Source organism: Triturus cristatus, chromosome 5_1 (genome assembly GCF_964204655.1).
Source record: "Triturus cristatus chromosome 5_1, aTriCri1.1, whole genome shotgun sequence".
NCBI lineage: Eukaryota > Metazoa > Chordata > Amphibia > Caudata > Salamandridae > Triturus > Triturus cristatus.
In genome coordinates, this window is record NC_140587.1 from 48,177,009 (window position 1) to 48,321,187 (window position 144,179).

The 144,179-nt window shown below is 46.3% G+C and overlaps 1 protein-coding gene across 2 annotated transcripts; it reads left to right on the forward strand.

Moving 5' to 3' along the window:
* Positions 1–4,438: 4,438 nt before the first annotated feature.
* LOC146830133 (embryonic protein UVS.2-like) lies at positions 4,439–85,946 on the forward strand. Of its 2 annotated transcripts, XM_085604015.1 has the most exons (13): positions 4,439–4,588; positions 15,800–15,824; positions 16,549–16,614; positions 20,845–20,985; positions 21,088–21,205; positions 34,300–34,475; positions 42,597–42,678; positions 45,831–45,958; positions 58,836–58,951; positions 60,413–60,638; positions 61,451–61,569; positions 80,524–80,746; positions 85,591–85,946. In XM_085604015.1, exons 1-13 carry the CDS (start codon positions 4,520–4,522, stop codon positions 85,599–85,601), a joined length of 1,500 nt encoding a protein of 499 aa, XP_085460141.1. In that variant the 5' UTR covers positions 4,439–4,519; the 3' UTR covers positions 85,602–85,946. The 2 variants fall into 2 exon arrangements, with proteins under 2 accessions (XP_085460141.1, XP_085460143.1); XM_085604017.1 differs by lacking the exons at positions 4,439–4,588; positions 15,800–15,824; positions 16,549–16,614 and adding an exon at positions 16,815–16,842.
* The last annotated feature ends 58,233 nt before the right edge of the window (positions 85,947–144,179 follow it).

Below are 144,179 nucleotides of genomic sequence, written 5' to 3' on the forward strand. Positions count from 1 at the left end.
ACAAAGACAGAGTTTATTAACCCTTAAGGGTGGTCCTACAACCTACACAACACTCTTCAGTATTGCATAGAGTAGCACAAAGAACTTGCGTACACGGTCCCCTTTTATACACAACAGAGGGGCTCATAAGTGGGTGGATACAACATGAGGCAAGGAGTATTACCTTTTATGGACATTTTCGATACAGAATCAATATGTGGGCGGAGTTAACACACTCCTTAAGCCCGCGAAAACATGGTCAAGCAAGGACTACCTGATAACAGATGTGGTCAAGTCTGGGCATGCGCCAGACGGACAAAGGAGCTATTTATAGACTGTTACTAGGCAGATTACAAGAACAACTAGCGAAAAGGTAGGACTCTTCTTGTGCTGAGCACGTGGAGACACGACAATACAAAATGGAGTCCGGACATTAGTCAACATAAGACAAGAAACATGTTTTAACTAGAGAGAATTCATGTCTTTAGTGAATGCTTAATCATATCGCTGTTTTAGTTTTCAACACATGCACTATGACAGAAAACAGAAGACATCATACACTATATGTGAAAACAAGCACCCCATGCACTACAAAAGAAAACACAAGACATTATACACTATGGAATAAAACAAAGCACAGCATACACTACGGAATAAAACAGAAGGCTCCATACAATATGGGAGAAAACAAAGGACACCATAAACTGCGAAAGAAAACAGAAGACATTATACACTATGGAATAAAACAAAGCACACAATGCACTGTGAAAGAAAACAGAAGACATCACACACTATGGGAGAAAACAAAGCACACCATACACTACAAAAGGAAACAGAAGACATCTATAGGAGAAAACAAAGCACACTGAGCACTAGGAAAGAAAACAGAAGACATCATACACTAGGGTAGAAAACAGAACACACCATGCACTATGAAATAAAACAGAAGACATTATACACTATGGAATAAAACAGAACACACCATGCACTATGAAAGAAATCAGAAGACATCATACGCTTTGGGAGAAAACAAAGCTCAGCATGCACTACGAAATAAAACAGAAGACATCATACACTATGGCAGAAAACAAAGCACACTATGCACTATGAAAGAGAACAGAAGACATCATACGCTTTGGGAGAAAACATAGCACACCATGCAATAGGAAAGAAAATAGAAAACATCCTACACTTTGGGAGAAAACAAGAACAGCATGCCCTGTGAAATAAAACAGAAGATATCATACAATATGGGAGAAAATAAAGAACAGCATACACTACAAGAAAACCAAAGACATCATATACTATGGGAGAAAACAAAGCACACTGTGCACTACGAAAGAAAACAGAAGACATCATACACTAGGGGAGAAAACAAAACACACCATGCACTAAGAAAGAAAACAGGAGACATCCTTCACCAGGGGAGAAAACAAAACACACTATGCACTATGAAAGAAAACAGAAGACATCATACACTATGGGTGAAAACAAAGCACACCATACACTGTGAAAGAAAACAAAGGACATCATACACTATGGGAGAAAACAAAGAACAGCATGGACTATGAAAGAAAACAGAAGACACCATTCACCAGGGGAGAAAACAAAGAACAGCATGGACTAGGAAAGAAAACAGAAGACATCATACAATATGGGAGAAAACAAAGAACAGCATGGACTATGAAAGAAAACAAAATACATTATACACCAAGAAAATAACTAGGCCTGGGCAAAATTTTAATTACACCGGAGTAATTTCAGTAATTAACCATTACTCTTGTCATGTGAAATTACTGAATTTATGCGATTACTCCAGCTTGAGTAATAAGAGTAATTTGGGGCAAATCCTACCGCAGGAGCACAGGAAGAACAAACTAATGGCCTAATTTAGGGGGAATTGGTGTTGGGCAGCGCCGTGAGCCTTCTTGCTGCGCTGCCCTACCCTAATGTGAAAGGGCAGGAATGCACCGTATTCATGAAATACTGTGCATTCCTGTGCTTTACCCAGTGCTGGTGCAAACTTTGCTGTGTAGCGCCAACGCAGGCACCATTGCACCATGCTGCAAGCATTGTTCTGTCATCTTCCTGCAGAAACACAGTCCTGAGAGGCATTTTCCTCTTTCCTTGTGTGCTGCAGAAGGCAGAACACAAGGAAAAGGGAAACACGAGGAGAGAAATAATATTTCTTCTCACTACACCTGCTCTGGGAGGCGTAAGGTTTTAACCCTGCCCCAGGTTTACGCGATCAAGTAAATCTGGGGCAGCGTCAAAGCCCACGGGTGTTGCATGGGAAAACCCACTGCAACGCCCATGGAATGCCTCCCTGGCGCAAAGTAAGTCAACGCAGCGACTTGTGTTGCTTTGTCTTACACCATATCTAAGAGGCCATGCGAAGCCCTCAAAGTGGCTTTGCGTTGCCTCATAGATACGATTGAGAGGTTTGCGCCGCTGGATCGTCAGAAAAAGTGATGTTCCGGCAGCTCCAGCGTCTCATAAATACGCCCTTCAGAGAGCACGCCGCTGCGGTTACAGCTGTTCCTGTCCAGTAGCACTTAGTGCTATGTGCACAAAGTGCATCCTCAGGCCCATTTTGGACACAAAGCTGCATTTTGTACTAAGAAAATAGCGCTACATGCTGGATTGCGCTTGTCATGTCCTTACGCATAATTACGAGTCATTTCGCAGTATTTACGAGTAATTAGGCTGGAGAGAATTACACCCACCTCTAAAAAAGAAGGACACCATGCTCTATAAAGGAAAACAAATGATTTGAGGTTAAAAGTCGGAGCTTATTGGTGAAAAGCTGGCAGGCAGTGGGCGGGCTCTCATACACTGTGGCTGAATGTCTCAATCATGGAGATGTTGAGCTCAGATTGATGTATGTAATTCAGGAAGGGGCACCATTTCCCGTCATGAGGGCGTAAAGTGGAATGTCCCTGGTGCCATCCTTACACCCTTCCTTCCATCATTTTTCTCTTTTACCCTTCATTCCACCCGCCCACGGCCTTGCACCTTTTTGAAATGCAAGTACCCTTCCACCATGCTTTTCCTCAACCCCACCCTTCCTTTCGCCCAGCCTCCACCACGCTTTTCATCCGCGCATGCTTTCGTCCTCCAATCCTGTCTTTCATTCTTCCACCCTTCCTTTCATCCTCCCACCTTCCTTTCATCCACCACCATCCCTTTCATTCTTCCACCCTTCCTTTCATCCGCCCACCCTTCCTTTCATCCTCCCACCTTCCTTTCATCCACCACCATACCTTTCATTCTTCCACCCTTCCTTTCATCCGCCCACCCTTCCTTTCATCCTCCCACCCTTCCTTTCATCCTCCCAGCATGCCTTTCATTCTTCCTTCCTTCCTTTCATCCTCCCACCCTTCCTTTCATCCTCCCACCATGCCTTTCATTCTTCCACCCTTCCTTTCATCCGCCCACCATGCCTTTCATTCTTCCACCCTTCCTTTCATCCACCACCATCCCTTTCATTCTTCCTTCCTTCCTTTCATCCTCCCACCATGCCTTTCATCCACCACCATCCCTTTCATTCTTCCTTCCTTCCTTTCATCCTCCCACCCTTCCTTTCATCCTCCCACCATGCCTTTCATTCTTCCACCCTTCCTTTCATACTCCCACCCTTGCTTCCATCCGCCCACCATACCTTTCATAGTCCCACTAGTCCCACTTCCTATTCTGCCTTTCATCCTACCCCTCTGCCTTTCGTTCTTGTACTCATCATTTAATCCTTTCATCCTTCCACCCTTCCTTTCATCTTCCCACTTTTCCTTTCTTCCTACTACTCTGCCTTTCATTCTGCTCCTTTGCCTTTCATCCTACTCCTCTGCCTTTCGTTCTTATACTCATCCTTTCATCCTCCCACTCTTCCTTTCATCCTCCCACTCTGCCTTCATCCTCCCACTCTTCCTTTCTTCCTACTACTCAGCCTTTCATCCTACTCCTCTGCCTTTCGTCATTACACTCTTCCTTTCAACCTCTCGCCCTGCCTTCCATCAACAGCTGTTTAACTCTGATCCACCTACAAAGCTAACTAACTTTGCTTGAAAAATTAAATCTGCTCTCCAGACCCAAGCCCAGCTCATCAGATGCACTTTTTGTGTCTCTTGATCTTCTCCAATCCGGGTCATTCGGTGCCTCGAGGACTTTTGTTGTTGTTTGAGGAGCCAAACCCTGGAGGTGCGCCTGTGTCCAATCACAAATTCACCCTCTACAGAAAGAATACAGACAACACGAATATATCACGGTGCAGGGTCTCTCACAAATGTAATTTTCCACACTTGAAAGCTGCTTATAATTATCTTGGTTGTGGCACCTCAGATGCGACCCCAAGGCATCCTCCTCAGGACAGACACACCTTGTGACCTGTGCAGAAAGAGACGTCATCCTTGGGGCTGTAGGCTGACTGGAGGATGCTCGACCTCTTCTGGGTATATAAAGGACTGTGTCTTGGGTCAACAAAGCATCCCTCTGAAGGAAGAAACATTGTCCGGTGGTGACCCGAGCACTGCTCCAGAACCAGAGAATGGACACCCGAGCATGGACCCTTGTGGCAGTGTGCCTGATGAGCACATGCTGGAGCTTACCTGTACAGGTGAGACCCCCTTTAACAATGGAATATAGTGCTGAGTGCAGACACAGGTGAGAGCTGCAGTAACAGTGTTATATGTGAGTATGGTTGACTGTCAGGTGTGCATCACTGTAAGTACACCTATGCAGGTGAGAGTTGAATTAATATTGGTATATATGGTATATGGTACTGTGCAGAATCTCAGGTGTGCTTCACTGTAAATACACCAGTGCAGGTGAGAGCCGGACTAACAGTGTTATATATGGATCTTTGTAGGTGTAGACTGTCAGGTGTGCATCACTGTAAGTGATCACTGTAATTACACCTGTGCAGGTGAGAGCTGAACTAACAGTGTTATAAATGGTTCTGTGTAGGCATAGACTGTCAGGTGTGCATCACTGTAAGTACACCTGTGAAGGTGAGAGCCTTACTAAAGGTGTTATCTATGGTTCTGTGTAGGCGTAGACTGTCAGGTGTACATCACTGTAAGTACACCTGTGCAGGTAAGAGCCTTGCTAAAGGTGTTATCTATGATTTTGTGTAGGTGTGGACTGTCAGGTGTGCATCACTGTAAGTACACCTGTGCAGGTGAGAGCCTTACTAAAGGTGTTATCTATGGTTCTGTGTAGGCATAGACTTTCAGGAGCGCATCACTGTAATTACACCTGTACAGGTGAGAGCCGGACTAACAATAGCATATATGGTTCTATGCAGACACTCAGGTGTGCATCACTGTAAGTACACCTGTGCAGGTGAGAGCCTTATTAAAGGTGTTATCTATGGTTCCGTGTAGGCATAGACGGTAAGGTGTGCATCACTGTAAGTACACCTGTGCAGGTGAGAGCCTTACTAAAGGTGTTATATATGGTTCTCTGTAGGCGTGGACTGTCAGGTGTGCATCCCTGTATGTACACCTGTGCAGGTGAGAGCCTTACTAAAGGTGTTCTCTATGGTTCTCTGTAGGCGTGTACTGTCAGGTGTGCATCACTGTTAGTACACCTCTGCAGGTGAGAGCCTTACTAAAGGTGTTATCTATGGTTCACTGTAAGCTTGGACTGTCAGGTGTGCATCACTGTAAGTACACCTGTGCAGGTGAGAGCCTTACTAAAGGTGTTATCTATGGTTCTGTGTAGGCTTGGACTGTCAGGTGTGCATCACTGTAAGTACACCTGTACAGGTGAGAGCCTTAATAAAGGTGTTATCTAGGGTTCTGTGTAGGCATGGACTCTCAGGTGTGCATCACTGTAAGTACACCTGTGCAGGTGAGAGCCTTACTAAAAGGGTTATCTATGGTTCTGTGTAGGCGTTGAATGTCAGGTGTGCATCACTGTAAGTACGCCTGTGCAGGTGAGAGCCTTTCTACAGGTGTTATCTATGGTTCTGTGTAGGCGTAGACTGTCAGGTGTGCATCACTGTAAATACACCTGTGCAGGAGAGAGCTGAACTAACAGTGTTATATATGGTTCTGTGTAGTCGTAGACTCTCAGGTGTGCATCACTGTAAGTACACCTGTGCAGGTGAGAGCTGAACTAACAGTGTTATATATGATTCTGTGTAGGCGTGGACTGTCAGGTGTGCATCACTGTAAGTAAAACTGTGCAGGTGAGAGCTGAACTAACAGTGCTATCTATGGTTCCGTGCAGGTGCAGACTCTCAAGTGTGCATCACTGTTAGTACACCTGTGCAGGTGAGAGCCTTGCTAAAGGTGTTATCTATGGTTTTGTGTAGGTGTGGACTGTCAGGTGTGCCTCACTGTAAATACACCTGTGCAGGTGAGAGCCGAACTAACAGTGTTATATATGGTTCTGTGTAGGCATAGACTCTCAGGTGTGCATCACTGTAAGTACACCTGTGTAGATGAAAGCCGAATTAACAGTGTAATATATAGTTCTGTGCAGGCTCTCAGGTGTGCTGCACTGTAAGTACACCTCTGCAGGTGAGATCCGATCTATCAGTGTAATATATGGTTCTGTGCAGGCTCTCAGGTGTGCTTCACTGTAAGTACACCTGTGCAGGTGAGAGCCTTACTAAAGGTGTTATCTATGGTTCTGTGCAGGTGCAGAATCTCAGGTGTGCATCACTGTAAGTACACCTGTGCAGGTGAGAGCTGAACTAACAGTGTTATATATGGTGCTGTGTAGGCATAGACTGTCAGGTGTTCATCACTGTAAGTACACCTGTGCAGGTGAGAGCTGAACTAACAGTGTTATATATGGTCCTCTGTAGGAGCAGACTCTCAGGTGAGCATCACTGTAAGTACACCTATGCAAGTGAGAGCCGAACTAACAGTGTTATATATGGTTCTGTGAAGGCTCTCGGGTGTACTTCACTGTGAGTACACCTGTGCAGGTGAGAGCCGAACTAACAATGTTATATATGGGTCTGTGCAGGCTCTCAGGTGTGCTTCACTGTAAGTACATCTGTGCAGGGGAGAGCTGAACTAACAGTGTTATATATGGTTCTTTGTAGGTGCAGAATCTCAGGTGTGCATCACTGTAAGTACACCTGTGCAGGTGAGAGCTGAACTAACAGTGTTATATATGGTTCTGTGTAGGTGCAGAATCTCAGGTGTGCATCACTGTAAGTACACCTCTGCAGGTGAGAGCTGAACTAACAGTGTTATCTACGGTTCTGTGCAGGTGCAGACTCTCAAGTGTGCATCACTGTAAGTACACCTGTGCAAGTGAGAGCTGAACTAACAGTGTTATATGTGGTTCTGTGCAGGTGCACGCTCTCAGGTGTCTATCACTGTAATTTCACCTGTGCAGGTGAGAGCTGCAGTAATAGTATTATATGGACCTATGTGCACATAAAGCCTCTCAGATGTACCGCACCTGACTGTGAGGGAACCTGCAGACCGAAGAAACGCAGTAACCATAATGCATAGGTCTGCAGTGCACCTGTACAGCAGAGTATATGAGTGACAGTATTACACAGCCCCATGTACATGTAATGCCTCTCAGGTGTGCTTCACAGAGAGCGCACCTGTGCAGGAGAGTGTATCAGTGACAGTAGTACACAGCGCTGTGAACATGTAATGCCTCTGCAGTGTGCTTCACAGAGCGCACCGTGCAGGAGAGTGTATCAGTGACAGTATTACACAGCCCTGTGAACATGTAGTGCCTCTGTAGTGTGCTTCACAGAGCGTTCCTGTGCAGGAGAGTGTATCAGTGACAGTATTACACAGCCCTGTGTGCATGTAATGCCTCTCAGGTGTGCTTCACAGAGCGCACCTGTGCAGGAGAGTGTATCAGTGACAGTATTACATAGCACAGTGTACATGTAAGGCCTCTCAGGTGTGCTTCACAGAAAGTGCACCTGTACAGCACAGTACATAAGTGACAGTATTACATAGCACAGTGTACATATAAGGCCTCTCAGGTGTGCTTCACATAGCGCGCAACTGTATTGTAGACTATATCAGTAACAGTATTACACAGCCCTGAGTACATGTAATGACTCTCAAGTGTGTTTCATAGAGAGCGCACCTGTACTGCAGAGTATCTCAGTAACAGTATTACACAGCCCTGAGTACATGTAATGACTCTCAGGTATGTTTCATAGAGAGCGTACCTGAAATGGAGAGTGTATCAGAGACAGTATTACACAGCCCTGTGTACATGTGACGCCTCTCATGTGTGCTTCACAGAGAGCGCACCTGTTGAAAAGGAGAGTGTATCAGTGACGGTATCACATAGCCCTGAGTACATATAATGACTCATGTATGTTTCGTAGCGTGCCCTCTTGAGCAGGGAAGTATGTCAGTGACAGTATCACATAGCCCTGAGTAATGACTCTCAGGTATGTTTTATAGAGAGCGCACCTGTACAGGTGAGTACATCAGTGACAATATTACACAGCCCTGTGTACATGTAAGGCCCCTCAGATGTGTTTCATAGGGTGCCCTCTTGAGCAGGGAAGTATGTCAGTGACAGTATCACATAGCCCTGAGTACATGTAATGACTCTCAGGTATGTTTTATAGAGAGCGCACCTGTACAGGTGAGTACATCAGTGACAATATTACACAGCCCTGTGTACATGTAAGGCCCCTCAGATGTGTTTCATAGGGTGCCCTCTTGAGCAGGGGAGTATGTCAGTGACAGTATCACATAGCCCTGAGTACATGTAATGACTCTCAGGTGTGTTTCATAGAGAGCGCACCTGAACAGGAGAGTGTATCAGAGACAGTATTACACAGCCCTGTATACATGTGACGCCTCTCACGTGTGCTTCACAAAGAATGCACCTGTTACGGAAAGTGTATCAGTGACAGTATCACATAGCCCTGAGTACATGTAATGACTCATGTATGTTTCATAGCGTGCACTCTTGAGTAGGGGAGTATGTCAGTGACAGTATCACATAGCCCTGAGTACATGTAATGACTCATGTATGTTTCATAGCGTGCACTCTTGAGTAGGGGAGTATGTCAGTGACAGTATCACACTGCCCTGAGTACATGTCATGACTCTCAGGAGTGTTTTATAGAGAGCGCACCTGTACAGGTGGGTATATCAGTGACAGTATTACATAGACCTGTGCACATGTAACGCCTCTCAGGTGTGCTTCACAGAGAGCACACCTGCGCAGGAGAGTATATGAGTGACAGTATTACATAGCCCTGTGCGCATGTAACGCCTCTCAGGTGTGCTTCACAGAGATCACACCTGTGCTGGGGAGTATATGAGTGACAGCATTACACAGCCCTCTGTACATGTAACTCCTCTGCGGTGTGCTTAACAGAGCGCACCTGTGCAGGAGAGTGTATCACTGACAGTATCGCATAGCCCTGAGTACATGTAATGACTCTCAGGTGTGCATCACACAGCGCACCTGTGCAGGAGAGTGTGTCAGTGACAGTACTACCTAGCCCTGGGTACATGTAATGACTCTCAGGTGTGTTTCATAGAGAGCGCACCTGTACAGGTGAGTATATCAGTGACAGTATTACACAGCCCTGTGAACATGTATGGCCTCTCAGGTGTGTGTCATAGAGTGCCCTCTTGAGCAGGGGAGTATGTCAGTGACAGTATCACATAGCCCTGAGTACATGTCATGACTCTCAGGTGTGTTTCATAGAGAGCGCACCTGTACTGCAGAGTATCTCAGTGACAGTATTACAAACGCCTGAGTACATGTAATGACTTTCAGGTGTGTGTCATAGAGAGTGCACCTGAACAGGAGAGTGTATCAGAGACAGTATTACACAGCCCTGTGTATATGTAAGGCCTCTCAGGTGTGTGTCATAGTGCGCCCTCTTGAGCAGGGGAGTATGTCAGTGACAGTATCACATAGCCTTGAGTACATGTCATGACTCTCAGGTGTGCTTCAGAGAGAGCGCACCTGTACAGGTGAGTATTTCAGTGACAGTATCACACTGCCCTGAGTACATGTAATGACTCTCAGGTGTGCTTCAGAGAGAGCGCACCTGTACTGCAGAGTATCTCAGTGACAGTATTACACAGCCCCGAGTACATGTAATGACTCTCAGGTATATTTCATAGAGAGTGCACCTGAACACGAGAGTGTATCAGTGACAGTATTACACAGCCCTGTGTACATGTGACGCCTCTCAGGTGTGCTTCACAGACAGCGCACCTGTGCAGGAGAGTGTGTGAGTGACAGTATCACACAGCCCTGAGTACATGTAATGACTCTCAGGTATGTTTCATAGAGAGCGCACCTATACAGGTGAGTATATCAGTGACAGTATCACACTGCCCAGTGTACATGTAAGGCCTCTCAGGTGTGCTTCATAGAGAGCACACTTGAGCAGGGAAGTATGTCAGTGACAGTTTTACATATATGAGGTCTTCACATCTCCTGCTCCAGTGGAGACGACATGGCGGCCGCAGCTCCTGGCACAGCTGAAGGAGCTTCCTGTAAACTCACCGCTGGGGTGACAGGTCATCGCCACCGACGTTTAAAGGTACAGTTTGTACAGCACTTTGAGGCCATGAGACAGGCACTGCAATGTCAGCGGTGTAGCAAGAGTGTCATAGGCCCTAATACAAGCCAGAACAAGCATTTGCAATGCAATAGGTCTCGCATTTACGCGAGTTTGAGCTATTGGCATTGTAAATAACAATGCCTTTTATTTATGTTTTAAAAACAGAAACAAAAATAAAAGGCATTGTCATTTACAATGTCAATAGCTCAAACTCACGTAAATGCGAGACCTATTGCATTGCAAATGCTTGTTTTAGTTAGGGGTTAGGGTGTTAGGCCTAAGGGCAATGGGGGGTTCGGGGTAGTTATAGGGACAGCGTGGGGTGTGAGGGGGTTGGGTAGTGTATTTAAAGGAGCAGAGTTTTAGGCCTCAGGGCAGGGGAATGGGTAGTTGAGGTTGTTTTTAGGGCTTAGGGGCTAGCGGAGTCGTTTTAGGGCTTAGGGGTGGGCGGGGTAGTTTTTAGGGCTATGGGAGGTCGGCATAGGTTTTTAAATTAGGGGTTAAGGTTTTAGGCCTGAGGGCAGTGGAAGGGGTTGGTGTAGTTTTAGGGACAGCGCGGTGAGTAGGAGGGGATCGGAGGAAGGTTTTGGGCCTCAGGACAGGGGGGCAGGTAGGGAGTTTGTAGGGCGGGGGAGGGGTTCAGAGAAGTGGCGACTTTAGCCACACATACCCCTTTACCATTCATGGCTTTACCATGAAATTGTGTGATAAAGGCATGCATGGTAAAGGAATGTGTCTTTAGGACGCATTTGGGGTTCGAGCTGCGTTGTAGAGGCACATGTGATTAAGCCATGCGTGCCTCTATCATACAATCTCTGCAGCACACATAGCAAGAGGAATACATCTCTCCCAATGGTTTTTGTGCAGGAAGGTGCCCCTCCCTGCACAAAAACAATCCTGCCTGCAATGGAGGCACCCTGGTGCAAGGGTGCTTAGGTTGGAACTAGGCAACAAATTAATCAGCGCAGGGGTAAAGAACAGGAATGCACCTTGTTTCATAAATACGGTGCATTCCACCCGTTTCACATTGGCGTAGGACAGCGCAGCAAGAAAACTTGATGTGCTGCCCTACGCCAATTCCTCGTAAATGAGGCCCATTGTTCGGGGGGGGCGGGGGGGAAATAAACACAAGCATTGAAAATGCAATAGGTCTCGCCTTCGTTTATGTTAAAGCAAGTGTAGAGAGTGGTAGTGAGAGAGGTGGAGAGGTAGAGAGTAGTAGTATAGAGTGAGTATTTGAGAGTGAGTAGTAGAGATTGAGTATTAGAGTAGCAGAAAGTGAGTATTAGAGTAATAGAGAGTGGATAGTAGAAATTGAATTGCAGAGAGTATTAGAGAGTTAGTAGAGAGTAGGAGAGAGTGAGTAATAGAGAGTGAGTAGTACAGTGGATAGCATAGAGTAATAGTGATTGAGTAGTAGAAAGTGAGTAGTAGTTAGTAGTAGAGTGAGTAGTAGAGAATGAGTAGTAGAAAGTAGAGAGTGAGTAGTAGAGAGTGAGTAGATAGCAGTAGAGGGTGGTTGAGAGTGATTAGAGAGTAGTAGAGAAGTAGAGTGAGTAGTAGAGAGTAGTATAGAGTGAGTATTAGAGAGTGATTAGTAGTGATTGAGTAGTAGAGAGTAGTAGAGTGAGTTGCATAGAATGAGTAGTATAGATGAGTAAAGAGTGAGTAGAGGGTAGAGAGTAGTTGAGGTGAGTAGTAGAGGTGAGTAGTAGAGAGTCTGTAGTAGAGTGAGTAGTAGAGTAAAGAGTAGAGAATAGAGAGTAGAGAATAGAGAGTAGTAGAGAGTGAGTAGTAGAGAGTGAGTAGTAGAGAGTGAGTAGTAGAGAGTGACTAGTAGGGAGTAAAGAGTGAGTAGTATAGAGTATTAGAGAGTGAGTAGTAGAGAATGAGTTTTAGAGTAGTGTGTGTAGTAGAGAGTAGTAGAGAGCGAGTAGTATTGAATGAGTAGCAATTAATAACAGCAAGCTGCGTACTGAAAGCGGCATTTTAATATAAGAACAGCGTAGTGACACCTTCAAAGCTTCCGTTGCTCTAACTGCAAGCTGCGTACTGAAAGCGGCATTTTAATATAATAACAGCGTAGTGACACCTTCAAAGCTTCCGTTGCTCTAACTGCAAGCTGCGTACTGAAAGCGGCAATTTAATATAAGAACAGCGTAGTGACACCTTCAAAGCTTCCGTTGCAAGCATTACCTTTAGCTGCGCACTGAAAGCGGTATTATAATAAGAAGGAACGGCAATTAATAAAAGCTCAAACACTCATCTGGATCCCTTAAGCAAGACGTGGTGCCACTGCACCTGCTGTACGTGTGACTGCACTTTGGTACGGCTGACTTTAGAGCAGTCTGTGGCCGCTGTGCTGCTGCTAGGCCATCGCTCAAGCAAGACGCGGTGACACTGCACCTGCTGCACGTCTGACTGCACTTTGGTACGGCTGACTTTAGAGCAGTCTGTGGCCGCTGTGCTGCTGCTAGGCCATCGCTCAAGCAAGACGCGGTGACACTGCACCTGCTGCACGTCTGACTGCACTTTGGTACGGCTGACTTTAGAGCAGTCTGTGGCCGCTGTGCTGCTGCTAGGCCATCGCTCAAGCAAGACGCGGTGCCACTGCACCTGCTGCACATCTGACTGCACTCTGATAGGGCTGAAAGCGGATTGTAAAATAAGAAGGAACGGCAATTAATAACGGCAAGCTGCGTACTGAAAGCGGCATTTTTAAATAAGAAAGAGTTTTAAAGGAAGAAGGAACGGCAATTAACAGCAAGCTGCGTACTGAAAGCGGCATTTTAATATAAGAACAGCGTAGTGACACCTTCAAAGTTTCCGTTGCCAAAACAGCAAGCTGCGCACTGAAAGCTGCATTTTAATAGAAGAACAGCGTAGTGACACCTTCAAAGCTTCCGTTGCAAGCATTACCTTTAGCTGCGCACTGAAAGCGGTATTATAATAAGAAGGAACGGCAATTAATAAAAGCTCAAACACTCATCTGGATCCCTTAAGCAAGACGTGGTGCCACTGCACCTGCTGTACGTGTGACTGCACTTTGGTACGGCTGACTTTAGAGCAGTCTGTGGCCGCTGTGCTGCTGCTAGGCCATCGCTCAAGCAAGACGCGGTGACACTGCACCTGCTGCACGTCTGACTGCACTTTGGTACGGCTGACTTTAGAGCAGTCTGTGGCCGCTGTGCTGCTGCTAGGCCATCGCTCAAGCAAGACTCGGTGTCACTGCACCTGCTGCACATCTGACTGCACTCTGATAGGGCTGAAAGCGGATTGTAAAATAAGAAGGAACGGCAATTAATAACGGCAAGCTGCGTACTGAAAGCGGCATTTTTAAATAAGAAAGAATTTTAAAGGAAGAAGGAACGGCAATTAACAGCAAGCTGCGTACTGAAAGCGGCATTTTAATATAAGAACAGCGTAGTGACACCTTCAAAGCTTCCGTTGCAAGCATTACCTTTAGCTGCGCACTGAAAGCGGTATTATAATAAGAAGGAACGGCAATTAATAAAAGCTCAAACACTCATCAGGGCAGTGCGTGGAACTGTAAATCCCAAGACAGATTTTGCACCAGGGTTGTGCCAGAAAAGTGACTTAACCCTGACGCAAAATCTGGGCCTCAGCCCTCAACTTATACATTTAGTTTTAATTAAACTCTTCCATAAAGAAAGTGTCAACAAGAAGGAAACTGACAGTAAACCTGCTCTGGTTAATTGGTTGCAAAGACTGTGTTTTAAAATATCTTATGGATTTAATGCACCTGCTGCAGGGATATGTGCGTTCCCAGTGAATCTGAGTGAATAATAATTGTGAGATAACTCTGGAGGTTAATGCACTTGCTGGAAAGATGTGTGTTTTGTTTAGCCTCAGTTTTGACTCAAAGTAGCATCGAGGGTTAGTGCAAAGCACATCATATAACATCAAATGACATAGCACCGTGAGCTATGGGAGAGAATATGTGACTTCTACACCTTGTAATGCCCCACTGTTTTATGTAACACACTCTGTACAATGATTTACAAATGCAGATGATTTATTGTATATGTAATATTTACCTGTGATGAAAAGCGCTCCGACACGCTGCAGTGGGATAAGTAGCACTATACAAGGAAAAATAGTGGCACTTAAATCATATCACCGCCTCCTCAGGGGTAGTAAGCGCTATATACATGCTATTTATTTTGTGTAAATACTGGGAAAGACCAACACATCTGACATTGTGACAGCGCGCGCATATCTCGAAACCCGAGCCTGTTTGCATCAGGTGTGAGTCTCCTGACTGCTCCCAGCCAGGAGACTCGAACAAAGGGAGGCCTGATGTCCCCTCAAATTCCTGTGTTATGGCCCAGCAGGAGTCAGACATGAGAAGGCCCCGTCCCTGCCTGCACGTTGTTGCGGATCGAAAGCAGACAACAACGTGCGGTGCAGGCCTGGCTGAATGTGTCCTGGGGGCATATGTATCAAATGATTTTTTAATCGCAAACGCTACGATTCGCAAAATACCAGCGTTTGCGATTAAAAAATCAGTAATCGGGATGTATGAGCCAAATCCCATCGCTAAATTAAGGAATTGCTAATTTAGCGATTTCTTAATTTTGCGTAAGAAATCTTGCTTGCTAAAATCCTGTGGGTATGGAATTAGCACGCACGTTTGGGTGCAAAGAAGAGTTTGCACCCAAATCAGGATTAGTGCGGCCATTAGATGGTCCTACTTGAGATAGCACAAGGACAGCTCCATAGACACTTCTGTTACATTGAACGAGCTCCTGTACATACTCGAACTCATCTGTGCTGCTGAAGGCCATTTGTTCTTGTGACACTTTTTACCGAAACGTTCCTTCAGTAGTGAAGTCAGCATCCAGATAGGTACATGAACCACTGACTTCACACTTGACATCTGTGCAACCCTGAGTGCTTGACACAAGGGGCCAACCCATGCCAGGAGCCTCAGTGTTCACCACCATATGGGCTCTTCAGTATCGACCCGCAGCCATATTGACAGCAAGATGTCAGCTGCACAGTATGCACAAGGACAGTCAACGAGGAGGCAGCGGAACAGGAGATCCCTGCTCCCCAATATCCTCTTACCTTGAGGATATGTGCAAGGCGATGTCCTGCAGCCCATACCCATGCAGCTCGAGGTCTGTCGTTTCCATATCTTGACATACAACCCAAAGAACATCTTACGTCATCTTTTTACACACGGCTTCAGGGTTCCCTAACGTTCAAAAGTTCTCAACTTACATTGACTGATTGAAATGTAATTTTTCTCTTTTGCAGATTTTCTATGAACTGGAGAAAAATCGTAAGTACATTTTTAGTCGGGATATCTTTGCACTTGAGCATAGCTCCTGTACCTAACGAGGCGCTGTACTCTGGGCGCGGGTGGTGGCTGCATCGAGTGCTATCTACTTAATCCCTTTAAATCAGATTGCGTGTTTAAAAAGGGATAGAGAGGAAGATGTGCGGCCCCGAATGAGGGGCGTCGAGTGCGGGTGCGCCTTGTGCATGATTATAATGCTGCTTTGAGTCACGAGGTATGGGGGTGAAAGGAGGAGCATTCACACCACTGACTGTACAGGCAAAATGAAGTGACCAAGACCGGGAATTGAGAATGGCAAAAACGTCCACAGAGAAGCAAACCCCTAAGCACCATATTGGCCAGTTGAAAGAAATGGAGCGCTTTATTGATCGACTCGCTCCATTGTGTATTTGGAACCGGTATTTGGGAAAGGATTTAGAATGTCACGCATTTTAAGAGCATCTGACCCATAACAAGGTGGCCCTGCGCATTTTCCCAGTTTGCAGCATATTTACAAGCGCCTACATGGCTCTGCGCATTTCTCAAACCTCCATCCACACTGGGCACGAACACTTTTGCGAGTTGGCAGAAATGCACACTTTGTGCACAGACACAGATGTACATTTGGGCCCAGTGAATATTTAATCTTTTATAATTGCTTTCTAAATCTGCCTATTCCTGTGCACGCGCAGCTAATGTGATGCTGGGAATGTGCCTTCTCTTCCAGACACCCGGCACTCAGAGGAGCCCCTGATACCAGACGTCTTCGAGATCATCACCAAAGAGAACCAAGGTAAGAGACAAGCTCGGGCTTCTGGGCGCTAGACTTTATTGACAATAGCCAGATATGATGCTGAGCCCAGACGTCTACCAGATCATCACAAAAGAGAACCAGGGTAAGAGAAAACCTCATGCTTCTGGGTGCTAGACTTTATTACACGTCACCCTGAGCCCAGAGGTCTTCTATTACACGTCACCCTGAGCCCAGACGTCTTCCAGATCATCACCAAAGAGAACCAAGGTAAGAGAAAACCTCATACTTCTGGGCGCTAGACTTTATTACACATCAGCCTTAGCCCAGATGTCTTCCATATCATCACCAAAGAGAGCTAGGGTAGAGAAAACCTCATACTTCAGGGCGCTAGACTTTATTACGAGGGACCCTGAGCCCAGACGTCTTCCAGATTATCACCAAAGAAAACCAAGGTAAGAGAAAACCTTGGGCTTTTGGGCACTAGACTTTATCACACATGACACTGAGCCCAGACGTCTTCCACATCACCACCAGAGAGAACTAAGTCAAAAGAAAAGCTCGGGTTTCTGGGCGCTAGACTTTATAACATGTCACCCTGAGCCCGGATGTCTTCCAGATCATCACCAGAGAGAACCAGGGTAAGAGAAAACCTCGGGCTTCTGGGTGCTAGACTTTATTATACGATAGACAGCTGAGACCCTGAGCCCAGACGTCTTCGAGATCCTCACCAAAGTGAATCAGGGTAAGAGTAAACCTCATACTTCTGGGCACTAGACTTTATTACATGATAGTCAACTGTGACCATGAACCCAGACGTCTTCCAGGTTCATCACAAAAGAGAACCAGGGCAAGAGGAAACCTTGAGCTTTTACGTGCTAGACTTTCTTACACGTGACCCTGAGCCCAGATGTCTTCCAGATCATCACCAAAGAGAATCAGGGTAAGAGATAACATGGAGCTTCTGGGCGCTAGACGTTTTTACACGATGGTCCGCTGAGACCCTGATCCCAGGTGTCCTCGAGATCAATATTGAACCAGCATAAAAGCAAGCCTCTGCGCACTAGACTCTGTTACACCATAGTCAGCACAGCCCTAGATCACCAAATAGAACAGAACTGAAACTAAGAGATAAGTTCAGGCCTCTGGGCGCTGCACTTTGTTGCAAGATAGTCAGCTGTGAGCCTGAGCCGAGGTGTCTACAGCCAAGGTGATGCACGTGGCCCTCTCTGCAGGGTCACTCCACATGTTTGCCTTCCTCTGCCGTCCTGTTCTGAACTCATTGGCTTTTATGACTCTGCGCACTTTTTCCTGCTGACCAGTGGTAAAGTGTATCTGCTCTCTCCCTAAAACATGGTCATATTGGCCTACACCTAATTGGCACGTTTAACTTACTTGTACTGGTGCTAGGTGTACCCAGAGCATGTACAATAAACTCTACCTCTGGGCAGCCGCACTCCTTGTGGTGCCCACTAAAGTACCCTTTTAAACATGTTTCGGGCCTGCCACTGCAGCCTGTAGTGCAGATTGAAGCAGCCATCTCAATCTGTTCTCAATACATACTCATTGGCTCACATTTTACAAACATAGAATATCTGGGAACAGGTACCATCCGTTTGAAAACATGTAGAGGAGTGGAATAGCACACTTAAAAATAAATGCATTCTGGGAAATAAAGTCCTGCTGAATACAATTCAAATTCATAGCATAGAAACATCTGGAAACAACATGCAGAGATGTATCATGTCATCACCACGGAACTACTATTATTAATCAAAGCATATGACTGGCCCACAAAAGTAAATATTTTGAAGGATTGTCGGAATACAATTATATTTTTCCCCCTTTCTATCGTATATCCCTTTTTCCAAATTATACGCTGCCAATAATCTGGCCAGCCATCGATGGAATGTTGGAGCTGTCTTATCCAACCAGGCTGATGCAATACATATTCTATAAACGGACATAGCCACAAACAGAAAAAGAGATGAGGCAGATTCCTCCTCTGCCCCTCCTACTCCCAGAAGGATCCATACTGGTGTAAGGACAACATTAATTCCTAAACTTGTATCTAGAAAAGATTCAATAGCCTTAATCAAAAGATTGAGATGGGGACACACTGCAAAAATATGAACAATATCAGCCTCACTACTGTTGCATCGGGGGCAAGTAATTCCCGTCGTGCCCCCCCATTTAAGAATCCTATCGGGAGTATGGTATAATGAATAAATCGTCTTGTAATTCTGAGACTGTAGGGCTGCCGAGCAAAGTATGGTCCGCCCTAATTCAAGAGAGTCCTGGAAGCAGTCCTGATCGATCTGAAGTTTATCGCCCCATTTCTTTCCAAATTTTTCCAAATCATCACTTTTTAATAAAGACAACTCAGCATAAATTTTCTTTATGGAACAGTCTGCTCCAGACTCAATCATGTCGAAAATCCTATTTTTACTAAACCCAGCTAACCCACCCTTCTTATTCTGCAGGTAGCTCCGAACTTGTAGAAACTTAAAGAAATTATTCCTAGGAAAACCATACTTCCCTTGAAGCTCCGAGAACTCTAAGAAACCTTGATCTCCCATAAAATCCCCAAATTTACAGATCCCCCGCCGTCCCCAATCACTCATGATCCTGTCCGCAAATATCTCTACTGGAAGAGATTTATTCCCCTCTATCCTAATGTAAGCATTAAATCTACCCATCCCAAGTTTTTTACTCAATGCTGCCCAAATTTTAAATCCTGCTAATAGTGTCTTAAATTTTGTTCGTTTATAATACCCATGGTCTGTATATTTCAAAAAACAATTGCCGGCATCTTCCCCTCTAAGCAATGCATAAATATCAGTTGAGTCTGATTTAATCTGAATATCTGAATTGTCTCCTCCCATCAGCCCCCTCATATATTGTATGGCTGATGCCCAGTAATATAACTTAAAGTCCGGTACTGCCCAGCCCCCCCTATCCCTAGATAGAGATAGGAACCGTAGTGCCCTCCTGGTTTTCCCTTGTGCCCAAATAAATTTATTAATCAAGTGTTCAATTGCCAGAAACCATTTACCTTCGAATAACAGAGGAATTGTCCTAAATAAATAAAGAAATTTGGGCAGAATAAGCATTTTAATCACATTTGATCGACCCACCAAGGAAAGATGAAGATTGTGGATCCTGTCAAGATCTTTCTTACATTTTACCATTATTGGCTCAATATTTTGCTTCACGATCTTTCCTACATCTGCCGAAATGTTGATACCTAAATAGATCGCTGAATCCACTACTGTCCCATCATTACAGGTCGTCTGAATATTCTTTATTATCTGTGTCTTAGAGCTATTTAGAGCGTATCCAGAAAGGGTAGAGCCTTAGGTAAGCGTATATGGGAACCTGTGAGGAGATGGAAGGAGACTCCCTGAATATAGGGAGATTGTTTTAGGGAATGTAAATCATTGGGTCTTTGGTTCTTTTCTCTATCAATGTTCCTCCCTTGTATTGTTTAATGATATGTGCAAATTATTTTGATGTAATGTGTACGGAAAAAAAACAATAAAAATTTAAAACAAAAAAAAAAAAAAAAAGGAATACAATTATATTAGTGAAAATTAAATAATCTTTGTGTGCTACAAATTGAGTAAATTGAACCTGCTCGTTGGTCAAGTTCAATCAGTGAATATTCAAATCATTCTAAATATTGGTTAATACTTGTATGTAACAGGGATAATGACGTGTACAGGCCTAATTTAGATTTAAAGACGTAATACAAATGTGTGGAAAAAGAATTACACGATAGGGACAGGGTGAAAGGGCTGCCTCTGACAACATGTGTGACGTCACAGCTGGTGTTTGCTGAAAGAAGTCATAAAGCGCTTAGAAGGCAGCAACCCATCGCAGCTTTTAATCTGATTTTTCTGTCTTAATATTCCTGATCTTATTATGGCAAGTCAGTGAAATGCGTTAAGCGGTGCCATAAATCACTCCGGCTATAACAAGATGACAACACTATAGGAATGTAAGACACAGGAAGCCACCCCCAGTAAAGATTCACAGCTGCCATCACTCTCTGCGCATGCCTGTGTGCTGAGGCCTTTTTTCGTCCTTAGGGTAATTCGTGTTCCTAAGTAGGCGCTTAGGCCACGGTTTGGGGTTTGACCGGGAACGACACCTCCTCCTTGGCCACGAATGGTTCTTGTGTTTGTCCTTTAGGTCTAAAATCAGCTTCCTTCCCTTCCGTGTGCTCTTGCTTCAGGCACTGACTACTCCCTCTGTGTTTTACTGTTGTAGGCAGCTCACAGCTGATCCACGAGGGGGACATTGCCATCCGCCCAGGCCGCAGTGCCCTCGTATGTCCAGACAACAGCTGCTTCTGGCCGAAATCCAGTGATGGGACTGTCCCTGTGCCCTACACCCTCGATCCCACTTACAGTGAGTTCACTTTTATACCAAGGCCCAACCTTGTCTTGAACTGAAACCTTTCCAGGTTGCTTCCCCTTATGTGAGCCTCTCCTTTCCTCTGTTGTCCCTCAGGTGCTGAAGATGTGGCTACCATTACCAATGCAATGAGTGAGTTTGCAACAGTGACCTGCATCCGCTTTGTGACCCACACGGTGGAACCAAATTACCTGCAGATCCTTCCTGATAGTGGGTAAGAGCACATGACACCCTAAGGACTGACCCTACATTCAGCACCAAACCAGGTAGGGGTCCATCAGATAGACTCATTACCCCCAGACCCTGCCTGTGGATGGGTAAGAGCACATGACACCCTAAGGACTGACCCTACATTCAGCATCAAACCAGGTAGGGGTCCATCAGATAGACTCATGACCTCCAGATACTTTCTGCGGATGGGTAAGAGTACATGTCACCCTAAGGACTGACCCTACATTCAGCATCAAACCAGGTAGCGCTCCATCAGATAGACTCATGACCTCCAGATACTTTCTGCGGATGGGTAAGAGTACATGGCACCCTAAGGACTGACCCTACATTCGGCATCACATCAGATAGGGCTCCATCAGATAGACTCATGACCTCCAGATACTTTCTGCGGATGGGTAAGAGTACATGGCACCCTAAGGACTGACCCTACATTCGGCATCACATCAGATAGGGCTCCATCAGATAGACTCAGTACCTCCAGACCCTGCCTGTGGATGGGTAAGAGTACATGACACCCTAAGGACTGACCCTACATTCGGCATCACATCAGATAGGGCTCCATCAGATAGACTCAGTACCTCCAGATACTTTCTGCGGATGGGTAAGAGTACATGGCACCCTAAGGACTGACCCTACATTCAGCATCACATCAGATAGGGCTCCATCCGATAGACTCAGTACCTCCAGATACTTTCTGCGGATGGGTAAGAGTACATGGCACCCTAAGGACTGACCCTACATTCAGCATCACACCAGATAGGGATCCATGAGATAGACCCATGACCTCCAGATACTTTGTGCGGCGGGGTAAGAGTACAGGACACCCAAAGGACTGACCCTACATTCAGCATCACACCAGATCCATCCCATAGACTCATGACCTTCAGACCCTGCCGGTGGATGGGTAAGAGAACAGGACACCCTAAGGACTGACCCTACATTCAGCATCACACCAGATAGGGCTCCATCAGATAGACTCATGACCTTCAGACCCTGCATGTGGATGGGTAAGAGCACAGGACACACCAAGGACTGAACGTAGATATTTAGTTTAGAATAATATGTCTATACTCTTGATCGTTTTAGGTCAATATAAAAAACAACTTGATAACATGGTACAAAACCCTAAAAAGAACAATTACCTTACGTCGGCTGCAAGCCCTCAGTTAGTGATCATCACTGAACTGCTAACTACCACCTAGTGACCCTCTATGATTTTTGTTGCCTCAGAGAATGACCATCCATGTTCTGTGGGCTCTCACTGAGGTATCCTCAGGGGTTGTGTTCTCTACGTGTGAGGCCATTCATGGGTCCAGGACTGTCCATGATGACCCTCTTTGGATTGCGGACTAACAGTGAAAGACCCCTCATGTGTGGTGGATTTTAAATGATAGACCAATCATGGGCTGTTTGTTCTTGGTGAGAGATGGTCCTCCACGGGGTGTGAGCACTCATCAAAGGGCTGTCCGTGGTCTGTGGCGTGTTAGTGATAGATCCTCTACTGAGATATGACCCTCAAGGGCTGAAATCTATCAGTGGGAAATGCCCGTCTATTGGCAGTAGAAATTAAGTGAAAGACTTTCCATGGGCAGTAGACTCTCAGTAAAAGACTTTCCATGGGCAGTTGACTCGCAGTAAAAGGCTTTCCATGGGCAGTAGACTCTCACTGAAAGGCTTTCCATGGGCAGTGGACTCTCAGTGAAAGACTTTCCATGGGCAGTAGACTCTCAGTAAAAGGATTTCCGTGGGCAGTAGACTCTCAGTGAAAGACTTTCCATGGGCAGATGATTCTCAGTGAAAGGCTTTCCATGGGCAGGAGACTCTCAGTAAAATGCTTTCCATGGGCAGTAGACTCTCACTAAAAGGCTTTCCATGGGCAGTAGACTCTCAGTAAAAGGCTTTCCATGGGCAGTAGACTCTCGCTGAAAAGCTTTCCATGGGCAGTGGACTCTCAGTGAAAGATTTTCCATGGGCAGTGGACTCTCAGTGAAAGACTTTCCATGGGCAGTAGACTCACAGTAAAAGGCTTTCCATGGGCAGTAGACTCTCGCTGAAAAGCTTTCCATGGGCAGTGGACTCTCAGTGAAAGATTTTCCATGGGCTGTAGACTCTCAGTGAAAGACTTTCCATGGGCAGATGATTCTCAGTGAAAAGCTTTCCATGGTCAGTAGACTCTCAGTAAAATGCTTTCCATTGGCAGTAGACTCTCACTGAAAGGCTTTTCATGGGCAGTGTATTCTCAGTGAAAGGCTTTCCATGGGCAGTAGACTCTCAATGATAGACTTTCGATGGGCAGTAGACTCTCAGTAAAAGGCTTTCAATGGGCAGTAGACTCTCACTGAAAGGTTTTCTATGGGAAGTAGACTCTCAGTAAAAGGCTTTCCATGGGCAGTAGACTCTCAGTGAAAGACTTTCCATGGGCAGTAGACTCTCAGTAAAAGGCTTTCCATGAGCAGTAGACTCTCGCTGAAAAGCTTTCCATGGGCAGTGGACTCTCAGTGAAAGATTTTCCATGGGCAGTGGACTCTCAGTAAAAGACTTTCCATGGGCAGTAGACTCTCAGTAAAAGGCTTTCCATGGGCAGTTGACTCTCAGTAAAAGCCTTTCCATGGGCAGTAGACTCTCACTGAAAGGCTTTCCATGGGCAGTGGACTCTCAGTGAAAGATTTTCCATGGGCAGTGGACTCTCACTGAAAGGCTTTCCATGGGCAGTAGACTCTCAGTAAAAGGCTTTCCATGGGCAGTAGACTCTCGCTGAAAAGCTTTCCATGGGCAGTGGACTCTCAGTGAAAGATTTTCCATGGGCAGTGGACTCTCAGTGAAAGACTTTCCATGGGCAGTAGACTCTCAGTAAAAGGCTTTCCGTGGGCAGTAGACTCTCAGTGAAAGACTTTCCATGGGCAGTAGACTCTCACTAAAAGGCTTTCCATGGGCAGTAGACTCTCAGTAAAAGGCTTTCCATGGGCAGTAGACTCTCGCTGAAAAGCTTTCCATGGGCAGTGGACTCTCAGTGAAAGATTTTCCATGGGCAGTGGACTCTCAGTGAAAGACTTTCCATGGGCAGTAGACTCTCAGTAAAAGGCTTTCCGTGGGCAGTAGACTCTCAGTGAAAGACTTTCCATGGGCAGATGATTCTCAGTGAAAGGCTTTCCATTGGCAGTAGATTCTCAGTAAAATGCTTTCCATGGGCAGTAGACTCTCACTGAAAGGCTTTTCATGGGCAGTGTACTCTCAGTGAAAGGCTTTCCATGGGCAGTAGACTCTCAATGATAGACTTTCGATGGGCAGTAGACTCTCAGTAAAAGGCTTTCAATGGGCAGTAGACTCTCACTGAAAGGTTTTCTATGGGAAGTAGACTCTCAGTAAAAGGCTTTCCATGGGCAGTAGACTCTCAGTGAAAGACTTTCCATGGGCAGTAGACTCTCAGAAAAAGCCTTTCCATGGGCAATAGACTCTCGCTGAAAGGCTTTCCATGGGAAGTGGACTCTCAGTGAAAGACTTTCCATAGGCAGTGGACTGTCAGTAAAAGGCTTTCCATGGGCAGTAGATCTCAGTAAAAAGCTTTCCCTGAACAGTAGACTGTCACTGAAAGGCTTTCCATGGGCAATAGACTCTCGCTGAAAGGCTTTCCATGGGAAGTGGACTCTCAGTGAAAGACTTTCCATAGGCAGTGGACTCTCAGTGAAAGACTTTCCATGGGCAGTAGACTCTCAGTAAAAGGCTTTCCATGGGCAGTAGATCTCAGTAAAAATCTTTCCCTGAACAGTAGACTGTCACTGAAAGGCTTTCCATGGGCAGTGGACTCTCAGTGAAAGACCTGCGATGGGCAGTAGACTCTCAGTGAAATACCTTTCGATGGCAATGGACTCTCAGTGAAAGATTATCCATGGGCAATGGACTCTCAGTGATAGACTTTCCATGGGCAGGGGACTCTCAGTCAAAGGCTTTCCATGGGCAGTAGACTCTGAGTGAAAGACTTTCCATGGGCAGATGACTCTCAGTGAAAGGCGTTCCATGGGCAGTAGACTCAGAGTGAAAGACTTTCCATGGGCAGATGACTCTCAGTGAAAAGCTTTGCAAGGAATGGGCAATGGACTCTCAGTGAAAGGATTTCCATGGGCAATGGACTCTCAGTGAAAGACTTTCCACGGGCAGTAGACTCCTAGTAAAAGGCTTTCCATGGGCAGTAGACTCTCAGTGAAAGACTTTCCATGGGCAGTCAACTCTCAGTGAAAGACTTTCCATGGGCAGTAGACTCTCAGAAAAAGCCTTTCCATGGGCAATAGATTCTCGCTGAAAGGCTTTCCATGGGAAGTGGACTCTCAGTGAAAGACTTTCCATAGGCAGTGGACTCTCAATGAAAGACTTTCCATGGGCAGTAGACTCTCAGTAAAAGGCTTTCCATGGGCAGTAGATCTCAGTAAAAAGCTTTCCCTGAACAGTAGACTGTCACTGAAAGGCTTTCCATGGGCAGTGGACTCTCAGTGAAAGACCTGCGATGGGCAGTAGACTCTCAGTGAAACACCTTTCCGATGGCAATGGACTCTCAGTGAAAGATTATCCATGGGCAATGGACTCTTAGTGATAGACTTTCCATGGGCAGGGGACTCTCAGTCAAAGGCTTTCCATGGGCAGTAGACTCTGAGTGAAAGACTTTCCATGGGCAGATGATTCTCAGTGAAAGGCTTTCCATGGGCAGTAGACTCTGAGTGAAAGACTTTCCATGGGCAGATGACTCTCAGTGAAAGGCTTTCCATGGGCAGTAGACTCTGAGTGAAAGACTTTCCATGGGCAGATGACTCTCAGTGAAAAGCTTTGCATGGAATGGGCAATGGACTCTCAGTGAAAGGCTTTCCATGGGCAATGGACTCTCAGTGAAAGACTTTCCACGGGCAGTAGACTCCTAGTAAAAGGCTTTCCATGGGCAGTAGACTCTCAGTGAAAGACTTTCCATGGGCAGTCGACTCTCAGTGAAAGACTTTCCATGGGCAGTGGACTCTCAGTGAAAGACTTTCCATGGGCAGTAGAGTCTCACTGAAGGGCTTTCCATGGGCAGTAGACTCTCAGTAAAAGGTTTTCTATGGGCAGTAGACACATAATAAAAGCCACTTATTGGACCCTATTTTTTCTAACATTCAATCTCTGATTGCCTCTCAACCTATTCCCTTACCCTGGTCCGAACATTTCCTGCTAACATTCACGTGGGTTAGGCAGGAAACAAATCCGCTAGTTAAGAAAACAAATAAGCTCATCCGGACCTGGTCCAATCTACTGTGGAATGTGTGGGAGAATGAATTGGAAACCCCTAGACCCACACTTCATCAGAGTCCCACAATTGCTAATGACTCCTTTAACAGCTGGCTAGAGTCCTTGTTAGATATCATTCTCCCAAAAAAAACAGACACAGATGAAAACTGGTTCCAAGAAAAACCCTTGGTACTCTTCAGGACTCCGGAAGCTCAAACAAGAGTGTAAAGTACTCGAAAGGAAATGGAGAAAAGACTTCTCATCTATCAATAAAGTTATATACCTGGAAGCTATTAAACGCTACAAAGTAGAGATAAATCTGCGCAAAGTAATTACTATCAGGAACTCTCCGCGTGAAATTTTCTTGATTGCTAAATCACTTTTGACACCTTCTGCTCCTTCACTGGCCTTAGATAATCCTCAATCTTGGTGTAATCAGCTAGCGGAATTCTTTTCAGTAAAAATTCAAACCATCTATAAATCTTTCCCTATGGAAAGAGATATGCGGCTGGTACATCAAACCGATCCAATGCAGGAGCAAGTTTCACTGGAAGAATTTCCCCTATTGGATGAGGTCTCCTTAGCTGAAATTTTAACTCATCTTAAATCTGGCACACCCTCTGACTCAGCTCCACCCAATGTTCTTCTTAAGATTAGGAAGACCATTTCTCCAGTCTTAGTTGACCTGATTAATGCCTCCTTCCTTACAGGTATCGTACATTCCCTGTGAAAGAGGGCAATGGTCAAGGCCCTGTTGAAGAAGCCCAATCTGGATCCGGAAGACTGGGCGAATTATCGACCTTTATCCCTGCTCCCTGGCATTAGTAAAATTGCCGAGAAACATGTAAACTCTGTCCTGTCGAGCTTTTTGGAAAACAATGATCCGCTGCATTCCTCTCAAACAGGTTTCAGATCGCAGCCAGGCACTGAGACCTCCCTTCTGTCTGTTTTGGAGGAAACTAGGAAGATTCTTGACAACGGAGGCTGCGCTGTAATTATTTTATTAGATCTCAGCGCATTCTTCGATACTGTCAACCAATCGCTCTTGATCAGCAGACTTGGAGGCATTTGGGTTAGAGGTATTGCACTGAAGTGGCTGCAGTCTTTTCTGGAAGATAGAGTTTTTTCTGTCTTTGAGGAAGACTGTACCTCTGATCCGGTACCTCTTACCTGCGGAGACCCTTAGGACTCTGCATTAAGCCCCACCCTGTTCAACGTCTACCTGAGTTCACTAACTCATATTGTCTCCCCATTTGGGGTGCAGAGTGTCACCTATGCGGATGATACTCAGTTAGTCGTGTCCTTGAACAAAAATGACAACTCAGGGGGGGCTCTTACGTCCTGTCTAGAAAACGTGGCCAGCTGGATGGATGCCTCCTATTTGAATGGAGCTAAAACAGAAATTATGCTTCTTGGCAAGGCGAACCCTCTGAATATAGACTCTTGGTGGCCTATCAGCCTAGGACCCCCCCCCCACTTAGAAAAAGTCCATAAAAAGTCTAGGAGTCGTACTTTATGTTAATCTAGATTTTAAGCAACAGGCGTGGAAAGTTGCAGGCACCTGCTACGGCCTTCTGTGGATGATCAGGAAAATTCTCCCCCAGAAGACTGTTAGCACAAGCACTAATCCTGTCGAGGCTGGACTATGCGAATGCTATATATCTCGGAGCTCCGTTGTCCACCACTAAAATTCTACAGACTGTTCAAAATTGTGCAGCACGGCTTCTATTAAATGTTCTGAAACGTACCTCAGCCAAATCTGCCTTAGTCTCATTACACTACCTTCCATTCCAAGAAAGGATTCAATTTAAGACTTTGTGCATTGCACATAAATCATTGGCAGGAAAAGGATCCCGGTTGATTCAGACTATGGTTCACCCCTATCAACCCAAAAGAGTCCTAAGATCAGAGGGTAAACACCTGTTAATAGTCCCAAAAGTTAAACGTACAAGATGTGGAGGCCGTATGTTTTCATATTGTGTTGCCAAGCTGTGGAATCAGGTTCCTCTCTATATTCGCTCTCAACTTAACCACTGTCACTTTCGAAAACAGTTAAAAACCTTTCTCTTCCCCTGATATGTTCTGAATCGGATCTAGTGCCTTTTTAGCGCGGGGATGCCTTCGGGTAACCAGGCGCTCTATAAATGCTTCCTCATTCCTCATTCACTGAAAGGCTTTCCATGGGAAGTAGACTCTCAGTAAAAGGGTTTCCATGGGTAGTAGACTCTTACTGAAAGGCTTTCCATGGGCAGTAGACTCTGAGTGAAAGGGTTTCCAAGGGCAGTAGTCTCTCACTGAAAGGCTTTCCATGGGCAGTGGATTCTCAGTGAAAGATTTTCCATGGGCAGTAGACTCTCAGTAAAAGGCTTTCAATGGGCAATGAACTCTCCGTCATACACGTTCCATGGGCATGGGACTCTCACTCAAAGGCTTTCCATGGGCAGTAGACTCTGAGTGAAAGACTTTCCATGGCCAGATGATTCTCAGTGAAAGGCTTTCCATGGGCAGTAGACTCTGAGTGAAAGACTTTCCATGGGCAGATGATTCTCAATGAATGGCTTTTCATGAAATGGGCAATGGACTCTCAGTGAAAGGCTTTCCATGGGCAATGGACTCTGAGTGAAAGGCATTCCATGGACAATGGACTCTCAGTGAAAGACTTTCCAAGGGCAGATGACTCTCAGTGAAACACTTTCCATGGACAATTGACTCTCAGTGAAATGCTTTCCATGGGCAGGGCACTCTCAGTGAAACACTTTCCGTGGGCAATGGACTCTCAGTGAAAGACTATCCATGGGCAATGGACTCTTAGTGATAGACTTTCCATGGGCAGGAGACTCTCAGTCAAAGGCTTTCCATGGGCAGGAGACTCTCAGTCAAAGGCTTTCCATGGGCAGTAGACTCTGAGTGAAAGGCTTTCCATAGGCAGATGACTCTGAAAGGCTTTCCATGGGCAGTAGACACTGAGTCAAAGACTTTCCATGGGCAGATGACTCTCAGTGAAAGGCTTTCCATGGACAATGGCCTCTCCATGAAAGACTTTCAATGGGCAGGGCACTCTCAGTGACAGGCTTTCACTGTGATGTGGATTTAGTGGTGGGCATTTCATGGAGTTTCACCTCTCTGTGAGAAATAATACCAAATGTATTTTGACCTCTCAATGACAGTATATCGTAAGGATCTGTGGACTCTGTGTGATAAATCTGCAGTTCCATGTATTCCCATCTATTGTTTAGGCTCTCAATACTGTACACTACTGGACTATAAATAGCTTAGAGGGTCTGATGTCTGGATCCCGTATGTTTTGTTAATTTCCTAGAGATGTCGATGGCTCGATCCTGTGGGCTTTGTTCATTCCCTAGAGGTTCTGATGGCTGTAACCTGTATGCTTTGTTAATTCCCTAGAGGTACTTATGACTGAATCATGTATACATTGTTCAGTCCCTGGAGGTTCTGATGGCTGGATCCTCTGTGCTTTGTTAATTTCCTAGAGGTTCTTATGGCTGGATCCTGTATGCTTTGTTCATTTAGTAGAGGTTGTTATGGATGGATCCTGTGTGCTTTGTTAATTTCCTAGAGGTTCTGATGGCTGGATCCTGTATGCTTTTCCCTTTCCCTAGAGGTTCTGATGGCGGTAACCTGTATATTTTGTTCACTCACTAGAGGTTCTGATGGCTGAATCCTGTATGCTTTGTCCATTCCCTAGAGGTTATGATGGCTGCCACCTGTATGCTTTGTTCATTTCCCTAGAGGTTCTGATGGCTCTATCCTGTGTGTTTTGTTCATTATAGAGGTTTTGATGTCTGGATCCTGTGTGCTTTGTTCATTCCCTAAAGATTCTGAGGCTGAATCCTGTATGCTTTGTTCAGTCCCTAAAGGTTCTGACGTCTGGATTGTGTGTGCTTTGTTAATTTCCTAGAGGTTATGATGGCTGGATCCAGTGTGCTTTGTTCATTCCCTAGAGGTTCTGATGGCTGGATCCTGTATCCCTTGTCCGTTCCCTAGAGGTTCTGATGGCTGGATCCTGTATGTTTTGGTCATTCCCCAGAGGTTCTAATGGCTGTATCCTGTATGCTTTGTCCATTCACTAGAAGTTCTGATGGCTGGATCCTGAATGCTTTGTTCATTCCCTAGAGGTTCTGACGGCTGGATTCTGTATGCTTTGTTCAGTCCATAGATGTTCTGCATGCTGGATCCTGAATGCTTTTTTCATTCCCTAGAGGTTCTGACGGCTGGATCCTGAATGCTTTGTTCATTCCCTAGAGGTTCTGACGGCTGGATCCTGTATGCTTTGTTCATTCCATAGATGTTCTGCCTGCTGGATCCTGTATGCTTTGTACATTCCCTACTGTTGTGATGACTGGATCCTGTATGCTTTGTTCATTCCGTAGAGGTTCTGATGGCTGGATCCTCTATGCTTTGTTCTTTTACTAGGAGTTCTGATGTCTGGATCTTGTGTGCTTTGTTCATTCCCTGAGGTTCTGATGGCTGGATCCTGTATGCTTTTCTCTTTCCCTAGAGGTGCTGATGGCTGTATCCTGTATGTTTTGTTCACTCACTAGAGGTTCAGATGGCTGAATCCTGTATGCTTTGTTCATTCAATAGAGGTTCTAACGGCTGGATCCTGTATGCTTTGTCCATTCCCTAGAGGTTCTGCTGGATGGATACTGTATGCTTTGTTCATTCCCTAGAGGTTATGATGGCTGTATCCTGTATGCTTTTTTTGTTTCCCCAGAGGTTCTGATGTCTGGATCCTGTATGCTGTGTTCATTCCCTAGAGGTTCTAATGGCTGGATTATGTATGCTTTATTCATTCCCTAGAGGTTCTGATGGCTGGATCATGTATGCATTGTTCATTCCCTAGAGGTTCTGATGGCTGGATCCTGTATGCTTTGTTCATTCCATAGATGTTCTGCATGCTGGATCCTGTACGCTTTGTTCATTCCCTAGATGTTCTGATGGCTTGATCCTGTATGCATTGTTAATTCCCTAGAGGTTCTGATGGCTGGCTCCTGTATGCCTAGTTCATTCCATGGAGGTCCTGATGGCTGTATCCTGTATGCTTTGTCCATTCCCTGGAGGTTCTGATTGTGGGATCCTGTATTCTTTGTTCATTATAGAGGTTCTGATGGCTGTATCCTGTATGCATTGTCAATTCCCTAGAGGTTCTGATGGCTGGATCCTATATGCTTTGTTCATTCCCTAGAGGTTCTGATGGCTAGATACTGTGTACTTTGTTTATTTCCTAGAGGTTCCGATGGCTGTATCCTGTATGCTTTGTTCATTCCCTAGAGGTTCTGATGGCTGTATTCTGGATGCTTTGTTCATTCCCAAGAGGTTCTGATGGCTAGATGCTGTATGCTTTGTTCCTTCCCTAGAGGTTTGTGGCTGTATCCTGTATGCATTGTTAATTCCCTAGAGGTTCTGATGGCTGGATCCTGTATGCTTTGTTCATTCTTAGAAGTTCTGATGGCTGTATCCTGTATTCTTTGTTAATTCCCTACATGTTCTGATGGCTGGATCCTGTATGCTTGGTTCATTCCCTACAGGTACTGATGGCTGTATCCTTTATGCTTTGTTCCTTCCCTAGAGGTTCTGATGGCTGGATCCTGTATGCTTTGTTCATTCCCTAGAGGTTCTGATGGCTAGATACTGTATGCTTTGTTCATTCCCTAGAGGTTCTGATGACTGGATCCTGTATGCTTTGTTAATTCCCTAGAGGTTCTGATGGCTGGATCCTGTATGCTTTGTTAATTCCGTAGAGGTTCTGATGGCTGTATCCTGTACGCTTTGTTCATTCCCTAGAGGAACTGATTGCTGTATCCTGTATGCTTTGTTCATTCCCTAGATGTTATGATGGCTGGATCCTGTGTGCTTTGTTAATTCCCTAGAGGGTCTGATGGCTGGATCCTGTGTGCTTTGTTCATTCCCTAGAGGTTCTGATGGCTGGATCCTGTGTGCTTTGTTCATTCCCTAGAGGTTCTGATGGCTGTATCCTGTACGCTTTGTTCATTCCCTAGATGTTCTGATGGCTGGATCCTGTATGCTTGGTTCAGTCCCTACAGGTTCTGATGGCTGTATCCTGTATGCTTTGTTCATTCCCCAGAGGTTATGATGGCTGAATCCTGCATACTTTGTTCATTCCCTAGTGTTGTGATGGGTTCTCACCTCTAGGCTCTCCGTCCGTCTGTCTGTGTGTTCCGGTGTATTTCTGTCAGTGAATCACGTGTCCCTCAAATAGAATCAGCACCAGATGTGTTCCACTCACTGAAGCTCTAACTCTTTAGCTGAAAGAAGTCCTCCTGGACAGTTCTGAGGGTGGCCACTGATGTCTGAATGTGATACTCTGCTTACAGTTGTTTCAATAAACTGTGAAGATTTTAACAAGATTTCTGGGTCAGTCAGTGATTACTGGGCAGTGTCAGTGGTTGGTGCCTACTGTGCCCCATCTTTTACCGCTGGTTTCACTGGACCACAGGTTCCATTGCACCACAACTGAATAACTAAGTTACTCCAGTTGTACCTGTGACTGCTTAAGAGCAGCAAGGCTGAGTAGCCAAGGCTTGCTCCAAGAGGCGGTTGAGGGTTTGGACCTCACAGTACAATAAAAGTGATTGCATATGATAAATGGAAAATCCAGTAAAAAGGCTATTTTGTTAATTTTGAATTGGAATTGTATTTACAGACAGGAAAGCAAGGGTGTTGACATAGAGAGCACCTAAAACACAGAGGTTCTTAGCTGCTCATATGGCCAAAATTCAACCTCAAGGAGCACCCTAGCATGCTTCTAGAGTGTCAGTGCAGTTGGAGTCCTTGCGAAGTGTTATCCTATAGGCGATGTTATGCTGTTCTCTGCTACGGACAGGAATGGGTCTTCACGCTTTCAATATGGTGGTGTTTATAATCCTCCTGCTCAAAGGAGCAATGGTGCCAGACTAAGTGCTACAGTGCATCAGCCTGACTTTGATCTGTCTGATGTTTGACTGGCCAGGTCTCTCTATGCAATGTCCATCACAACACGAGCATTAGGGGGTCTCAGGGTCTTTTGCTGCACGAAAATGTTGGGCCTTGCAGAAAAGAGATGTACTGTATATTCTAGTCCTACCCATAGATCCATGAGGTCTAAATGCAAATATTCCAGAGGCGGAAACAAGTACACAAAAGATAAAGGCATCCTGAAGGAACTCATCATTTTAGGACACCACTCTCAAGGCATGTGCTTTTACAGGTGCGCAACTCACATGTAACATGCCACAAGCAGCCAGAACACTGACCGCATTGGAGTATGGATCCCAGTTATGGGGGACTGAGCAGAATTACCCATGGGCAGCTGGTAGATCTGTCCCCCCAGGCAGACAATTCTCACAAATTCAATTCAATTCATGACATTTATAGAGTGCACAGCTACCTCCAGGGAGGTGTCCAAGGCGCTAGCGGAAAGCTCATGAAAGTGATGGGAGAATTGTTAGATTACACAGCCATAAGAGAGGTTATCAAACAGAAAGGATTTGAGATTGAGTCTGAGGACCGATTCCGAAGGGCTACAGCGCAGACTGATGTGGAGTCCACTGGGAGAAAATATCACAGGGTAGGCCAGAAATGAATCAGGATGGTGCAGGATGACACAGCTTTCCTCTGGATGCAAGGTCTTTCATTACAACCTAGCCTGCACATTGTCTTTTCCTAGAACCCCTCTTCCCTTGCAGATAGCCACAGTCGGAGAGGAGACACCGAGGCAGATCCCTTGTATGTAGTAGGATTGTAATATTTCTTCTCTAAAGGTGCCATTGCAGTAATTTATATGTCTCCCTGGTCCATCTTCTCCCCTAGGTGCTGGTCATACATCGGGAAGACAGGCGGAGGTCAGGCGGTATCTCTCTCCGGAGGATGTATGTCTAGAGGAACCATCCAGCATGAGCTGAACCACGCCCTGGGCTTCTACCACGAGCAGAACCGCAGCGACCGCGACAACTATGTGACCATCATGACGGAGAACATCGCTCCCGGTCAGTGTCACTCTGGGGCTCTGTATACCACTGAGAGGGAAAACTGAGTACAACTCAGATTCCGGATGGGCACACCTTGGCACTGATTTAGACACCTGATTGGTTCAGCTTAGGTTTGATCACACATACCCACCCGTTCTACCAATCTGACACCTGGTTACGGTGACCAGTATTTGTTACTGTCACAGTCTGGTGTCCTTTTTGGAAACGCTACCACTGCTGAGGGCATTAACTGGAGCAATGCTTCATTTGAAACTATATATTCTTTGCCCGCATAAAGCTTGCCTGGCACAGGATAAATGGTGACCCCTGTTTAAAATGCATTTTTCTGAAATCGATAAAGAGGATCAGAGACTCCTAACAGCAGAGCCCGCTTCAGAGACACGGGGTCCAGATTTATACGGAAGTGTTCAGCCTGAGTTGCTGGGCTGCATTGTGTGAGTGAAATACTATGAAGTGGCGCTGCTGTGCTGCCTCCCAGCGTGGGTGGCAGACTTTAGGCAGGCATGAACCAACACAGAGACCCTTGCACCATAGTGCTAGAATGTTTTCATTGTCTGAAGCACAGACTTTGTGCTGAAAAGGGTCCCTTCCAGTACAAAAACTATGCTTTAAGACTTTTCCCACTTTGTACGTGTGCTGTACAATGGAGCAACATGCAAAGTGGGAAAAACAAGAAGAAATGAAAATATTTCACCCTGTTACGCTTGCCTTGAGGAGGCACAGGATTTTGGCCCAAACCTCTGTTTACAGTGTATTGTAGATATGGATTTATGTCAAAACCCATGGGTGATAGCATAGTAACACCTGTGCATCACCCATAGAACACCCCCTTGACGCAGAGAAATGCAAGGCAGTGCAAAGCATGACTTTTTGTTACTTTCAATCAATCAATCAGGGGTTTATAAAGCGCACTACTCACCCGTGAGGGTCTCAAGGCAATGGGGGGTGGGGGGAGGGAACTCAAGATCAGTTGAAGAGCCAGGTCTTGAGGTCCTTCCTGAAAGTGTGCAGGGTTGGGGAGCATCTGATGTTCACCGGGAGCTCATTCCAGGTCTTGGCTGCAATGTGGGAGAAAGCTCTCCCGCCTGTTCTGTTCTTGCGAATCTGCCAGGACGAGGTCGGCGGACCGGAGGTTTCTCTTGGGTACGTGGAAGCATTCTGGATGGTCTGTAGTCTGTGAAGGAGAGATCTGTTGATTCCAACGTATGCATGGGTGACGGTCTTTCTGCAGTCGGGGGGGATCCATTTGAAGGTCTTGCAGCGGTTGCGCAGGCAGTTGAAGCTAGTGGAAGCAACGGCGTTGACCTGGCAGTTCATGTAGAGGGAAGAGTCGAGGATGATGTTGAGGTTGCGTGTGTGGTCTGTAAGAGTGGGTGGGTTCCCGAAGGCGGAGGGCCACCAGGAGTTGTCCAAGGCGGAGTTGCAGGGTCCGAGGATGAGGACCTCGGTCTTCTCCGAGTTAAGCTTAAGGCAGCTGTCCTTCATCCAGGTTGCCACGTTCTTCATCCCTCCTGGAAGCAGAGTCTGGTGTCGTCGGGATTCTTCGTGAGTGAGTGGATGAGTTGGGTGTCGTCTGCGTAGGACACGATGCTGAGCCCATGCTGTCTGACGATGGCGGCGAGGGGGGCCATGTAGATGTTGAAGAGCGTGGGGCTGAGTGATGAGGCCTGGGGCACTCCGCAGTTGATGTCAGTGGGTTTAGAGAGGAAGGGAGGGAGTCTGATCCACTGGGTTCTGCCAGACAGAAAGGATCGGATCCAGTCAAGGGCAGCTCCCTGTATCCCAGCGTCGTGAAGTCTGGCTGCAAGGGTGCGATGAGAGATGGTGTCGAAGGCTGCAGAGAGGTCAAGAAGGATGAGGGCCACGGTGTGTCCCTGGTCGAGTAGCATGCGGATGTCATCTGTGGCAGCGAGGAGAGCGGTCTCGGTGCTGTGGTTATTGCGGAATTCGGACTGAGAGGTGTCTAGGATGGAGTTCTCTTCAATGAAGGTGGTCAGTTGAGCCTTCGGTGACTTTGGCTACAAAAGGGAGAGAGATAGGCCAGTAGTCCTCAGGTCCGTTGGGTCGGCCGTGGGAATCTTCAGGAGGAGTTTAACCTCCGCCCGCTTCCAGTCGTCTGGGAAGATGCCAGACGTGAGGGAGGCGTTGATGGTCCGTCCAAGTTCGGGTGCAATGGCGGCGGCACCCCTGTGGAATATGTGTGGTGGGCAGGGGTCCGTGGGGGCTCCTGAGTGGGTTTTATGCATGGTCGCGGTGATGTGTTCGACGGACGCGGGCTTCCAGGTCGAGATCGTTGGCTGATCGGCCGCGATGAGGGGGGGTTATGTTCCTCGTCGGTTCACTGAAATTGTCGTAGAGGTCCTTGATCTTATGGTGGAAGTATGTGCTGAGCTTGTCGCAGAGTTGCTGGGAAGGAGTGACGTCCGTGGCTTCGCTGAGTGGCTTCGCTGGGTGGCTTCGCTGGGTGGTTTCGCTGGGTGGCTTTGTGAGCTGCTGTATGACGCTGAATAGTTCCTTGGCGTTGGTCGCGTTGGACTGGATTTTGTCCTTTATGAAGGTCCGTTTGGAGTCTTTTATGTACTGGTGGTATACCTTCAGGGTGCTCCTGTGGTTGTTCCGTGCTTCCGTGGTTTTTTGGTTTCACCAGGTTTTCTCTAGGTGTCTGCACGAGCGTCTGGCTTCCTGTAATTTAGTGGTGAACCAGGCGGCCTTCAGCGGACGTTGCTTGGTGGGGTTCCGGAGGGGTGCGAGTATGTCGGCGCAGCGGGCGATCCAGCGGTGGAGTTCTGTGGCTGTGGAGTAGGTGTCAGTCATGGCGCTGGATTACAATTCAACGCAAATCGCATTTTGCATTGGATTGTAAATCTCACCTGAACACTTTGATGCGGGTTTGAATTAGAAAAGTAATATAAACCCATCACAAAGAATGCGTTGTTAATTGGGCCCAGGGCTGGTTGTGATGTACAGCGCCTTGAAACACCACTCTTCTTACTCCACTATCCCACATACAAATAATGGTTTGTCTTTCTACAGTTTTTTCATCCTCCGATTGCACGGCACCACAAAAAGCCTCCGCTGTATTCCCAAAAGTGCATGAAAAACTCCCCTCTCCCTTTCATTCGAATGACTATCTCCTTATTTTTCATAATACGCATGTCTCCTCTCTCTGAGCCCAGCCTACTTTATGTCACAGGGATGTTTGCCTTAATCTTTTTTATTGCATTACTGCTAATGTCATCATTTTCTTCCAAATTTTGAACTAGATAAACTCTTCTTTGAAAGTCATACCTGCAAACTAATAATGCCAAACCTCCTCTCTCAGGTATTAATCCCCAAAAATCATCTCCATGAACTCACATACTCGATCCACTTCCTAAATGATCACCACTAACCTCAAATCATTTTCTCTTCCTCAAAGAAACTTTAAATGCTTGGAATGGTTTTCTCGAGAGCACAAGATGTATCCCAGTAACCAACAACCACTGGATTAACCACTAAACCTTGGGTGCCTGGAGCAGCGTGCTCTCCGGCATTAAGTGCTTCAGTGCCTTGTCAAGGATAGTAAACGCTATATAAATGCAGCTACAATTCAGTGGTGCTTTTCTTTAAATAGGATTTGAATTTAGAATTTTACAACTTCTTATCACTTGCTGAAGAGATTAAGGGGGATATTCACAAGAACGTGTGATAACTACCGCAAGAGTAGCGTAACGCAACTCTCAACATTGCAGCCTATCGCGGGAAAACAACCCCAGGCCAACGGGGAATTCACAACAAGGCGGCCCCATGCGATAGTTTTCTGAAACCGCGGCCAATGCCCGCGATACAACCACCTCGACGGAGATAAAAACACAACGCCAAAAAACCTGCGATAGGCCAAAGCGCGATGAGGAAATCAGCAATAAGCAGCGCCAGGCTTGCAACACACACCTGGCAGGTGGGAAAAATCACCATAAAAGTCGAAAAACACCCAAACACAAACTGACCAACACCCAAGCACCATGGAGGCAGCTGGAGCAGGCGCAGAGGACGAGTGCAACACCACAAGCACCCCGGACAACCAGCCCGGAACCTCGGGGACAGGGAAGGGCAAGGACAAGAAGAGGAAGACGAAGTTCAGTCCGCAGGCGAACAGGATCATAGTCACGGAGGTGATGGAACACCATCAACAACTGTTCATCACCTCTAAAGTGTCATTGGGCAACAAAACTGGAATATGGCGGGACATCGTGGACAAGGTAAATGCTGTCGGAGAGCACAAGAGGACTATGGATGAGGTCAAGAGGCGATGGAATGACATCAAGAGAAAGACCAAGGAGAAACTTGCAGCCAACCAGAAGGCAGCAATGCAGACTGGAGGTGGGGGCCCAGCGCAACAGCTCGTGCTGGATGACATGGAGGAGCTGGTGTCTACAGTCATCAGTGTGGACACTGTGGCCGGAGTCGGGGGACTGGATACTGCTCAACAGGACACAACACAACCGGCCACCAGGTACGGGGGGGACGGGTGGAGATGGCCACGATGGCACACATGCACAATCAAGCAGAGCACACCCTCAATTTCTCTGGGTCATCGCCCAGATCTATAGACTGTCACAATGTACAATGCCATGCTGTCTGAATGTCAACATCTACCATGCGGCTACATACATGTGGACACATTGCAATACACCATCTCCCCTTCACATTGCAGGGCCACCGTCAACACCCCCTGCAGAGCAGTCCCAGCCACTCTTCACTCATGACGAGGAGGATAACCCCAGCATCGACGCACAAGCCCTCCCAGACATCATTGACATCATCCGCGACTCACCTCCAGGATCAGGGCTGACTAACTGCATCGAAGAGACTCCATCCACCACACAAACCACCAAGCAGGAGGCACCCACGGCCCCAGCAGTCTCCCAAGACCCCCATGAATAACACACAGCCTTCCAACGCCGTGTGCTGGAGGCCCAGAGGGAGACGGCTGAGCAAGTGCGGGTGGGGTTCGACCTCATGGCCACCAAACTGGACGCCATCCATGGGTGTCTAGGCCCGCTCCATGGTCTCCAACAAGCCCTGACTGACATCGCTGGAGTCCTGACATGGAGAGAAGAATGCCTGTCCGCTCAAAGGGGCACCAGCGATACCAGTCGTGAGCTGGCACACATGCGGAGGCTCATGGAGGACATGGTGCAGATGGAGGCGGAAAGGATGGCAGCCACTGCTGTACATCAGCAAAATGTAGCTGGGATCTACCATGCCATGTAGATCATCATCATGGCATTGCTGCCACAAGGCGTGGTGCAGATGAATGCTGCTGCCCCCACACCATCCACATCTCCGCCCCCTGGCGTGCCATTGTCTCACAGTGAGGCAGACGTATCCACTCCGGCACCTGATGTGTCAGTGGCACACAGTGCCTCAGCCGGTACTGCAACATCCACAGGTGGGGCAGAGCACACATCCGGGGACAAGGACGTGGATGGGTTTGTGATCAGGAGGCACTAGCATTCATTTACGCCACCTGGCTTGTTTTTGCTTGGTGCCGCACATGGCTTCATGACCGTCCACTGACCCCCGATACACTCCGATGCACTCACCTTGGACAGCGACATGGACTGCCATATCCTGTTTGATGACCAATGACACGGCGATCAGACTGCGGACTGTACCCTCCCTCTTCCGCAGTACTTGTCATCCCCGGATGGACTCTGGCTGGCACTCCACAGGCCCATATTGTGTAGTGTGCTCGGCATTGCCCTGTCCCGCTCCAGAACTGCACTGGATGTGCAATACATATCCAGTGTCACACTGCTGTGTCATGTCTTTCATCATTCACGTATGAATGTGTGGATGAATGTAGAGACAGTGATTTCCCTTGCGTCAATGATGCTCATCCTGTGGGATGCCAGTCAGAGGTTGCCACATTGCATATTGTGTACCGGGTCCCGTGAATACTACAACAGGGACACACGCATCAGTCACTTCCATGTCCAGACATGGACTGAACCACGCCCAGAGCCCACGAGTCATTTTTGCAAGCCCTGCGCTGGTCCAGCGTACGGCAGGCCAGACCACTCTGCTTACATTCCTAGGGGGGCCCTCATTGCTACCTGTCGCAGGCATACACACTGGTGGTGTGCAGGTCACTGGTCTAGTTGTCCGCATGTCACAGCCACTCCCTCATGACAGGTTTGTGTGCACACCACACCCATCCGGCACAGGCGTCACAGGCCATGTGACTCCGCCAACATAAGGGACCGATGATGTCACATTCCCCTCTGCCGGTGTTGACTGGATGACGGACGCTCCACAGTTCTCAATCATAAAGGCCACATGAGATGTTGCGCACAGCGTTAGTGGCACCCGAGGCCTTGCGGCCTGCATGGGCTACCACCACGTGGCGCTGACTGGCGTTACACAGGGTTATTGGCACCCGAGGCCTTGCGGCCGGCATGGGCCTACCACCACGTGGCGCTGAGTGGCGTTGCACAGGGTTAGTGGCACCCGGAGCATTGCGGCCGGCACAGGCACCCCACCACGGGACGGTGACTTTGGGTGCACTGAGTCAGTGGCACCTTAAGCTGCTTAGCAGGTGTGCAGCCTGCGATGATGCCCCGTCCTGGCGGTCCGGACAGCTTAGGTTTTTTGTGCCCTGCTGGACCTCAGTGTAGGCCAGAGCCAGCGGGCAGCGCGGGCCTATCGCCACGTGGCATCGCTTCCGGTTTCCCAGAGTTAGTGGCACCCATTGGGTTGAGCGGGTGTGCAGCCTGTGATGATGCCGGGTGCACTGGTATGTCCTTTGCCATGGAGTAATCAAGACCCAGCACCAAACATGAGACGTGGTGGCCTGTGGAGCGGGCCTGCATGGTGTTGGGGGTGCCATGTCCGTGGGCCCGGGTTTGTGGCTTGCAGCGGCACGTGGTGGGACCTCCTGTCTATGCATCGGTGGCAGCAGGTGAGCAGTGTGGCCTGGGTGCGCAGGGGCGGCACTCTATCTCTCCCTCCCCCTCTCTTCTTCTCTCTCTCCCCCTCTCTTCTTCTCTCTCTCTCTTCCTCTTCTTCTCTCTCTCGCTCTCTCCCTCTCTTCTTCCCTCTCTCCCCCTCTCCCTCTCTCAATCTCCTCCTTTCTTCCTCTCTCTCCTTCACTCTCTCGCTACCTTTGTTGTGCGCAGGACACACCTTCTCATCATGATTTTTGTCTTGCAGGCTGTGACCTATGGATTGTCCAGCGGGTAGCCGCCATGTGTCTTCATTTCATTTCAGTGTTCATGTTAATAAAGTTTCAATTGTTTCTTCGAAAGTGAATGTGTGATGCTCATTTTTGTGATGACACGTGCATGTCACCAGTTGTGTTTGTGCGACATCATGCGGATTATTTTGGACCCGTTTAGGTGTAGCTGATGTGGCATGTCTTTTGTCCGGGGAGTGCTGGGGAGGGGGGTCCTGGGGGTGGTGGCGGCAGGTGGTGTTGACCTTTTGGGCCTCCGGGCTGCATGTTCAGTTGCCCGGGTGCATCTGTTGCCCTTCCGATGTGGCTGTGGACTGTGCTCCCTTTTGTGGTGCAGGCTGTGGTCCGACTTTGTACCAGGTCAGAGCAGGTGTTATTTTCCTGCAGCTAACGCGCCTTATCTCCTGTTTTGTGTTCTTATTGCAGTTCTGTCTGGTCGTGGTGAATGTTGTGGAGTGGTGTTGTTGCAGCTTTTGGCACGGTAACGCCTACTCTGCATCTCATTAGCGATAGTTGCAAGGGGCATCGGTGGCGATGTTTTTTGCAGTTGCTATCGCTGGTAAACTGGTGATGTGGGCTGTTTGCACCGGCTTGTGAACAGGGAGGTAAATTTATCACGACTTTGGCTGCGCTAAAGTGCCGTTAAATCGGACATAGATCCTTGTGAATATCCCCCTAAGTGATTAACCTCAAATCACATGCTTTTTGATCTTGTGCCGAGGCCCAGATTTAAACCCCCTCCCCCATGTTCCAAATTCGACAGCTTAGCCATTAGACTACTTTTAACCCCTGCTATGTCACAAGGGAGCACTGCTCACTAGTCTGCTGGGACCTTCTCTTGAAATGTGCCTATCAGACTCAGGTCTCACTAACTCATCTTTCCCGTTTGTTCATCTCAACAGACAACCTCGGCAACTTTAACAAAAAGAACACCAACAACCTTGGCCTGGAATACGACTACTCTTCTGTGATGCATTATGGGATGTAAGTCTCCGATGCTCAGCTAAGAAGAGATTTTCTGTTTAAAACTCTGATGAAAGGCTTTTATATATAGGCAGTAACCAGTCGCGGCTGGCATGATTTGCGGGTGGGGGGGATGAGTAGGGGGGAAGGGTGGAGCGGCTGTTGGAGGGTTCGGTGAGGGGCATCACGTGGGTGTTCGCGCAGGGGGCAGTTAAAAAAACTTACCTTAATGGGTCCCGCGCCACCACCGCTCCTGACCAGGTTCCGCGTTCAGCATAGTAAGAGGAAGCATGCATCCTCCCTCCCCGCCCCTAAGCCAATCACGACGCTGCAATGTAATCTTATGTTACTGCGACTTATAGAGGGTTACAGCTGCCCCAGCAAAGGGATGTCCCGGCGCTAATACCAAGAAAGACTGACATAATCAGATGGAATAGACACGGACTGTGGTGCCGGGAAGAGGTGGCTCTTGATGGCCTTCCTGAATTCTAGATAGTTGCTAAGGCCACAAATATGCCCAGGAAGTGCGTTCCAGAGGATGGCCGGTCTGCTACAAAAAAGCGGCCACCAGCACGAACCCTTCGTATCCGGGGAACCACCACCAAGTGCTGATCCTGTGAGCGAAGATGTCGTGAGTGGACATATGACAAAAGGAGGTTGGCCAAAATAGAGGGAGTGGTCAGCTTCAAAGCTCTGAAGGAGATACATAAGGCTTTGAATTTAAGTTGCAGCGATGATGGTTACTTTGATTATGCTGAGATGGCTGCTGTCCTGAGGTCATGTCTAAACGTGGCGCTGGAGTACTGTTGGGATGGCTTTGATAATGTCCTCCGCCACCCCCACAATCCTCCGTCCATCAAACCCAAAATCACACCCAGTGATTCTGATCACATTTTGATGAGATCTTTTTAATTAGCACTGAGATAGCTGGAAATCGGAAGTAGAGGGTGGTTTTTATTTCACCTTTAATTGGGGAACTGCCATAGATGATGAGGGCAAGAATGTGAAGTTGAGTCATGGCTGTGTCAGTGAACATGATTGGTTAAGATGGACGCTCTGTATGTGAAGTGGGGTACGGAATGATGGCTGTGTTGGTGAATATGGGCACCACAGTGTGGAACTGCCGTAGATGATGAAGTTAGAAGGTGAAGTTGAGTCATGGCTGTGTCAGTGAACATGTTCAAACAGAGTGGAATGTCCATGGATGAGGAAGAGCAGTGCCATCATAACTGTGTTGGTGAACAAGATTTGTTAGGATTAGCACTCTGTATGTGAAGCAGGGTACAGAATGATGGCTGTGTTGGTGAACATGATTGGTTATGATCAATGCTCTCTATGTGAAGCGGGGTACGGAATTATGGCTGTGTTGGTGAACATGATTGGTTAGGATTAACGCTCTGTATATGAAGCGGGGTACAGAATGATGGCTGTGTTGGTGAACATCATTGATTAGAATCGATGCTCTGAATGTGAAGCGGGGTAAGGAATAAGGCTGTGTTGGTGAACATGATTGGTTAGGATCAATGCTCTGTATATGAAGCAGGGTACAGAATGATGGCTGTGTTGGTGAACATGATTGGTTAAGATGGACGCTCTGTATGTGAAGCGGGGTACGGAATTATGGCTGTGTTGGTGAACATGATTGGTTAAGATGGACGCTCTGTATGTGAAGCGGGGTACAGAATGATGGCTGTGTTGGTGAACATCATTGGTAAGAATCGATGCTCTGAATGTGAAGCGGGGTACGGAATAAGGCTGTGTTGGTGATCATGATTGGTTAGGATCAATGCTCTGTATATGAAGCAGGGTACAGAATGATGGCTGTGTTGGTGAACATGATTGGTTAAGATGGACGCTCTATATGTCAAGCTGGGTACAGGATGATGGCTGTGTCGGTGAACATCATTGGTTAGGATCGATGCTCTGTATGTGAAGCGGGGTACGGAATGATGGCTGGGTTGATGTACATGGGCACCACAGTGTGGAACTGCCGTAGAAGATGAAGGTAAGAAAGTGAAGTTGAGTCATGGCTGTGTCAGTGGACATGATTGGTTAGGATCGATGCTCTGTATGTGAAGCGTGGTAGGGAATGATGGCTGGGCTGGTGTTTAGTGGGCACCACAGTGTGGAAATGCTATAGATGATGAAGGTAAGAAAGTGAAGTTGAGTCATGGCTGTTTTAGTGAACATGTTCCCACAGAGTTGGATGTCCATGGATGAGGAAGAGTAGTACCATCATGGCTGTGTTGGTGAACAGCATTGGATAGGATTAACGCTCTGTATGTGAAGGGGGTACAGAATGATGGCTGTGTTGGTGAACATGATTGGTTAGGATTGACGCTCTGTAGGTGAAGCGGGGTACGGAGTGATGGCTGTGTTGGTGAGCGGCATTGGTTAGGATTAACGCTCTGTATGTGAAGCGGGGGACAGAATGATGGCTGGGTTGGTGAACATGATTGGTTAGGATCAATGCTATGTAGGTGAAGCGGGTTACGGAATTTTGGCAGTGTCGGTGAACATCATTGGTTAGGATCGATGCTCTGTATGTGAAGCAGGGTACAGAATGATGGCTGGGTTGGTGAATAAGGGCGTCACAGTGTGGAACTGCCGTAGATGATGAGGGTAAGAAAGTGAAGTTGTGTCATTACTTTGTCAGTGAACTTGTTCCCATAGAGTCGAATGTCCACATGGGAGGATGGGCAGGTGAACGTTTTCTGAACTGGTGAACAACTCGATTTAGAGTGAAAGATCCACTGTTGATGAATCGCATGAGGATGGTACCTCAGTACTAAAGCCAGCCTCTGTCACAAGAGGAAATGTCATGAGGATAGCCTAGAGACATTTTTCAAATCAGTGCTTTTTAGGATCTGAGATGCTGAGTGTGAGTGAGGGCAGTAAGGTGAGTGTGTGTTGCCTACATGGATTTGAGGCTCATGAAAAGGAGAACTGAGAAATTTTAGACTGAGCTGGGCAGGATCTGCTGGAGGCTAGTTCTAGAAAAACATTGAGATTGAGTTTAGATATTCATCGTTTTAAGCCAACACCAAATATTTGACCCTCACCTGTTCCCGCAGTGGACTCACCTGGACTTGCTGTAGGTTTCTTGGGGTGAATAATGAATTATAATGGTGCGTACACGGTGGGCTTTACCTGTGAGGTCTTTCTTTCCCCAGGTACTCTTTCACTACCACATCTGGACAGCCGACCATCGTCCCCAAGCCAAATCCTAACACACCCATCGGACAGAGAAATGGGCTTAGCAACTTGGATGTTTCCAAAATCAACACCCTGTACCAGTGTGGTAAGGAGTGTATGCCTGCAGATAGATACTGAAATGTCATAGCAGTCACAGTATCTTTTCATCGTAGGCAGTAATATTATCTTTTGTAATGATTCCAGCTCAACTTCCACCAATAGCCTCCATCATGGGACAATTGTATTTTTCTAGTTTATTTGTAGAGTGCACCTTATGAACTTAATTATTGTGTTTAGGTGCCAGTGTCCCTAACTAACTAGTATAAAATGCCATATACATGTTAGTGCTGCAAAAAGAGAACACAAGTGGAATGTTGTAAGGCTTTCCTAAATGTAAGCAGAGTATTTCTATTCTTAATATCCAGGTGCAGGCAGTACATTCAAAATCTTTGGGCCGATGAGCGAGAATCTGCAGTTTTCCTTTCCCTAAATGTTAGTTCTTCCATCACTGAGAAGAGATAAGCCACAGGACCCTGGTTACAGGAGGGACATGTCTGATGATTTTCTCTCACAAACAGGCTGATGCTGTTGCCTTGATGCACTTGAGAACAACAAATGCTTTGTTGAAGATCATGACCTTTGGATAGGGCTCTTGGATAGAGACCACTGAAGTCCAGCCTGCTGATTTGTGACGATATTGCCATAGTTTTAAAACAAATCATGGCACCACGTCTTGTACATGTTGCATCTTAGCAGTTTTATTTTTGGAAGCCAACTCAGAAAGGAATTGGCATAATCTGGGTTTGAATCAGTCAGTGAACCAGATAGGAGTTTGTGATATTTGTTTTGGATGTAGGGCAATGTCTGTTTCAGTTGTTTTATGCTGAATACATTTAAACGCACTACAGAGCTGATGTGAGCCTCAAAGTTCAACTAGGCATACCAGATGACCCTCAGCTTTTTAGCTTTCTTAGTCAAGGTGGATGGGGTCTCAAATAACTCCGGGGGCTAAGCAAGGTTATTCAGAAGTATGTGACTTGAGGCTATGCACAGCATCTCAGATTTTCTCCATTTAACTCAAGCCCACTTTTATTCATCCCCATGACCTACAGGTCCAGCACGGGCATCTGATCTGAATGTCATCAGCAAATAAGCATTATTCAGGTCTCTGGCCCTAAAGAATAGAAAATAGTACCTTGAAAAATAAGAGAGAGAGGAGGAAAGGGTGAACCCTGGGGTACTCAACATTCAACCGTCCCCTCTGAGGACTTGAAGAACTCTAGTTTGACCCTTTGTGTCTGTCGTCTTAGAAAATCATCAGAACCATTCTAGAGCTGTATCCGACACAGTAGCCATCGTTCACCACTGGCCAAGCAAATAGATCTAACAATATCAGCCAAGGTCAAGAGGTTTCACTATCATCAGCTATGGCAGGCATCTAGATCTTAGGTCTTATTGCCCTGCTGAGAACTAAAGCCTGCTACCGATAGTCTCACTTTGTTCTTCCTGCTGTTACGATGAAATTTCAGCATTTATCTCCTTATGAGATCTCAGCATTTATCCTCTGATAGGATCTCGGCACTTGTTCCCAGTGGGTTTCCAGCATTTTTTCCAAAGTGGACCACAGCATTCATAATAAGACTTAATGCCAACATGTATCTCCCGATAGGATCCCAGTGTTTGTCACCTAAGAGGATCCCAACATTTATAATTTATTGGTCTGGAATTATTGCCCACTGGAATCTCAAATTGCATTGCCTCAGTGAGTTCATGCATGTATTCCCTGAATGGATCCCAGCATGTGTCCCCTCATCGATACTATCATTTATTCTGTTATTTGATTCCAACATTTATCCCATAACTGGATCCCAGCATTTATCCCCTGACTGGATTCCCACATTTATACCCTGAATGGATCCCAGCATGTGTCCCCTCATTCGATACGAGGAATTATCCCCTGATTACATTCAAATATTTATCCCATAACTGGATTCTAGCATTAATCCCCTTATTACATTCCAGCATTTATCCCTTAATTAGATTCCAGCATTTATCCCCTTATTATAATCTGGCATTTATCCCCTGATTGTATTCCAGCATTATCCCCTGATTGGATTCCAGCATTATCCCCTGATTGGATTCCAACATTATCCCCTGATTGGATTCCAGCATTAACCCCTGATTGGATTCCAGCATTTATCCCCTGAATGGATCCCAGCATGTATCCCCTGAATGGATCCCAGCATGTATCCCCTCAATAGATTTCAGCATTTATCTCCTGACTAGATCCCAGAATGTATCCTTGGTGCGATGTCAATATTCAGTTCACGATGGTATTCCCACATTTATTCCCTTATGAGATCCCAGCATTCATCTCATGGCATAGACTTAGGGGTCCTGGATATTGCTACTAATTGGAGCCAGCCTTGATATGTAAATAGGATTCCACTATTTATGTCTGGCTGCAATGTCAGCTTTGGGTCTACTGACAGGATCCTTTCTGATCTGCTGAGAAGATAGCAGACATACTTCCTAATAGGATCCCATTATGTATGCCTTAGTTTGACTGACACACAATAGAATCCTAGCATTTATATACTCATCGCATCCTGGCTACATCCACCGATGAGACACCATCATTGACCTTTTATAGGAAGCAAGCATTCATCTACTGATTGAGTCATAGCATTCACGCCCTCGTTACAAAATCAGCATTGTTCCAGCAGCATATTTACAAGGGGATAGCGCCACCAGATCGCCACTCTTAGCGAAGTTCTTGTGGTGATAATTCCTTCTCTATGTTTACAAAGCGTTGTTAAGCCACTTTTTGTAACTTGACGCCACCTTGAAAATAAGCCCCCTTTACATGCATCATGTAGTGTGAAAGGGGCGGGCAAAGGGTATTGCTGTGGAGATTCCACCACAACACCCATTGCTTTTGATGCTGCTCCTGATTTACAAGGAGGTGTAAATCAGAGGCCGTGCCAAAACTAACGCCATGCAAGAACAAGGAGAAATGCTTTTATTTCCCCTTGTTTTCGCTTTTTTATATGTGCTGCATTCTGCAGTACACATAGAAAGAGCAAAATGCCACTAATGATTATTTATCTGCAGAAAGGGACACCTTCCTGCACATAAACAATCCTTAAACAATGTCGATTTACTACTTCTGTAACAGTAACAAATCACCATTATGGATTGTTCATGTGCAGGAAATGACACCTTCCTGCACATAAACAATCCTTAAATAATGACGATTGACTACTTCTGTAACAGTAACAAATCACCATTATGGATTGTTCATGTGCAGGAAATGACACCTTCCTGCTCATAAACAATCCTTAAATAATGACGATTTACTACTTCTATAACAGTAATCATCATCAAATCAAAATAGCTTTATTCGATTTTATATCATAAAATCATAAAAGCGCAGTATAAAAACACATTAGTCACAAATACAATTCTCCAAATTCAAATATGCTCAACACACTGATGAGACTACAGTTAATATAAAAACAGGGATGTATAATATATTCCATATATGTACACAAAAGGTTGTAGGAACACCAGGTATTCACAGTTTTTTTTTTTTTCACATGGTGTTCCGAAACCTTATAATAGTTTAAAAAAAAGAGGAGATAGCCACGATAATAAAATCATTTTCTAACATCTGAAGTCTTAGGAAGGCTATCCTGCATTGTTTTAGCTTCCAACTTCTAAGTATGGGCAATAAAAATATATTCCTTGGTACAACATAATATTTACAAAATAAAGTGCAATGCATTGTAGTCAAGGTAGAAGTGTCGTCACAGGGGCATATAGGATGGTGTTTAGACCAGTCATTAATATCAGGAAAAGTAACCATCCTAAAAAAAGACCCACTGCGAAAACGGGCCAGAAGCATGCGAGAGGAGCTGCTTTGTACCACTATTAGGTAAGGTTGTAGGCCTATACGGGTGCACATCAAATGATTAGCCATAACCGATTTCTTCTTTCTCTCCAAGAGCCAGCGTTTGTTCTCTAGATATTTCAGGCAGTGTGTCTTGAGGGATTTCCTAGGCACGGATTCCAAGCTACTAGGATTATAAAAATATTCAGGGTGGCCTATGGCCTGTGTCATGTTCTTTATATAACTAATCCACGGTAATTTTGCCACCCCGTTCAGCTTGAGGCAATCCATTATCACATCCCTATTAAAGCCCGTCTCAGCCGATACCCATATCTTATGCCATAAAAGAAGAGGGGTAATCTTTATAGTGTCGGAAATGTATGCTAGACCGAGTTCCCTATGACAAGAATAAGTGGCTGTCGAGGTAGGGACCGCCAGTAGATAACGCAGGAAAGAGTTTTCACAGCGTTGTATGTGGTCCACACTTTCAATGCCCCATATGCCTGCCCCATATGTGCCTGTTGAAATGCATTTAGATTTATAGATGACCAGCAGCTCTGGGACAGGTCTCCCGCCTAGTTTTTTTGCAAAATTACTGACAGCTCCTATAGCTCTCATCATAGCCCGCTTTCTGTTGTTCGTGGCTGCTACCCAGAGCCCCTCCTATCCACAGTTAGGCCTAGATATGAAAATGTATCTGTACTTGAAAGTTTTTTACCATCGATGAAAACATCGCATGTCTTTCTCAATTTTATCCCACAGCTCATGGTAAATGTCTTGGTGATGTTAACTTTTAGACCCCGCTTGGACATGTAAGTTACAAAATTTGAGGCCGATTTTTGCAAGCCCAGCTGTGTCCGCGACGTGATAACCGCATCATCTGCGTATAATAGGATGGGAACGGGAGTGCCCTTGATTTGGATGGTCATGCTGGAATTTGCTCAAATGCTGTCCCAGATTGTTTATATAGAGGGAGAAGAGTAGGGGGGCAAGAATGCACCCCTGTCTTACCCCTCTTTTATGGGGAACCTAGTTGAGCATTCTCCCTGATTCCCAAACCGCACCCTTGCACCTGCCCCCCTATATAGTTCCTTTATGAACGACAGCAAGGAAGTGTCCATCTCTAGATCTTTGAGAGTGTCGCACAGCATGGCATGTTTAACGCAGTCAAATGCGGAACTTAAGTCCACGAAAGTGAGAAAAAGTTTACCCTTCTTCGCTTTGATATATTTATCAATTATCAGGGACAAATTAAGTCCCTGTTCAATGGTCCCTAGACCTGGTCGAAAACCATATTGACACCTGTCTCTTGGACCCAAGTCTCCAACTTATTTAAAATGACCCTGCCTGCTATCTTCATAAAGGCATCCACTAGGGATATCGGGCGGTAGCACTTCGGCTCATTTCTGTTCCGTTTCTTAAATATGGGTATCACAATGGCATCTGCCCACGTGGGGATTAGCGCATGGCGGGTACAGCTAATTAATACATTTGTTAAAAGTGGAGCCCACAAACGTATATTAGATTTGTAGGCATCCACCGGGATGCCATACGGTCCTGGTGCTTTCCTCGAAGCGCTATCAGTTATAGCCTTAATAACTTCCTCAAGAGTAATATTGATCTTTAAAGGGAATGGCCAACGATCAGTATTTTCATCCACTCTTGGTGGGGCTGTATCTATCAAGTTATCAGCCAAGAGCTCATCCCTATAAAGTCCTGAGAAGAAATCTACCCACATATCACCACTGATGGCCATGTCTATAATGTCTGTCTCTCTGTTATTAAAGAAAGGGGCATTAACCGCTCTCCAGAAGCCAATATTATCTTTATTTGTACAGGCCTCATGTAAAGCTGCCCATGCTTCCTTTTTTAATGTTGCCCTACGCTTTTTTCGCGCCAGCTGATATAAAGATCTTGCCTGCCTTATTTCATCCCTGCACCTCGGTGTATTATGTAAGGCCTTTCTTAAATGGGTATGAGCCTTCGTACATTGTTTGTCAAACCAGCCCTGGGGAGTTTGCTGACCATGTCGTTTTTTTCTTGTTAGCAGCTTCCTGGCCTCATTTGAGATGTTGAGGAAAGCATTTTTATCCTCCCTGTCCTGTGACAGGCATGTCGCTATGTCCTCTCTGCTGTTATTAATCAGGCCTTGCAGAAATGCCCTGGGATCCAATTTTGTCCAGTTTAGCGTATATCCATTCGTACTGGAAAGATATATATCACTATTATATTGTGGGTTCCTGTCAAATTTTTTTACATGCCCATTTAGTGCAAGGTCTAGGCAAATAGGATAATGGTCACTCATGAGGAGATCAAGAGTCTTGCAGGAAAGTGCATTACGGGAGTACCTGTTGGATATTATCTCAAAATCGATAATCTAACTACATCCCCTTCCATTGTATGTTGGTTGAAACGAGGTAGGAGACAAACATAATTTGTTCGCATATCCAAGATCAAATTGGAAAGCAATATCATTCAGCAGGTCTCCCAAAGAAGTATGAGAAAAGTGTGAGGGTGTATCTTTGTTATCATTACCCAGCCCACAAATACCCTGTTCACTAAACTGGCACAACGATCAATTAAAATCACCCAGCCAAATGGTGTACATGTCTCCCTTCAAATTTTCTTCAAGGTTTTTTAGGGATGTAGCTAGGTTCGATAGGACATTCATCTGTTGCACTTTAGGAATATTATTATATAAATTTATTAAAACTACGTCCCTTTGCCCACATAACTTCAACGACAAGATCTGAAAATACACGCTAGCTTCTCTAACTTTCATATGGGAGGCGCCGACCGAGTTGGATACATAAGTACGTAATCCTCCTTTGTTGCGCCCTTGATTGCTAGTGCACGCTGGTATATTAAGAGTTTGATAACCAATAATATGCATCTCCTCTATCACCCATGTTTCCTGTAGGGAGACAATGGCATAATCATTAATATAGGTTAGCCACTGGGGATCTTTCACTTTAGATGCTAGGCCAGCGATATTCCAGGTTAGTATTTTGCAACTTTTTCCAGGTTTCTGGCTACACACTTCTCTTCCCGTTATCCTTTGGGTAGATGAAATAGTGAGGTCGATTTGGCCATTTATGCTTAGGCTTTTTGCAGGAGCTATGCCTCTGTCCTCCACATTAGTTATATTTTTATTCGGAGAATGGTCCACTATATTCATACAATTAGTTTTAGATCCCTTGTTAGATGCACGCCTCCCCCTTTTCACAGTCATGGCCATTTTCCCTTGAATCTCTTCCCTCTCTGGCATAACAAGGGGTCAATCTAGTTCTTCCATTTCTGTTAGAGGTTCGAAACGATTATAGAGTGTGATACCCGCACCTCCCAGGTGTCCCTTGTAGGGGTCCCCTTTGCGTCTTCTAGTATCGATGCCCATATCTGAGTATTTTCCAGTTAAGCTATGTTGGCCTGGGAATGGTGGGTAAAAGGCTCCCAGAGGGTACGCCTTGATTGCACTATTAGTGGAGAAGACGTTTTCTAGCCTATTTAATATTGCGTACACTAGTCTCGGGTCACTAAACGTCAAGACAACACAATCACCCTGTAGCTCTTTTCTTTCTTTGCCCACCCTCGCAACCCGTCTTACCATTTTAAAATGCTTGAATAGCACATCCGTAAGGCCAGTATGCCTTCCTAGCCAATGGAGGGATTTATTGCGGAGTTCTAGCCAAGTTTCTGGTTCCAATGACCTTAATACTGGAACGTTGGCCAGAATTACCACATACGGTGTGGCTTCGGGTGGCAATTCGAGGCGATTATGTGCTTGAGATTCCTGGGGTGGCATCGGAACCCTGTCGTTGTCCCCTAGTCTGTTTTTATATCTTTTCTCCTCTCCCTTCGAGTTAATTAATTCAGAGGATGCATTTTGGGCACCCGTGTCGACATGGTTTCCAGAAGTGAGGGAACCAGGAATACTACCCCTAGGCACTATATTAGGGTTGACCATGTTAGTCGTACTTGACAGCCCAGTTGGGGTAATATTTTCCTGGGTATCTATTAATTTCCCCTGGATATTGATAGGGTACTTGCCCATTAAAATCCCCTCCAGGTTTGCCACTCTCTCGGTTAATTTCCCCAGTGCGTTCTCTATGTACTTATGCAATTCGTCTATGCTTTTTTCTATTTTTTCTAGTGCCAAAAATTGGCTCGTTAGCTGAGCGTGCGTGGTAGGATTCCTTGAGCCTGTTATTACCAATGAGTGGTGTTTGAGATGGTGCTTTAATCTGAGGTGCCCTTTTCTTGCCTTGTGAGGTCTTTTTACACCTCCCTGCACCTTGCCCTTTTAGTTTTTGTGTGATTGTGGTCTCTGGGCTACCAGGATTTTTGCAACGTTTCAGAGGTGGTTGAATGACCTCTGCCGGCTCACTCAGGTCACTCTGAGTTGAGATATTCTGTATGGGGACGTTTTGATGGCCCAGGACAAAGTCATTTTCACATTGTACTAGGGGGTGTCAGGGTTGGTACCTCCCTCCTCCCTTACTACACCCCTCATTCCCTTAGATAATGTTTCCTCCACTGTACTAATCTGGTCCTCAATAGCCCCCATGGCCCCTGTAAGGTAAGACAATAAAGAAGTTTGGCCCACTATCTTGGCCTCGTCATTTGCAGTAGTTACTGTATGCTTCATCTTCCTTTTTGGCATACTTAAAAGTTTAACGATGGCAGAGCAGCAGTACAGATATAAAAAGTGAAACACACGATTTCAACAGGCTTACTTCTGCGAGTGAGGGTCCTAATCCATTGTCCAATTACCACATCGTCCACTTTATCACTCGTACTGAGCGGGTTAGAGAGCAGGCCCAGCCCGGCCCCTTTTGGACCCTGACGGGCACGGACGGGCCCGCCCTTGGCCCGCACGCGTCCCGCTCTGCGGGAGGAGCTCGTAGCTTTTATGGGCCTCTGTCGCCCTCCGATGGCGCCCGGTGCGAACTCTGCACACTGCCCCCTAGGAAAGATAGTCCGGTCACGAAGCCGTTCCACTCACGGCGGTGACCTCGTCGCAGGCAGTGAGGCAGTGAAGCGTAGCTGAGTGGCAGGCAAATGGTGAGTGTCTGCCGTTCCCCTCACGGCGTTTGGAAGAGAATGAGTAGCGCGTCCCACGCTGCGGGAGGCGCTCAAAGTTTTTATGGGCCTCTGTCGCCCTCCGATGGCGCCCGGTGCGAACTCCGCGCACTGCCCCCTGGGAAATATAGTCCGGTCACGAAGCCGTTCCCCTCACGGCGTTTGGAAGAGAATGAGTAGCGCGTCCCGCGCTGCGGGAGGCGCTCAAAGCTTTTATGGGCCTCTGTCGCCCTCCGATGGCGCCCGGTGCAAACTCCACGCACTGCCCCCTGGGAAAGATAGTCCGGTCACGAAGCCGTTCCCCTCACGGCGGTGACCTCGTCGCAGGCAGTGAGGCAGTGAAGTGTAGCAGAGTGGCAGGCAAAAGGTGAGTGTCTGCCGTTCCCCTCACGGTGTTTGGAAGAGAATGAGTAGCGCGTCTCGCGCTGCGGGAGGCGCTTGTAGCTTTTATGGGCCTCTGTCGCCCTCCGATGGCGCCCGGTGCGAACTCCGCGCACTGCCCCCTGGGAAAGATAGTCCGGTCACGAAGCCGTTCCCCTCACGGCGGTGACCTCGTCGCAGGCAGTGAGGCAGTGAAGTGTAGCAGAGTGGCAGGCAAAAGGTGAGTGTCTGCTGTTCCCCTCACGGCGTTTGGAAGAGAATGAGTAGCGCGTCACAGTAACAAATCACCATTATGGATTGTTCATGTGCAGGAAATGACACCTTCCTGCACATAAACAATCATTACCTGCAATGCAGGCACCCTCGCACTATGATGAAAGGGTGCCAGCGTTGGGGCTTAGTAGCTAATTTTAGTGCCACCGGTAGGGAAACACAGGGGTGCCCGTGTTGTTGTCAATTCAGCGCAATCCTGCGTTCTGGAAATGTCGAAGTGAGGCGATGCCAAATTCTGCGCTGTTCTGTGCTCCAACATTTCATTCTACATGTCCCCCCTAGTATCCACTCTCTCATGCGATCATCACATTAATCCGATGGTGGGATCCCATTCTTGGTAGGATTCCATCGTTTATCCTGTGACTGGGTCCCAGTATTCATTACCTGATGAGTTTCAAGCACAATCTACCACTTTATGGACTCATGTTCCTCTTATATTGGAGTTTCAGATGGTTTTAATGTTAGAGTCCTACTATGCCCCTGTTTGTTCCCTTTATGGAGCTTTACCTTTGGGTTCCTAGGTTTGAAAATGTCCCCGCCGTTGGATTCCATGTCTCCTTCACATTGGGAGTTTAATGGCCTTATAGCTATATGAGTAGCTCGGGAGCTACTTGTAGCTCACCAGTACCTTCAAAGTAGCTCTCTGAGGTGAAGTCAAAGCCAGTATCAATTTCAGAGAGTAGGTGCCTATTAAAGAAGGCAGCACTGATCATCTCAAGACGCTAAGAGTGACAGCCAGCCAAGCTTATCACAGTAACTCATACTAACACTCAAACACACACTGTGCCGGCTTATAGGACCTGCTACATGACAGTCTGTATCCAATCTCAATATAATTAAGCCACAAGGAGATTGACCATGTTGTAGTCCCTCCTTTATCAGTCATAACATATGTGTGAACAGTGCACCATCAAAAAAGTATGGCAGCTGTAGCCTGAGCTGTAATCAGTGCTGACCCACCAAAGTGCGGGAATGCAGGAGTCAGAGTGAAAATGTGTCAGTTAGATGCATGATCAGCTCAAGACCTGAGGAAAACACGGTATGATCCAGACAAGAGAAAATTAAGAGATTCATCAACATTTATGTGTGTGCCCATAATAAACACTATTGCTTCCTGATCTATGCCTGGTGCCAAGAACCGCCAAATATATATGCTAGCAGCCCCATCATAAGAGTGTTATATTTGGCATAATTGTGTCCATTCCTGGCATAATAGTGCCAGTGGCATAATAATGGTCATCATTGACTATTTTAGTATTTTTAGTCTAGTTGTGGTATGCTGGCAGCCATCATAGATTACTCTAAGCATGACTATGACTGGCCAATATGTACCTATTCCTGGCATATTAATGGTCATGACTCATATGTGGTCTTATCCCTGATCCTTCTGGTTTCCAGCCTTGGCACAACTGTGGCCCTAGTATAATGGGGGGCATTACTGGCATAATCCAGGCATCCATGGTGCTATGGTGAGCATCCATTATGATAAAATGGGATAACCCACAATTGTCCATGGACCTGACTAGAGTAGTTCCTCTATGAGAAAAGGTAAGGGCACTAATCTCAGTGGGATCCTAAAACGGGCTTCACGGGGATCTAAATGATCAGATCATAGTGCCCTCGTGAGGTAGAACAGATATAAAGGAGGGGAATCCAAAAGGCAAATTCAATAACCTATCAATTACACATTCTGGTATCCTTAGTAAAACTGGTCGTGGTTCATAGTGGCACCAGTTTTACAGATAGGCTTGTCCCTTATGGATTTACAAATATTCATTTCATGATTTTCTGATCATGCACAGAGAATATTCATCTGTGAAAAGGATGGCTGGGATGATATCAGGTACAGGCCCACTGGGAAGAGTGTCGACGTTTCGACCGTGGTACAATGAGGGTAATTTATATCCCCTGCAGGCGGGTCTTCCTCAGGGGCTGTATCCTGACTGTACCTCACCCTAGGTTTCCTCCCCTCCCCCAGTCCTGAGGAAGACCTGCCTGCAGAGGATATAAATTAGGCCTGTACCGGATATCATCCCAGCCTTGCCTTTTCACAGATGAATGTTCTCTGTGTGTCATCAGAAAATCATTAAATGAATATTTCTAAATCCATAAGGGACAGGCCTCTTTCTCTATTTGGAGCATTGCATATGATGATCTGTTATAAAAGTAAATAAATAATAAACAGTCACTATTGGAGCAATATTTTGTGCCTTTGTGTCTTTTGAGGATATACTTGTTTGCATTGTAAAGAAAATGGTGGTACATTAATGATACAATGCTAATTCTATATGTACCGGATGCCCTTTGACTAATGAATGTTTTTCATAACTGAATTGTAGCTTTAAAGAAGTCTAGGACCATTGTTTCCTATACCAATGGTGAGCATCCATGGCAAATGACTGTAATACCTTGGAATTCAAAGTAGTCTGTCCATAGGAGGCATTTGTACATGGGACTACATGATGATAATGACAAGCTGATGTTTTGAGACTGTGCATTTCTCAAAAACTGACAACTGATATTTTAAAGGCAGTTTTAGTTTTCGAAAATGGGATTTCTTCTGGAAAATTGAGGTTGTTTGCCCACAGTGGAAAGTAGTATTAGATAGAAAAATGTGCATTTTCAGAAACTGGTGAATGATAATTCAAGCTGAGCTGGGGAGACGTACTGCTGTGGTTATGTCCTTTGTGCCACTGGGCATGTCAAGATTTGAATGTTACTTCATAAGTCAAGGGGAGGCATTTAATATTGAAATACGTTTTCCCAGCATTTCTGCTGGTAACCGCACTTGTTATACTTGGGTGGTAACTGCTGAAAATCTTGCTTTGGGTGGTCATAGTGTAGTCACTGTTTTACAGGTATAAAATTTGCTAGTAGCTCAGGAAGACTTTCCTTGAGCAGAAGTAGCTCTCGCTACAGAAAAGGTTGGTGACCCCTGCTATAGACCATGTATGTTTCTATGACCTGAACACACAAGTCACTGCAGACCAGTAAAGGGAAAGAGGAGTGACAGAAAGATTCTGTTCTTGGTCCAAAATGTATTGCTTTTGCCGCGTTTCATTTTTATCGATGTCTCCAAAGAAATCTATCCTACCTTTACTGCCATTTTACCTGCACCAGGGCAGTTTGTGTTGAAGTTCAGTGTTCCCAGTGTAGTTTTTGGTACCTACTTATGTTCTAGATTGTGCTTCCATATCATTGCTAAGACCTGCACCAGCCACAGAGATCAATACTAGTGAACCTAACTGAGAAACTCTGAGTAGGAGCCGTTGGGGGAGGAATCTCTACCTGTCGGGGTCATTGTGCAGCTTCAAGACAGTCATATTTAAAGAATTGTTATTTTCATATTTGGTTTCAGGCGTTTGCAGCACTCTTTTATCTGGCCCGAGCGGCACCCTGACGTCTTCCAATAACCCTTCCTCGTACCCAAACAACGTCAACTGTGTCTACCTGATCCGAGTGCCTTCCGATAAGGTGAGCCTTCCCAGAGAAGCTGAGGGAGCTAGTTGGGCTTTCCTCTTCCAGAGCTGCTGAGGGGTGGGACTTAGAGGAGCGCGCGGGGTTAGGAGCTGCCTGATTGGTGGCAGCGGGAGCTGCTGGGATAGGTCACTCTGGTTAGAGTGGCCCATCACGAGGAGGCGAAGGATCTGTCCTTGGAATGATCTCTCCAATGACGTCAGCACCATAGCTGCAGAGCTTCGGAGAAGAACCAATCGTAAGGTATTATTGAAACCTACAGTAGTGCTGCCCCCGCAGAGTAGAGGGAATAAAGCTGAAAGAGTGGGTCTACAAGGGGCAAATAAGGCAGACTTTATTCAGGTTCACAGTGGGCTTCAAAGAAATGCCACGCGAAGGTAATAAACAAAGGTGAGAGGGAATGCCAGTGGAGTTCTCCAAAGAACATGGGCACACAAGGATTAACCTATTAATGAACAGTGTAGCTGGACGGAGTACCGGGGTGCACAGCGATAGGTGTTGCCCCCGAATGTACGGTACAAGAATAATGAGTTTTGAATACAGTGTTACAAATAAATCTTAGCCAAAGTATCAGTTACCAAAATATGGTCAACAGTCAATATATGTATACGTAACTATAGACTTCCAATACTTAATTCACATTTATCTTGAGAATATGTAGATGTATGACTTCAAGGAAAGGTGATGCGGAGAGTAGTACATCTTTACTTAGCTATACACACTCAGGATGTTGCGTTAGTTGATATTCTGGCTACAATGCTTTTGTGTGATATTTCTCTGGTCGATATTCTAACGTTCAACCCTTGCACAATGCATGAGTGTCTGTTCCCAGTGTGGAAATCCTTTGTGAGATTTCATCTGAGGAGCTGCAGCCTTCTCATTCCATGGTCTGCTGTTGGGCATCACTCACATTCAAAGGTAGGACACTGGTTATTGGTAATCCAGAGGCAGTGCCCTAGGGAGGTGTAAGACCTTCCTTAGGAGCCCAATGAGGAGCTATCTGTGCCATGTGCCTTGAAGCTTACACCAGCTTAGCTCTCTCGTTGCTCCTTTAACTTGACTGACAGTCCTAGCTTAGCACAGGCAACAAGAACCCCGTGTGTAACTTTTTCACAAGAGGCACCCGAGCTTCAGAACATGTTTGGCTCCAAGTAGAGGCACCATGAGAGACGACAGGAGGTGCAGGGACAACATAAGGGTGCCATGTCTCTTTGAACACACAAATGAAGTTTAGGGATGGTGGCGAAGGAGGCTGGAAACAGAACAAGTCATTGAGTTAAAGAGTTGAGGTAAAGTGATGCAGGTATAGTCTGAGAGTCAATGCAAAATCACCGACTGAGTGTAGTCTGCGGATAACTTTAAAATACTGAAAATTCAGTCCTTTTTAAACAAACAATGGATAGAAAGTTATAGACACCCTGGAGATCATATGTCTAATTTACTGCTCTTTCTTTTTAGATTCTTCTGCAGTTTGATGCCTTTGATCTCCAATCATCCTCAAACTGCGCCTCCGACTACCTCACAATTTACGATGGCAACAGTAAGGCAGCCCCAGTCTTACTCAGCAAAGCGTGTGGGACCGGACAGCTCCAGCCATTCATCTCTTCTGGAAATACGATGCTGCTGGAGTTTGTGACGGACGACTCCATCACCGCCAGTGGGTTCAAGGCCTCCTACAGCAATGGTATGGTCCTTGGTGTCAGGCCACTCTCAGACAGGGAAGGGAGGTAGCATAGGCATCCTACATCAATGGTGCAGTTCTTGAGCCAGCCCACTCACAGACAGGGGAGGAAGAAAGCTAAGGCCTTCTACAGCAGTGGGGAAGGGAGGACGCAAAGACCTCTTGTTGGGACCCGTGAGCTGTACTCCCAGGATATCTGTGAGTGTTGGCATAAGGCCCACTGCAGGAAGTGCTTGTTTCTCAGAGTCGGGAGAGGTCTCACCATGGAATACAAGATGTCATGGGCCCAGTACACTGACAAAATCCTGTTGAGTCTAGGAAAAGAAGCTGGGGATGGTACACATGGTTCAGCAGTATTTTGTTTCTGATTTCTCTGTCTGTGGAATCTTGGCCACCGATGAGCAGTGTTGGCAAAGATCACACTGTGCACAAAATATATGGGAACACATATGATAAGTGACGTGGGAGAGTACTGGCAAGCATCTCTGAAAGTGGAGGTCTTCTATTGGCAGAACCTGTCCCTTGAAATGAGCTCTATTATTTACCACCCTGACAGTAAATTTGCACTTTATGACTGGCACCCCATGCCATGTCTCCAGTTTCTTGCCAGGTGCCACTATTTTTGGGGACATGTGAGTTGAGGCACAAACAGCCTGCAGGGGGCATCAGGCAGACCCCTACTCCTGGCTCTGGTTTGGCACACAGTTGTTGAAGGGCTGAAGCTGAGATGCTGTTCTGTGTTTTGTGCATGTGGACTTTGTACACTTGTCACCAGTACGCAGAGTACTAAGAAGATTCTTTCTTCTGTTTGACAGTGAAATGTGGCGGCATATTCACCAGCTCTGATGGCACCGTCTCATCCCCCAACTTCCCCAACGCTTACAGTTCCAACATGGACTGCGGCTACTACATCATGGCTCCAGCTGGAAACAAGGTAAGTACCGGAGCTACCCAATGTCATTCTAGTACTGAGAAAAAAGAACACAAGCCTGGAATCATGTAGAACCTTCTAGAATGTGTGGCCAGAGAGGGCGGTACGACATCATGACTTTCTAGAACAGAGCATCAGAGCCATGTTTAAACAAGCATTAGTAAATGTATTAGGTTTCGCCTATGTGATTAATAATAATCTTTTTTTTGTTGTGAGCTTTAGTTTGCTGAGTAGCTGTAAAATATAAGTTACAGAAAGTCTGATAAAGGGTTATCACTTGTTTTTGTACAAAAAGCAATATATTGTGCTGTTACAAGTATTATTATAAAGTGGGGAGACTAGGTAAATGGACAAACGTAAAGAAAACATGCACCTGAAAAGTAGACTTGAAAATGCTGCAGCTATGCGGAGCATAGGTAAAGGGTGGATGAAAAAACATACAAGTAAAGCGGAAGCACTGTCTTTGGAAAACCCCAAAAACAAGATTATGAAAACTAGATAAAAAGGTGTTGTTTGGTTATTGCCCATTGGTAAGATAAAAAAATGAAAATTAACCTCAAATGTTTAGGTCTCACCTAGCGTTGCTGTGCACATGCAGAGCTCGCTCGGCGAGATTTATTGTAAATGAGGAGTTTGAGAAAAGGGCTTGAAGCCCCGCCCCTAATTTCCATTGGCTGGTGTCACCGTTTATGTTAAACGGTGGCCTACCATTGGAAATTAGGTGTGTGGGTTGCCTCACTTTCGCTTTTTGTGCCGGCCCACCCAGACTGGCTTGCCTGCTTTGCTGCTGTCGCAAAGCACTTTCTTATCTTTATGGGGCCATGTGTTTCTAGTTAGAAACACATGGCCCCATAAAACGAAGAGATCAATGCTTGTTTTTTACAGTCTAGAAGTGAACGTACTGTGTCTGCTGGTGCACGTGCTCTCAAGCCCAGCCTCTCTGCTCCTGCAATGCTGGAGCAGCGTAGGAGCTAGTTAAAGTGAGCTGTATGTAGCGCGCATCCACAGATGAAGACTTGCATTCCTCGTAGCACGTGTCCGCGCTGGGAAAAACTGTTCACGACACTTCCTAAATGTGTTTTAATGCGTTTCTATATTTTCTTTTCTTTATGCTGCTGTGGGTATGAGATATCCAGGAAGTTGTCTCTTCGTGGTTCCTAACACTAAAACGATAGCAGGGTTGCACTCAAGTGTTGCTTCCACAAAATGTACATACACTGAGGGGCTTGGCAGTCAGTGGTGCGGCTGGTGCAGTGGCACCGGGAGCCCAGGAGTGTGAAGGGCCCGGGGAAGTTAGGGGCCCACTGGCCCCAGTTTTGGGTGTCTCATCATATGTGAGCCCATTGTCGCAACCTAGGATACTGACTGTCCTACTGTGTCCACCCCGCACCCCGCCGCGAGAAGAGTTGTCAAGGAAAAGGGCCGTGCTCCACTTGTGTAAACACTTGCCTCGCAGCGCTTGCCTGAGCCGTATGACGCAAGTGAACGGGCCCTGCACACAGCGAGAGCCGAGACAGGCCGTCTAGGCCAACCGCCAGGAGTGCTTGGGATGCGATGGCACACCGGCCGCATCGCTGGGCAGCCGAGAGGGCATGCTGGTCCGGGCAGATAGATTTAGACATGTCACCTAAAAGCAGTGGTCGAAGTGGGCGGGATCGGAAGGGCACAGCGTGCCCCTACTTCTTCAATTCCAAGGATTCCGTTCCCCTACTTTTTTATTTTGAAAATGCGTCCCAGGACGCAAGAAATCACCATCGGCTTTAAATAAAGCTCGGCGTTTCCTGACGTTTGAGAACGGGCGGCAGAGAAGTAGCAGGACTCTGTCTTTTCCTTCTTGCTCAGAGAGGAAAAATACAGTGTCCACTTCTGCTATGCCGCTTCAGCTACCCCCCCCCCCAACTCTTTCATTCTTCCCTCTCTTTCTGTCTAGCAGTTCTTCTCTTACTGAAAACTGTGACTTCAGATGGGGTTCTCACTCTCTTTCCTCTCCTTTCTTTTATTTGCTCCCCTGTGAAATGGATCCAAGAATGAAAATCATTTTTGCTGGAAATGTCGTATTTTAATTCCAAAGTGCAGCATCTGGAATAAAAGGTTAAAAATATGAAAAATAACTAAATAAAGTAAGACAGAGTGGTAGCAAACTGGCCAGATTGATTTTATTCACACCCAAACACATTAGCGCCACTTTTACAGAGTTTGCCAGTGAAGCGCTATTTTTGTTTTCTTGTCTTTGTTTTCCCTGGGCTTGCAACTAGTGCACCAATCCTGGAGGTACTGCAAAGTGTGGATTGAAAAACACTATGTGTACTGCGGCTCTGCGTCCAGGGATGTGGTCTTATTACCATACTGCTAACATTTTGTAAGGATATCAGCAATGGACATTGAAATGGGTCCATTCAAGGCCCTGTAGTCATGTCCTTAACTTTTCAGGCAAAAACGCTCACTGATTTCTGAATAGTGAGTGTAAAAGCGTTAAGGTAACCATGTTGTTCCTGCTTACATTTCACATGGTTTGCTAAATTTTGCATTCCCTATGAGTGTTTGCTTTTTCCAGGATGTTGTTACTTTTTCTTTGTAGGCCGCATATTGCTCTTGTCTATTGCGTCATTTAAATTGCACCGCATCCAGGTGTTTATAGCCGGCAGCAATTGGGTTGTAGTTGAAGGCAGTGTGAGTTTTTCTCAGTGGGGCAGTATGGTGTTCAGTGGGGGAGAGGATGTGGCACTATGGCCAGAGCTGCTGAATTTGAAACTGGGGAACCAGGTTCAGCCTTAATAACCAGTCCACCAGACAACTCTCCTGAGAGAGCACAATCCCATGCTAGACCTTAGAAGGCTTCGCAAGACCTTAGAAGCGCTGGTGTCTTAGCACCAGCAGGTGGACCCTAGCGCTGGCAAGTCTGGGTTAACCTTCAAGGTTTGTCCACCACAATCCATACTGAAGTTCACCTCCAGTCTTGCGGGCAGGCCTATGAAGCAGCACAGCCAAGAACAACAGTTACTCTGTCACTGAGGTCACAGGACCCTTGAGAAGGGCCAGCTCTAGGGCAGTGTGACCGGGCGCTGACTTTGGGTGGAGGTATTATGTATGCAAGTATATTAAGGTTTTAAAATTGCTTGCTGCCTCCTTCCTGGCCTCCAGATATTTTCGGCAACAATAAAAATGTCACGATGACTCTGGTGTTTAATGTTCTTCCTAGAGAGAGATCGGAGTTTTGTCTAGTGGAAGTTTTGACTCATGGATAGGTAGCACAGAGGGTTAATGTGCCTGCTGCAAAGAACATGTACCAAGCAACTCACAAAGTGCACATAATGTAAATAGGTCAGTGGCTACTGCTTTTGTCAGAGAAATCCTTTTGTTGCTTTCAGTTTATAAGTGAAAATCCTAACATAGAACAGTGTGCTATTAACTGTCATCTAAGAGCTACATACAAACTGCAAGATATAAATTAGAGCATTGTGTTTTTTCCCACAGTTATCCTAATGTTGCAAAAAGTGTTCTTTTGGACAGAAATCAATTCTGATTATTAAAGAGAACCTCCAACCACGGTATTACGTTTTAAATTCGGAGTTTGTGTTTCTCCAGACCAATCACTATTAACCTATATGGCCTACTAGTATGGTTGTCATGTGACTCCTACACCTTGTAGTCCTTAGTCTTATGTAACATTTTCTATACAGTGATTTACACACATATTGATTGTCTCGAGAGAGTGTGGTTATGGAGACTTGAGGGGCACTGTTAAAGGGTGGTAGTGAGGGAATCCATGGCAGATGTGGTCATTGGGGGGGTAATAACAAACATTAATGCACAGGGCACCACCAGTGCTAAGGCCGGACCTGCCCTTGAGGCCAGTCTGCCTCACCCATAGGTACCTCCATTGGCCTTGTTTCAGAGGTAGTAGCTGCAACTCACCAGGGATTGGCAATGCAGAATTTGCACGCACACCAAATTAAGTTCGCAAACTTCACAGTCTGTCTGCTTCATTCACAAGCCCTTTTAACATGTACTGCTTGCTGTGGGGCCACTGGAATTAATTATGCAGCAAGCAAAGGAGGACAAAATTATGCAGCAGTGTTGACTAAATTATGCATAAAAAAAGGCTGCAGAGTAATGCAGTATATTTTCTGATATTTTATCATGTGTACACATGCTAACAGTCTCTGGAAAGATTTTGCCTTATTAGTACCAGTGTAAAATACAAATGCAACAGTGAGAAAGGTGATCAGTCAACCTTTGCAATAAGCCATGCACTCCGCAGCAAAACAACACATTTTTTATTAACTTTTGATACGTTTGAGCTATAAACAATTTATTAGCTTAAACGGTCAGATCATGCAGCAGATCTTGCATTATGAGGCAAATATGGCAGAGCCATAATGATATAGAAAACATTTGCAAACTAGGATATTTTGCCATTCTTGTTGGAACTGTTGTTGTGGAAAAAGGGAGAAGTGCTGATGACAGACTCCATGGTTCGGCGACAATGGCTTGGGCTTCCACATTTTATGGTATTTGGGACATTCTGTGATGAGAAGCATATCCCACTTTGTGAATGTGTTTTAATGTCAATAACTCATTATAACCTTAAATAATCATGTGTATCCACTGGTTGATTAAACTGGGCTGTGAAATGCCAAACAAATACTAACAAGCATTGAAAATGCAATAGGTCTTGCCTTTGTTTAAGTTAAAGCCATTTACTTTGCTAATGGTATTGTATTTTAGCTTTGCATTATTTAGTGTATGTTTGTGATATGTGCATGTATTTGCTCTCCCCTCGCCACTTTCGTCTGCCTCATGCTATTGTAATCCTCACTATACGAAATGAACACACATACTATTCTTCTATTCATTCACCTTCCCAAATCTGAAACACTGCTCTTTTCCTACTAGTGCTATGCTTTAAACTACTGCACAGCTAACAAAACAATTATTACTACAACTACAACATATCACACATATACACTAAATAATGCAAAGCTAGAATACAATACCATTAGCAAAGCAAAAGGATTTAACTTAATCAAAGGCGAGACCTATTGCTTTGCAAATGCTTGTTCTTTATAACTCGGTAAGACAGGTCTCCTATATCATTTGAATGATGTATCATTTGCATCACTAAATAGCCAAACCCATTAAGTAGTGGCGCCTTTGGAGGGGGGCCAGAAAGGGACCATGCCCCAGCTGTAAGTGCCCCCACTTTTGCCGCACTACCATAGCTGCTCAAGGTATCAGGATGCCACAGAGAAAAAACAAACAGAAACTGATCCTTGCAACACAGAATTTGTTTAGGTTACCTTTCCTTTCAAAGCAGTGTTGTTTGCTTAAAAGTTTTCCAGGTCTGCTCGCTTCACAATCACCTGGGGAAGGACCGATGTCACACAGCGGCAAGGGTGGTCACCTGGAAATCCCAGCACTGAGTATGTTTGCCGGTTGTCTTTGGAGACTGTAAGCAGCTGATATACCCATTAAGCAGTGTCAAAACACCCCTGAACATCGAAGGGTTTATCAAGAATATTTAAAAAAAACTTTCTTTTAGGTGAGGAAAGGGGGGGGGGAGAGGCTTGATGTGTGCATAAGTGCCTCTCAGGCAATACTTAGCATGAGCCCCTTCCCCCTCCAAGAACACACCCCCCACAGAGATTTTTTTATATTAAGTTGGCAGAGCTGCATTTCATGTCCAGAGGAATACTGAGAATGATCATTTTTCCATCACTGAATAGAACGGAAGTAGGTTTTCAAAATAACACATTTCAAACAAACTGGAGTGCCACCAATAAAATACATCTATATTATTTAAAATAACACCACTAGTGTTTCAGGGCGTGCAGGTCCATAAAGGAAAGTAATTTGTGTTACTGAATAAGCACTTAAATAGCTTTGCAATTGTTCCAAGACTATCTTTACACCATTGCTGTATGACGTCTCTCTCTACACTGACATAACCGCTTTACTCTCCATTAGAAAATGACACATGATATAAGGCAATGAAATATCACACACGAGCACAATGAAAACATGCAAATGTCACACATAGACTGAAAACTTGGCAACTTTGGACAGTGGGTTGGGGGGGAAGGGGGTGCCATGCAAAGGGAATACCATGTACCAGTCAGATCCTGGTTCAAGACTGACTCTTCGGCTGTGAGCCTCAGTTTGCAAGTCTCCGTCTCAATACCTCAAGGGATTGTAAATTGTTTGGACACGGAAGGTCTCATGTAAACAGAAGTCCAGGGCCCAGTTACTTAAATCCCAATCCGATGTCACTTTAACATTTTCTCACCGACTGTAGAATACTCACCTTTATGAAAACTACACACGCAACTGACAGAAGACATGAGTGACAGCACCTCTAGTGTTTTCAACTCTGAACACATATCGTAACAGATCATAGTTCTTCACTAGACTGCGTTTACATACAAACTCCGACATGTTCATGACACCATGAGCACCTCTCCGGTGCCTACCTTTAGTTACGGGCGCCATCCGGACTGTAAACTCAAAAGAAAACTCTTTCAAATATCCCATACCACAATCAATAAACAGAACGCAGGTCTGGCAAGATGGCGATCTTTAAATTTGGCGCTAAAGCAGACAAGCTAACAACAGATCAGACCGCCCCTTAAAGCAGGAAACTAGAACACTTCCTGTGAAGCCAGCTCCTGCGCTGCCATATTCGGATAACTGTCTTACAGTAGACATAAAAGAGAGACTAAATCAACAAGGTTCACAGAAGCTCTTGGGAAGGTGCATTTATTTGTATTTAGCAAGCAGGGGAATTGTTTGACTGCACGGTCCAGGGGACTTTTATAGGCTTAATACACAGGGCAGGTTAACAAGCCTGTCCCTAATGTGGTTGTCGCGCCCTGTTTATTCCAGGGTATGGATAAGTTTCCATCATAAAGAGAGTAGCACCTAAAATAAAATGTTCAAGTCATTTAGATATACAATTGTATACACATCAAACTTGTTTTTTACATTATTATAATCGCGTATTTAATATTATGCTGTCCCCCCCCCCACATGCTCACAAATCTAACCTAAAACGGAGGTAGGCATTTCGTTGTATTGAGCGGGCCGTATATGCATCATTATAGATGTTAAGGGAGTATTTAGTCTCAAAGATGGCCGTCTGCAACACCTTATGCAAGAAAGCCAGTTGTCTTCTATCGCCACAATTTCTACTGAAGTTCAACGGTCATGGCCTTCCATCCTCATCACGTGACTCATTCTGTTCGCTTGCCGACTGAATTATTACCCAGAGCATTACGATCAATGGACCACGAGTGACTTGGGTTTTGTCCTATCATGAGTAAAACAAGCCTACACGGCAGGCAGAACAAGCGCTGTGCAAAAACAAGCCCACACATCACATATTCTCCACTGTCAGCCTGCACAAAAATAAATGAGACTGCGTGTCTCAAAAAGAGAGATATGCCTATGCATCATCAGTATTTTGATACGCCAAGTAATGCCTCAAAGTCAGTAGTCTTCAAAATACTTAATGCCAAGCCGCGCTTAAGCAAAATAAATGACTGCCCCACCAGTCAGGCAATGACAGCTAATACTTTCTCACATGCTAACATTAACAAGCATTGGCTCACGGAGAAGCTCACGGAGAACATCAAAGCGGCCGCAATATTAGGTGTTTCGAGGGAAAGATAACAAAATGTAAACAGTAAAGAGTATGCAGCGTTAACCACATACACGGATGGGAATGAGTAGTTAGGCCACAGGAAATTGATAAGAAAGACACCAAAGGGAGAACATGCTACAACATATAGAAACGGAAGAAAGTAAACTGGCAAGCATATGGACAAATACAATGTGAAGGTGGGTTGTAGGCCGCTTTTAAGTTATATTAAAAACATGGCCAACAGCCCAAGATTTATTTCATTGCCCAAGACCACACTTCTAAAAACATAACGCCTTTATTTTCACGCTGAAAGGAGGAAAAACAAGGCAGTTCAGTGTATGCCACAAATATAGAATACATTGCACATATTGTTTTCTTTAAGGTGGTACCTCTACTTCCAAAGGTTCCAATGGTAGGGGCAGCCCAGAGGCGTGAACGAGAGCTTTCCAAAGCAGTAGTTTAGAGTTTGGAAATGAAGAGCAGACACCAGGCTTTGAGAAGATCTTAGGATGGTAATCAAGGCGAGGTATGCAGATTACCAGGATAAAGTAACTCTGGCACCTTGTTGTCTGGACACCATGCTTCTAGTTCTAGTCTTTTCAGCTAAAAAAAAACATTGCCATCAGGTTGGTCAGTCCACCTGGATCCATGGAAGCAAGCCATGACTCAACTCCCAGAACACATTCAGGTGTCAAATGAAAGCTCAGCCTGGAAAGACTGATTCCTTACAACAGGAAATGAGGTTGAAATATTGTCAGGGCTGATGATGGGTGCACCTGGGGCAGGAGTATGGTATTGCAAGGCCGAAGACCGTGCACCGCAACACATGCTGGGAACATGCTGCTGGAGTGGAGGGGCCTCCTGGTATCCAGAACCCACAGTTTTCCCTGGCAGACTCCTCTTAGATAAGCTGCTCTGTGGCCTCAGAGAATCTACAGACAGCGTACAGAAATCTCTTACTTGTACTGGGAAGTCACTACAAGCTGGTACCTTCTTCTCTCTACTTTGGGTAGATGGGAAGTTAAGCCGAAAGCTGGTGTTTTCTGCCCCTTATCGTCCCAATCGTAGGATTGGTATCGGTGCGCTCGTCCAATAGTGCATGATGCATTGCCAGTTTCAGTACAGGGCATAGCATGAGACACATGGCAGAAGGCAGAGGTCTGCTTTCAGATCAAGCTCGACACCACAACTTGACTGCAGTTCTCTCCTTTGGTCCCCGACACTCTAACAGTTTCTTGGGCAGTGAGTTTCTGGAAAACTGCAGGAATTTGAGGCTGGTGTGGAAACAACCACCGTTGGCCAGAATAGTGGAAATCAAGGAGAGGCGCAGTGATGGATGCAGAGGCTTTGGCAGTGGAGTGAAAGTCTGAGTGTGTCTTTCAGCAGTGGTTTTGTTGAGTCCAAGGCGGGCAGGCCCAAGACGCTGCTTACATCTAGTCCATAGCATCCTCATAGAGACCAGGATCGGGGGATGGGGTCAGCCGTCAATGTCCCAGCTGAAAAGATGATGTTTCACCAGCATGTCCTGCACACCTTCCTTCAGCTGTGGTTTCTCCTTCTCCTCTTGCTTGACGGGAAGCTCCCAGTCCTGGGATAGGCTGAAAGCAAATTTACACAGGACCCTGAGTTCGCATTTTAGCTGGACCCAGCCAGGGCTGCGCAGGAACGACCACTGTTGGTACCACTTCTCTACGGTCTGCAGGATGGAGCAGAGCACCTCCAACCACAGATGCATCACCTGTTCATTGAGCCCAAAACTGATCAGGGATCGCAGCTTGACGTCCATCTGGGCATGTTCACCGACTGGACTGCCCGATAGAGCAGTTCTTCTGGCCTCAGAACTTTTCCATCTTCATCCAAGCAGCGGGATTTGGTAATTTTGGGGCCACAAATCATTATAAAAGTTTTCTTGTAGTTTGGCTCTAGTCCCAGGTCCTTCGTAAAACAGACATAACTGGCAATTATTTTTTTTAGGCCATTCGAAGTCCTTGCTACGAGTACCGCGTTATCCACATAGAGAAGCGCTGGCACGACCTTTTTCTCCACTTGTGGGACATTAGCCCCTACTGAAACCAAGGTGTTCTCCAATTCATTAGTGTAGAGGAGAAATAGGATTGGGGCAAGGACACAACCTTGGAGCACCCCGCGCTTGATGTCAAACATCTCTGAACACTCCCTGGCAATGCCATACCTCTCTGAAGCAGAAAGATTGTGATGAAGAAGTCTCAGTAAAGAGACCAGGCCCGTGTCGACTCCCATGTTAATTAAAATGTCCCACAGCTTAGAGCGTGAGACATAGTCAAAGGCACTGGTCAGGTCCAGCCAGATGAGTGGAAGCCCCCTTTGCATATTTATATTTGGCCAAAATAAGGTGAAGATTAAGGCACTGTTCAATTGTGCCTAGGCCCTTCCTAAAGCCATACTGGCTGGAGGCCAAGATGTGGTTTGCGTTAATCCAGTCCAGTAGGCGATCTAGCACAACTCTCCCGATAATTTTGACGGAAGAATCCAAAAGGGGAAATTGGTCGATAACATTTGGGGTGGTGCACATTACCTTTTTTTAAAATAGGCACAATGACTGATGAGCGGCAAGACTTCGGCACTCCCTCATTACAAACGGAATTAAAGACTGCAGTAAGTACCGGAGTCCAGAATACTGGATCTTCCTTAAAAAGGTCCAATGGGTTTCCATCTGGTCCTGGAGCCTTCTTGCCTTTGCTACACTCAATTGCCTTTCAGACTTCCTCTTCATTAAAAACAGGGTTTTGACATGCTAGGTTTGACTGTCCTGACTCAACTGTAACAGCAGAGTCAAAGGAAAGAAGACCAGCGTAGTGCGTCACCCAAGTCTCGGGTGATATATGGAAAGTTACAGTCTCGCCTGGTAAGGTAGGAGATAAGACTGACCAAACAGCTTTTCAGAAAGCGTTGGGATCCTTGGAGTGACAAGTGCCCACTATTAATTCCCACCTCTTCTCCTTCAAAGCTGACTTTCTCTTTTTAGTGGCAAGTTTGTACAGTTTCCTAATTTCCCTAATCAAAAATCAAATCTCTGGGTTTTTGCTTCAGAGCCCTGCGTAGAATGTTATTAGCTTCTCTGCAGGCATTGTCAAACCATGGATGTGCTTGAGTGCGAGGCTGGGTGATGGGTCAAGAGAATTAAAAAAAAACTTTATATAATAAGTCCACAAAACTAGACAGGATACAGGCTGAGTCGTGTGGCATGCAATCACAACGATGCAGCAGGGTTGAACTGATGGGTATTACCTGGGAGATTATGCTGTTCATGTTTGCTGAGCGCCATGCCACCCTGCGGCCTGCGTCCTTGGTGGATAATAACTGGGTGGATGAGGGCTTGGGCCTCTGCCGCATGAGTGGGAGTGCTATCTTGACAAAGATCAGATTGTGGTCGCTATAAGACGGAATAAGGACCTCGCAGTCCTTAATAAGGGGAACCATACTCCTGGTGACTAAAATATAATCAATGATAGTTCCTGCCCCCGTCCTATAAAGGTGGGAATGTAATGATCTGTCAGTATGGGGGCCCCATTAACTATACCCCTTTCTAACAAGTAGGGAGATAGGACCCGCCCCCTAGCATCCATCACATTGAGATCCGACTCTTGGGCAATTGGCTCAAAGGTAGTTGGAGAAAAAGACGGAGGATACCCCAATTTTGCATTGAAGTCCCCCACCAACAGCAGCTTAAAGGGACAGTCCACTCGAGCTTCTCTCCCCGCAAGCATATCAATTAACACGAATAGGCCGTGGGAGTCCCCCTTGGAAGAAAAATTGTTATTGTAGAAATTTACCAAATACAGCTTATTACTATCATTCCAGGTAAGGCAAAAGGTCCGTGCTTCCCCCTGTTCCTGGGATACTTGTACGATCAGGCCAGCGATTTCCACTTTAAACCAGTCCGACAGGCCCCCTTTAGCTCTACCTGCAGTAGATGGAATAGCGGGCAGGCTAAAACAAGTAAACCCATCGAAAGTGATATCCTTGCTCTCCCAAGTTTCTTGCAAGAAGACTATTTCAGAGGTCAAGATAAAAGATCGCCAACCCTCCAATTTAATCTTTGAAGCTACTCCCGCTATATTCTAGCTTAGAATTTCCAATCCTACGTTGTCTATTATTATTTTCTATAACCACGCACACACTGGCCCCTAGACGGGAAGGGTTCGTATAGGGACCGGGGGCAGTTGATGGACAGTAGTTAACCTAGCAAGGACCTCCTCAGAGTTCTCGAGGTCCAGTACTGCATCCCGCGGATTATCTGAAGAGGAATTATTCACTTGTACAGCTGGGATAGAGTTACAAGGAAACCCAACCTTCTCCATAGGGCCAGACACCATGGGCGGATTTGATGTCGGGGGGAGGTAGGAAATAGGGTAAAAACTAAATTATCAGATAGCCTATCCACCTCCTGGAGATCAGGACACACAGTCACATCCTTGAAACGTCAGTCGATATCTACGATCGGTTTGTCAAATGGAGAGATACAGAAGGAGGGGGTCTAGGCGGCACAGAGTCAAAAAGAACAAGGCTATCCAGAGTGCGATATTGATTGGCAAGATGCTGATAAAAATAGCCAAGTGGGACTATCTTGATGGACCATTCCGTGCAAGCTTTGTTCAATATTTCCTTTACTAATGTCGGGGTACGAAAATTAATCACAGTAACATCTCCATTATTACCATGTCCTCTACCCATACCCCCAATGCCTCCCACCTTTCTAGCCATCAAAATGTCTTTTGATATGTCCCAGTTACCAGCGGCGTTATTGTTCAGCCAGTGAATGGATTTGTTCATCAGGCCTCTAGTCGTTTCCATGTTGGTTGCTGTGAGCCTGGGCACATTAGTCAATACAACGACGTACAGGGCGAATGCTGGGGGAAGATCTATTACCGGAAGGATGGCCTGGTTGGCGTGTGGCTGAACACCAGCATTGCTCTCGGTGGAAATGGTAGGAGTAAAGTCAGAGGCTAAATGCTGGGTACAAGAGGAAGCCATTAGATCCGACGATTTCACCAGGTTGGATTAAATTTTCACTAGAAGATCAAAAATGGGCGTAACTTGGAGTCCAGGAGGTCGCCAAGGCATTTTTCTGAAACCGTACCAGGTGTTCTCATTAGCCTCAACCAAGCCACCGGTTGGGACTCCATTTGGGTCCTTATTCTTCGGGTGAATTTTGATGGTTCTAGCAGAGTTTTTTGGCTTGCTGGATTTAACAAATTTTCTCCTCCGCTTGGCTCTCGGGTGGTCTCCCCTTCAGAGCCACAAAGCTGAACACCACCATCTGTGCCAATAAGACCTGACACAGGACCCCCTCCTGGTACTTACCCCGAGCAGACTAAACCCTCACCCTTGTTGTAGACTAGCGAGATAGAACAAGCCTGGCTCGTATGCGCCACAGGGGAGCATGTTGCACTGATATACTCTGGGTTGCTGGCACACTGCGTTGGCTTTGATCAATAGGTGGATAAATAGGGTCTTCAAGTGTGAGGGAGAGACGCGCTCTACCAACCAAATCTCATTTGTGATCATGTCCACAGCTCGGGTGAGATAATTGTCAATAGTTGAGCGGGTGCGGGGGGCGGGGGTATCTTACTGGAGATGCTTGGGGCAACCTTTCTCTTGCCCATTGTAAAAGTTTTATCTGGCTTGGGACGTATTCCGAAATGTCAGGAAGCCTCGTTGCAGGTCTTAGGGGGGTGGCCCAGCCCAGCTTTGTCCGGGCTTTGACGGGCGCAGACTGGCCCGCCCTTGGCCCGGGCGCATCCGCGTGCGTCTCGTGCTGCGGAACCCGTGCAGGTGCAGATTGGCGGTGGCGGCAACGACCGCGAACCGAAGGCACCTGGGGCTTGTAGGTAGTCTGACCCCTCCTCTTAGGACACAAAAACGGGCAACCGTTAATACATATTTGTCTGACTATGGCTTCCTTGGCGTTGGTGGAATGGGAAGCTTTTAAAGTGGAAGTGCATGGAGCCTTGATTGGAGCAGTGGTGGGTGCTAGGCACGAGGTCATTAGGGAACTCACAAGCTTAGAGGATGAATGTGATAACCTGTAAAGGGAGGCGATGGAGAATGATAAGGCAGCAGCTGAATTGTGTGAAGCAAGAATCACACAAGCTGAGCTGTTAGAACACGTTTGACTGATTGACCAGAGAGCCTACACTCAGAGTACACACACACAGAAGCCGACAGAGTGGCACCCTCCTGGCTCAGTTAATTAGTGTGGAACCGTCTTCTAAGCCTATATTATCGATCAACACACTCACACAGAGACCAGTGGTAAGACAACTGGGGATCAACACAGCGTTCCAAGACCATTGCACCACTTTACACTACATGACTCTGCAGCCTCCAGACCCTGTAGAACTATCAACACCAAGCAGCTCTGCCCAGGGTGCCCGCACGGGAAAGCGAAGAACTTGCTGCTTCCATCAAGGCGAATGAGATTCGTGGCACCATCAGATATGGCCCACAATAAACACACTGCTCTGATGGAATTCTGTTGCAATTCTATTCCACCTATGCTGCAAAATTGGTGCAGAAGCTGGAGAAATTATATATTAGGTCCCTAGATATAGTCACACTACCCCCCCCCCCCTACAAGGGAACCTCTCACAACATCCCTGTTAAACCCCGGTATCGTTACTGAATACAAAATATAACATTCTCAGTAAAATTCTGGCCCGCTGACTGCTCCCGTTACTCCCGCACTTGAGCCACAAGGATCAATGTGGTTTTGTACCCCAACGCATCACCTCCTTGAACATAAGGGTCCTGTTTGGAATAATGGACGTAGCCCGAGACCACCCATATGCCGACTGCCTTTCCTTAGATATCCAAAAAGATTCCGATACCCTAGACTGGGACTCCATGCTTTCTGCTTTGATTCGCTAAGGGATACCCCCTGCTTGTATCTGGTGGGTGAAACCACTATATTCATCACCTACGTCCAGAGCCAGAACTGCTCCCTGTGTCTCAGATCCCTACCAAGTGTCTAGCCGCGCTCAGCAGGGTTGCCCTGTGTCCCTTCAACGCTTCATATTCGAGGTCGAGCCAATCGCATAGCGGATCTTTCAGGTGGCGGACCACAGAAGGGTCCCTATTGATCAAGTGGTGCATTCCGTGTCTCCATATGCCGATGACATGATGGGAGGGCAAATTAGAGACAGCCCAGTTGCTGTAATTGTTTGGCCACTTGTCAGGGCCGCATATTAATGCAGATAAATCTTGGGCTTACTTCTTTACTAATACCTATACAGAGACCACATTTAGATTCGGCGACACACAACTGCAAACAGCACCAAGCACCTTTCGCTAACTTGGGATTCAGATGTACAGAGAAACACAAGGAGCTGATTCACAGAGGTTAACTGAGACAAAATACAATTAGGGCCCGATTCACAGAACTAACTTAAGACAAAATCCTAAACTTACTACCATTTTGGTATTCACAGAAGGCACTTACTCATTTTGGTATTCACAGAAGGCACTTACTCATTTCAGTATTGAGAGAAGTTAGGAGTCCTAACTTTAGGACTCCTAAATGCCTTCTGTGAATACCGAAAGCCTTAAAATTAGGATTTTTCTCAGTTTAGTAGTAGTAAAGTTAGGAGTCCTAACTTTAGGACTCCTAACTTCTGTGAATACCGAAATGAGTAAGTTCCTTCTGTGAATACCAAAATGAGTAAGTGCCTTCTGTGAATACAAAAATGGTAGTAAGTTTAGGATTTTGTCTTAAGTTAGTTCTGTGAATCGGGCCCAATGTCTTTGGTCTCAGTTAGACTTAAGACCAAAACGTAAGTTAAACTGAGACAAAAGTCTAGCTTTACTCCTCGTAAATGCCTTTGTGAATACCGAAAGTCATAAAGTCAGACTTTAGTTTACCTTTGTGGATGGGGCCCCATTATCTATTGGAGGGTAACCTCATACAGACGATTAACACGCTGCGATCTCAAGTGTCGTTTGGGTCATATTAAACCAGTTGATAGCGGGCCGTCTGTCCCTGGTGAAAATGGTGATGTTGCCACGCTTGCTGTACCACTTTGTGAATTTACCGAGGATAACACTGGCATGGGCGTTTAAACTGTTGAACACCATACTGATTGATCTCACATGGAAGAGGGGGCCCCACAGAGTCAATCTACATAAACTGCAGTTACTAACGTGTAGGGGTGGCATGGGGGCTCCAGACTTCAAAGCGTATTGTATAGCCGGACAACTATAGTGGCTATCTTGCTGGCTGATTGGGCGTAATTTGACGTGTTCGAAATAGGATACACCGCGGCCCTAGTTAGTCAGGGACGATTACATAGGCTGGTGTGTTCCGAAGCCTCAGCTCTGCACATTGGCTCACTTTTACCGTGCATAGCCCTAGCCTACTGGAGACTGGCGCTGAAATATGCCATTGCACGGGCACCTTATGCACCAAATATCCCACTCTGTGGCTTGCCCACCCCCTCAGGCATACTGACGGCACGCAGGCGGACTCCATGGAACAGGCAGATGCCAAAGAACCCATCACTTTTGAATTACTCCAAGCACTACATATTGTGGGACACGGGAGGCACTTAAAACGATGGCTCTACCGGGGACTACGGAACACCTCACGACACCACTCACTTCCCTGAAAGCTGAATGGGAGACTGACCTGACTAGGGAGCTCGCGGATAAGGAGGGGTCCTGGTTACTAGAATACCCCAAGAAAATATCACGCAACTCAAGATTCAAATGTATCCAATACTCCATATTACATAGGGCATTTTCAACCCAACACAAAATCCACAAAATGTTCCCAATGGCCCCTTGACGTGCCCACGCTGTCGCGCCCCGGAAGCTGATCTAGTACATATGCTTTGGACTTGCCCTTCCCTGATTGGTTACTGGGGTGGGTTTCAGCGGCACTAACACGCCTGACTGCCCTGCATCAGTGGAACAGGCCACAGCACTGTATATTGGGGTTATCCCCGCGGCCCAGAAACTCTAAAGTGACACAGCGCTTCGCGGGCCTCTCTCTGCTCCTGGTCAAAAGACTGCTTACGAAATGCTGAAAGTCCCCACAGGCTCCTAGGGCAGTTACCTGGCAGGAGGAAGTTTTGCAATGGGACTTGGCAGAAAGTAAGGCTCTGAGGAGGGAAGGATATAGGGGCCTACATAAAAAACCTATATCGTTGAAATGGGACACACTAATGGAAGGCTTCCAGGAGCAGACTTTAGAGCCCTGAAGAGTAGGGAGGCCTGCTGGGACTCTGGGTACCAAGCGGGGGGACTCTCTGCGTGGGCGGCACCACCCCCATTGACTTCCGGGTGGACCTCTTCCTTCCTGAACCAGAAGTCGCTAGGCAGTCCGCAGCGTAGCAGCATATATCTATTGGAATCCGCCTACTGCACACACATCTCCTCGATTATAACTCATCCATTACATGATACGTCACTGGTAACAGGGTGGGAGGCTTGGGGGGAGGTTGCGGCTTTTTATATATAGCATATTTCATGACATGTCGATTGCTTCTAATACAGACTAATTGATCCCTGTATGTATATTACCATCTACGTATGTTAATTTATTAGGTGGCTTAATGTGCTGTATTCTTACTGTATAACAAACATGTAATAAAGTTTGTGTTAAAAAAAAGATATATTAACAGCAATGGTTTTCACAGCACAGCGCAAGCGCCATGCTGGCGACACTTAAAAATTGACCATGCCGCTATTCCACTCAGATGATGGAATGCCGCTTCTGTGTGATGAAGGTGTCTAGACGCTGAACTGTGTATATAAAAGCTCAAGTGCCCCCTGCTGGCAGGACAGTGATGGTAAAAAAAAGGGCTAACTTAATATTCTTGTTCCGTATGTCACACTGCCCCCTGCTGGCAGGATAGTGATGGCAAATAAGGGCTAACGCATAATTCTCGTTCCGTATGTCACACTGCCCCCTGCTGGCAGGATAGTGATGGTGAGTAAGGGCCAGTGCACACTTCTGTTTCCGTAGGTCATACTGCACCCTGCTGGCAGGATAGTGATGGTAAATAAGGGCTAACACATAACTCTCGTTCCTTATGTCATACTGCACCCTGCTGGCAGGATAGTGATGGTAAATAAGGGCTAATTTATAATTCTCGTTTCTTAAGTCACACTGCCCCCTGCTGGCATGATAGTGATGGTGAGTAAGGGCCAGTGCACACTTCTGTTTCTGTATGTCATGCTGCGCCCTGCTCGCAGGACAGTGATGGTAAATAATGGCTAACGTATAATTCTCGTTTCTCGTCACATTGCATCCTGCAGGCAGGACAGTGATGGTAAATAAGGGCTAATGTATAATTTACGCTCCTCGTCACATTGCACCCTGCAGACAGGACAGTGATGGTAAATAAGGGCCAGTGCACACTTCTTGTTCCTTACATCACATTGTCTTGTGCTAGCAGGACAATAATAATGGTGAATAAGCGGCAGTGCATACTTCTCGTCCCTTTTGTCACATTGTCCCCTGCTGGCAGCACAGTGATGGTAAATAAGGGCTATTTATGCTTCTGCTTCCTTATGTCAGACTGTCCCCTGCTGGCAGGACAGTAATGGTAAATAAAGGCTAAAATAAACTTCTCCTTTCTTATTTCACAATCCCCCCAACTGGTAGGTTAATGGTGGTAAATAAGGGCATTTGCACTGCTGCTTCCTTATGTCACACTGCCCCCAACTGGTAGGACAGTGATGGTAAATAAGGTCCAGTGCAACGCTTCTTGTTCCTTACATCACCTTGGCTTGTGCTAGCAGGACAATACTAATGGTGAATAAGCTGCAGTGCATAATTCTCGTTCCTTTTGTCACATTGTCCCCTGCTGGCAGGACAGTAACGGTAAATAAGGGCTAACGCATAGTTTTCGTTCCTTATGTCACGCTGCCCCCTACTGTCAGGACAGTGATGGTAAATAAGGGCCAGTGCACACTGCTGCTTCCTTATGTCATACTGCCCCCTGCTATCAGGACAGTGATGGTAAATAGGTGCCAGTGCATGCTTCTCATTCCTTATGTCACACTGCCCCCTACTGGCAGGACAGGGATGGTAAATAATAGCTAGTGCACAATTCTGCTTCCTCATGTCATACTGCCTCCTGCTGGCAGGACAGTGATGGTAACTATGGGCCAATTCGTATTTCTCCGTCCTTATGTTACACTGCCCGCTGTTGGTATGTTAGCAGTGGTAGAAATGACTGTCACGTAGTTTTAATTCGTATGGCACACTGCCTCTTGCTGGCATGCCTGAGGTACTATTTAAGGACTAACACATACTTCTCATTTACACCCTGCAGGTCTCATTGACATTCATATCTATTGACCTTGAACCTAATCCTACGTGCACCGCTGACGCCTTGTCTGTTTTCGATGGTGCCAAGACCACATCCCCGCTTATTGGCAAATACTGCAGATCCAAGCCAGGTGTACCACTGACCTCCACCGGGAGCTCCCTTCTGCTCCAGTTCCACAGTGATGGCTCATTGAACATGAAGGGATTCCAGGCCACCTACACCTTCGGTAAGTATATCTGCATTAAAGGGACCTACTGGCTCTTCATCACGGAGGCTAAGCACAGCAGGGAGGCGTCTGTTCTTATCTGGGAAGAAGTGTCAGAAGACATCTGTGGCACCATGGCATGCGCTCTAGTTTAGTGTGCATGGGGTTAGCCTGTACCCCCTAGATGCTGAGTCTGCGCAGAAGAGATACCCAATGCTCTAGCAAGAATACAGTATGTACAAACAGCACAAATTGCCCTGTAGTCCATCCAATAACCACAGGGGTCATGAAGGTGCCTTTCTTGCCTTAAGGGCCAGTTGAAGATATTTATACAAATTCTACATGGAATGGATGTAGGGGTGTGACCCAAGTGTATTGGAAGGCTGAACCACTCACATGTCCACTAATACTCAAACAAAGTTTCAACACCTGGGGCCTTACTTTGTGAAAGTCCTGCCTGGGCTGTCACATGTGATGTAAACTAGTGAAAGGTTGTGCAATTTAGACCAGAGAGCAAGACTCAATGAGTAGGGGAGCGGGGCAGAGAAACGTTAATATGCAAGTATAAATTGACCTTAAATAGTCAGCATTCAAGGTCAACATGTGGAGGATTGCACAGGTCTGATCAATGAGCACCACTCGGTAAGGGATTGAGATTGGTGTGGTAGCAGCAGGAAAGGATTAACGTACATGTATTCTGTACACGTATACTATATAAAAGAGCAATCTTGAATTCCTGAGAGCTCTGAAATAGTTTTCCACTCACTCCTGAAGTCAGGGTGTGGGATTCAGATACACTTTCAGATACAGCTGTGGCCACTGTTGGACCATTTCACATCTCCCGAGGATGCCCATAACAAAAGGGCACTAGTGCCAATTAATGAATATCCTTGTCTCTCACCAAGTAGCCCTTGTAGCAGTGACATGTATCAAAGTGCCAATTAATAAATAGCCTCGTCTCCACCATCTAACTCTGGTAGTAGTGACACTTGCTGAAGGACACTAGTGCCAGTTATTAAATAGCCTTGTCTCCCACCATCTAACTCTGGTAGTAGTGACATGTGCTGAAGGACACTAGTGCCAGTTATTAAATAGCCTCGTCTCCACCATCTAACTCTAGTAGTAGTGACATGTCGAAGGGCACTAGTGCCAATTAATAAATAGCCTCGTCTCTACCATCTAACTCTGGTAGTAGTGACACGTGCCAAGGGCACTAGTGCCTGTTAATAAATAGCCTCCTCTCCCACCATCTAACTCTGGTAGTAGTGACACGTGCTGAAGGGCACTAGTGCCAGTTATTAAATAGCCTTGTCTCTACCATCTAACTCTGGTAGTGGTGACACGTGCTGAAGGACACTAGTGCCAGTTAATAAATAGCCTCGTCTCGCACCATCTAACTCTGGTAGTAGTGACACGTGCCAAGGATACTAGTGTCAATTAATAAATAGCCTTGTCTCCCACCATCTAACTCTAGTAGTAGTGACACGTGCCAAGGATACTAGTGCCAGTTAATAAATAGCCTTGTCTCCCACCATCTAACGCTGGTAGTAGTGACACGTGCTGAAGGACACTAGTGCCAGTTAATAAATAGCCTTGTCTCCCACCATCTAACTCTGGTAGTAGTGACACGTGCTGAAGGACACTAGTGCCAGTTAATAAATAGCCTTGTCTCCCACCATCTAACTCTGGTAGTAGTGACACGTGCCAAGGGCACTAGTGCCAGTTAATAAATAGCCTCACTTCCCACCATCTAACGCTGGTAGTAGTGACACGTGCTGAAGGACACTAGTGCCAGTTAATAAATAGCCTTGTCTCCCACCATCTAACTCTGGTAGTAGTGACACGTGCCAAGGGCACTAGTGCCAGTTAATAAATAGCCTCACTTCCCACCATCTAACGCTGGTAGTAGTGACACGTGCTGAAGGACACTAGTGCCAGTTAATAAATAGCCTTGTCTCCCACCATCTAACTCTGGTAGTAGTGACACGTGCCAAGGGCACTAGTGCCTGTTAATAAATAGCCTCCTCTCCCACCATCTAACTCTGGTAGTAGTGACACGTGCTGAAGGGCACTAGTGCCAGTTATTAAATAGCCTTGTCTCTACCATCTAACTCTGGTAGTGGTGACACGTGCTGAAGGACACTAGTGCCAGTTAATAAATAGCCTCGTCTCGCACCATCTAACTCTGGTAGTAGTGACACGTGCCAAGGATACTAGTGTCAATTAATAAATAGCCTTGTCTCCCACCATCTAACTCTAGTAGTAGTGACACGTGCCAAGGATACTAGTGCCAGTTAATAAATAGCCTCGTCTCGCACCATCTAACTCTGGTAGTAGTGACACGTGCCAAGGATACTAGTGCCAATTAATAAATAGCCTTGTCTCCCACCATCTAACTCTAGTAGTAGTGACACGTGCCAAGGGCACTAGTGCCAGTTAATAAATATCCTCCTCTCTAACCATCTAACTCTGGTAGTAGTGACACGTGCCAAGGGCACTAGTGCCAGTTATTAAATAGCCTCGTCTCGCACCATCTAACTCTGGTAGTAGTGACATGTCGAAGGGCACTAGTGCCAGTTAATAAATAGCCTTGTCTCTACCATCTAACTCTGGTAGTAGTGACACGTGCCAAGGGTACTAGTGCCACTTAATAAATAGCCTTGTCTCCCACCATCTAACTCTGGTAGTAGTGACACGTGCTGAAGGACACTAGTGCCAATTAATAAATAGCCTTGTCTCCCACCATCTAACTCTAGTAGTAGTGACACGTGCTGAAGGACACCAGTGCCAGTTGATAAATAGCCTCGTCTCCACCATCTAACTCTGGTTGTAGTGACATGTCGAAGGGCACTAGTGCCAATTAATAAATAGCCTTGTCTCCACCATCTAACTCTGGTAGTAGTGACACGTGCCAAGGGCACTAATGCCAGTTGATAAATAGCCTTGTCTCCCACCATCTAACTCTAGTAGTAGTGACACGTGCTGAAGGACACTAGTGCCAGTTGATAAATAGCCTCGTCTCCACCATCTAACTCTGGTAGTAGTGACATGTGTCAAGAGTTCTAGAGCCTAATAAAAAATAGCCTCGTAACTAGCAGACTGGACTACGGTAACGTCCTCTACACTGGACTCAACAAAACCCTGCAACTCAAGCTCCAAACCATCTAGAACACCGCAGCCAGACTCGTCCTCAGAACCGCACGACACAAGCACATGACCCCGCACCTATGAGACCTCCACTGGCTCCCCATCGAGAAGAGAGTAACCTTCAAGCTACTCACCCACGTCTACAAATCCCTCCACAACATCGCACCCAAATACCTCAACGAAAGAGTCTCCTTCCACATACCCACAAAGAACCTCCGCTCCGCCGACCTCACCTTGGCAGAGACCTCACGCATCTGCAGAACCAGAGCAGGCGGAAGAGCCTTCTCCTACGTTGCAGCAAAGACCTGGAACAAGCTCCCAGTCAACATCAGATGCTCCCCCACTCTGCACACCTTCAGGAAGAACCTCAAGACCTGGCTTTTCAACTGATCTGCAGCTGCACCCCCCCCCCCCTTCCCAGCACTTTGAGACCCTCACGGGTGAGTAGCGCGCTTTATAAACCCCTGATTGATTAAGCCTCCCCTCCCACCATCTAACTCTGGTAGTAGTGACACGTGCCAAGGATACTAGTGCCAATTAATAAATAGCCTCCTCTCCCACCATCTAACTCTGGTAGTAGTGACACGTGCTGAAGGACACTAGTGCCAGTTAATAAATAGCCTCACTTCCCCCATCTAACTCTGGTAGTAGTGACACTTGCTGAAGGACACTAGTGCCAATTAATAAATAGCCTCCTCTCCCACCATCTAACTTTGGTAGTAGTGACATGCGTGAAAGGGCCCTGCTGCCAACTAATCAAAAATCCTCCTCTCTAACCATCTAACTTGGTAGTAGTGACGTGTGTCATTGCCTTTTCCGTGTAAGACACAGGGGGTTATCTAGCAGTTGATGAAGTTGCAGTCCTGCTTCTAATTGGCATTTCAGAGGCTGTCACGTCTCCTGTGGATGCCCAGTACAGACGGGCACTGGTGCCAATTAATAAAAAAAACTCCTCTCCCACCATCTAACATTGTAATATGGAAGACAAAGGGGACCAGCGTTTACCGAGGGGGGTCCTGTTGTAAAGTAGTGGAGTACTGCTTGGGGAAACCCTTAGTCCCCCCTCTTATTTGGAGTTGGGCAGCTGCTGATTGACTGCTGGTGCAGCCTCCAGTGACATTAAGCCATCTGCCTCAGGTCTCTGCCTTTGATGCATCATTAAACCCACTCAATGTAGGGTGGGGTCCCAAAGAAGAGCCTCCCTGCCTGTGTCTGCCATGAGAGACAAGGCGAAACCGGGCCGGGAGAAACAACACTGGCCTTCAGGGGTTGCGGGAAACACCCTGCAAGTCAGGGACATTGGGTTTGTCTGTTTTTTGTAATAAATCCCTGCTTTGAGGGTTTGTTTGTGAGAATGAAAAATAATTCTGCTGCACAAGTTACATCTAATTAGTGTGGGTGGTCTGTCTGCCAGGGCATGGCTGGAGACAGTACCCCTGCAGCCCCAGCAGCCTCCATGCACTGACTGCTGATGTCTGAATGACCCCCAAAGTGCTGCTGACCAACTCTATCATGGGGCCGGGCTCGATTATTTTAATAAACAGTACAATCCAGACATTTTATATAATCAAAGTATATGCAAATAATAACCACAGTAAATTTGCAATACACATATTCATTGGGTATCATGAAACCGGAGTGAATTTTGCCATTCAGTCGGTGGAAGAGTCGTCTCGCACTTCAACAACTTATATGTGGTTTCCCATATTTATTTGCAGTGAGCGCCTAACCCAGGAGAAGCTGACATGCCACAGCCTTACAGAAGGTCATGACCCCGGAAGTATATCTGTTCCACGTGAAGAATGGGTGGATGGTTTAAGGGCTGCATTTGTTTCTCTCTGAGTCTCAGTTTTTGGTCGTCCTGCTTCTCTCTCTTGTTGAACATGATGCATTTGTTCCGTTGCTTGCTTGTTGTCAAAGGTAGTAAGCAGCTCATCACCAACACTGGTCGCCAATTGTGAGTCGAGTGTTTGCAACCTGCCCGTCATCTGGCTCCTAGTTTTCCAGTGGTTTATCTGATGATGAATTATACTGAGTGTGAAATGTTGGACAGATGTGAAGTGAAATAAAGGCATTAAATAAAGTGTTGACTCTTTTGCTGAGCATGTAACATAGAACCAGCTGTATATTGCAGTAGCGGCTGCTACTCGACAGGGGTGGTGAGGCGGGGAGGAAGAGTAATGTAAGTAAAATTAACTTACCTGGAATGGCCGGACGGCTGCTGCCTCTCCTCTGACCTCTTCTATCTTCCTTCTTCCTGTCTTGGCTGGCAGCAGGAAGCCAGCTGGCACACAGGCTCCCCTGAGCCAATCACAACGCTGCAATGAAGCGTGGTGATTGGTCTGAATGCCGTGGTTCGGCGCTCAGACGGGGTCAGGGAGCCTGTGCATGTTGCTTACCAGGCTGTGTAATGCTGCCTTGTGGGGAACATGCAAAGTGTGCATGACTGTTTTGGCTGGTTCAAGATGGCTTGCCAAACAGTTATGCCCACTTAGGTAGTGCACACCACTACCCCACCGATCTGGCCTGCACCGCCCCACCACTGACTGCAATAGGAAACATAAAATAATAATAACAATAGTTATTACCATTTTATTTTTCCTTTTGAGGAGGAGCCCCCACTTATATATTGGTACATTCGGCCCGCCCTTCTGATCGTCTCTTCTATTTTGGGAGAGAGAGAGAGTGTGTGTGTGTGTGTGTGTATGTGTGTTGTGGGTGTGTGTGTGGGTGTCTCTCTCTCTCTCTGTTGGAAAGTGGATTATTTGTAGTGGTAAATGTGCATCTACCACTGGCAATAAGGCCACTAACACAGTCTCGGACTCAGAATAGGACTCTAAAATTATTCTCATTCTCAACCCTTGGTAACCTGGCTGCGAGCAGGCAGGCTTAACTTCAGAGACAGGTATGTAAGGCAGTTACAAACACCAGTTCAGTAAATAATTAAGACACAACACACAATAAAATCAATACCAAGTTATAAAAATAGGAAATATTTTTATCTTTAAAATGACACAATATTGAAAAAAACATCCAATGTAGGGAACCAGAGATATGACTTTTTAAAGATTAAACACTTTCTAGTGCTTAGAAACCAATAGTGCCACTTCTGAAAACTTGGTCATCCGACCGGGACAAAGTCGAAGTTTGAGGCCGACCGGGATGGAGCCCTGGTGGGATACACTAAGCGGGAGGCCCTGATCAAGATTTTACATTCACACTTAGAAACTTTTCTGGAGGATTTCACACCAGATGTCGTGCAGCCTCCTCCAGCAGGACGGATTCGGTGAGGGTTTTCCTGTTTGCCTTTCTGTGAGGGTCCGGTCACCCTCTTGAACTTTTTCACAAAAGTTCACCAAACTTTCCAAAACTTCTGGAAATTCGTCCTGAAGTTCCTCTTGAGGGTCCAAAGTGTCCAAAACTCAAACCAAGGGTCTGGAATCTGCAAGATGGCCCTTAAAAGGTTGGGACCACAATTTTCCCAATGCACCTGGGCAAAACTCTTAAAAGCCCACTGGATACACTCCTGGCAGGGTACGCTTGGTGGAGATGATGCAGGTGAGCTCTGTTAACCTGTAGCTTGCATGGAGCCCTTTTGAAGCAAGGTACATCCAAAGGGCTGTAGTTCCAGATAATGCATCAGGCGCGGTCAGTCAGAATGCAGGGCCTGATGGTGCAAATCAAGTTTCCAGCTTGGCATGCCTTCTTAGTTTCAAGCATCAGATCTGAGAGGCTCTGCCCCTCTCAGATACTTATTCATTTTTTTTCACAAGGGGAGAGTGAGAGAAGCAGCACAGTTGCAATCTCCCAGGTACTATACTATCACTAAAGGCAACTGCTGTTTTCTGTTCTCCCCGGCGGAATATACAGATTTTCAAAACTCAGTTTTTACGGGGGGGATCCAGGCGCGTAGCTAGGGGGGGGGGGCGGTGGGGGCAGACCGCCCCAGGCGGCACTATATTTAGGGCGGCAGCGGCCTTTTAATTTATTTAGGGACACAGTGTCATTATAAAGTCCGCCGCGGCCGGGCGGCCCAGGTATAGGCTGTGCAAGCAGCGCGCACTAACCTGTAGTGCTGAGTGCGCCACCATGATGACCGTTAATCTCTCTGCCCGCGGCGCCGCCCATCCCAGCCTGCTCCAGGGCCGTCAATCTTGGAGAGCGCGCGCCAGCGCTACCAATGTCGGCCCTGGGCTACATTTTTGCCCGGCCCTCGCGATGAGAACGTAGCGGTGACACGTCACGCGCTTCGCCACTACGCACTCTCGTGAGGACCTTGTGGCCTGGGGCAGTCTGCTGAGCCTGCTGCGTGGATAATTCGTTTTAGTGCAGACTGCAGTAGTAGGTAAGAGAATGTGTTTCTTTTCTTTTTTTAAATATGCGCAGGTCCAGCAGGACACGTACTTCGTGTGCGCTTCATGTAAACAGTTTTTAGGTCTCGCGAGCCAAAGGCTCGAAGAGACATTTTATATGTGGGATTTTCAAAGTGCTACCCAGTCTTTTGGCTGGCCTAAACCTTGAGTGCACGAGATCACATGCACGTGCACAGCTGCTCCTCTGCTAATTGCATTCCCCCCTCCCTTCTCACCCAGTCCTTTGATGCTCTGCTCGATTACTTTCACTTTCGCCGCTTTGTCCCCCTCCCTTCTCTCCCCACCTCTTCGCAGAGACGGAGGAGACAGAGCCTGCTCCTCGGATTGCCCTTCCCCCTCCCTTCTCTCCCCACCTCTTTGCAGAGACGGAGGAGACAGATGTATCTCTTCCTCTCAACCCAAATCTACCTCTCTTAAACCCGCATTCTCTGCTCACAGTATACCTGTCTCTCTACCCATCGCTCTCTATACTCACACTCCATTCCTCTCTGTACCTCTAGCTCTAAACCTCTCTCTCCAGCTTTCTCTCTATCCCTCTCTTAAACCCTCTTTCTCTGCTCACAGTATACCTGTCTCTCTACCCATCGCTCTCTATACTCACACTCTATTCCTCTCTGTACCTCTAGCTCTAAACCTCTCTCTCCAGCTTTCTCTCTATCCCTCTCTTAAACCCTCTTTCTCTACACCTATTAACCCTGTCATCATGCCAGTTGCAGTTCACAGGTCTTAAAAAGAGCATTTGCATGTTAATGAGGCCTCGCTGTTGTGTCACCCCTTTTACGAGACCCTGCAGCTCCACGCTGCCTATTGCTTAACGTTTCAGCCCCCCCCCCCCAAAAAAATGTATTCTAAGCCCACCCCCCCCGAAATTTGGCTTACGTTGCGCCTCTGCAACAAGACAACAAGCTCGTAAAACAACTCTCGCGCACCTCAAGGGAGATACTACTGCCACTGTGTACCGGGTGGGCAAACGTAAAGGGGAAGTTTACAAGGCTGCACCGCCGCAGGTCTATCACTTTGCCTCGTAAAAAAAAACACGTCCAGCCGGGGAAAAGGGCTTGCGAATCAGACCCGTAGCACAGCTTTCCCAACTGCATTAGCAAGAAACACTCAAACACTGTCGCTGGTGCACCCTGGCGATGCCTGCAACAGTCTGCGCATGCTAGAGTGACTTCACACAACACCTGGAAGGGTTCGAACATCTCGTCGTTTGTTCGGGTGCGAATTGTCTCCGGAGTTACTTGGGGGCATATTTTCAAGCCAGGCTAAAAAATTATCGCCGCTTTCGCGGCCCAAAAAAGCCGCAAAAACGGCGATAAAGGGCTTAATAATACGCTCTATGGAATTCCAATTCAAGTCCATGTTATATGTCCAAAACATTTAGCATGGCCTTTAACTTAAATTACATAGAGCATATTATCACGCCCATCATCGCCGTTTTAGCGGCAGTTTTCCGAGGCTAAAGCACCGATAATTTACACGCCTGCCTTGTTAATATGCCCCATAGAGCTTTGGTCACATTATAATACCCCTGACTAGCGTGAAATGACTCGCACAAAATCTAAAGCTAAGTGTGCTTCCAGGTTTCCTTCTCTTTGCCAGGTAGCTCAGTCGCTGCATGCAGTAACAAGAAAACATTCATAGTCATGTGGCAAGGGCATTAGTACACGGTGACTACATACTGGGCGCAATCCACGACGGCCCGTACAAAGGGCAGCTTTGGGGGAGATACATTACCAAAAAAAAACACTGTGAGACTGCAGTAAGTTACACACCACATTCAATTCCACAACATGGTGCTATAAAAGGGGACAGGTGTGTACGGGCCGGGGGGCTGGAATAGGAGGCTCCTACAATCGGGCACTCTTTGCTCACCTGCAAAAAAATTTTGAAAATCAATTTTGAGGAGGGACACAGCACAAGCAGTTTCCTTTAACGAAGGGTCACAAGGACAGACCTGCAAACCCTCCCGATTTAAGCGGGAGACTGCCGATTTCAAGGCTAGTCTCCCCCCTCACGTTTCAAGCATCCACAAACAAGATTCCTCTGAGATTCAGCTGACAGGCCTTGCAATTGTGTAACGTCCGAAATCTTACAGCAAGACTCAGCGTGGAGAGGCAGGGGGCACTAGAAGGGGTGACAAACCAACAAAGCACCATTCCCAAGCAATAGGCCTTTCAAAGACCTCTGAAGTACTCGGTGGCATTGTGTGGGTGCCCGGAAAACTGTTTCAGGCCAGGCTGCCACACATGGGGGGGGAGGGGTTGCACCGCCACCTGTTAATTGGGACACCCTCTCTCTGCCTGGCAGTGCACTCCATGAAGAAACAAACGTGCATTTGGTCCGGCAGCAGCACAACTTTAATAGCCCATACATGGCAGTAAGCCGATTCAAGGCAGCATTCTACGGGGGGCAGACACACATTGAAGGGGGGATGGGATTGGCCATCCCGGTGCAAGGTTCTCCGCTCACGCACCACCCACCCCCCTCTCAGAAAAACAATAACATTTTACTCCCTCACCAGAAAAAGGTACACTTACCTTAGATTCAAATCACAACACTCGAACCTCTCCTTCGCAACTGCTCACAAACACATGCTCGCCGGGAAATACAATACTGCCTCAGCAGTCCGCGTCGTGTTTCAAACGCGAACATTTCAGGGGTGAGTACAAACCACTACTTCTAACATTAAAAAAAAAAAAAAAGGAGACAAATTCGACAGAGTCCGGTTGCGCACATCCCAAAAAAGTCCAGCTGGTGAGTTCTAGGAAACTTGGAGCCAAAACACACTGAGGGCACTGGGGACTACATTGCCACAACACAAGGGGAGGAAAAAAAAAAATACAGAGGTCACGTGTCAGCAGCACACACAAATTGATACAAGCGGGGCCTCTGGATGCAACGTAAAGCACTACCTGCCGTTAACTGAGAAAGTGCCGCTCCTCCCCAAACTCAGTCGTTTGCCGGGACAATAGCTCAAGGGGTTCAAATGCGAGGTGCACAATGCATCGCGAATAATAAATCCGCTTTCTTCGTGGGAGGCTTTAAGAAAAACACATTTGGGGACAGGCGCCTTCATTACAATATTACAGAAAGTGGGTAGGCAGTTTACAGCGTCTCCCATTAAGCCCCAAAGCTAAAGCACGCACAGGGATGTGGTCTGTCGGATTAAAATGCCAAATTTGGTGCAGGAAAACAGGGATAGAGCCTCGAGGTCGCGTCCACAGCCGGTGATTCTGTGCTAATCACTTCATCTCCCCGTGCATAAATGTGTAATGTAAATACGATGATACGTAAAGTGCACGAAAACCTTCGGGTCGAGTGCGCGCTATATAGAAAGATGCAAAATGAACCCCCCCACCCCAAAAAAAAAAAAAAACTGGCGTCACTACAGGTCGGGCAGGATGCATAATGTTTCCAGACTTAAATAGAGCTTTTGGCCCATTTAAATGCCCCGGAGTAGCGTACAATGACTAGCACTACATCTTAAGCAAAGTGTGCATCCAGCTATTCTTCTTTTTGCCAGGGTAGCTTCGTGGCTCCATGCGGTAACAAAACCAATTTAAAAGTTATGTGGCCAGGACTTTAAGTCGGATGAAACAAGCATTTGCAATGCAATAGGTCTCGCATTTGCAAAAGTTTAAGCTATTGGCATTGTTCATGACAATGCCTTTTTTAATCTATTTTATAAAACAAACACATAATGGCATTTATTTATCATTTACAAAGCCAATAGCTAGTGTTGCATTATTATTAGCAATGCCAGCTGCTCACACTTTTATAATGCGAGACCTATTGCATTGCAAATGCTTGTTATCATTATCATGGCCGATGCAGGACAACAATAAGACAATAAAAGATGCCCCAATAACGCTGGTGATTAATGATCCGCTGGAGAGCAATTATTTGTCTGTCAGTAGTTTTTAAATGCAGATGAACTGTATTTTGTGTGGAAGCTCAGTGGGTTGCTGCCTTTGCCACAGAGATCCTTGCGTTACTTGCAGTTCAGAAGGTTTCCTTAAGGATTGTGAAGGATTCCGTGTATAAAGTGAAATTGACCATAACTGAAATCTCGCTCGAGCCTACTCTTGGGTAGGATGCGTTGTTCCCTATAGTCCTTCTTTCAAGCAGTGATTACCTGGCTCAGCATGCCCTGGTATTAAAATACTTTTGTGTGTTACAGAGTAAACAAGGCAAGGGTTCAAACTTTACCATGGCAATGACGTGGTGCCTGGGTCTATGCGCTCTGAACCTCGAACCCTGTCAATGAGGTTGCAGATGTACGTCATGTCTGTATTTTTCCTGCGGGGTTCCTGCCAGTTCTAGGTTTAGTGTAAAGCTCTGTGTCCAGCCACATTACTATTTCCAGGATGCCAGTGTGCAGTGTCACAAAGACCTGCTGTCATTGACCTGGTACTGGAAAAGCGGCCGGGATGCATGATAGGCTGAAGGCCATGAGAAAAGGAGGCGTCAGGTAATTATATGCTTTTGTAGGACGACCCTGCAAACACCTGCCTCAGATGGGATGGCTGCCTCTAGGCGCTTTCAGCATCTTGATGAGCAGCTTGTGTCTCGCATCACATTTCACATGAAAGAGACAGTTGACCACTTTATCCCTATATGCCTGTTTGGCTAGGAATCTCCATTCTCTATCATGGGGGGGGGGGGGGGGGGGGGGTACTGTTTATTTTATACTCCTTGTGAACAAAGAATGGATACCATCTCATGGAGCGAAAAGAGGGGGGCAACAAGTCATATAGTTGATACTGAAGTTCCATAAAGTGGCTGATCACTAGCCCCGCCCCACCAAATTCATGCAGGGTGCAAATAATCAGAAATTTATTAAAAAAAGGCACCATGAGCACGTTACAGTTGTGTATTAAAACACTGTATACAGGAATAACGTCTGACGTAGAGGGTGCTCTGAATACGAAGGTATCATCCCTTTGGGGTTGTGTTATCTAATATTAACTCCTATTGGCCATATTTTTTGTAGCTCATATTTAAAGCGTGGTGTATGTCAGATGCTATATGTCCGATGATTTTGTAGATCATATGACGAGAGTGGTAAATGTTTGATGACATTCAGGTACCAACCAGTTAGGGGGGGGCAAGACCACAGGGGCTTCTGGTATTCCACAAAATTCAGGCTGTGCAGTATTTCTTGGATTCAGCGAATTTAGTCCCAGGTCTACCCTCAACCCCATCACAGGTGTACTTGAAGGACCGATGGAATCCGCCATGTTACAGACGACAACACAAAACATCCTTGTTACTCAGACGGCACTGGCTGGCGCGTGCCATGCTGCACTCGAATCAGCTGTTGGCCGCTTTGATTTAGAGTGAGTTCTATGCAAATCCTCCCCCAGTGGCAATGAGGACCATTTTCCCAAGAGTAAGAAGATGCAGACAGTGCAGCAGTTCACCATTATTTCTCAAAGGGCCTGGCGCTGGAGTGAGAATCAGATCAGCTGTTGGTCACTTTTATTTAGAGTAGGTTCAGTCCAAATCCTCCCGCCAGCATCAACGATGCCTATCTTTGCAAGAGTAGGAAGCTGCAGATAGTGCAGCAAGACTGCCAAGGCTGGCCGGGGGCACGTAGGGGACCCTCCAACAGGGCAGCCGCCTTAGTGCCACGGGAAGGCACAGGAGTCAGCAGACTAGGCTCACTGGCTGTGTCACTTCCGGCCGTGGGGGGGGGACAAGGGTACAAATGCCTTCCCCCACCCACTGTGCAGCGTCTCGCTGTTTCCCGCCCTACCGCTTACCCTGCGGACGGAAACTGTTTGACACTTTCATCGAATTAGGAGCATCTATATTGTATCACTTACACATCCATGTTTACATGTAACCACGGTGCTGGCTGGTAGCAAAGAGAGTAGATTCTGGCATGGAGAGAGAGTCTCTCATTCGGTTCTCACGGTTTTATGAAAGAGGTCAGGCGCGTAGCTAGGGGGGGCGGTGGGGGCAGACCGCCCCAGGCGGCACTATATTTAGGGCGGCTGCGGTGGCCTTTTAATTTATTTAGGGACACAGTGTCACTAAATAAATTATAAAGTCCGCCGCAACGGCGCGCGCGGCCGGGCGGCCCAGGTATAGTGCAAGCAGCGCGCACTAACCTGTAGTGCTGAGTGCGCCACCATGATGACCGTTAATCTCTCTGCCCGCGGCGCCGCCCATCCCAGCCTGCTCCAGGGCCGTCAATCTTGGAGAGCACGCGCCAGCGCTACCAACGACGGCTCTGGGCTACATTTTTGCCCGGCCCTCGCGATGAGAACGTAGCGGTGACGCGTCACGCGCTTCACCACTACGCACTCTCGTGAGGACCTTGTGGCCTGGGGCAGTCTGCTGAGCCTGCTGCGTGGATAATTCGTTTTAGTGCAGACTGCAGTAGTAGGTAAGAGAATGTGTTTCTTTTCTTTTTTAAAATATGCGCAGGTCCAGCAGGACACGTACTTCGTGTGCGCTTCATTTAAACAGTTTTTATCATTATCATGGCCGATGCAGGACAACAATAAGACAATAAAAGATGCCCCAATAACGCTGGTGATTAATGATTCGCTTGAGAGCAATTATTTGTCTGTTAGTAGTTTTTGAATGCAGATGAACTGTATTTTGTGTGGAAGCTCAGTGGGTTGCTGCCTTTGCCACAGAGATCCCTGTGTTACTTGCAGTTCAGAAGTTACAATCCTAACATAGGACAGTGACCAATGAACTGAGTCTGTCACCAAAGAGCTGCATACAAACGTGAATGGTATAGATTTGTTTTGTGATATAGTTAGAACTTCCTCAGTCTTTCATCATTCTAATGTTGCTAAAATGAGTATGTTTGGGCAGAGATACATTTTTATCAGTAAAGCTGACCCCCGTGGAATACTCTTTTAAATCCTAAGGTTGTGTTTCCCCAGACCAAACCCTCTCAAAATATACTGCCACCAGTATGGATGACACGGACCTACTTTGAAATACAGTGCGGCAAAGGCTACCGGTAATGCTATTTCCAGACCTGCCTCTCCACAATATTTTACGGCCCATCTTAATCTGAGCCCATGAGTGAAAGCTCCGAGATCGAATGCTATGTTAGCTTTTTCTCAACATTAAGCAGTTAAGAAACCACAAGAGTCTATCACCTTCCTCCGTCTCCAAATGGATTTGAATGAGCTTACGCTCCATTTAGAACAATATATTTCAGCAGTAACGAGGGGTGACATTCTAGACTGGCACCATGTGCATCTTTTTTAGCACTGATTATTAATTCAACCATTAAGTGGCTCAGAAAACATCCTGCAGAGTAAAGAAGTTGACTATATTTTCCATTTCCTCTTTTTTAATCCTTGACAGGCAACAAGATCAATTGCCCTAGGAGTAGTTGAGAAACATCTGTGGCCAATAAAGCGCGTTTCTTCTTCCTTTTTAAAGAATAATGACCATGTTTTGGTCAGAATAATCCTGTTACGAGTAGGCCTATGCATTACCATTTAACACCTGCTGGTCATGGCAGAAGTGTAAGTGATTAAATGAAATTTAACTAATTTCACCTCTGATGTGGCTGTGATCTTCAGCTGCTTTCATTTCCCTTTGTGTATTATAATTTTTTTTAAATTTAAAACATGTATCAAGCTGTGCACGCTGTGCAACGTTTCGACAGTACATTGTATGGCAGCTGTTTGATGCAAGTTCCTTCAGAATAAAGCAAAAATAAAAATGAATTATGCAGGGTAATGGATTCAATGAAATACGTTTGTAGCTGGTCAGGTACAGTTCACATTAAATCACACAAATTAATAATTAAATGTGGCTTCAAAAAAAATTATTGAAAAAGAAAAAAGGTATTAGGTTTTTGCAGCAAGCAGGAGTGTGTGCAGTTGAAATAGCATACACATAAAGCAACACTTGGAGTGTTTTGCTGCAAATAATCTTTTATTGGGGAGGTTTTTAGAGACATTTCATAACAAATCACACTTTTGCTTCCCTCCTCGGTATGTTTAATTCCATTTTGCTAACATTACAACAAAATCATTGTATCTGTAGCAATGAAACAAGATGAAAGAGGGTGTGGATGAATTCAAATGTGAGCGCTTTGCAGAGACAAGAAAAGACAAACAGGGGCATATTTATCAAGGTTTTGCGTCGTCGCAAGGGCACAAAACGGCGTCACAAAACCTAAATGAGATTTATCTAGTCCCGCAAGGCCACCTTGGTTTGAGGAATCTAGAGTAACACAAGGCAGCGCAATCGCTGCCTTGCGTTAATCTGCAGCAGGGAGGCATGCCTCAGGTGGAGTGTAGGTGTTCCACCACATTTAACCATGGATTCTGACACATTCCCAGATTCACCAACATTAGTAGACCTGGGAATGTATCAGAATTGTGCGCCTCCCCACCAGAGGCACAACGGGGAGAAATATCTTTATTTATGGTTGTTGTGTCCTCTTTCTAAGTATGCAGCAGATTCCTACACCTTGTAATCCTCATTGGCTTATGTGACATTCCCTGTAGACTGATTTACATACTTGTATGATTCATTGTCTCTGTATAATGTGTTCGTGGTGTAAAGTGCAGACACACTACACTGATATGAGTAGCGCTAAACAACAAATGCATATGAGAGAGGGGCTACGGAGCGATGAGGGGCACAGGTGGAGGGTGGCAGTGAGGGAATCTGAGGAGGAGGTAGTTGGAGGGGCTGTGGAGCGATGAGGGGCACTGGTGGAGGGTGACTGCAGGGCTCGAGTCGGGGTACCAGGCGGGTGGATGGCGTCCCCTCACTTATTTTCACGGGAGCTCGATTACTGGGGCCACACATTTACTCTTTGGCCTCTCTGGGGCGAGATCGGAGCTTATTTAGAACGCTGCTCACGCGCTGGCTTCTCTGATGCAATGGCATCTAAGGGGTGAGCGAGGGGAGGCAATGAGTCTGATGGTGCAAGCCACCTTTCGTGACATCACTTGCTGTTGTGACGTCAGCGTCCCTCCCACTTCTTTTTTTAGGACTTGTGCCCTGGGTGACAGTGAGGGAGTCCGAGGAAGAGGTCATGGTGTGGAGGGGGAGCTAGGGTGAGATGAGGAGCACTGGTGGAGGGTGGTAATGAGGGAGTCTGAGGAGGAGGTCATGGGGGGAGAGGCTACAGAGAGATAAGGGGCACTGGTGGATGGTGGTAGTGAGGGAGTCCAAGGAGGAGGTCATGAGGGGGAGGGGCTATGGGGAGAAGAGGGGCACTTGTGGCGTGAGGCAGTGAGGGAATCTGAGGAGGAGATCACTAGGGGGGCCATGGAGGGATGAGGGGCACTGTTGGAAGGTGGTAGTAAAGGTATTTACGGAGAAAGAGGTTATTAGTGTGCCGCCAAAAAAGACTTTCGCATCAGCGCTAAAGCCAGCCCTGTCATGGCCTTTCTGTTTTTGTTTATTTAATTAGCAGTCGGGTCATAAGGGCTACTGTGGAACATACTTTAAAGTGCATGCTAATTATATTTACTGCTATATTCAATGTTTTAAGTTTGAAGGTGATTTTACTAATGTTTTTACCGGGAAAAAGCAAAGTGGAGCCCGATGGGGCCTGATATGGGGCTGGGGGCCCAAGGTCAGCTGTGAGATAAGGTGCACTGGAGAGAGGAGTAGTGAATAATCAAGCCTGTAAGGGAGAGCGTTGCCGAGTCCGGGGTCAAGTGGAGGTAGTAATGAAGAGGGATTCTCCCTGAAGGCTTGCACAGAGGGAGCCTGTAAGGGAGAGCGTTGCCGAGTCCGGGGTCAGGTGGAGGTAGTAATGAAGAGGGATTCTCCCTGAAGGCTCGCACAGAGGGAGCCTGTAAGGGAGAGCGTTGCCGAGTCCGGGGTCAGGTGGAGGTAGTAATGAAGAGGGATTCTCCCTGAAGGCTTGCACAGAGGGAGCCTGTAAGGGAGAGCGTTGCCGAGTCCGGGGTCAAGTGGAGGTAGTAATGAAGAGGGATTCTCCCTGAAGGCTTGCACAGAGGGAGCCTGTAAGGGAGAGCGTTGCCGAGTCCGGGGTCAGGTGGAGGTAGTAATGAAGAGGGATCCTCCATGAAGGCTCGAACAGATGGAGCCTGAGTTGTATCACTTGCCTGATACTCCCACCTCAGAAACCTCCTCTTCCCATCAAAGGAACATAACATGGAAAGTGATAATATTTAGAAAGAGATTTGGAAAAGAGTGAGTTTTACTGGTCCTATTTTTCTGGTTTCTTCTGAATATTCAAGGAGTGCCGCAGCGCCGGAACAGTTTGTCCCGGGTCTTGGATAGAGTTGAGCAAGTTCCCATGGCCCCCACAACTGTGTTTAAGTATTGTGATCATAATGTGTCGCCCCTCCCTGTATTTTAGCTTTGGGCCCCCAGGCAGGCTGTGCACCATGTGTGTGCTGAGGCTGCTGTGAAGGAGAGATGCACTATTACAAGCTGGTTTTGGGTACAAAGAGCACATGGCTTTTCATTCCCAGGGAGTTGGTTGCTGCTGCTTGGAAGTAATGACAGGGAGCGACCCCCTGGTTGTTGCCTTTGGGCCACCAGAGTGGGCTTTGTATCCGGTCTGTGTTGGCAAGGTGGAGCTGACTGACCCCTTTGTGCTGCGTTTAGTTTTAAGGGCACACAGTGAGTCATTCCCTGTGAATAATTAATTTGCTGTTTTTGAAAGATAAAGAATCACAGGCTTCGACACTGTTAAGTTGGTTTTGGGTCCACAGAGCACATCACGTTTGTGCAGGTCCCCACTGCTTTAATGGGGGGGGGACCATGATGAATGGTCATTTAATGTCAGCTGTAGATGAAGATTACATGAACAGTGTCATGAATGTGCATGTTTGCATTGTGTTGAGGGGATTACCAGGTAATTGTTCATGCAGCTCTCTGATGGATGTCACATGCAGTTTTTCTGAGTTCCCAGATAGATCATGCAGTCTGTGTGTTCTCTTTTGTACTTTCAGTCACCGGTGTTTTCAACTGTGTAGCCTTGGACCGTGTCATGTATGTGCATGTAACTTGCATGATCAAGGTAACTATTAGCGGCGATACTACGTGTCTCTCGGACCTCTTTGAAGTGCATGCCCTCCCATCCCCCCCCGGGGATGGGGGGGGCGGCAATTTGAGGGATAGTTCCGGGCGCCACAAGCTCTAGCTACGCCACTGGAGGGATCCCTGAACAAATAATATGTCCTAATACATAACCACTCTGGGTGATGGAATATCCAGAGATATTGGAGAAGACGCCTCACTCACTGATAGTGACATGCTTCATCATTGGCGTCTTTCCATACCCAGGTAAGATGGTACTAACTGGGCGGACTCAATCAAAGATGTTATGGGAATATTTATATAAAGCAACGACTGGTTATGCAGGGAACCAGATGGGTGATATAATAAAAATACCTACAGGTATACCCCAACTCTATACTTTATTCCTACGGTCCCTGGGGTATAAGATAAAATCGTGAAATCAATGGGGTTCTTTTGAATTCAATTTATTCAAATATACCCTCTTTAAAATGCCATCATGTTTCGGCCCTCAATTTAAGCCCTACCGGGTCTGGGGCCTTCTTCAGGGCTAGGATGGCTACTCTTCAGTGTCCCTGCCTTATGTTTAGCAATTTATTCATGCAACAGAAGAATGAGGCCTATTGCACTCACCTATATTCCTATTTCATCCAGTAGTGTTTCAAAAAGACAAAAGAAACAAGAATATTTGGAAAGATAGATATGTATTTGGGGATCTCGTATAGGTAACTTGTACATATACTGTTCACACCGTGACTTGTTCAATGTACTTAGTCAGAGTGATTTTGGGGATCATTATCTACGGACTATCATCTCACTAGTGCTACTACCTCGAAATTTATTACCCATTTGTGCTCTCTGTAGTTATGCTAAAAAAAGTTTAAAATGACAATATAAATCATTGTACTGAGTCTATTGAACAGTTTGACCGTCAAGTCTTTATATATTGACCGTCATGTGTATTATTATTCCGGGGGACATGCTCTGTGAACACACTTGTGACCCAGGTAAAAAACATACACCAATGGTACCGGTCTGGGTATTATTCCAAGCAAAATAGTGCATATTAACATTTCCTGCTACTGAGCACCATGCGGGTCTTTTGTGTTATGGTGTCGTCTTGTAGTCACACACTATAAAAATGTGAGAGATTTAAAATGGACCCTCTAATTTGGTAAGCCTTTATAATAGTATCTTCGTGTTTAATCGTTATTGAAATAGAACTATCTAATCTATTTACCCCTTACTAAGGATCTTATGTTTATTTTGCCTGAAATTCAGATAGGACCGCATTCATCATATCTAAACACCAGGAAACATATAATACCTATAATGTTTCCTAGAAGGTATCTTTGCTGTGATTTTGTCTATGGCATTCACTTCTTTTTCTTTTTTTATACTGTAATGTACTTTTAAGGTTCAATATCTTCATCATCTTATTGCGTTTTCGTACTTTTAACAGGTTAAAGAAAACGGGTGTCCTCGTTTTGATTGTATTTACACCCCTCTGCATGTAAAGAAATTTCACTCACATACATCATCTCCCGTCATTGTGTATTTAATACAGGTGCCCCTTTGTTAATTCATTGTTGGGTATTGCTTTGCCCCTTAAGTTTCTATACAAACACAGATATTCATGTACCGAGTCAAGTCAAGAAATTTTGACTCAATTCATACTTTTTTGCCCTTCACCTTCACATCAAGCAAATGTTTTCTTCGTTGGAGGTTGGCATACCACACTCAACACTTTCATGCATACGACTTACTTCGTGAAAGATCAGACACCATTTGACTACCTATGGTTTCCATCTGCCCGCCGTCGAGTATCACAAATGGCGAAGTGGCGTCTTAAATACTTTGTTTGTCTTCCCCAAGCCCGTTAATTAGGAGGGCCGTGTACCATACGTCTCTTCATGATTGGTTTTGCGTGTATCTGCCGGCAATTTCCCTTTCCGGCGCCTGAGGGGGGCATTGACTTCTGGGAAGTGTAGTATTTCATTGTATGCAGGCATGTCGATGTTATGGACGGTGGCCAGTGAGTCGGGCGGAGCAGAGGGGTCTGTTGGGTGTATAGAATGAGAGACGTTGGTTCAGGTATGCTGGTCTGGCGTTGTAGAGGGCCTTGTATGCGTGGATGAGGAGCTTGAAGGTTATTCTTCTGTCGATTGGCAGACAGTGGAGTTCATGCAGGTGTTGTGGCTGCGACAAGGGATGTTTAAGACTAGTCAGCTGCAGCGTTTTGGATATTCTGGAGCTTCCAGAGGGGTTTCTGGTTGACACTGGCATAGAGTGCGTTGCTGTAGACATGTCTGCTGCTGATGAAGGCATGGGTGTGACCGTCCTCCTGGATTCATTGGGGGTCCATCTGAAAGTCTTTCGGAGCACGGGCATGTTGAAGCATGACAAGCAGACAGTGTTGATCTGGCTGGTCGTTGTGAGTGAAGAGTCCAGTACGATGCCGAGGTTTCATGCATGGTCCATGGGTGGGAGGGTGTATTCCAAGTACAGCAGGCCAACAGTAGTAGATCCAAGCAGAGAGGGTGGATCCCAGGATGAGGACTACTGTCTTATCTAGGTTGAGCTTCATGCAGCTGTCTCTCACCCAGGTGGCGACAGCTTTCATCCCTTTGTGGAAGTTGTTCTTGGTAATTGTATTGCAAGTTCGTTGGTGAGGGAGAGGATCGGCTGGGTATCGTCCGCGTAGGAGATGATGTTGAGTCTGTGGTTCCTGACATAGTTCCATATCTACAGTATCATTGTTTTTTAATATATTGAGTTTTACATAGCACAAACTAGACCCCAAGATATCCGGTATCAGAGCGTTTTACATGAGCACAAGTTTCGTTACGAATGGACACATAATTTTTGTTAGGCACGGGGAAATTAACTGATTTACCCAGAATCACAGGATGTTGAGCGTCGTCGCCGAGAATCAACCCAGTTCCCCCGCTTCGAGGTCGACCGCTCTAGCCGTAAGGCTACTTCCTTAACGTCCGTTGCATACAAGAATTACACCTGGCAGACATATCCCACCCTCGTCTGCGTTCTAGTTAGTTTGCAGAAATGCATACAGCAGTATACTCCAATTATGACTGTGGCATGGCCATCTTCATTTGTAAAAGCTTCCAGTTGTATACTTGAATATCCATTTGTGACGGACAGGGCAGATATTGTCATTTTGCATGTACGTTGCAGGGCCGACCCCTTACTCTGGCCTCTGTCTATGGTTTGAATGTTAACTGCCCCGTTTGTTTATGTAGGTGTGGATACTGACCAGTGGTGTGGAACCAGCGACTGATGTGTGTGATGGGGATTTTAATATTGTGCTGAATCAATTGCTCTAGCAACACGAGACGGCCGCATCCTGGGGCAGTGACTCAACTATGTCTCATCGCAGGCGCTCATTGGCTCAAAGACATATGGACACTCCAACACCCTCATGAGAGAGATGGCAGATGTGTGGGAGCTACACATAGCACTTGGTCCAGAACTGATTAATGGATAGTGGCAAGGGATGGGGTCACGTGTATACCAGGAGGAGTGAACACTTTCCAAGAACTCTGTCCAATTGCGTGCTGGTCCTGCTTGAACGTACACTCCCTAAGGTGAACAGCCATTTGCACTCTTGGGCACTCCCTGTAGGTACTCTCCAAGACCCAGTGTTCCATAATGACATTTACATTGATATCTTGGAATATTTCCCCCATAAAACCCACTCTGTAACTTCCACTTTCACTTTGTGGGAGACATTCAAAGTTGTATTCTGTGGTGCTTGTATTGCCAAGCAGGCCGGTGTTTTGAGAGCGATCGTATGCGGCTCGCTCAACTTGAATGTGAACTTTTTACCCTTGAAATAGCATATTTTGCTTCAGGGGGTGTAGGTATTCTTGCCTCAATAAGGCAGAAACTCACCAAATATGAGGAGGCCACTCAGGAGACTAACTACCTCAGCAAAGATGCCATAGCCAGGCGTTATGGTGATAGGGCAGACCAAACGTTGGCTAGACTGCTCTGTCACCCATTCGCTAGTTATTACATTACTGAACAGCTCAACGATAAGCTAATCGCGCATTCTGATCTGATGGGCCTAAAGTGCACCACAATCAACTTTTATACACATCTTTACAACTCTACGATTACCTATGATCCGGGTCTCCTGGACCAAAACTTTGACTCAATTCAATTGCTATGGCTAGAAGATGCTCAACGGCAGTATCAGGAATGTCATTACAGTTATTTTTCGTTTAGATTGTCAGATAAATGCACTTCGTGGACTGACTAAAAGATCCACAGCATCAAGTCTCACTTCTGTAGAACTTTTGTTATTTATGTATACGGCTGTCTGTCACATGGGTGCAAGTATATTGTGATATACATGATATACATGTTTGTCATGCAAGCATGATAGGTATCGAAGAGTGAGGAGATACCCGGTAAAAAATATACATGAATAATTAGCTTTCATTGGCCCAAAACGCGCAGAAGTATTGCGTGGCCCCACAATTGAAGCACATAAAATCTATGGTATAAGGCCTGCATTTTTTAATAAAAGACCATATGGAACCATGGGCAGCTACCTATTCAGTGCGACTCCTACCGCTTTTTCAGGTCACAAATGTCCCGATTTTCAGAATCATGCTGTTTGCAAGTGGACAAAAGCATTTTCCCATGTACTAAACCCTTTTTTGAGATTTGGTAACCTAATACCGAATCGCACAATGGTTTAGCGATTAAGCATTAGAAGGTAGCTATCCTAATAGCGACACACAGTGGCATGTGTGAATGTTTTGAAACTGAAATGCGAAACCCAAAACATTTGCATTTTACCACCTACTTCTAGTAGATGGTAAACCATTCACAAATGGGAAGGGGTCCGTGGGACCACTGACTACTCTTAAAAAATGAAAAAAAATCTTTTCATTTTTGTTTTTGGAATGTATCCCATATTCCTTTAAGGAAAGCAAACTGCGTTTAAATTTTGTTTTTCGTTTATTTAAAAGCAAACCAGCAGGCAACTGTCCCTATGATTATTGCGATTGCAGTGGGTCGCAAATTGCAACCTACCTCATGAACATTAATGAGGTAGATCAATTTGCGACCCATTGAGTAACGCAAACACTGTAATTCACTATGTAGTACGTAGCAATTTGCGATTTCCTAATAGCGATTCCCAAAAATTTGCTGTTAGGTAATCCCAAACTGAAATCTATGTGTATCTGGCCCTAGGTGGACTAATGCATCCACAATTCATCTTTGTTTGACCTTACACCCACATGTTTGAATCTAAATACTTAAGTTCTTATTTTTTTTTTCTAGCCACCATTTTATAAATACATCTCCATAAAAAAATGTATCTTCAAGTGCAACAAACTTCCTAAGTGGATTCTTTCGGAGTCTATTGGTTTAGTACATTGGTTTATTACATTCATGAAATAGTTTCAGGGACTGGCATATCTTTGCTATTTTTGTACCTAGAATTCGAGGATGTAAAAGGCAGCTCCTTCCACAGCTCTTCCTTCTCTCAAATATTGTATGTCCTCTTGGGGCTCTTATCTTGCTACTTAGGCGACCTTCCATAAATACCCATGCATATATACATACATAAGCCTTGTTTCACAAAGTTAACCTCTTCCATGCGTCAGACGGCCCCCGGCTGTCTGACGTCACGGTGGGCGCATGTGGAGGGCGGCTGGGTGCCGTCCGTTCCATGCACGCGTGGAATTCGCCCGCACAGCGGGGGAATTTGCGCCGCGTCGAAGCGGCTGAGGAATTTGTTGTGTTTGGGAGCACAACGTTTGTAAGTAGTACAAACAACCTGTTCTCCTGGACATGGGTATTTGTCACTTTCTCAATCTCTGCTGCTCTCCACCAAAGAGCTCAGGAAGAGCGAAGCACTTGTTAAGGGGTACGAAAAATGAAATATTTGAAAGAAATGAACACATCATACTTTGGTCCATTGGAAGAACTGTGACTTTACAAAGATGGACAACATTCACCAGAATGTAGGGCCAGTGACTCTGGTCTGTTGGTGATTGCCAGTCCTGTTGTGCGTGTGTGTTTATGTATATGTATATCACACCACAGTTCCATAAGAACAATTCGAAGCACACACAGGGTACAAAAATAAGTAATTTATTAAACATCCAGCAAACATGTTTCCGTAAAGTACCTTTTTTAGTGCTGGCTTAAACTAAGGATGTTAATTTCAAGTCATTAAATACGTCCTGATTGGCCTCCTATTGGAGAGGGATGAATGGCAACAAAAAGAGGACTGCGAAACAATCACAGTGCACTGCTTGATTTATGGCCAGCCAACTTTGCGTGTATAATCCAGCATTTGTGTACCCATTGGCAATGTCCAATACACGAGGGACTGCCACTCTGCCTGTTGCTTTGTTGTGCTGGCCTGCTGCTTGCTGCTTGCTGTTTCTGTCCTGGGAGGCAAAGTACTTGTGCGTACTTGCCTCCTGTTAAGAGGTCTCAGGGCTATCAAAGACTTCACCCACCAGTGCATGAGCTCTTCTGCTGAGAGACCTGACTTGCCAAGTGGTGCCAAATCGAGGTCCGAGGCCCTTGGAACTGGATTTGAGGAGAAACTCCACGCATTGACTCCCAGAGCCTGTTTGCTGCAACACATCGCTGATGCCTGCACCGAAGCGTGGTTCCCACTTGAAGCATTGCCGACAGCTTTTAGTGTAGGCCCCAGCTCTCCATCGCAGCGCACAAGAAAATCACTGCAACATGATTCCAGAGCACCATGTCACTGACTTCCAGGCACCCGCTCTGAGATGCAGCACCTGCTTCGCGGCTGTGAAATTGACGCAGTGCCTGCTTTACAGCTGTGAAATCTGCTTTTGCATCAAAGTAGTGCATCTGGAATTCAACACATCATCCATCGATGCCAATTCTTCATTGTCTCCGGACCACAATAAGGAACCAAGGAAGTGTGTCTGGAAACCAACGCATCACCTCCCCTGCCAGTAAGGACGCGAAGCATCACTTCCAACTCACCGATTTGCTTATCCAGCGCCTCACCTCCCCTCGCCTGGCACCATCTTCGATTTTTGACACATCTAAGGTACTTTGTGCTAAAATGAACTAAACCATTGATTTCTATGGACTAAACTTACTTAATCTTTTAAAAGTTATATCTTAGGCTCTCCTGGGCTTCTTAGAGGAAGTGCAGCTTTTTAGGGCAGTCTCTGGTTTTCACATCAACCTGGCTAAATCACAGGCATAGAGCCTTACGGTCTCTCCCGACACAAAGGAGTATATAACCTGAGCCAACTCGATCCAATAGGCCCCGGGTTTTATCACTTACTTGGGCATCCAACTAGCCCCGACAATTAATGGTGTGGTGACTCTCAATTATCGGGATCTGGTCAGGAGGGTGAGGTCCAACCCAGCATGGTGGCAACTATATTCTCTTTTGTGGATGGGCCGGATCTCGGTGCTGAAGATGACAGTCCTACCCAGGATTCTGTACATGCTTAGGCGCTACTTCTATGGCCTACGGACCCTGCAGAGCGCTTTCCATAACTTTGTGTGGGCAGGTCGGCGATCCTGGGTGAGACGCACTAGTGAAGGGTGGTCCAGGAGTCCAATGTCTCTTGTGCTACTTTCAGGCCTTGCAGCTTAGGTTCTTGGTCGAATGGCGGTGCCCTGAATCTGAAAAGTGGTGGTTGTTCATGGATAGGGCACTAGCAGGGATGGCTTTATGGAAGATTTCCTTTTTGTCCCGACCTCACCGCCCTGTAAATCTCTACCTATCTTCGATCACTGCGCCTAACCTGAGGGTCTGGGATGTCGTAGCGACTCGAGGAGGCCTCTCATCGTTTCCCTCACCGCTCACCCCGGTGGTAGAGAACTGGTATTTTAACCCAGGACTGGATAGCGCCTCGGTCGGCGCATGGCCGAAGAACAGATGAAGAGCGATCGATTATTTCTTTGATGAGAAGGGCCCTATCCTTTTGATACCCTGAGGGCAGAGTATGCAATTTCAGATGGAGAATGATTCCGCTATACTTAAATACGGCAATAGTTGATGCGGCCGTTGGTCAGGGATGCTGTGCAGCAGCACCTGACTAAATGTGAGAGTTGGCTTCTTAGTAAGGACTCTGGCAGGTGTCTTATCTCCAAGTTGAATGTGCTGTTGGGGTAGGGAGAGCCCGATTCAAGATCCCCTCCTCAACATCGATGGGAACGTGAGTTGGTGCAGCAATTGTCCCCTGAGGACTGCCGGGACATTTATTATTGGGCACGCCATACAGCCTCCAATGCTTCCAGTATTGAAACAGCAACAAATTCCACAACTTATTGGTACTTAACCCCGGTACGCCTACAACAGGGGAATCCAGAGCACAGAGATAGATGCTGGAGGCGTTGCGACTCCCCGGGGACACTGGTACACATTCTATGGGAATGCCCCAAACTAACACAGTTCTGGGGCGAGTTTGTCAGATATTGACACACATTTTAATACCAAACTTCCAAGATTTCCCTCTTATGTAGTGCTGGGCCTTCCCAACCCACTAACATACCCACTTAAATCCAAAAGGAATAGACACATAGCCTTGGCATTGGGGGCAACACATCAATCCATCTTATTAACCCAAGTCTCACCGATCACATTAGTTGTTATGCCAACAAGTTGAGGGATCAGATTCTAGTCACAAACATGGACACCGATTGGGTCGCTCCTAGTGTTCCCCCTGTTTCATTGCCCCAGTTCCAAGCAATGTAGCCGGGTTTAGCAGTAAATTGCAATTGCCCGACTGGAACAAACTAATAGAAGGCCAAGACATCTGCCTCTCCACGAAACCTGGAGTTTATTTCCTCTTTACAAGTCTGGTTATACTTGTCTTTTTTACACCAGCTGTTACCACGGGGAGAGGGCGCTCCTCCGGAGGCTTGATTATTTGGGTTAATATTGCTCGGAGTGTAGAATCACCGAACGATGCTGTGCGAGTCCAGATATATTGAGGCTCTCGATCAACGGAAATAAAGGAGCTATAACTCTTGAGCTCTTTAATGTATATGTAAGGGGGACAAGAGGGGGAGTATCTTAATCTATTGTTTCATCCTTGGAGCAAGAGCTATCTAGTTGCCCTCCAGATCAAGATGGATAAAACCGATCTGTAGACAGTTAGGTACCTCAGATCACTGTGTTGCTCTGCGGATTCTGAAATCAGATTCAAGATCTCTTTTTGTCTTTGGTGTGGCAAAGTACCTTGGCTGCCTTTGGCTTGTTAGGTCTAAATTCTTACGCAGGAAGGTATGATATTACATTGAGAGTGCATTTTTATATATTCTCAAATGTCATCAAATAGCTCAAAAAGATGTAATGTTTTTTATCTTCATTTAACTAGTTTTATTCACTAATTACATTTTACTATTTATTGAATCTACGAATGAACTTTCCATCTCGATTCAGGGATTAGCGTGTTATTGTTAATAACTGCTAACAAAATGATCATTTCCTTGTTTATTATGCCCGGATGGAATGTACATACTTAGTTTTATTAATGTTTTTATAATAACTTGTATCTTTTATCTTTGGATTGTAAGAATGATGATGCTTTTATGATACTTGTTATTGAAATAAAGCTACTTGACTGACTGACTGACAATCAAGCTTAGCCTTCTGGGGCACAGATAGGGTGCCGTCTCAACAGAATTGGCTGCGCCGAATCTGGCATTTATTGGGAATGGAGAGGCTCTCATTGACTCTTATGCACCAGGGGGACACATTCCAGGAGATCTGGCAGCCAGGCATTGCACTTCTCTCCCAGGAATTTACAGAATTGACCTGTCCTAGGTACTTAAAATTGCTACGCCCGAACAAGCCAACAGAGTAACTCCACTCTAGGGGTCACCTTCAGCAGAGTTTGCATCACGACCTATGTTAATACAACAGTTTGGCTGGGCACCAGGGAAAGGGGGGTTTACGGAAGCGGGGGTGGGGGGGCTTGGGGGCAGTTTATTCAAAAGTTGCCAAGGAGCTGGTTATGGTTGAATGTTGACACCACACCGGCAGAATGTGTAAAATTGCTTCATAAGCTTATTGTTGCAACAATAAAAACTAATTTAAACATAAAAGTGATATCTTGACTTGTGTATGTTGAATTTTTGCCGTTTTAGTCTTGTTTTATTCAGACAAATATTGGCTATTTTCGAAATTGGTGTGGACTAATTTTGTAGTGTTTGCACTTTGTTACTCTGTGTGTGTGGGTACAAATGCTTTACACATTGCCTCTGAGATAAGCCTGACTGCTCGTGCCAAACCCCTGCTCACACCACTAGAGTGGTGTGAGCAGGGGTTATCTTAGCTGTGTAACTCCCTTACTCTTACTAGAGAGGTTCCCTGCTTGGACAAGGTGCAAACCAGTGCCAACTAGAGACCCCATTTCTAACACCTAGACTATCTGCCCTATATAGCGCAATGCTTTCCGCCTTCACCCATATGAGGAAAGATTGCGTGCAGGCTACTAGGGTTGGTGGTTCAGGTGATTTCCACATACAGGTGATGAGACTCTTGGCCGCCAGTAACCCCAAATCGGGAAAGCGGGATGTAACTCTGCGTATCTTGTCTGTGCGATGGAGACCCAAGAGACATGCTTCCCATTTGTGTAGTGCAGGACACCCTATGCAGTTGGACAGCTGGGACCTAACCCCTCACCAGTAATGTTGGAGAGATAGGTACTTCCATAGCATGTGGAGTAGGTCAGCTTCGACTAAGCGTTTGATATTGGCAGGAGTGAGATAGGCCCTATGTACAATGTAGACTATGATAAGGCAAAATCAAGCATTTGTGCAACGTATGTGGGGCTTTCCAACAAGAGGATCTATTCCTTGTCTGTGGAGGGCCAGGTCAAGTTGCCTTCCCAGCGGCAGCGCTGGGCCATAAGGGATTTCGCCATATGGGTTTGGAGTAAGTTTGCAAACCAGTGTATTAAGTGATGGCCTGGTCCCATAGCATACAGGTACTGTATGGTGAGATGGGTTGAATGCTCTTGTGTCATATCACCCCACGTGTTTGCCAATGGTGTGAGTTGTGTAATAGGCATCGGCCGGGTGGTAAGCCTGTGTCCTCCATTAGCGTCTCATACGAGATGAGAGCACCATTTTGGCAGAGGTTTCACAAGGTATGTAGACCAGTTGCATACCAAGCGGTTAGATCCACCGATAAGGTGAAGGTACAGCCTCTACGTGTACCTAATAGTGCTAGGTTTGGCACGTAAGGGGTTACTAACCATGTGATAGAGACTCCGGTAATAGCAGCGGTATGCCACTCCCTGCAGCACAGAATCAGGTGTTTTTGTGCAGGTACTTAGGAGAAACAGATGAACGATCATAGGCAACGCCCAGACTGATGGTGTTGTGGCGGTGTCAGCTAGTAGTAGGCCAGCTATTCATACAGCTACCAATCGAAGTTGGGAGGCAAGATAGTATTGTTAGTTCAGTACAGCAAGCCCGCCTTGATTCATGGGCAAGTATAGCTTCGAAAGTGCCAGCCTGCATCACAATTTATTCCAAATGAATTCCCTTATGTGCCTTTCAAAAGAGCAAAAAACACAATGCTGGGAGATACAGGGGTAAGATAGCAAAATATTATAAGAGGCGGGGCAGGACCACCATTTTTAGGAGGACTACGCGCGCCATTACTGATAGAGGTAATGTGCGCCAATCGGTCACTTCGGATCTTAGGGATGTAATGGCAAGTGTAAGGTTTCCATCAAGTAGGTTTGGCTGTGAATGATATACTTGTATGCCTCAATAGCTAAACGTAAATGGCTGGCACAATGTGTTTCTGGTTTAGGGTGAAGTCTGGGTTTGGCAACTCAGGTGTAAAGGGGAACCGGCATGATTTTGCCCAATTAACTGTTAAACCCGATAGGTTCAGTGTCAGAGCAATCGTGTCAGGGATATAATCGCAAATCGTCATCAGATAGGGAGATGGCATGAATTACATCTCTTAGAGGAAGTCAACAAGGATCCCCTTGGTACAGCATTCAAGGGTCATCTCTCTATTATTCATGGTGGTCCCCACCTGTCATACGGGGTTCGCAGACTTACAGCGGAAAGGGCGGCAGCCCTAACTTCCCTGGTGCCCCTACCTGGTATACATGGGCTGCTGATGTTTTACGAGCGGGGCAGACTGTCACACTGTTCACCAAGATCCACTCTACGTGATCTCCCGTCTGAAGCTCGCCTCCTTTTTAAACGGTCATTTGTCGTCATAGGCAGGCAGGTAGCTGGTGGCTCAGTGCCACTGATTGTGACCTGGGTGATGGCCCCTCACCCAGCAGGGAGGCTAGCAGATCTTTGTCACCAGTCCTAGTTACAGGAGCTTGAAGCCTTGGTGATCTTTCCATGCTGTTGAACAACTTATGGGACTCACGCTCCCACCTTCATAATTTGAGTCCAGTTACAGATGTGATCTAGTTTCTGGTCCTTTGTACGTCGTGTTGTGGGTGTCAACTCCTTTGAAGTGCCCTTTCCTCTCCTCTGTCTTTTGTCAAAGGGTCTATCGGCCACAGCATGAGTGTCTGAAGTTCAGAATGACCCAGAACACAGGCCTAGGGATTAACCAGGGATCATTCCCGGCCACTAAAATATGCATCACAAAGGGTCAAGTCCTCTCATCTTTTATTTTTCCCTGATGCTACTGTGACAATCTTACCAGTCCCACCCTCTTGCCTGACAATGAGCTCAGGTCCCACTGACCAGTAACTCTTCTGGATTGAAAGACTTTAGATGTGCTCTCCTCTCTCCAGTGTGTGTGTGTTCATCCCAGCCATCAGCAATGTCAGCAGTTCACATCTACTGTTTCAGGGTTGCAGGACTCACCACCAGCTAGCCTTTTCAGGCCCTGGACTCCTGAAATGGAACCCACAGGCCTCAATGTTCTGTACATGCACAGGCACACCTACAACCTAGCACACACATGCGAGCTTCACATTCTGCATGGTGCTATATACAGTCATGATTTAGACCATCGGTGAGTTGAGAGCACACTCCAGAGACACAGGAAACCAGGCCAGCTCACATTACTGATTATTACTAAACACAAGGGGCCTCATTTACAATATTTTGACGCACTGCAGCGCAGCAAGCCTTCCTGCTGGGTTGTCATGCGTCAAAAGAAAAGGGCAGAAATGCACCATATCTACAAGATAGGGTGCATTCCAGTCCTTCTGCTCTGCTCCAGAAACAATTGATGGACGGAATGCTGAACAATGCAAACATTCACCCCCAGTCACAAGGAACTGGGTTTAATCCATAATTCTTCTGCTCAACCACGCCACTGCAGTTTGGACCCAGCCATTTGCAAATCCGTCTAGACCCTGTGCCTCATGGGAACAGTCCAGCTCAAACTGCCAAGCCAGGTCACTATAAACTGTTTTCATTGGGCACAGGGTCAAGACTGATTTGCATATGGGTGGGTTCAAACTGGAATGGCATGGGGAGCAAAAAAACAATGGATTTAGGCCCAGATCTCTGTAGTGGGGTGAATGTATGACACTGTTCTGCATTCTGTCCATCAATTGTTCTTTTTATAGTTGTCACCCCGAGTGGGATGGGTATGCCCAGACGTGAGTCCTGTGTTCTCCATGCCACTGGAGTCAAGCTATTCTGGTTGATGAGGGTTGAAACCCCGAAACCGGTCCTAGGATGCTTGTTTCCAGTCCAGGGAGGACCTGGCCTGGCAGTTCGGTCTGGACAGTTGCCATTGGGCACAGAGTCAAGACTGATTTGGATATGGCTGGGTTCAAATAGGAATGGCATGGGGAACAAAAACCAATGGATTTAGGTCCAGATCTCTGGACTGGGGCGAATGTATGACATTGTTTTGTATTCTGTCCATCAATAGATCTTTTTGCACACAGCAGCCGTTCGCCAGCGCTGACACCCTTGCATCATTTTGCAAGGGTGCCTGTGCTGAAAGGATGATTGTTTCTGTGCAGGAAGGGACACCTTTCTGCACAAAAACAAACATTAAAGGTGTTTTCCTCTTTCTATGCGTGCTCCAAAATGCAGCATACATAGAAAGAGGAAAAAACAAGGAGTAATAAAAGTATTTCTCCTCGTTGCGCCTCCTTATGCCTCCCCTGGGGAGGTGCTGGATTCAGTTCCATGGTACGCCCCTTTGATGCAAGGTTATGGTGAAAGTGAAACATATTTACAAGGTCATGAAAAGTCACGCAGTGTGACTTTAGATGGCCTTATAAATAAGGGGAAGCCCATTGGGCTGCTGATGCATCGATAAAAGTGATGCACTGGCGGCCCAATGGCCTTGTGAATAAACCACAAAACGAGTATGACGCCATAACCATGATCATGTCACTTAATTCCTGGTAAAGGTTGCAGCCCTCTACTATTAGGGTACACCCCCCACATCCCAGTCTAAGAGGACCGCATTATCCTGAGACAGGCCTAGGTTATGGCATACATGCATGATTCATATGCCCGCATGACCAAAAGTCAGTACCAGGGATCCAGATAGCCATGCAGCTGTCACATTCAGAACAGGGTTGCATCTCCGTCACAATGCATGGGACTTTTCTATCCCAGTTCGGTGCCAACATTTAGTACGATTTTAAGTCCGCTGCTGTCACAGTTTTGGGTTTTGCAAATCTGGTTACCCTATTCATTTCTCTTATGAAATACCAGAGAGTTTGCCCTCCTACCCACATCTGTGACTGCTGTTAATGAAGTCTTGGGTTTTTACATCTTAGCCGGCATGGTTCCTGCGATCATGGAGGATGTATGCCCCAGGTCAGCACCAAATGCTCTTTTCTGTCTGGCAACTGTTAAGACATCTCAGGAGATTATTGTGCCTGCTGCAGAGACATGCATTTTTGTAAGCTCAGATCACAGGTTTAATCACCTCTATAGGGTCAACATAGTCCTACATCTTTCTGTGGTCAACGATATCATGGGCATTAGGTTGGATAATAGCTTTGGATATTCATGCGCCTACAGGCACCTGCATTTGTAGGCGGGTGCTATATAATTGGTCAAAATTTGAAGAATTTGGACCGGATTCACAACAAAGTAGAGAATGGACAGGCGGAAATCCAAACACGCACCTGAATGCACATCTACTTATGCTTGGAAAGCTGCACCAAGCACAAACGTCCAGGTGCAGCTCTGGAAAGGTCTAGTGGTTTTTGCAATGGATTCCTCATCCCTCAGTGCGGAGTTCTCAATAGCAAAGAAGTCACCACATGGGGATCAGATCACTGTTCAAACACGCTCTTTTTTCTCCTCTGGGAAAATATTTTTCCTAAAGGAGAAATCACTTATTCTTTCCCCACAACAAAACTGGGGATGATCTTGTCTCCTTTACACCTCGGAAAGAAAGTTTCTCCAGCCCTTCGCTGGAGTAAATTTAAGACCCTCCAGGGTAGAAAGAGGAGGCAGTGGAGTTCAGAAATGCCCACAAGCATGCAAGACCCTCCAGGGTGGAAAGAGGAGGCAGTGGAGTTCAGAAATGCCCACAAGCATGCAAGACCCTCCATGGTGGAAAGAGGAGGCAGTGGAGTTCAGAAATGCCCACAAGCATGCAAGACCCTCCAGGGTGGAAAGAGGAGGCAGTGGAGTTCAGAAATGCCCACAAGCATGCAAGACCCTCCAGGGTGGAAAGAGGAGGCAGTGGAGTTCAGAAATGCCCACAAGCATGCAAGACCCTCCAGGGTGGAAAGAGGAGGCAGTGGAGTTCAGAAATGCCCACAAGCATGCAAGACCCTCCAGGGTGGAAAGAGGAGGCAGTGGAGTTCATAAATGCTCACAAGCATGCGAGACCCTCCAGGGTGGAAAGAGGAGGCAGTGGAGTTCAGAAATGCCGACAAGCATGCGAGACCCTCCAGGGTGGAAAGAGGAGGCAGTGGAGTTCAGAAATGCCCACAAGCATGCAAGACCCTCCAGGGTGGAAAGAGGAGGCAGTGGAGTTCGGAAATGCCCACAAGCATGCAAGACCCTCCAGGGTGGAAAGAGGAGGCAGAGGAGTTCGGAAATGCCCACAAGCATGCAAGACCCTCCAGGGTGGAAAGAGGAGGCAGTGGAGTTCGGAAATGCCCACAAGCATGCAAGACCCTCCGGGGTGGAAAGAGGAGGCAGCGGAGTTCAGAAATGCCCACAAGCATGCAAGACCCTCCAGGGTGGAAAGAGGAGGCAGCGGAGTTCAGAAATGCCCACAAGCATGCAAGACCCTCCAGGGTGGAAAGAGGAGGCAGCGGAGTTCAGAAATGCCCACAAGCATGCAAGACCCTCCAGGGTGGAAAGAGGAGGCAGCGGAGTTCAGAAATGCCCACAAGCATGCAAGACCCTCCAGGGTGGAAAGAGGAGGCAGCGGAGTTCAGAAATGCCCACAAGCATGCAAGACCCTCCAGGGTGGAAAGAGGAGGCAGCGGAGTTCAGAAATGCCCCCAAGCATGCGAGACCCTCCAGGGTGGAAAGAGGAGGCAGCGGAGTTCAGAAATGCCCACAAGCATGCGAGACCCTCCAGGGTGGAAAGAGGAGGCAGCGAAGTTCAGAAATGCCCACAAGCATGCGAGACCCTCCAGGGTGGAAAGAGGAGGCAGTGGAGTTCAGAAATGCCCACAAGCATGCAAGACCCTCCAGGGTGGAAAGAGGAGGCAGTGGAGTTCAGAAATGCCCACAAGCATGCAAGACCCTCCAGGGTGGAAAGAGGAGGCAGTGGAGTTCAGAAATGCCCACAAGCATGCAAGACCCTCCAGGGTGGAAAGAGGAGGCAGTGGAGTTCAGAAATGCCCACAAGCATGCAAGACCCTCCACGGTGGAAAGAGGCGGCAGTGGAGTTCAGAAAGGCCCACAAGCGTTTGTGAGAGTTCCCGAATGCTCCCTTCTAACCGCGGAGTGGGATCAAGCTCTTCACTCGTGGTGAAGTCCTCCTCCCTCAAACATGGGTTTACATCCGTGAGGGATCCCACTGTGATTTCCTGGCAGGCATCCAAAGATGGATTCAGCTATAAATGTATGTTTATGACTGTATACTTTTGTTAAAAAAAAGACTCTTTAAACTTGGCTTTTACAGGGCTAGAGACAGCTGTCTGCTGAGTAGCTGTGCACCCTACAAATACGCATCATTCATTCATTCAATAGGCCCCTTGCCCCCCCCCCCAAGAAGGCCCAAAGCAAGAACTGTTATTCAATTGACCATAAACTGACCTTTTACTAGATTGTAGTATATAACAAGACCCAAAGACAGCAGTGATTTCGAAATGGACATCAAGCCATTCAATATAGAAGCCAAAAGCATAGCGGGCTTTTACTTTGTCAAAGGAGGCCCTCCTGAAGGTAAACAGATGGGATGTTCTGCATGACTTTTCATGGCTGTGTAACTATACTTAGGGGCGTAACACAGGCCCCCGCAGCCCCTGCTGTGCACGGGGGTCCTGAGCTGCAGGGGGCCCCATCAGCACAGTACTCAGGCCTGAGAGCTCCAGAATAAATCCGGAGCAGGGGGCCCCCCTCAACTTTTGTTACACCACTTACTATGCCCCCCTTTCACACATTACTCAGTCTGAAATGGGAGTTCCATGGGTGTTCCCACGCCACAGGAAACGTGATGCATTCCCAGATTTACAACATTTTGTAAAACTGGGAATGTGTCAGAAGCCTAGGCTTACCCAGGGGAGGCGTAGGAATGGTGCAATGAGGCAAAAAACCTTTATTTCTCCTCGTTCTTTCCTCTTTGTATGTGTGCTGCATTCTGCAGCACACATAGAAAGAGGAATACGCCATTAATGATTGTTTTTCTGCAGAAAGGCGTCCCTCCCTGCACAAAAACAGTCATCCCTGCAGCGCAGGCACCCTTACAAAATGACACAAGCGTGCCTGTACAGGTGCATGACAGCCAATTGTGCACCACAAAGCACAGGGATGCATCGCGTTGTTGTTAATACGATGCATCTCTGTGCTTTGAAGCTGACACAGCACGGCACAGCTAAATCGCTTGCGGCGCCGCACTGCGTGATATTCTTGTAGATGAGGCCCATAGTATACATTTAGAGGCACAATGTCAATTTCATGTAGGTAAAGTGTGCTAAGCAATAAACTGTGTAAGAATGGTCTGACTTTTTTTTTTTAATTCTTTTTATTAACAACACCAAATGCTTTAGAAAACAGTACAGTATACAAAGAGTGAGATTTGGCGTATAGCAATACGAAATACGTAAGATTACCATAGTTGAACCCTCCCACTAGCCCTCCCGCTCCAACCGTCTAACATAATTCTCAATCAATAATCTTGGACATACCTGCAGCCCATTAGCAGACTGGGGACTGCCCGGTTCTGTAACCCAACCATGACCCCAATATCTTCTCCCATTTGCGTGTGCACCCCCTTCTCTGATATATTGTCTGCTCAGCCGGTTGACACCAATCTAAGTCATTTTTCCAGGATGCCACCGTTGGAACCACACTTGAGCCCCAAGCATGTGCGATGTTGCGTTTCGCCACCACCCTCGCCAGGGCCATTTGGGCCATACTATTTCTCCTGTCACCCCCAGGATATGCCATCTCGCTTCAAGTGGGACCTGCTCCCCCACTACAGATGTCATCACTCTGGCCACGCCCGCCCAGAAAGCCTGAATCGTGGGGCATGCCCACGATATATGGAAAGAGGTTCCTGTCTCACCACAGCCCATAATACACATTGTCGACGTACAATGGCCCATATGATACTGTACAGTCCTCGAGGCATAGGACCTAAGCCGCCCGCAAGGGTCCTAGTCAGTCAGGTGCATTATTAAGTAGTTTTTTGTACATGAGGGATATTGCCTTGTCAATCATTGGCTCAAGGAGAAGTCTGTCTTCGAGTGGTGTATACACCGGTATGGAGTCCCCTCCCTTCAGGTGGCAGTGAAGTGTGTGCCGCAACTGTAAATATCGGAAGTGTTCAGTCATACCCATTTGGAACTCTGTCTGAAGACCATTAAATGTTGTCATTTTCCCCTTTATCCGAATGTCCCCCAGGAGATCAATACCTATGCTACTCCACCTATGGAAACCCTTCAGACACCGCACCTCTCTTAGAAAGTCGCACGCCCAAAGTGGCGTTTGTTCAATAAGCCTGGCCTCCCAACCGACATTTTGGTTGCCTTCTGCCACGCTGTAACAACTGTCTGAAGAGCCCGGTAGACGGGCTCCTCAGTCCGCGAGAAAACCCACTTGTTAATATTAACAAGCTGAGCTGCCTAATAGTATTTCTGGATGTCCGGTACCGCCAGCCCCCCTTTGTAGACTCCCCCTCTGCAATTTCTTTAGGGCGATCCTGGGGCAGCCCCCCTCCCAAAGCAATGTCCGTTGTTCAGACTCAACCGCCCAGAAGAATGCTTCCGGAATCGAGAACAGGGTATTCTGTATAGCGTAACGGAGACGCAGGAGGGCCATCATTGTGAACAAAACCGACCTTCCCATAAGGAAGACCGGTAAACGCCGCCAATGAGCCAGATCCCCTTTCAACCTGTAAAGCTGCGAATATACATTAAGCTGCATGAACCCCTCTACCGTCTTGGTAATCCAGATGCCCAGATATTTAAAAGAGTCCCTATGAACCAGCTCTTTACATGCCAACGTCAGAACTGGGGGTTCCCCTGTTAGAGTGTACACCAGGGATTTGTCCCAGTTTATGCGATAACCAGAATATTGGCCAAAGGACCGGAGGATATGAATGAGCCTATGAAAGGACTGCCTGGGTCTATGGGCATATATAACAGGATATCATCCGCATAGAGGGAAATAGGCTCTTCCCATCCCCCCCCCCACATCGATGCCTCTCACCAGCAGATCACCTCTTACCCAGGAGGCCAGCGGTTCAAGTGCGAGCGCAAAGAGGACCAGAGAGAGCGGGCAGCCCTGTTGCTTACCCCGGTGCGCCAAAAAACTCTGGACATCTTGCCGTTAACCCTGGCGCACACCAACGGAGCTGCGTAGAGCAATTCAATCCAGGTGCGAAAGCCCGGGCCAAAGCCAAGCTTGGCGAGTACAGCAGACAAATATGGCCACTCGATACTATCAAACGCCATATAAGCATCTAGTGATTGGAGTGCCGCCTGCTCGTCCAGATGCTGCTGCACCATATACAGTACCTCGTATAAACGACAAAGATTCAGTCTGGTGTTTCTGTGAGGCATGAACCCGGACTGATCCGGGTAAATCAAGGACTGTATCACAGGAGATGGCTTATTTACGAGCACCTTAGCCAAGACCTTGGCTTCGAAGTTGAGGAGTGAAATGGGGCGATAGGAACTGCAACAATCTTGCGGTTTACCTTTCTTAGGGATCACAACAATGGTGGCCATCCTCAAGTCAGGTGGCAATTGACCCTTCGCCCTCGCCTATTCGAACATACGAAGCATGTGGGGTGCTAGGTGCCCTGCCACACATTTGTACAGCTCCGCCGGGAACCCGTTTGGGTCCGCCGCTTTCCCAGATTGAAGGTCCCGTATGGCACCCTTGTTTTCTTCTGTAGAGAATTCATGTCAGCCGCCTCCCGGTCCTCCACGCTTAGAAATTACGTGCAATCCTCCACCCCCCTATCAGTCTGGGTGTGATAAATCCCTTCATAGTATTGGGCGAACGCCTCTCCTATAGCTGCGCCTGTCCCCTGCACCGTACCTCTAGAGGTCCAAATCTCGGAGACCCAGCTACGACCTCTATTCGTTCTCTCCAACCATGCAATTAGTTCATTTTCCTTATCACCTAGATCATATATACATCTTTGTGTCACTAAAGCGTGCATACGAGCTGTGTTTTCCTCTAGGTCCCTGAGTTCTTTTTGTTTGAGTCTAAGTATGTGTAGACGTCCGGCAAGATCCCCCTGCTCCGTTCCTAATGCCAATTCAAGAGCTGAAATCTCTTGCTCCAGACTGTTGCATTGCGCTCTCTTTTCTTTGCATCTAGCCCCAGCAGTCCCCTGCACAAAGTCCCTAGCCACCTCCTTATAAGCCTCCCACAGTATACAGTCAGATTGTACGGATCCCAGGTTTTCTGTAAAGTATAGCTATGTGCATTCCTCAAATTGTTCCCTAAACTCCTGATCTTTAAGTAGAAATGGGTCTAAACGCAGAGGTAAAGTCCAGTTCCAAACCGGGCCCCGCACAAACACTTTCACCGAGGAATGGTCAGATATTCCCCGGGCCCTATGACAGCTCGCCTGGAAGAGTCCCACGGATGTAGTGAGTGTGAAAATGTAATCCAAACGAGACCCACTACTGTGCATCGCAGAAATGTGAGTATATTGTCGAGCAGCGGGATTTTGTAACCTCCACAGGTCCACCAGCCCCAGCGCAGTCGCAAAGGCTTTCAATGGTCGCACCGACCCAACCCTGGAGGAGCTCACGTCTTGGTCTAAGTCAGGCGTTATCGTCTCATTCATGTCCCCTCCCAGGATAAGAGTACCCAACAGTATTTCCAATAGTAATTTGCTAAGGTCTGGATAAGTCACCCCATGCATTCTCGGAGGGATGTACATTGAGGATATGTTAAGGTTATGTCCCTCCCACATTCCTGACAGTGCGACATACCGTCCCAAAGGATCACACCACGTGTGGGATACCACTAGTGGCACCAAATTCTTGAACAGTATCACTGTCCCCCTGGAACCAGTTGTGAACTCAGCATGTGTTACAAGTGTATACCCAAACCGATTGAGCGCTAGGTAATTGTTACCCTTCAGGTGCGTCTCTTACAGGAGCAGGCCATTCACATTCCACGATAGCACCTTTAGTTTATAAATCAGTTGCAGGGCCATCCAAAAGGAGCATGTGGCAAAGTCCGCTCGCTGTCAACCCTCCCCCACCCCCTATGTATCGACATGGACCTCACTATCCTAAGACCCAGGTCACTTCGGATGGCAATGATATTCTGAAGCATACAAAACAAAACTATACAAAGAAAAATCCTGTTAACTACAACCCCCCTCCATGCTACCCTGCTTCGTAGGCTTAAAACTACCCACATCCCCAACTAGCAGAGCGCCTGTTGCCCAAAAAACACACAAAAATGAAGGGGGCTGCCGAGGGTCACCAGCCAAAATCCCACCAGGGCCGCTAACAAGCCAGAATCCAATACAGTTCTGTTGCAAAACATTTTGACAGTATACGGTGCCACCCCACATAGAGGATGCAAAGACCCACTAATTAGGCACAACTCTACATGTTACGTGATTCAGCTGCAAGTTCCTCAAACCCCAAATCCGTGAAGCAAATATTATTTTCCAAAAGTCTCTGAGGCCGCTGGGCTCAGTGATTGGGATCGCAGAGATCGTTTCTCTCGCCGATCCAGTCCCTCGGGTCCACTGGAAGATCCGGACATACGATCCAGAGTGTCTCTCCAGCCATCCTCCCTGTGCTGACTGTTCCGCTGTGATCACCCCTTGTCCAACCATGCTTGCACATCCGAGAGGGCTGTAAAGAACCAAGACCTGCCTTTGTCAATGACTTTAAGTTTAACCGGAAAGAACATCATATACTTAATCCCCCTCTCCCTCAGGGCACGTTTTACTCCATCAAAGGTGTGGCGCTCCTGCTGCACCTTCAAAGTAAAATCTGGGAAAAATCTAACAGTCGTGTTCTCATAGGCAAGATCGGCTTGGAGGCGAGCGGCCTGCATGATAGCGTCCTAAACACTATAGTTCAGGATCCGTGCAATGATTGTCCTTGGGGAGCCCCCGGTTTTGGCGGAGGAACCAGAGCTCTGTGGGCCTGGCCCACTCTAAAGAAGGTGGAGAGCCGATTGGGTTTGAGATGATTCAATATTAGATCCTCCAAAAAAAGGTCCATGCTAGGGCCTTCCGCCCCCTCCTGGACCCCAACCATCCGTATGTTGTTCCGACGGGACCCTACCTTCCTGATCCTCCAGCTTCAGGGCCACCTGTTTGTGTTGATGAACCAATTGATGAACCCGCTTTTCCAACTTGCGCATGGTAGACTGCAATTCTGTAATGTTCGTCTCCGCCGTTGTGACCCTCTCCGAGGTCTTGGTCATATCAGCACAAATAAATTTAATTTCAATTGAGACTTTATCGCTCTTTGTTTCCAGCGTCGTTCTAAGAACGTGAATAGCCGCCATTATAGAGCTTAAAGATGGTTCGGATGTCTCCTCCTGGCCCCCAAAGGCCCCCTCTCCGTGGGCGGGTGTTTCAGAACCGCATATTTATCCAATTTGTTGGATTGCACTTGCGCGGCTCCTTTAGGCTTCATCTTGCACCGGGTGAGGCCACAGTAAAGATGAGAAATGGTGTCATAGTATCTCATCCCCAGATACCCCACGGAGCTACCACAACCACAATAGCTGCCCACTCAGGTGTTAGTATGCGCCCAAACCTAGTGCCAGAGGTATTCGGTAGGCAGGGCCCTCTCCCTCCCTTCAGTTCAGCAACAATCTAGAAAACAGGAGTTTAGTGCATCCCAGCATATCCAATCCGCCACCAGGTCAGGAACCGCACCCCACCCCATCCACTGCTAACCGTCATGTAAGGCACGACCCCTTTTCAGTCCCAGGGGGTAGTATACCTGTGGGCCCGCAGCCACCGTAAACCCCGCCGTCGCAGACTTCCTAGGATTACCCCAGTGAAATCAGCAGGAGAGAGAGACACCCAGTCCTTGGTTTCAAATGTCACTATTAAACGGAGGCGCCTCCCCGCTGGACACAGTCCACTATATCCTGGTCAAAAAATCAAAGGTGGATGGACAGGAGAACCACAGGTATCGCCACAGTCACCAGTACTTAAATTGGCCCCACTTCACATGTGCCCAAGCAACGCAGGTTTAAACGACCCATGCGGGAAGGGGCCGGCTCCTCCACCCCACCGCGCAGGCCGGACTTCAAAGGATCACCAGTGAGTCCCGAGATCAGCCGGCCTTTGTTCCACAACCCCCCGGCATCACAGGGCACACCAGGGACGGGGGAGGCAGTGATGCACAGAATCCATCATCGCAGTGTAGGCCTAGGGCGTAGCAAATCAATGGCATAGCGGCGGCGCCCGGTTCCCTAATTTAGTGATGTAGGCTGAGGGACGGCTATGGCCCTCGGTAGAGAAAGTGCATACTGCAAGTGAGGGGGGTCTACAACCAGGCCCCCCCCGCTCAAGTCCAAAACGATGGGACGCAGGGCTCGGTCCCACAGCCGCAATAGAAAGCCCGACTCCACCCGACACCACCCGTCTCCTCAATTCATACTGGGCGGGTCCAGCAGCACAGGATCTCGGGGGCCAGATGTAGGCGCCCCCAGGCCACACTCAGCGACGTCACCAACACGTGGCCCATGTCATCTCGCTGCTTCTACACCCAGTGTGGCTCCCGGGTTCCGACACCAGGCAAGAGCGCTCAATGTCCCGCTTCTCCACCGATGATTGTGGTGTTGCAGGGACAGGATTAACAACGGATATCGCGGGCCACCAGTGCGGCCCCGGCGGAGCTCTCGCTTCACGCGGCCATCTTGGCAGCCGCCCGGCCACGCCCCCTGGTCTGACATTTTTATCATTTTATGTTATGATAAAATATAATTCAAACACAGTTTGGTCATTGTTAATGTGGCTTTTTTAATTAGTTTGACTTTGAAGGAGTTCTGCCAGCAGCATCTATGGCTTCATTGCCGCGCTCAAAAGTCAACAAAATTCAGTTTAAAAGGGTTTTCGGTGTTTATTCCATAAAGCTTATTTATTTTATTTCAGAGGATCGCTTCCACCACTGCAATCATATCATTTCTGCAGGGAGTTGCGGCCACTGGGTGCAGCAATGGGTGCTCCATGGAGCAGTGTGTGGGCCGTGTTTGTGGTTGTTGTGCCGCTTTCTGTGTTTGATTTCCCTGATATTAGAACAAACATTACCTGCTGTAAGCTCACGTCAAGGCTGTCTTCCAGACCTTGCAAAATACTCAAGTTCAAAACTTGACAACAAGGGCCAATTTATTTAGCTTTCTGTTTTACTAATTGGGACACTTTTGTTTTGGTGCCCGGGCCTATTTTCCTCCCCAGTCCGACCCTGAACAAGCATCATGTGAAAAATTATAAAATATCATTAAAAAGATGCATTTTTTGTAACATGTGGAATCATTTCTCCCTTAAAATATCAGCTTATATCACTGCACTAGGAGGCCTCTATTAAACGTGATAGTGTTTAAACTTGAGCTTATAAATGTTCACGCCCTCTGTAAACCAGATGAAAATTCCATTAGTGAGCCAAGACGGAAGTCGGTTGTCACGTTCACGCAACATGCGGCCTACATTCTTATTATAAATGCAGCAACCTTATAAACTAATATAGCAAACATGATGTTTTTCTACAGCAATGACCCAGAAGGCACATAGTTCAAGATTCTCACATATGCAATAATGAAGAAAAAGGAGGCACAGTGAAATAACATATTTGCCTAGTATAACACAATTTGGCCAAGCAGAGAAGCTGAGATTGATTCCAGAATTTCTAGTTTCATGTTGTGCAATTCAGCCCCCAGTTGAGCATCTCTCTGCTTTTAGAGCAGAGGTTCATGCAATGCATTTAATTCTCGGTGCATGATATTGGCCCGTTTTGTGCTCAAGAGTCCCAAAGGACCCTCCACAGAGCTAGGATAGGCATTGCTCACCTCTAGTTTATGGCTGATTGTATAGCTCAGGCTAGCATAGATTTTGAGAGGTTTAATCTGGGAGAAAACAGTCAATCCCCAGAAAGATCAATTGATGTATTTCATGGACATTTGAGACTCTGTTCAAGTATTTGTGCCTTGTCAGACATAGCTCGGAAGCACCCCCACCCTACCTAATTCTAAAGGAGAGGTGGCCACACCTCTGCTTCGTTCACTTTGAGTCGGAAGCCGGCAGTAGCGCAGGATGGCAGGCAAACCCTGTAAAACCTCACAGGAAAGTATTGGGGGTCCTCTAAGGAGCCCTTCAATACATGTTATCATGCAACTAACACTTGAACCAGTGTAGCTGCATGATTCCAACATGTTTGATACCAAACACGACCAGGTTCGGGGTAGCCATTATGCAGCTGGATATCTTGACTTGCAGTGTCCACTACAAACCTTATAATGGCAGTCCAACACTTCCAAAGCCCAGAGAAATGGAGTCCAGGGTTTGTAAGGGTACCTCTTCTCATGCAGGAGTACCGACACTGAACCCTGCACCCTGCCCTTGGAATGAAAGGCCTACCTTAGGGGTGACTAATAGGTTTAAAGTGCAGTGACCGAGATATAAGGGAAACCTTATATCCAAAGTGAAAGGTGCATGCACCATTTCATGCAGGCTGCGATGACAGCACTGCAGACACAGTTTGCATGGGCTCCTATGGGTGGCACAATACATGCTGCAGCCCATTGGAGACCCCTGGTGTACCAATGCCCTGGCTACCTTAGTACCATATACCAGGGACTTACAGCGGTACACCAGCATGCCAATTGTGGGGTGTACAAAGTACTTATCATCACATTTAGAGGAGAGAGCAGAGTCACAGGGGCCGTGGCTAGCAGAATCCCAATGAACTAGAGTAAAAAAACACTGACACCAGGCAACAAATGGGGGCATCTATACCAGAACGATCCTACTTTCCTACACCCACAAACTGTATGCACCACAAAGGGCCACATCGCTGCTAATTCATGCAAAAGGGGCATATCTGAGGAGACATGTAAAATGTCCTACTTTTTGATGCAAAGGCAAATCAGCTGCAATGACCTACCTAGGTTTTACAAGAATACCTAACCCCAAGTGAAACCACATGCAATGGGTTTTTCGTGTATGATACTCATATGTTACATGTGTAGGCGAAAGCACATATCTAACATTGGGCCTCATTCAGAGGTTGGTACAGGGTAGTCCGTCACAGACATGATGGGTATCCCGTCTGCCACATTAAAGACCCATTGGCTATAATGCACTGTTAATACCATGGATGGGGTATTCATTATGTTTGTGACAGAGTAACCGGTCCACTGAACTCTAAACCAGGCCCATAGTTTGCCCTGCTTCGGGTGATTTTGCCTAGGAAATTGTACCAGAGGGTGTCTCTTTTGTACAAATCCAGTTTATGTGGTTGGCCTTAGTGCCATGGTACAATGCTGTGTCAAGCCAAGCGCCAATACTATTGCTTACATCATTGCAGACGACTCTCAGTACATAGAGTACGGCACAACGCAGCACTGCTATCTTTTGCCTGAAGGATAGCACGTTTGGGCCTTGGATCGAAGCACTGCCCCTCCCAATCTAAAAATGGCTTTTAAGTTACTAAAGGTTTGAGGGGGTTTTGTTGACAGCTTCCCTTTAAAAAACAGGCACGGATTGGCCTATATGCCAGTGCATGTGAGTAGTAAAAAACTAAAGGCTGCAACAGTATGCAGTGGCTCACTACCTAATATTTGAGACCATTTGCATCCTCTAATTGCACAGTCTGAGAATTTGAAAAATTATGGAAATTCAAAGAGGGATGATCTAAGCATGTAACCAGCTTAACAAACAGACATGTATTAACCAACTGTGATCAATATTACATTTCTATTTAACATATGAAATACATGATGTGGTACTCCCCACTCGCTGCCTCCTCAGTAGGTCTCCCGTTTTTCTGCCTTTCTGCCTGCCTATTGTTCGCCCTGGTTTTGCCTTCAGCGTGTTTTTCTTTGCCTTTACTTTTATTACTGCTATTTGTCATGTTGTATTGCATTATTGTTGTCCTGACTGTTTTTGCCTGCTGTTGATTATTTTGCTTTGTTGGTGTCTCATTGCTGTTTCCCCTGACTGTAATAGTTATTCTTTTGTTCTGTCTCAAAAAAATTGCTTTTCCCCCTCTTTCTTTAGTTCTTCTCACCCGCCGCTCCTTCCCACTTGTTTTTGCCACCTGCTTCCCATCTCCCGTTTGCTCCTTCCACTGCCGCAGAGTGCCCCCCTTCCTCCCAGAACCTATTTAATGGAGGCCGCAGGGTGGGCGCGCGCAGTGGGCGCGATGCTGGTGCACCAAAGGAAAACCTGTCTGCACCTGTCCTTGCCTGGACCACGCCGAGCACCAGGAACACTGGCTGTCCCGCTAGTCTCATTAACACCACTGCCGAGCTGTGAGCCCTGGACCCCAGACTCCATAACAGCAACTGCTGTCGCACCGCTCCAGGTTCAACAGTATGACCTTTTTCCTACCAGCACGGCTTCTTCTCCGGCAACACCAGAGCACCCACATGCATGATGACCGCCACCACTCCGACCATAAGCACTTCAGAACAACTCCACTGCCTCCTGTTCAACACACGATCACTCTGGAATCTCTGCAAGCACGCCACTAAGATCTGGAATACCATCACCTCCTTCACCCTGACGACATTTTCCTCACCGAGACCTGGCTCAACCCTGCATTCATGCCTGAAATCGCCTCAGCAACACCCAGGAGCCACAAGATAGCACGCTGAGCCACCAAGCCGCCCAACACTGTACACCACAGCTGGAACACAGTATCAGAGAGCCAGTGGACTGACGCTTCAACACCTCCCACCTGGACACTGCAACCACCCTAGAACAGACTGTAAAGAACTTCTCCACCTGGATCACCGATTGCGCTTACAGAGTCGCCCCCGTAGAGCACACCAAACTCAAGAGATCATCCAAACAGGCCAGCTGGTACACCATGGACCTGAAAACCACAAAACTCATCTGCAAGTGACTTAAAAGGAAATGGTGCACCAGCAAGGAGCTCACAGACCGAACCTCATTCAAGAATTCCCTCACCAATATCACCAACTCATGTAAGAGATGAAAAGGATTGCCCTTGCCAACCACATCAAAGCCAGCTCTAACCACAGCACAGAACTCTTCAACATCGTCAGAGAGTTCTCCAACCTCTCAGCCACTGAAAACATCATCACCCTTCCCTGGAACTCTGCGACACCCTGGCAAACTTCATCCACGACAAGATCTCCACCATCCACAAAAACTTGGAATCCCAACCCACTACAGCCAACACCCTTAGCCTCCTCGCTCCAACAGATGTACCAACTGCTGGGGCCAGCTCACCACACAAATGAACACGGCCATTATGCACTCTGTCCAATCAGGAGCACCCACGGACCCCTGTCCCCACCACAACTTCAATCTTGGTAGCAAGATGATAAACAACAAGCTCACCACCATCTTCAACGCATCCATCAACACAGCCATCTTCCTGAAGAATAGAAACACAGAGAAGAAAAACCCTTTCTCAAGAAACAGTCCGCTGACCCCAGCAAAATCAAGAACTACCGTTTCATCTCTCTGCTTCCCTTTCCTGACAAAGTCTTTGAAAAGGCCATCAACCGCTAACTCACAGGACACCTGGAGATCAACAATCTTCTGTATACCTCCCAATCTGGATTCTACACCAACCACATCACCGAAACTGTCCTGATTACTGCCACCGATGACTGGAGAGAAATGGTGGCCATGATCCTCTTTGACCTCTCAGCAGCATTCCACCCTGTATCCCACCACACCCTTATCAAGAGGCTTCCCCACATTGGAATCCAAGGAGATGCCCTCAAATGGATAACCTCCTTCCTCACTGGAAGAACAAAGAGAATCCGCCTACCACCTTAGAACCTTAGAACATCATCTGCGGCCTTCCTCAAGTCTCTTTCCGCAGCCGAGGTGCCCTCAAATGGATTGTTTCCTTCCTCACCGGAAGAACACAGAGAATCCTTCTACCACCTTTCAACTCCGAACCTAATAACATCATTTGTGGCGTGCCTCAAATCTTATCACTTAGCGCTACACTGTTCAACACCTACATTACCCCCCTGGCCAACATCATCAGAACCCATGGATTAAACATTATTTCCTATACCGACGACACCCAGCTCATCCTCTCGCTATCAGAAAACCCCTCCACCACGATGACCAACTTCCACAAGTGCATGACAAGCGTTGCCGACTGGATGAAAGACAACAGCCAAAAACTCATCACAGACAAAACTGAAATGCTGATCTTCATGAACAACACCTCCCTGTGGAATGACTCCTGATGGCCTTCCAAACTAGGACCCTCACCCCTTCTGACAGACCATGCCATCAACCTTGGCATAATCCTCAACAGCAAGCTTGCCATGAAAAGACAGATCAACTCAGTGTCTCCTCCACCTTTTTTTTTTTCATTTAATGTTTTTGATTTACTGCAGTAGGAAAAAACGAAATGGAATGAATTAAAGTTTATTGTTTGATTAATTAAAATCTTACAATATATAGGCAGTAATTCTTGATTATAAAATCCAATTATAAAAATTGATTATAAAAACATTTGGGCATCAAGTTCATTATACTATTTACATATTATGTACATTCTACATTGCTTTCTTTTAGTTTTTGATGTTCTAACTTAATTCTCAGTTGCGTAAAGAACTTTACAAAAGCTGAAGTTAAAATGATATCGTCAGTATGAAGGCATCTTATCAGAGCTTGCCTGCAGCTCCTTATTCCACGATCATTAAAATGTCTCTTAAGAATGGATACTCTCTCAACCTTCATTTCAGGACAAATACAGAGGAGGTGCATGATGTTCTCTTCACCAAGTTTGCATTAGTTACAAGTCGTTGGTGCCTCTGTGCGCAACCATGGCATTAGATGACATGTGCCCGGGAACACTCCAAAGCGAGCATTTATGAATATTTGCTTATACTTAACAGACCAAGGAATTTCGAGATACGATTGCACTTTTACTTTGGTATAGCCATTCATTAGACGCTATGCTGATATTACTTTCATAATTCTGCCCTCCTATTGATTTCTGTATAATTCTGAAAGCCGCCTGCAATATTTTTGCTCTCCGTTGTATATCAATCTTGTGTGGTTGAAATGATCCTCGGTCATCAAATAGTACTCCTAAGTATCTATATGTACTCACTTGTTCTAATTGTGAGTTATCCAAAATCCATTTATACTTATGTTTTGACCTTGCGTATTTATTAACCTCCATAATTTTTGTCTTTGTTTCGTTGATCACCATTCTATTTTCTTTAGAGTAATTAGAAATCTTATTTAGCAGGCGTTGTAGTCCAATCCTCATTTGACTAAGTAGGATAACATCATCTGCATGTTGCAGGTTTGATATCGGAGTATTGGCTTGTGAGAAGTTGGCCTGGTATATGATGCTCACTAGTTAAAGTGATCACCTTGTACCATGCCAAGCAACCCTTATGGTGTGGTTGTAAGTCAACCTTTTCGGACTAGCTGCCCTAGTGGTAGCGTAGGCTAAGCAGTCTTTGAGGCTAAACTCGTGAAGCGTGTTAAGCCAGCTGTTTTACCAAATGCAACCCCCTTTTATACCAATGAAAGGACACCACACAGATATATATTCAAAATATATATGTATTTATTTCTCAAAGTAACCCCTAGTCTCTTTATGAGCACAGGAGCACAAATCGTCAAACAAGATTACAGTGGAATACACAGAAGTTGCACTTTATATGGATAGGCCCTGGTGGCCGCTCAAACCATATACTAAAATAGTGGTATAAGTACCACGAACAGAAAAGGGAAAAGGCCTAGGGCCTCTAGAATCGCTGGGCCTACAAGGAGCTAACTTCAGTTAGTGACCAGGAGGTCCACGGGTGGCGTGTGCAGAGCAAATAGTCACACGCGTGCTCCCATAGGTTTCAATGGGTGCGTAAAAAGTACAAAGTTACTGCAAAAAGGATCTTCCGGATGGACTAGGAACTCAAGATTTGGAACACAGGTACTAGAGATGTAATACTACACTTGGGCACAGGTGTGCCAGCTTTACCTCACCCACAGGAAGCGGGTGCATAGGCCTCGAAGTGCGTCGGGTTTCTTCTATCTGTTCCGTGGAGCCTGAAGACAAAGATGCTGCAGGCGGTCGGTCCGGGAGAGATGCGGTGGATCCAAGAGTGGATCGGAGATGTTGAAGACCTGTAAGCAGAGGGGACAGCGTTCACAGTCACTAGCCAGTGACCAGCGTGGCACCAGGTGGGTACCAGGCAATGTCGGGTGCAAACAGGAAGAAAGGTGTAGCTTGTCTCTGCAGCCATGTGGTCCCTGGAGGTCGACGACATCCAGGAGTCGGTTCACGAGCTGTCCCACGCAGGCTCTCGCTGTCGGCGGTGTCGGCGACTTGATCGAAGCAAACAAGCCTTGGCAAAAGCAATTGTTGTAGGAGATGAAATAAGCTGATGGTTCTGACCAGCAAGGTCAGAAGGACTGCTCCTTTGGAGGAGAGCAAGGGCCAGTCTGGAGCAACCAGACCAGTGGTGTATTTCGTAAAGTTCGTCGCCAAGATGGCTACTAGCCAGCGGGCCAGCAACCGGTTAGGCGCGTCGAGTGGCAAAATGCAGAAGGGCCCCACGCAGATCGTGGAGATGCTGGAGGGCTCACCTTTGGTGCAGATGCTGCTCGAGGGTTGGGCTTCTCAGATCCCAAAGCACAACTTGGAGAAAGCCTCGGTTGTTGCACTTGTCAGCTTGTTGTGATCGTTTCAAGATGGCTGGCTCCACGTGTCTCGGTGCCTCCACGGGTCTCCTCTTTTCAGGGACTGTGGATCGGGCAGTGAGAGGTCTGGAGGTCCAGGTCTTGTCAGTCTCTGGGCTCGGGCTCCGGCGGGAGGCGGCGGCAAAGCAGACGTTGATTCGCTGGATGGTTCTTGCGTTAGCAAGGTGGTCACTCCCTGACCACAGGGGAGATTTCCTTCAGTCTTCTGTGCAGCAGAATGTTGAAGTTCCCGTCTTCTTCTTAGTTTCAAGTTGATTCCAGGATGTCCGAAGTCTTAGGACACAGCTCCTACCTTTAAGCGGATTCTAGGGGCCGGACTACCTGCTAGGTCCCTCCCTATGGGTGGGACCAGGAAGGGGGGTGGTTACACCCCCAATCCTTTGTCCAGCTCGCCCCAGGCCCGGGACTGGTGTGCCCCAGGACCGGTTTGAACTGGCATATGCACCGAGGCTCCTTGTGAGCCACAGGCATGTCTGGTTTCTTTCAAGCCCTCCCTGACCAATACAAAAAATCCTGTCTGGGGTGGTGCATGCACCTCCCCTGGCAGGAAACCCTTTGTCCACACCTCCCAAGCTGGAAGGACTCCCAGCAGCAGGAGGGCAGACTTGTGTCTGTGGTGGCAGCATCCATTTTGTGGAGCTGAGGCTATGTCTGATTTTACCCGGGTTTCAGGTACTGTACATGTCGTGTCCCTCTAGAAGGGTGGAATGCTAACCCCGTTGCCAGAATTGGCGAGGGGTTAGTATTCCAATTCGTATGACACCTTACTCGACATGTTTTGATAAAGCCAAACCAAAGATAGCATTTAACCGCGAGGTTCATAATGCACTTAAGAGTATATGGTATGACGATATCTGGAAACAGTAGAAGGAAGTTGTTCCGACCACTGCAGACAGGCTCAGCTCATGCCAGAGCACCATCTCACATGGAACCAAGCACTCTGCCTTCAGGATTGTTAAGGCCTGCCATAGGAGTGACTTATAGGTTACCAGGTGTCCCATTTAAGGTTAGGTATAGGTATACTACACCTAAGTAAGAGGTGATTACACCAACTTACCCCAGCTGAGTGATCAGCCAGTTGTGTCAAATTGTTAGGCCAAGCCTGGGGTGGCATAATACATGCTTCAGCCCCTGGCAGGCCTTGGGTACACCAATGCCCTGGGTACCTAGTGTACACTGGTACAGGGGCTGACAGGGTGATCCACTTCCAATTGGTTATGTACCTAGGGTACATGGAGTCCATTTTAAAGAGAGAACAGCCAGGCTGAGATCCTGAATGGCAGGATCTCAGGCCAACTAAGTCGAAAAACCAGCTAGACACTAGGCAAAAATTTTGGGGTAACCATAGTCAGATATCCACCTTCCTACATGGCTAATTTAGGTGGACAAGCATTCACCTCATCTAAGGCTTGCGTAAGATCAGCTAAAAATAAGTTTAAAAGCAGTGGGGCCGGAACACATCCTTGTTTCAAACCTGATGCTGTTGGTATTTTTTCTGATACTATTTGTCCATCACCCATCCGGACCCTGACCCATGTGTCAGTGTAAAGAAGTTGGATTAATTTTAAAAGGGAGAGTGGTATAACTTGATCAGTTAACTTCTGCCATAAAAGATCTCTATGCACACAGTCGAAAGCCGACTTAAAATTTACGAAGCATAAGTATAGTGGTTGTTTCTTTGCAATGTATTTGTCGATTAGGACAGATAATATAAGGATATTTGTTGTAGTACCTAAGCCTTGTGTAAATCCAGTTTGGTTTGGAGGGATTATCTGCTTCTCTCTTACCCAATCAGTTAAGTTAATAACAGTACACCTGCAAATAATTTGGCATCAGTATCCTGGAGCGTAATGAGTCGGTAGTTTTCCTCCAGAGACCAATCTCCTGTTTTGTAAATAGGAGCTATCAATGATCCCTTCCAAGTTTCAGGTATTGATGCTGACTTTACAATTTCCTTGAAAACCTTCGTCAGGTAACCTGACCATAGACTGGGGTCATTCTTTTAAACTGTTCTGGCCAGGCGCACCATTTTTTGTTTCTGAATTAACTTACATATTTGTTTGCTCGTTACATCAATTTCTTGGATCATGTCGTTCTTTGTTAGTTCAATCATATTGGCCTTAACTTTCAACTCCGTTTTATCCCCACAAGGATTAAGATATATAGACAGGAACCTGATCCATTCATTCTCTGTTAAAGAAGATGTTACAGCTGTTCTGTTTGGTCGCAATAAACCATTTATTATTGTCCAGAATTCTCTGGAGTTTGATATTTTACTGCAAAAGAGTACTTTAGCCCACAGATCATGTTTTTTTAATTCCTTTCGTCCCACAATAACTTCTGCAAGTTGCGATTGACCCCTTTTAATTTTAAACACAAGTCCATATTTCTCGGATTCTTTTTTTATCTGTCTCCTCAATTGATTACGCGATCTTTTCATAATTCTTGTTGTTAAGGTTACCGTGAATTTCTTCCCACTTTCTGCTTGCACCGGTTGTTTTTTTTAAAGTTTTTTGCTTAAAGGTATTAACAAGTTTTTGTTATAAAATCCACCCATTGGTCAATCACAGTTAAGGTGTTATTTTCAAAAGAAGTTTCCACCAATTTGAGAGCCATCATATCAGTCACATCTTTGCTGTGCTCCTTCCAAATTAGTTTCCTATAGTTTACTGAACCTGTCTGTCCTGGCAGTGTTTCATATTAAGTTGAAGGTCAAATTGGTAATAAGTATTTGTCGCCCGTGATCACTCAGATGTTTTTACAATTGAAAAATAGATCACATTAATAAAGATATTCAAGGATACCATTGTATAGTCGTTTCGTGATTTATGATCCTGCGATTGGAATGTCCATGCCGGTGGGGAGTCTTGGGGTAACCTCCCATTTAAGATTCTTAAGCCCAGTGCTTCCACATCTTTGACAAAGGGTGCGCTTAATTTGCTTTGAAAGACATAGGAACAGTTGGAAGGTATTATTGCGGAATTACCCAGAGATAATCTTGTTCCTATATTAACTCATCTCTCATGTAAGGTACAAACACATTTAAATTAAAATCCCCTGTGATATTGTACTCTGAGAAAGGGTGCCCCCATTACTTTGTCTAATTGCTGGCATGAAATATCCTTTGTATCCCTCAAGCATTACAGGGTTGACAGACCAAGTATCCTGTAGCAATATAACATGACAATAACTAGTCATTGGGGTTAAATAAGCATTTTTTTCATTTTTGCGAAGGCCATTAATATTCCATGAACACAATGTTAAAGATTCATCTTTATTTATTTTAGGTATTGATTCTACGTTTGTATTTAGTAATTGTGCTTTACTGCCATGGAGAGCCATACCAATCCATTTTTCATTTACCTCAGTTTGCTTTTCAATGTCTAATAGATCCAATGGTACTTTGAGCAATGAGTCTGTTTTTCAATTGCATTTTTTAACACTGAATGAACTTGTGAATTTACTTTGTTTTGTTTGTAGCGATTCAGGGATAGAGGTGTAGCAAATGGTTTCGGATACACCGAAGGCTGTGGCCTATTGATTTTTATTCCCCAACTGGAGAAAACATCCTTTACATTTGTAATTAGTTCAGCTACAAGTAAATTGTCCAATGTTATCAGGGTCTTTTCCTGGTTACCATCTGGCGTTGTAAAAAATGTGATTGCTTCAATATTTTCTCTTGGAGCTTTTTCAAGTGAGCGAATAGATTTAAAGAGGTGAAGGATGTTTCCTCTATTTAGAATATCGTAGTTGCCTCTTGAACAGTATTCAGGAATCAAAATCAATTGCGGTTTGTCATGTATTGTTGTCTTTAGACTTCCCATATCTATAGTCGGTAAGAGGTCATAATTTGAAGTCTGCCGAGGCTCTTTGTCGTGATGCCTTATACCTTCATAAGTTGTGTTTTTTTGCCTTTGGGGATCATGAGGGTTATTAAGATGTATGCTATATTCGCTCTGAATAGGTCCTAGTGTTATATTGACTAGTTGACCATCCATGTGCTCATTCCTCGCGTCATTAGTTTTTTCAATTCTACTTACGTTCTTAGCAGTTTCCATCTTTTCACATACACTGTGCGATAAATTATATTGAGCCTGAATTGTTCTATGAAATATAGGATGAATTTATTTTTCATCCTCATCCTTTCTTCTGAGGAAATTCAAATACGGCCCCATCTTTCCTAGTAACACCATTATGCTGTTGCCCTCACTCAGGCACCTTCAACCTCTATAGCGTTTCTTTCACATTCTATACTGTTGCACATATTACACGACCTTTCCTGTTTCCCTGAGCTGAGTCCATTCTGAGACCCGGCTCGAAGCAACTAATCCCCGAGATAACCATCTATTGACCCTTGGTGACCGTTCTCGGCCTCTCCAGTTGTTTTACGAATCACCATCTTCAACACGCAAACACGTTCTGTCGTAAATTAATTTAACCAAGGAATGGCTATGCCACCTGACCTATAGGGTCGGGTAGAGAACACGACCTTAGGGAAGGAATTTCTATTACCCATTATCCTGTATCTTGTACAAAGAATGTTTTCTTGTGGATGATTTGTATTTTTATTGCACATTGAGGGGGTTGTTGCTTTAGGGGATTTAAGCGCTACAAAAGACTGTGAGCCACGGATTGAAGTGGCAGTCTCCTGAGAACCTACCACTGATGTACTTCTAGGACAACTGTACCTAGCTGCAGCTAATCAATTGAAGTTCCTATGCCAAACAGAGTGTTCCGTGTCTCTGTAATTTGGAAGGCGAACTCAGAAGATTTCATGCGTACCCTGCGCCGCCAGGCTTAATGAGCCCGGTTCTTCACTTCCCTTCATGTTCTTCTCGTTTATGGTTGAAATGTTTGTGTTATCCTTACTTTCCACGTGTACCTGTATTGTCCTTTGTATTGTTTGTAGGAGATCTTTCTTTTTTCTCACTCTGCTCCTCCTTCGATTTTACCTTATTGGGGGTGACCTTTGGTTTTACTATTTTTTCCTTTCCGTTTTGATCCGATGCAGTCTTCTCCGATACCCCATAAGGTCCTAACAAACCTCTTTCTTTCCCATCTCCTTCTGGATCATAAGGGTTTATTTCACTAGTTGATGATAAGCTATCTATGCCTTTTTGTTTTTGTATATCATTTCTGTCTTCCTTAGGATAATTTTCCCTGGTGCCTTTATTAAATAATACAAAGTACTTTTTACTACTTTCGTTAGTTAAAGAGCTCCTGTCCACCTGTGATTCTTGATCTTGTTTTCACTTAGAGCCTTCGATTTGGTTAGGATCGTCATCTCTCAAAGCATCGGACTGGCCTTCTAGAGCTTGTGTTGTGAAGTACTGGGTATTTTAAGCCCAGCGGTGCAGGGGAACACACCCTATGACTTCGGGGTTCTTCCTGTTTCAGACCTACAGAAACACAGAGTCTTCTGGGTGAAGTCAAAGATCAGTTTATTGGCTGCAGACCAATTACAGGTATCCTAGAAGTACAACAGCGTGTATGTTCTCAGGAGACTGCTAAAAATCACAGAAACGGGCTTCTTCTTAAATACAGAATATCCTGCTTCAGGCATACATTCCTTAGTTTACGATATGGCCATTACATGTATACATTACAAACGAAAAGGCAGAGTCATGATGACCATCCCACATTCCAGTTAAGCCAGCCCGCAATTATTTACCCAGCAAGGCTCAGATCCCACATCAGATACTGATAGGCCCCAATAAACATGAGCATCTCCTGTTTGGAAAACAAGCCATAAAGCAGGAACAGTCAGGTGAGAAAGAGATTAGCTGGAGGCTCGTGTTTAATGTAAAGGCTTTATGGTGTGTCAAGCCCTGATGCTAATCACAGGTGGCCAGAGGACGAGGAACTCGTGAGACCGGACTGACCTGGGGCAGCGGAGCCAAGCTGCCCAGGTCACAGAAAAGTCAAAGAAAGGCACATGTGCTCTAAAAGGCCCGGATTTGCTTCATGCTATGTAGCCTATGTGAGGGCAACCATAAGATGGCCACCGCTCTAAAATGGAACCCACGTAGTGATGTATAATAGCGTATACACAGTGCATTCATAGCTAAAACGTTACACAAAGCACTTGTACATACCGCATTAACCATTCGCGGTTCACTCATACCGGGATAGACAGGGGTAGGGCCCTGCCTCCTACGCGGTCCCAAATTGCAAAGTACGACAGACCCTCCTTTTGCCCTTACATAGGCAATAACTATACTCATTTCAATCCAAGTCTAGGTCAATATTCACGAAGTCATGGAGATGTTGCTGTAGCATCCTCCTATTACTTAGCTCGTCCCTCGATACAGGTTTCCTTACACATAATGTAGCACAGAGGCCACATATCGCAGGAGCACACTGTATGCACAGACAGAACAGGAAAAGGATGGCTAAGATCATTCCAATGACCATCAGAACTTTCCAACCCCAGGCAGATATCAGTTCCCAGAACCACCCCACCAGTGACCAATCTCCTTTATCCACGTGTATGGACTCAGATATTTTATGTAGTTTGGAGATGGCTTGATAAACTGTTGGAGCGTTATCTGGTATGAAAATGCAACAACTGGATTGGATAACCTTACATACCCCACCGCGGTCTGCAAGTATGACGTCTAGAACCATGTGGTTCTGCAAAGTCATGAGGCGATCCGCTTGGAGCTCAGCTGTCAAATTACCAAGGGCACCAGCCGTAACATTAACAGTGGATTCAACCACACGAGTCAGTTGTCTCAGGTTCCTACTATTGACCATAGGTCCCCAAAACGGCAGGAAACCCAAAAAGAAATCTCCCGCTTCCTGACCGGCAGTATCCTCCTTACTAATCACGCCTCTCACAACTCTGGTCTTGTGATAGTCAGAGGCGGCAGTAAATGTTGGCGGTAGCAGATTTGCAATATAACATGTGCCCGAGAAATCAGGGGGCAACCATGTATGCTCGGTCATTGCAGATAAAATATGTACCCTTGGCAGCCAAAAACGCAGGGGAAAACTGTGACGGAAAAGTGTACGTTTCAGTACAGTCACTTCTTCCCAGTTGAGCTCGAGGATTCTGACCATTACCTTGCAAACAGAACCGACCTATGTGGGGTACGACCCAGGTTGGGGATGAGATTTTTCGCTGTCTTTCACCCAGACTAATACTATACCCCGTCGCGTTCCACCCTACATAAGCTCTCAACTCTTCTTTGGGAATAGATGAGTATGCATCGATATCTCTGCTCATATCGGCAACTCCTTTCATTAAAGCTTTGTTATTGGTGCTAGGTCTGATGGAACGCGGTTGTCGAGGGGAGTACGCATCTAGTGCATAGAGAAACATGGTCTGGAATGCCCATGACGATCCATTGTAACTATACAGCAGCACTAGATAAGGAATACCCTTATTAATGGTATGTGGCATTAAACCACACACCCAGCAATTGGTTGTATTCATGACTAGTTGGTGCTGGTGCAGGAGCTGAATAAACGAGTTATTCACAAACTCTGATCGTCTAGCTTGTTCATGTTCAGGCAGAGGGTGAAAAGAGTGTGAGGAGACAGTAGGAGGAGGTATAGGCTGTACAGTGGGTGCAATGGGCTCTTGAGAGGAGAAGAATACAAATCCTACAGTAAACACTACCATACTACATAATACAAACAGGCATAAAAATACAAAACGTTTGCTCTTCATTATTTTACATATTCTTGCTTTAAAGTTCATTTCCTCAGCGGGTCTCTCCATCTTGAAAAACTCCATCCTCTAATCGTGCCGCTCGCGGTGGGTGAGTATCTTCTGCTAAGGAGTACGCCTGTCAGTCCAGGGAACGCCCTAGACCAACCAGAACCGTCGACCTAACGTCTTCGGCCTGTACCCCAAAGTCTTGGCAACGCGACCCTGCGGCTGAACCCGGATGGTGGTTCGAAAAACAAAAATCAAGAAAGTCCTTCAGATGGGAGAGCTCTGGTTATCAAAAAATTAAAAGGGTAAGGAAAAAGAATATTTATTTGTCCATAGGCCTTGGTCTTAGATTATGATGAAAACGGCCAGGTACTGTCTGATCTTGAAACAAGAGTTCAGGCTCTGTGGTGTCCAATCGAATTGACGGTGGCACAGCTTCTTGCAAAATATCGTCACTTTCCTGTGCTGAAGTTGTGCCTTTTATGCGTGCATCACTGAATGGCACAAAACGAGGTACAGTGTCTGTTTCAGAGTCTGCGATACCCTCCTGGACCCACTGGTCATACGGCAGAGGCAAAGGTATCCTCTTCACGTGGGTGCCGTGGATCCAGTTCTTTTTCCCCTTTACTCGAACAGCTGATCTTGTGGATAGGAGTACGAGATGAGGGCCGATCCAACGAGGCTCATCATTGCTCTTGCGCTGAAAATGTTTCACCAAGACCCACGTGCCTGGGTCGATAGGGTGTCCTGGAGCCTCAGAGGCCTGGGGAAGAGTATCGTGCACCTGTTGATGTAAAACATGTAATTTAGCCGTCAATTCATACAAGTAATCAAGCAGTACTGGATGTTCGATTTCACTGAATTTCGTCGGTCTTGGCACACCCCATACATTGGCCGGGCGGCCAAAAACGACCTCGTAGGGACTAAGTCCCACTCGTGAATGCACAGTCATTCTGGTGGACAGGAGTGCTAGAGGCAGAGCGTCAGGCTATTTAAGACCTGAGCTCGCTTGGATTTTGGCCAGTTTGAGTTTTAGAGCGCCATTGTAGCGCTCCACTAATCCAGCTGATTGGGGGTGATTTGCAGCGTGAAATTTCTGCTTTATCCCTACTCCCTCACACACATTCTTCATCACTTGACCCACAAACTCACTCCCATTATCACTCCACACCATTCTTGGCATTCCAAACCTAGGGAAAAATTCCTTCACAAGGGCTTTGGCTGTGGACAGAGCAGTGTTATCTTTTAGAGGATAGGCCTCTATCCATTTTGAGAAAGCGCAAACAACCACCAATACATATTTCAGGTTGTTGCATCTTTCCATGTGGATAAAATCTAGCTGCAAAACTTCAAATGGATATGATGGAGGCGCAAAATGACCAGCTGGAGTTGGGGTTCCCTTACCAGGGTTGTACTTCAAGCATACCATACAATTCTTGACCACATTCTCTGCACACTTAGGAATTCCAGCATTCTGCCATACTGGAGCCAACAACTTACAGATTCCTTTCGTACTGAAATGTGCCATTCCATGTGCCATAGTAACCACTGGAAGCACATATGCATCAGGTAACAACCATCGCCTATGTTCTGACAAATCAATCCAACAACCATTCTCATCCAACTTACCCATACTTTCTCTCCACTTGCTCAACTCTTTCTCTGTGGCTTCAGCTTGAAGGGACTTTACACTTTCTATTGTGTTTTCACACATTCCAACATCACCAACCCATCTGGCAGGGCCTGCAACATACATTCGAGTCTTTACATCTTTTGCTGTTTCTTTCGCGACTTCATCAGCATACGCATTACCACGACCAACATCATCAGTGATTTTCTTGTGCGCACTGCATTTCATAATCGCAACTTGTAATGGTAGGGTCAGCGACTCAAGGAGATCATTCACCAACTTGCCATTCTGAATCTTAGCTCCATGCGAAGTCAGGAACCCACGTTCCTTCCACAATCGCCCAAAATTATGAGCCACGCCAAAGGCGTACTGGCTATCTGTATATATGTTCACTTTCATTCCTTCAGACAACACACATGCTCTCGTAAGGGCAATCAATTCTGCTGCTTGAGCCGAATTTTGTGGCACACGCGCAGTTTCCACAATCGTGTGCAAAGTCGTGATAGCATATGCAGCAGTCGTATCACCATTCGGAAGCTTGAAACACGAACCATCCACCCATAAAGTACCATCACACTCAGTCAGGGGAGTATCTTTAAGATCTACTCTCCCTTTCGTCTCTTCTTCTGTTCTGAACAGACAATCATGTTGCTCAATCTCATCTAGGTCTGCTGGAATTGGTAATAGTGTAGCTGGATTCAACGCGTTGCATCTCTTTATGTGTATATGATTTGCTAACAGTGTCAGCTCATAACCAGATAATCGCGAACTAGTTAAGTGTTGTGTCTTGGTCCTGTTTAACAATGTGTCCACAGCATGTGGAACCATAACAATCAATGTATGATCCATTACTAGGCCAGCAGACTGTCGAATAGACATAGCTGCGGCGGCTGTGGCTCTCAGACAACTTGGCAATGCCCTCGCTACCGGGTCCAAGGTTGACGAAAAATATGCGCATGGACGCGGTCTGTCGCCAAAAGGCTGTGTTAACACTGATAATGCGCAACCATCTTTCTCATGAACATACAATGTAAAAGGCTTACTGTAGTCAGGGGTACCCAACACAGGAGCTGAACATAATGCATTACGCAATTCCAAAAAACTTTTCTGACACTCTTCAGACCATGGGATAGGATTCGGTGTGTCTTTACATGTTAATGCTAACAAAGGTTTTGCCAACAAGGAAAAATTAGGAATCCAATGCCTACAGTATGAAGTAATGCCCAAGAAAGCACGCACTTCTCTCTGTGTTCTTGGCACACTCAACTGTGCAATGGCTTGAATTCTTTCTGGGGTCAGTTTCCTTCCCTCCTTCGATAAGAGATGACCTAAGTAGGTCACTTCTTGTCGACAATATTGCAATTTTGAGAGAGACACGTTGTGATGAAAGGCAGACAAATGACGCAACAATGACAAGGTAGCGTTTTTGCAAATCTTTTCAGTATCCGCGGCGATTAGTAAATCGTCGATGTACTGAATGAGGATAGCGCCACTCGGTAAAACAAGTGCATCAAGCTGCGCTTTTAAAGCCTGACTGTATATTGATGGACTTTCACAGTAGCCCTGGGGAGCGCGTTTAAAGCGGAAGCTGCGACCTCCTAAACTAAAGCCAAAAATGTCTCTGCTCTCCTCTGCAATTGGGATGCTAAAGAAAGCATTCTTTAGATCGATCACTGAGAACCATGCAGCGGAGGCTGGAATCATAGTTAACAAGGCAGTTATATCAGGGACAACTGGAAACTGTGGTACAACAATCTTATTAACCTCTCTAAGATCAATCACAAATCTGTAAACAGGTGGCTGTGAAGGGTCCGTTCGTTTTAAGACAGGTAAAACAGGACTATTGCAAACGTTGCCTCTTGTCTCTTCAATTACACCCTTTTTAATCAAATCGCTGACAATTGCTAACAATGCTTTCTGACCTTCATTGGAGATCTTGTACTGGGGAATACGTGGCAATCTGACATTGGCTTTCAAAGTGACCACATATGGCGGTATTTCCAAAAGACCCACATCATTGGGACCAGTAGCCCAAAGGACATCCGGAAGGGATGACAATTCCGGTGGCATTGCATTTTTAGACAAATACATTGGGGAAATCACTTTCTTACCTAATGTAAGTTGTACTCCTGAGGGAGAACAATATAGCGTTGCATGCAATCTTTTTAGCAAATCTAATCCTAGCAGATTTTCACCACAACCTGTTGTTAGAATGAGGGGTGCTTTTAGCTCACAAGGTCCAACAGAAAGTGACATAGGATTAGAAATCGGGTTCCTAACTGGGGTGCCAGAAAAACCTACTGAGACATTTATTTTGCCAGACAAAGGCGCGCCAGGGAGTTTTGAATGAATGATTGAACTCTTTGCAGCACCAATATCCAGCAGAAAGGGCTCTGTTACATTTGCTGTAGTTACTTTAACATAAGGTCCGCTCTGATCCACTGGCACTGAAACAACTCCCTCTCTCTGTCTACGGCTGTCCTAGTAATCATTATCTTCTTACATTGTCATCTTCTGCATAATAATCAGTATTGTAGTACTGAGCTGTATTACCAGTCGCGTTGGCTTGCTGATCAAAGCTATTTATGGTATTTTGAGGCGGAAGAGGACGCGCGTTCTGGGGAGCATTTCCACGCCCTCTACCTCTAGGAGCTTGCTGACCATCTCTACCTATTGCGCCATACGCATTACTGTTACGCTGCATTAATTTAGGGCAACCATATTTAAAATGACCTTCCTCTTTGCAATATGAACATTGGTTGGGACCTACAGGGATTCGTGGTTGATAATACCCGTTCATTTGCTGATTATTCTGAAACTGTTGGGGCTGCTGATAGATACCTTGTGTTTGCCTATAATTACTCTGTCCTCCACGTGGTGGATAGGCCTGCTGCAAAAGGACCTTTGTTTTAATTTCTTTCGTTTTCTTATCTGTTCTATCCTTCTCATCTTTGTCTCTATTCTCATAATACTGTGCAGTAGCCAGTATTTGCGCTGAAGAGGAAACAGCCCAAGAACTTTCTGAGTCTTTTAATTTCTTACACAACTCGGGAAGTAGATTCTGCACAATTTTCTCAACAAATAACCATTGGCCACCTTTAGTACTCATGTCTTGACCACTGTGGTCGATAAACGTTTCATCAAACCTGGTAAAGAAA

Excerpts from the sequence above, each read along its gene's own strand:
- LOC146830133 (XM_085604015.1), top strand. The coding sequence starts at position 4,520 with ATGGACACCCGAGCATGGACCCTTGTGGCAGTGTGCCTGATGAGCACA. Across the intron at positions 58,952-60,412 it reads TCCGAGTGCCTTCCGATAAG|ATTCTTCTGCAGTTTGATGC; the intron begins GTGAGCCTTCCC and ends CTTTCTTTTTAG. Across the intron at positions 61,570-80,523 it reads TGGCTCCAGCTGGAAACAAG|GTCTCATTGACATTCATATC; the intron begins GTAAGTACCGGA and ends TACACCCTGCAG.